The sequence below is a fragment of the Temnothorax longispinosus genome, chromosome 5, assembly GCF_030848805.1.
Source record: "Temnothorax longispinosus isolate EJ_2023e chromosome 5, Tlon_JGU_v1, whole genome shotgun sequence".
Lineage (NCBI taxonomy): Eukaryota > Metazoa > Arthropoda > Insecta > Hymenoptera > Formicidae > Temnothorax > Temnothorax longispinosus.
The window spans coordinates 18,425,142-18,569,320 of record NC_092362.1 but is presented as its reverse complement, the minus strand read 5'-3'; the positions used below and the strand labels follow the sequence as shown (position 1 = coordinate 18,569,320).

The 144,179-nt window shown below is 34.0% G+C and overlaps 3 protein-coding genes and 1 long non-coding RNA gene across 11 annotated transcripts in view; 2 read left to right on the top strand and 2 right to left on the bottom strand.

The window, feature by feature from the left end:
* Positions 1-81,061, top strand: part of Nmdar2 (NMDA receptor 2) — a 163,902-nt gene extending 82,841 nt beyond the window's left edge. Inside the window, exons 1-18 of one of the 6 annotated variants that reach the window (XM_071777747.1) lie at positions 13,335-14,908; positions 26,178-27,215; positions 36,390-36,568; positions 36,884-37,298; positions 39,304-39,487; positions 39,979-40,117; positions 52,689-52,918; positions 64,122-64,269; positions 65,136-65,319; positions 65,629-65,768; positions 66,387-66,499; positions 67,186-67,470; positions 68,001-68,182; positions 68,334-68,569; positions 69,060-69,253; positions 71,387-71,503; positions 72,720-72,821; positions 73,430-81,061. In XM_071777747.1, the coding sequence (XP_071633848.1) occupies positions 26,876-27,215; positions 36,390-36,568; positions 36,884-37,298; positions 39,304-39,487; positions 39,979-40,117; positions 52,689-52,918; positions 64,122-64,269; positions 65,136-65,319; positions 65,629-65,768; positions 66,387-66,499; positions 67,186-67,470; positions 68,001-68,182; positions 68,334-68,569; positions 69,060-69,253; positions 71,387-71,503; positions 72,720-72,821; positions 73,430-73,487 (3,246 nt within the window). In that variant the 5' untranslated portion in view covers positions 13,335-14,908; positions 26,178-26,875 and the 3' untranslated portion in view covers positions 73,488-81,061. Of the gene's footprint in view, positions 1-13,334; positions 14,909-26,177; positions 27,216-36,389; positions 36,569-36,883; positions 37,299-39,303; positions 39,488-39,978; positions 40,118-52,688; positions 52,919-64,121; positions 64,270-65,135; positions 65,320-65,628; positions 65,769-66,386; positions 66,500-67,185; positions 67,471-68,000; positions 68,183-68,333; positions 68,570-69,059; positions 69,254-71,386; positions 72,822-73,429 lie in introns of those variants that run through there. The other 5 variants (XR_011731916.1, XM_071777745.1, XM_071777744.1 and 2 more) reach the window with 5 other exon arrangements.
* A 2,345-nt stretch (positions 81,062-83,406) lies between these two features.
* On the bottom strand, positions 83,407-87,798 carry LOC139813113 (nuclear cap-binding protein subunit 1-like). 3 transcript variants are annotated; one of them, XM_071778439.1, is made up of 11 exons: positions 87,588-87,798; positions 86,474-86,942; positions 85,892-86,386; positions 85,633-85,804; positions 85,315-85,520; positions 85,075-85,178; positions 84,593-84,828; positions 84,329-84,507; positions 83,949-84,204; positions 83,695-83,808; positions 83,407-83,572 (listed from the first exon to the last, which is right to left on the bottom strand). In XM_071778439.1, the coding sequence occupies exons 1-11, from the start codon at positions 87,625-87,627 to the stop codon at positions 83,459-83,461; spliced, it is 2,385 nt and encodes a 794-aa protein (XP_071634540.1). In that variant the 5' UTR covers positions 87,628-87,798; the 3' UTR covers positions 83,407-83,458. The 3 variants fall into 3 exon arrangements, with proteins under 3 accessions (XP_071634540.1, XP_071634542.1, XP_071634541.1); XM_071778441.1 differs by lacking the exon at positions 87,588-87,798 and having other exon boundaries at positions 86,474-86,548; positions 86,781-86,921; XM_071778440.1 differs by lacking the exon at positions 87,588-87,798 and having other exon boundaries at positions 86,474-86,680; positions 86,781-86,913.
* A 1,592-nt stretch (positions 87,799-89,390) lies between these two features.
* LOC139813179 (uncharacterized) lies at positions 89,391-142,850 on the bottom strand. Its single transcript, XM_071778536.1, has 6 exons — positions 142,742-142,850; positions 142,444-142,496; positions 133,736-134,032; positions 97,776-97,888; positions 92,308-92,543; positions 89,391-91,847 (listed from the first exon to the last, which is right to left on the bottom strand). Exons 2-6 carry the CDS (start codon positions 142,445-142,447, stop codon positions 91,730-91,732), a joined length of 768 nt encoding a protein of 255 aa, XP_071634637.1. The 5' UTR covers positions 142,448-142,496; positions 142,742-142,850; the 3' UTR covers positions 89,391-91,729.
* Positions 111,397-113,355, top strand: LOC139813180 (uncharacterized). The gene is made up of 3 exons (XR_011732060.1): positions 111,397-111,705; positions 112,054-112,219; positions 112,804-113,355. It is a non-coding gene; the product is annotated as an uncharacterized lncRNA (long non-coding RNA).
* Positions 142,851-144,179: the final 1,329 nt, after the last annotated feature.

Genomic DNA, 144,179 nt, shown 5'->3' with positions numbered 1-144,179 from the left:
ATTAAGTAAATAATCTCTTGGCCACAATCTAAATAAATAAACTTTTTTTATCTAAAAATTTTTTTTCAGTGTAAAAAAAAACATTTTGAAGACAAAATACATTTATTACTGTAATATCTTGTGTTATCAGTTCTGTTTTTCTATTAAAAAAATACTTCCATATAAATGTTATTTTTCTGAAACACTATATATAATCATAATTTCCGATTGCTCTCTTGAGAATTGCGTGAAAGCAATTTTCCGGGAGCTTTCCGCGACCTTATCGGACACTTCTAACAGCACAACCGTGATAACTGTATTGGGAAGTAGCGACGGCTTGTCGAAAACCGGAAGCGGTTCGGCCGCAGGGCAAATTGAACATCGTGGTTAAACGCAGACACCGCAACGGCTGACATGTGTAGAGTAAATCGCGAGCCACCGCCGGCAGTCGTCCGATCGATATCCGTGCTTTCGATATCGCGAGGGCAATTTCCATATGCACGATAACTTTTCTCTACAGTCGCGTTTGTTAAAAATGGAAATGGTTAACGTTGATCCATAACTGATATGTCAAAAAGAAACTACTATCCGATATATATGTATATAATATGCAGATTCGCAATACGTAGACTGACCCCCATCATAAAAAGAATAAAAGAAGAGTACGTTAAATATACGTACTAAAAAAATGGTTTATTATATTTATTATTAAAAGAACGTACATTAAATTGCAGATGAGTTGAAATAAAAACGAATTAATACAAGATTATAGCAGAATTTAAATCAAGATAAGCACAAGCATGTACAATTTTTCTTGATTATTACATAACTTCGAAAATTCTTTAAAAATTAATCAAATATATCTATAAAAAAAAAGAAAGAGAGAAAGAGAGAAGGAAAGTTATACCAACAAACTTTTAAGATACGGTTTCATATATCTCGACAATGAGAAAAGTTTACACCAGCTTCGCGATTGTTGGTGTAGTTTTTGAATTACTCGCATATCGACGGCTATAAAGCTAGGTTTGTGCCAGCATCGTTGCGTGAAAATCCATCGGTAATTCCAGCTGGCGTCACTAAAGGAGGTCGCGCCATGCCTTGAGAGAGCGCTCTGTTCTCTATCAGGCAAAGTGATCTACTCAATTTTATCGGTGACTCGATAATGCCGACAATGCCTGATTGAGTTGGAGGTTCATCGATTATTTAAAATTTTGTTAATCACCGGGGCATTCGATCCAGGAGGTAGAACGGATAAGCGAGCTTTCGCGGAGCTTGCAAGCTGCCGCCATCTGACGAAAAATGACGGAACGTTTTTACACGTGGATTTCGAGATGTTCGATTTAATTACAATATCTAGAAAACTACAGTTAGCCATAACTTCCATCGATTTAAAATATTGGATAATGCTTTACTATTTTACTTAGTAAAATTATTTGACATTATTTAACATAAAAAATGATTGAAATTAATCTAATTTATAATTAAGCTACTAAAATTCAATATTATTTAGCAGATAACATAATACAGTAAAAGGTGTATAAGGAAAAATCTAAACAGCAGTATTTTTAATTGTAACTTTATAATGAGATATTCCGCGTTTGCCTCTAAAAACTAAGTAAAAAAACAGGAAAGGTAGTAATAAAACAGTAATGCGCTTGTAAAATTTACTACATAAATTTCATCCTTTCTTCTGTGTAAAACAATTTATAGAATTTTGCAATACGATTATAAGGAAGTCATATATAGTTGGATTAATAGCAAAATTTTAGGGCAGCATTGTGCAATCTCGAAATTAATTGGAATTGATTTTACTTAATCCCGGGGTAAATCTGGCGCTTAGCTGTACTACATTGAATCAATTAATTCAATTAGAAATTAGAAGCTTGGAAACGGGAATAATATATTGAAATATTTTCTAAATCTTATAATTCCGCGTTTTACTTTTTTTTTTTTAAATCTATAAAATCTGTGTTTGAAATTCCAGAATAAAATAGATATTTGCAAAAAATTGTTTAAGAATCTAGCTTTAATTTTATTGAAAATTTTACGTAATTGCAATTAAAAAATCTGTTGCAATTATAAATGTAATTAAATATAATAGTGTCCAAAAGATATAAACGTTATTTTAAAACGTACATTTGATTTTATATTTATTTATTTCTTTATTATTATATAACGCAAAATAAATAATCTTACAATTAGGTAATATACCACATATATATAATAAACTAAGGCGATATTAGAAAAGAGGTAATGAGAATGAACAAATATTTTGTTTTACTTCAACAATCTGTGATCAAGAGATAAGCAGCGTCTGTTACCTACGTATTATAGCCTTTAATTTCCTCGCGAAATTAAACTCACGATATTACGTTATAAATCCTGTTACAATCTATATATTATTTTTAGTAAAGCATAAAATGCAAGTAAAGTTCATATTTTATATTATTTTTAGTAACACACAAAAGATAATTAATTAAAAATTGTACTTAATCTAGCAAAGGTATAAGAACTTTTAATATAATAGCAGTATTCAATAATAATTACTCGTGGAATATAATTTTCCGTAATGTGTTAAAATAAATAGAAAATGCAATTTATCGTAGAATAATATTAATGCTAGTGTTTCATGCTGAAACCTATCTGTTTTGAATTCTAACGAGTAATGTTCCGTGTACAAAAAAATAGTTCGTAAAGATTTAGGGAGGCATTCAAAACATTTTGCATGGTCGCAAAACAATCATGAGATACAAAACTTTCGTCAAAGTATCTCGCCGGAATAGAAAATCAAGATACATCCGAAAAGTTCAGAAGCTATGTTCGGAGGATCTGTGGAAAGTACAAGTGAACTAGACATATGATTTTCTCTCACACCACCGTTTTATTCCGCGCCTTGTTCTTGTCCCTCTTTTTTCTCGACTTCATTGTTACACCCGTAAATCCAAGCATGCTGATTTATACATATGTCTTTCCTTAGCTATACTGTGTGGAAGTAGTTTCGATTTGTTGGCCACGTCTTCCCCACGACACATAATTTTGTTTAGAATATTGCGACTGTCAATGGGGAAATATCGAGGGGAGAAAGAATAAACAGATAAATAAAACATTTATTTATTAAAATATAAATAATTTTGTTAGCTGAATACTGTGTGTATATGGTAATATCTTTAATGTGATAAATTTTTTTGTATTAGTTGTTATATTCTTTAGCTCTTTTTAACTTTTTAACTTTTATTTAACTTATTTAGCTTTTATTTTAGCTTCGTTACTGTGTAGAAACGTTTATTTTAAGCTATTTAGTTTAAACGTTTAGTTTAAATTGTTTACTTCTATAAATTTATGTTTTACATTCTAATTTACATTAAACACATTTATGTACAAGTATATAATTCTGTGTATAATCTACACGAAGCGATCAAGATTTCCGAGCAATTAATCTAAGGCCAATTTACCGTTCGTGACATCTCCGTTATCTGATCGCATTTACTTCAATCAACGGCAAAGCCTCTCACACATCAAATTAATTTCCTCGAAATATTTTATGAAATGTGCAGATATTAATTTTGTTTTAGAGAATTTATACAATATATTTATATATTATTTTAAATAATGGTTTTTGCATAAGAAATATTGAAGTATTTTTTATGTTTAACACAGTATCTTATATATAGATACCATTTTTATACATATAAATATGTACATGTTAAATTTTTCTAAGGTAATAGTTCAACTTAGGATTGATTTAAGTTTTAAGTAAGTCCGTGAGGCATATTTTATTGAAATAGTCTTTTTCATATACACGTTCTACGCTTTCCCTGTATTGTATTTTTCTACTTATTCGTAATGTATCATCTAATAGCTGCAACTATTTAGTAAAGTTTCTGAACAATCACTCGACATCTGATCTATTTACCAGAATCAGAATACCATAGTATAGGAAGCGGCGTGTTACAAGTGCTTGGCATACCGTTTGAAACGTCAATCGAAGAGCTTTGAAATTATTTGCCTTAGCGTTCCTTTGTTCACGTCCTTATTAAAGATCCTTTAGTCGGTAACGTTGCATTAAGAAATAGTTGACAAAAGGGGGGAAGGATAAAAAGAGTACCTACTTTAACAATGAACACAATATAAAACATTTTTACAAATTGTAAAACGTTTCTTTTGTGCATAACGACTTCTATCTATTTTCGTTTATATAATAGCAAGAGAAATCTCATAAATTTATTATTCATTAACTAAAGGACAAAAATTATAATTTCTAATGAAAAGTTATATATGCTACATATTTGAATTAAGAACATATTTTTATGAATAACAATTAAATAGACATTTTTATATTAATTATATTTATTGTTATAGTGTTATATTTATAATAAGTATGACTTAAATGTTTTGATACAAATAACTGTCACTAATTTCCTCATATTTTGATACAAATCTCTAACTGCTTTGTTTTATTATAGGTTTGTTTAAATGTAGTTAGTATGTGATTGAAGTCACATATCTCATTGTGACTATTAAATTATATATAGAAACATATATAAATGTTTCGCCAATGTCAATTATTAAACTTTAAAAATTACGCTTATTTTGAGACGCAATTGGAAAAGTCATACTTATCACTATACAGAAAGTGTACATGACAAGTCTCATTTAGTAGGTTGTTAACCTTCTGAAAGAAACTAAAGCTACATTTCTCGCGCACACAAAAGTCAATTTTCAATTCTGCTTATTACACACATTTTTCGTTTTTTGAAAGAGATTTATGCTGTTTTTGAGTCTACATGGGAATATGATCGCGAAAAGAGTCAGTCGCCTTCACCAATCCAAGTTCCATGAGATTTTTGTCACCACGTCTGAATTTTATCGTTCCGGGATAACTTCGCTATCAATCGATGGATTCCACCATCGACTTACCGACGACATTCGTACGAAGACTACACTGACCCTTCTTCGGCAAGTTCGAGCCATTCCAACAAACGACATTCCCTTATCGCGCGCTATTCCGCAGATTGATGCGGTTACATCGTGCACTTTAATACGGGGTTCAGATTGGTGTGCGTCATCGATTAGTAATTTGGGACACAGACTTTTAGTTTCCCTAGCTTAACCTTTTTTCTTGTTCCTCCTTCTCGCAGACGTGTCTTGATGATGGAACGTGTGTCATTAACTGTCCTACTGATGTTACATTGTAACAATATTTATTCTGTACGTTTACGTACAAAATACAATCACAAGCATGGCAGTAACTATTATAATATTTTGTCATACAATTTTTAATCGTAATTTTTACTTATAATTTTTATAATGAAACAATTACAATAAACTTCTTACTTATTAGCATATAATTTTTAAGCATAGTTCTCCTTTTTAATGCTTAAGTTGTAATTTCTTAAATTTCAAAATATCGAAAGGAAGTAAAGAAAACTAACTGTTAACATAAACAAATGCTCGTTGTACTGTTATTAAGTTGTAAGGTAGAAACATTGAACTTCGAATAAGAAGTGATGGAAATGTCAATGTGTGGACCTTAGTTTACTCTCAGTATAAAAACACGACCATACCCATTTATTAGCAACGGATGGTTGACCTAGAATCTCAAAATAGGTTTCCCAATGTGAAAATTCGGAGTGTTTCTTGCAAAAATAACTGCGAAATTTGAGTGAAATTGAAGGAGCTACCGTGGAACTTAACACAAAGCATTTCTTGATCAGAAGAATAAAAGAAAATCTACTACGTGAGTGTAGTTACTAGTGGAAATTTCCTATTCCAGCTGCGTCGACCAATTTATCTCTTTCTTTTTTCAATAGACCTCTTATTCGCGAGTTATTTTACCATCCTTGAATAGTTAAAGGAACTATTGGTAAGAAATTTTAAAGTAAATATTTCAAAGCAGATATTCCAAGAATTTCGTTATTACAGATAATTTTTCTTTCTCCTTTATCTGTATTTATTCGTAAGATATTATATGTATTTATAAGGATTTATCACGTTGTTTTACTATGTATATATAGTACATACTCGTGCAAACACACATACCTTTATGAGTAATATAAAACGGAGTATCATCCGCTTGAGGCAATTTCAACTACCACGGATAAAGTAATACGATCTTTTCCCCTTTTCCGACAAAGTGGATCAATCACGGTAGCGCTTGCCAGTCTCGATCGTCCATCAAGTAGAAGTTTCAATCGTACCTACACTATAATCAGACGGTACTATCGCAATGAACTCCGCATATATCGATACGATTCGCGATTTCCGATCTCATCTCGCAGCCGGGAACATTTAATCAATCTCGTCGTTGCCCAGTAGGTCTGTCGAATACGTCATTTGGACGGACTACTCAGTACACACAGGATTCTTTCCGGATGAAGCCGTTCGTCACTCAATAAAAGAGAGTGAAATCAGATCGAACCACTAATGGAGGTTTTCAACGATTTCGCGGTGCTTCTCTCTGGCCAATTCTTAATAATCAATTTTGGCCTATCAAAAGATATGATAAATCAATCCGCAGAAGAACTTTTCCCTTCTTCATGGATAGGGCTTTGTATTGTTATTTCAATGGCATCCATTCTTTTCTTCCAATAAGTAAATCCCAGGGGTAGCTTCGGGAAGATACTGTGGCATTAATGCTTCACAATTGAATCCAGAGGATAATTGCGGATAACTGCGTCTGGAATTTATCTGCCGAATGGAATATAACAAAGATAAATATTACTTCCACTTTTTATAGACATATTATTTATTTAGTCTTTGTGTATAGGTTATTTTAGAACAACTAGCTTGATGTATACATGACATTATTTGAGTAACTTAGAGAGTCAATTTTCTCTAATAAAAATCTTGTATTAATAATCATTTCCGAGATACTATATGTCTGATTACGGTATTTTTGGAAACATAAATAATAGCGAAAGCTGAAACTTATTTTGCACTTATTTGTAATTTTATGGACTTTAATGTGGGGAATCTTTTAGATTAATTAAATACTTGAGTTATATTTGTTTTTAAATGTAAATAAAATTGTTTACCATAGACATGAGAGAAATTAGCGTAAATACAGTGAAATTCGCGTTGGAAATGAAGAAGTTTGTACAACGTAGGGGCGAACGGTCAAAGGAAATTGGACCAATCTGTCCCATCAACGTATCGAGGATGCAACAGAGTGATGTCAAGGTGCAATCTGTACCCGAGGTCGGATACGTTTGAATTTGTACTTTCTTCTTCTTGTTAATCAAACTTGTGCAAACGTAATGTAAGTTGACTCGCGATATGTCAAACGTACGACGTATCGTGACAAACTCGAAATTGACGGAGCACGCGATGGTATAAAATCGCAATATGCCGACATATAATATTGCAGAACGGAAATCGATACAGCGAATATAAATTGGTTTCTAAAGAGGATCTTTTAATTACGGGATGGTTACAAATAATTTGCGCGCTCCAAAGGTTAATTATCGTGTAACGATTGTAATAACTCCGATTGTGTAACAGTTTTATGCGTAACAGCGTAACGTACATACGGCAATATGATATCCTCGCGTATTGGAAACGGGTGAACGTCAATACCAAGAGTTTGTTTTTAAAAAGTCTGTCTTTTTCTTAGAAGAACAAACAAACGGGAAGACAAATGGAAAGGATGCCGAAGTAGGTCATGCCTAGAACACCCATGTTATTTGATTGGAAGATGAAAGGGACGGTAAAGGCAATATTCTATGGCAATACTCATTTGATACCGATGCGTATTACATGTCTTTCACATAAAGGGAAAGAATACGCTTTGTGACGCGGGGTGACATCTGGGAAAATGCGCAAGAGGAAGAAAGAAAAAAATACCGCCATGTGGCCGGTGTAACAAAGTAAATCGTTCAGGACAAGGCGATCGAATTGAGAATTGTTCGCACAAAGAAAATCGCGGAGAGAATGCACGTGGATTGGGCACGTAGTGAGGCCATTCAATAAAGTGATTCAGAGCAAAATCTCGTAAGCCGAGCGTATGCGTTATGGTTTTCAGCGATTCGATACGAGCCATGCTTGAAACGCGGCCCTTATGAATATTTGATGTCGATACCGTTACGTCGGATTGTCTGCGTATCCCATTACAACGCGACGGACACGCTCAACCATATACTTTCGCAAATGACTGTATGCATAATAAAAAGAGGCATTTGTGTTTTCGATTTCATCGGTGTTGTCCAAGATGTAATATTATTTATTGCGTTGAACAAAGTTCTATATGTACAGATAGTTTTAAAATATTAAATTACGATGAAATTAATTGTCCATTTTAATTTCAACGAGCATGAAAATGATGAAACTTGTACGCATAAAGACATTATTTCCGTAACACACGATATTTTCCATAACTTAAATTATTTTTACATGTGTGTGATTTTTGTTTGAAAAATCTCTATTAAAAGGATATATAGATGACATTATTTTTTCTCTACAATAAACTCCCAGAAGAAATATTTAACTTGCTACTAAAACTACTATTTGTGCCTTTACCGCAGGAATATGCTCCACCGCATTTCCGAAAGAGATTGCATGCATGCATAATGCATGCATAATAAAAGAGCAGTTTGTAACTGTAATCTATTAGCATTAGACATTATCTTCTATGATGCGAATATTTCGCATAATATCTTGTTCACTTTAATTTTTCCATAGAAAATGTTGAACGAGCATACAGCAACGTATCGAAATTATTTTCTCTCTCACTGCACTGGGGCAAACATACAACTAATGTTTTTTATTTATATATTATTTATTATATTATTTATAGAGTTAGCAATTAATTCTCCATTTATAATTGCCAAATAAACAATTACTTAGTGCGAAATTCTCGGCACTTTTAAGCTATTCATATACGCCCTATCTGCAATGTAATATCACGGTCTCTCGCGCGCAAAGACGGCTGCTAACGCCACTCTCGTAGAATTTCAGAGGGCGGAAATGTAGTCAAAGTAATGCAATATACCACCGCTCTTTCGTCCACGGCCTGTCCATACATGATAGAGAACCAATGTCCCTGTTCGTAGTTGACATTCATTTAAACGAGCTCGCGTATGAAATCGTTTTTCGAACGTTTTTGCTTATGATACTCGGAGGATTTCTATAATCTGGTGTTCGGTGATATTGATGATTGAACTGCTTTTTAACACAGAATTTTCGCTGATGGAAGTCAACGCAATGGAATTCAATTGCTATTTTTAATATTGCAATGCTTTCGTTAGGAGAGACGTGAAATGAAAGATTCTTTCGTAATCCAATTTTAAGAAAATGTCGAGATACATTTATCGCTAAAGTTTACGTTGTGGAAGTTGAGCTCGATTACTTTGCAAGAAGTTTTCGTACATTTTCTTGTCAGTGTATATTTTGTTGTCTGTGTTTTCTACTGAATGTGCAATAAATAAACTTCGATAAATATGAAGATATTAAATTCAGTTTAAGTTACGCGCTAATATGATTAAAGATACACAAGTAGCTAAGAGAGAGAGAGAGAGAGAGAGTTTTAAATTACACACAGAACTTTTATGTAAAGTTCGTAGCAAAAGCATATAAATTTAACGATGAATAATTGGGGATTAAAAACACTTCTAAAATTTTGGCAGCAAACTTTACATGAACGTATCTCGAAGACTGTTATTATTTGACTTTGAATGAAGCAGTGTGTATAATACGATATTTTTTGCCTGACCATGAGATAAATGTCACTCTGGAGTGATTTCCTTAATAATTGTTTCGGCAATTCAGTTGTTATTTCTCTCGCGTTAGCTATTTTACACAGAACGTTGTTAATTCTGCAATAACAGTGGAGAATCTCTCGTCCATAACGAGCAGATTATTCCATCAGAATTCAATTTCCACGTGTATCAGTATATGTATGCATGTGTATGTGTGTATTGTATTGTGGGTATTATATTGTGTTTGCAAACGTCTGTGCATTTACACATGTTGTGCTGCATGACGACAAACTCGTATGAACGGCAAAAATTTGAAAAGATGCAGTGCAAAATAGCGAGCAAAGCTATATCGCACCTTTCTCGTTTTTTTCCAAATATATACGGAACAATTATTAATAATGTGCGAATGCACTCCGATATGGAATTTTATCGAAGATCCTGCAACCCTTCTAGGTATGGCAGGATTGTAGACACCCGATCATCCTCGAGATATCTCAGAACTTTTTCCGTGAAGAAATCTGACGATGAACATTTCCGGGGAGGCATTTTATTTATTCTAAAATGTGTACCATAATGATAGAAATTTATTTACGTACAAACGGATAACGCAGCAAGCATCGATACAAAATAGCAAGTTTATGGAGTACATCATTGCTAAATTAATACTCATATGTAAATAGTTGAATAGACTGCTATTATTGTTCTAATTAATAATTTTTTAATTTTTAACTTTAATTTTATCATTAAAGCCATAGAAAGCTATTTTTTATAATCAGGAATACCTTATAATTTAATAATATTCAATTTAATTTTACTAATTTAATTATTTCTGTAATGTTATTTATACAATTTCCGTATTTGCCCTCTATTTATTTTGTCATAATTATCACATGACGTCTTGCGGTGGAACTCATAGTGGACCGTATTGCTGAAGGACACGTTCCTGTTTTACGTGATACTTTAACGAAAACATGTACAGTGTGTTCGGATGACTGAGTCAGACAAAACCCATTCGAATAATTACTTTACTTTCGCGCGTATAGTAAAACGCGCGGAGGTGGTAAAACATACCGCAAGAGAGAGACTTACTTTTAAAGCGAGACTCCTAATTACAGCACCAAGAACAAAGTACGATACTGGACTCTCTCATTCTCTATTCAGTATGAATCCAAACAAAATTACGTATCCTGCACTCTCTTCTTTCGCTCTGTGTTATAGTAACGCGATCACGTACGACATTGGGCTTAATTAGAACCTTGCGCAGCACTAGATACGTCAATTCAATGGAATTCTCAGATCGGAAGTCTCTCGAGTTTTAAGACGATGTACTTCGATTATGGACTTCCTAAATCAATATTTGAAAGTGGACCTGAAATGTTGTACATTAAACAATCAGTTAGAGTTCTTTAAACCTATAAATTGCTGGCGTTTTGTTAATAATTGTATACGATTAAATTTAATTAAAATGATTTTATTTCATGGATATCAAAGTTCTTTAATTTAAAAATGTGACGTCTGTTTGCAAGATTATTAAATTGCATGTATACTTAAAATAGTTAAAATTTCACAGCATCTCAGATCCATTTAACGATATTTATAGAATTCATGAACTTCGTAAGAAGATATACTTTACCGTAAATATAACCAGATATAATTTGGCTCTACATTGATAACATTTCTTGATGATATACATATAGAATTTTTATTTAGAGTCTTAATAGCACTCGAATTTTGAAATACGTATCAGAAACTCCGGTTTTTGAGTTGAGATACAATACGCGCGCGCGTAACATTGAAATATTTTTCATTTTTTATTTTATATAGTGATTTTATTAAAATGTAAACTGGATAGTGGGTATAATTAAAAGTTATCACAAGTCGTAAGTATTATAACCGACTTCAAGTTTAACTTGATTCTCGATCTCTCTTGACAGTATTTTCAGATATAAATCTTATCGAGCCACAATCTCAAATACCTCCATTCGCCACTTTAATTAAATGTTTTCAACTCTATTAGTAGCTCGCCGTCGAGCGTGTCGGACAAATTTCTTTCAACATCTTTTGATGCCTCTGCCTGATGCTTATTACATTAACATAAGAATGGATGTGCGCTTACGGCGAAGGAGTGTCGGTGGAATCGAGTCCGGGTTACCGGCGCCTACTTGACCGAGTTATATTTGCATATTCTGAAGGGAGAAAGTTCTTAAAAGGAGATTGCTGGAGAGAGATGAACGGCAGCGTGAGTGTCTTGTTCTTGTGATATGCCTCATAAAGATCTGTATCGATTGGCGGCATCTTCTATTTAGGAGGTATAGCAATGTGCTCAGTGCACGTGCGTGTGCGAAATTACATGGCTGTGTGAATACAATTACCTGTATTAATCGATTACCGATGCCGTATTCCGTTATCTCGTATCTCATTATCGATGATAGCTAATTCGATTACAAATATCGACAATATATTTCCAAAATTAATGTAATATTTACGTATATGATTTTTTACGCATAAAAATGTTTATATGTGTAATAACGACATTTAGTTAAAATATTTTAAATTCAGACAGGAGGAAATGCTTTTCTAATTAGGCGAAATTATATCCTACGTGAGAATGCAGAATAGTTGTAACGATATACCGCTAATTTCTCGTTCGTATCACAAATTCTATCCAACGTAATAATTGTTCCTTTCCGCATGAAGGACATTATCGTTGTCTCGACCTCAATAACGCTACAGTCGCTTATTGCATTAACACTGAAGTTTTGACGAAGCAGACATTACTTTCGAGAAGAGTATAAAATCATGTTTGGTTAAGCGAAAATGTCATTGTGATCTAATTATTCACTAATTATTAATTATTCACTAATCAGTTTTTTCTCACAAATGATATTTACGTTTAACGATTAAGACAATAATAATTATTGCTTGAAATTTTTTTACTTTAATAGACTTTTGACTTCAATTTTAGATAAAATTTCAAACATTCTTTGGTGGTTTTTTTACTTTTGTGCACATAGAGATATTTATGGTAGTTATTATTTTACGTAAACACGTGTTTTACTAATTTTTTAACAAACCATTGAGATATATCATAATCTATTTCGTTGAAAAATTATTTTTTTTTTAATTTTAAGTACTTATAAAAAAATAATTTTCTATTTTTGATGTAATTGCCGTGATTGATAAATATCTGAGAGTAGTGTTAGATAAATAATTAATTTTAAAGACTTGCTAGATACTTGAAAAAACATCTCATCAGTATAAAAATCACACATTCCTCATTGCAATTATTAATCACTATTTATTATAAGTGAATCTTGGCCAGAATTGAATCGTAAAGTTGAAAATGGATATCATAAACAGTCCCGCTTTTTCGCTGACCTCGCCCACGCTAAACTACCGCAGACCGGATGTCACCCTCGCGGCATTGTTTTCCTACTCCTTCTCACCCCCCTTGCTTCCCACCTCTTTCGTCGCATCAACATTCGAGAGTTGGTCCACACTTCCATTAAGGACAATGGAGTGTCGAACCCTGATGCAACAAGGGTGACACGGAGGAAACTAGAAAAGTCCTTCATTTTTCATGTAGTTCCGAACCTCGATATATACTTGCTACGTGCGAAAATCCTGGCGACCCTTAAAGTACCGTGGACCGCCACCACCGCTGCCGTCAGCGCGTATCTGTCGCGGTATCCATGGCGACTGAGCACATGCGCGATGGGGTTACTCGGTCCATCCGCCGTGGAACACACCACGGGGGTGGTTTTTCGTGTTGGCACACCCGGGCGGTTGGCTGGGCGGTGTCTGTGGCCTTCACTTTCCTCCCGAAAATCGAAGGCTACGGGGGTGGTAGCCGTCCCTTTTTCCTCTATCTCTCCTCTTCATCACCTTATTCTTTTTCTACCCTTTCCTCTCTTTATCTATTCTCTTTTTTCTTTTCTCGTTCTGTACATCTGTGCCTATATATCTCGGTATTGTTTTTATTTCTCCCGCTGTCTCCGCTGTCACCACGTTTTCGCGCCGTGCCTGTCGGTCTTACGTCTTGAGATTTCTTCTCTTCGATGTGCGCGTCGTCGAGCATACACGTGCCAGCGGGACATCGAAGGGTGTCGTACAGCAGCATCCGGTGCACGTGTCAAAACCAAGTGAAAGTGTCGCAGTCCCGGCAATTCGGTTGCGCCGTTCGTTTTGTGCCACGCCAATAGCTCGCGCATATTGGCAGCTTCCTTTCATCGTTTACACTTTTTGAAGACCCTCGAGGATTGAGGGGATCTTGAAGCAATCTCGAGGCTCGACCATTGAGCCCGGTTTCTGAGCGCGCAAAGTGCCCGGGAAGAGAGCTGCGGCGGATCGAAAGATCGTACACCGCATGGATCAAGCAAGCGCTTCCACTGCGCCAGTGAAACTTGCCAGTCACGTGAACAGCGAGGGTGGCGAGGAGGGTGAGAAGGAGTGAGCCGAGCGTGCCGTAGTCAGCGATACGACGACGAGGAGCGAGATACGTTCCGCGTGGGAAGCCGCCGATGGATCCCCCGATTCTCGCCGACCAGCCGAGGGGCGGTTATACACGTCGATCAATCATCCGAACATCTATCCCGAAGATCGCCGCCAGTCTCGATTGTCTCGCGAGTGCCGACGCGTGTACCGCTGCACCGGTCCTCGTAACGAGTCCCGACACTCGGTCATAATTGGCGAACTCTCGTCGATATAGACGATTTTCGCGCGGCCTCGGCGAGCCCGAGACTTATAATGAGCCCGAAGAGACCCGCTACGCCGAGCGCGGCGGCGAAAGTGGCAAAACAGCTGATGGGTGACAATAACTCGGAGCGCGTCGTCTGCAACGTGATCGAACGGCCAATAGCACGGTGACTGAAATAAACACGTATCCTCGGACGAAGTGCGAAGCGGATCGGCCCCGTGTATGTACACACCAGCGTGGCCTTCCACCTCGTGCGACGGAAATCGTGCGACGCGTGGATGCGTCCAATTTTGATCGAGAATGACCTGATTCCATCTTCGGAGTTAAGATCGATCCTGGGAGAGTATCCCTCTCTCCGTCGCCCTGCGTGTCCGTCTCCGTTTTCCTCTCTCGCAGAATTCGTAGGAACGTTGTGGCGTGTCCGCAGAAACGGATCTTCATAGTCGGCGCGGATAATCTAATGTCGCGGCCTGACCCTACTGCCCACATCGATCACTGTCAAGTAGATCGCGCGATCGCACCTTTGTGCGGCTTCACAGAGGTATCATATATGCTTGTCGATCCAGAAAGGGATCATCGATGATATTAAAGATGCCATGTGAGCGCGGATAAGTATGGCTAATTGCAAATCAAAGTCTCGAATGTCGCTTACTTTATTCACAACATTGAAAGCAATTTATTTAAAAATTTTAATCAAACTTATACCTGTTTATATTATCTATATATATATATATATATATATAATATGATGTGCCAGAATGTTGTTGCAGACATATGATTGAAGAATGGAAATACCTAAAGCTTCAAGTGTCGCAATGTATTTTATATCTTCATTTCCTTTGTTCTTCTTTTAATTTCAAATCTATGCCTCTGCATATGATATAATGTTTAATATCTTAAATAACATCTTTTAATATTTTAAATAAATGTACGATATGTAATTACAATTTTAGATCATTTTAATACTAGGAACTAATCATTAAAATATTTATCTTAAATATGTGCGATTTACATATTAATTAACGCATTCTAACTTTTATGCTTTTGCAACTTTCAAGCTGACAACAATCGCGTGAAAAGCCGATCATACTCTTTTTCTCCACAAGAATCTAAATTCGTTATGTTATTGCAATTCTCGCCGCTTGGCTTTGCGAGTGAACCGCTCGCGAAAATATCCCATTTGAATGGCGTACTTATCGCTCGTACTCCAAGCTCCATCGTGAGAGAGATATACCAATATGAATGGACAATTTTCGACGCCGTGCACACCCCGCGGGAACGAGTCCACAGTACCATTTCTCCCGCGTTTGTATCATAACAGCTCCCACGCGCATCGGCGTGTTACGCTCGAGTTAATTCCGTTGGTCAACTCCACTGAAATCATCAACCTAATGCCGCGCTAAATACTTCGAAACGTGGTGCACACGATTTCAATATCACGTCTCTCTTGTACCGCTAAGTATCCCGATCGGTTCGTCGATGACGAGTCATCCGCAGCTCTGAGAACGCGTAGGCCGATAATGGACGCTTGCTTGCGTAATGCCGCCGAAATTCTACATTCCTATGCCCGTGTCTGACTCTTCTGCAAACCTCAAATGCAGCCTTCCGGCGCGCATCACTTAACGAGGAGCTAATTGGAGGCCGCATCGATTAAGCCCTGCGCCTAAGGCTGGATAAACACGTCTATGTTCTTAATGGAACGAGAAACATTCTTTACTTCACTCTCGTCGTCATCCCGTTTTATCTTCAATTTTTCTCCTTCGGTTTCCTAAAATCTTACATCTTCTAGTGGATATACGTTTTGTTTACTGGAATGTGTGACGTCAATGTCATGTTATTTTCACGAGTGCCGTTCGCAACGATCGTTTGCGATCGGTGATGAGAGTAGTGCAAAACGGTTAGCAGCACGCTCCTGCAACGTTTCTTTAGTTATCGCATCCATTATTGCTGCACGTGATATTGATTCGTTGCCCTCCATTTATACGAATTTCCAATATATCTGAATAAAATGCAGCACGTTTATTCCTGTTTTGTTATTAATCCCCGCTAAGCCAGAATTGCTTTTCAACGAAAGCTGATCATGTTATATCTAATGGAATTGGCTAGATAATATATGTATATAAAAATACGAAATTTGTGGTTGGTTAAAGAATCATTTAAATAAAATAAAGATAAATAAATCTAGATGTAAATAAATAAATTAAAACGCTTGCTTTATTTATGAAACGTAGTTATATTTAAAAATATTAGATTATATTTATAAAATAAATAATAGAAAACACAAAATTATTGCGAAATATTATATTCAATTTTATAAAATCACTTAAAATCAAGCTATAAAATCTTTTTGTTAAATTAAAATAGAGATGTATCTCAATTTCAATTTTAAACAGAAAATAAATTCCAAATGAAAAAGTTGTTTTGAAATAAATAAATTAATATAGACTTCCAAACCAAGGAGAAACGTATTTGTAGCATTACGACAAGCAAATCACGATATAACCAATATATTAATATAGCATAATAAAGCTAAGCAGCTTTTCCGCATAAAGCTTGTTTATTGAATATGACTCAGCCCGAATATATCAGCAGCTTTTACTGCATTAATAACCTTATTGCTCCGCAATCGCGCAGAGTCTAGATTAAACCAGCTGGAACACCGAAGGGTGGCGCATGGCCTTAATAGCCGCCTTTACTTTTTGTTTCTTCCCTTGCTCGTTTTCCCTTTTTGCCTTTCACGAATTGGTAACCCTAAACCTTGTTTCACGCTGCAGGCAGTCTTCGGGGCTCGAGAAAGTAACATGATTCTGTTCCATTTTACGTAGATTTTGGTTCACCTTACATATATGTTTAACAAAATAACTGAAAAAGATTTTTTCTTTTATAATATTTTATTAACATTTTATCATGTATAATATGTACAAGGTTTCATAGATCTTACTTTTTCACACACTTTGTAACGATTTACTATTTTATGACATTGGCTGTGCTTTTGATTATTTTTTTTATCTTTTATTGTGATAACATGTAGACCTTACGTTATCTTTTTATATCATACGTTAATTTTCCTATCATTTCTTATATTATTTTCTCCGTTTACTTTAATTCTAACATTGGTCTTCTTTTGTATGCATTCATTTCAAAATAGACAAAATATATAACGTCTAATAAAATTATAAAAATATACAATTGTATATTATAAAGTAATGGATATTATACAGGTAAAAATCAAGTATCTATATATTTGCGGTCAAACATTTTAATTAATATGATATATAAAATATAATTAATCAATATTATTAATTACAGCGATATAGCCGATATATCGAGTTTGCCATTTGAAATAATTCATTAATTTAATTGGCTTTGATTCAGGTAAAAACACATTTCACAAAAACGCAGAGAAAATTCCATAAAAATGTGATATAACTTTCTAGACTATACTTTTTATCTTTCTCGCATCTCTTCCCCTTATAACCTTTAGTTCTGTTTGCATTACCCTCCGGCGTATATACAACCGTAATGTATATATGTATATATGTATGTGTAATATATTTTATATACGTGCTCAGCATATATGTATATACAGCATATATTTTTTTCTTAACAGCGCAGTTATCCTTTGTTTCAAGAGAAAGTGGTCGCGTGATCAAAAAAGCAATTCCAGAGTGTCACCTCCGCATGATATACGACAATCCGGCAATCCGTTCTTTATTACATTTTATCTTTCACCCTTACCCTATGATCCCACATTTTTTTTAATTCCCGTGATGTAATTATGTTGACCATTACTGACATTCGAGTCACGTGTACGAACCACCTGTAGATAGTAAATACGTTCCTACACTATCCATCTTATCTATGTATTATTAATTCGCATAGCAGATATATAATAGTAATTACGACGCACAAATGTGTTTATATCAATTAATATTGTTTTATTACGATTTTTTAAATCCGATTTGTATGAATTAATATACGAAGACAGACGAATTTCTGAAAAAAATACATTTTTACAAATAAAGCTTTTCCCGCATACATCTTTGAGAAGAAGAATATTAAAACTTTTTTTACTTTTATATAAAAGAATGCTAAAAAAACGGTAAGATGTTAAAATAAAAATGATTTTTAAAGCAACAGGTTAAACGTAGCAGCCGCCGTTGTGATTTTAATAGCTGGCTGTGTTATCAAATAAAAAAACATACAAAAATAATATTATAAAAGTTTATTTAATAACCAATTGATAAAAAATTCCGTACAGATTTTTGATTCTATACTCCAACAAGATTGTTTTATTGTTTATGACTTATGACTAACAATAAGTGTGAAAGTATTACCTACTGCAAATTAATAATTTCTCTATGACATATATTCACGTTTTAATAATATATTAAAAACATGATTAAATGGATCAATGTAAAAAATAATATAAAATAAAATATTTTATACACTATTGTAAATTGACAAAACTAACTGTTGTATTTTTCTCTGTGACTTTTTGAATGTGTATATCTTCCTCTCATAGCAAGTTCAAGAATAAAATATACGCCTTAATAAATGATTAATTAATATGCCATTGTATACACAGAGTGATGCACGATATGCATATAGGTACTGCTTGACTTATTTATATTTTATCAAATAATTATGCAAATGTTTAAATACAATGGCTCCGATTTGTGAATATTACGCGTCGAATTTCGCTTATGAAACACGTGGACGAGCAAATAGTCAAACCATGATAACCGCACTGATAATTCCGCCTGAATTTGAAGCTCATGATGACAATTTGAAGCCATATTACGATTATTGATAACTATAGTTGCATGTAATGTTATGCTGCCATCGAAAGAAGAAATGAAAATCATTCTTTTCAACACTTTGTGAAAGAAACTAAAATTTATCTCGCTTATAAAATAATAAGTAGGGTAAACTCGGGTAAGATGGCTATAGAGGAAAGATGGCCAATCCATGTTCTCTCAATCTAACTCGTCATAAAACATCGAATGAACAAGGGTTGGTCATCTTTCCTCTATAGCCACTTATCCAAGTTTATCCTACAAAAATATCAAGTATATAAATATTTTAATGATTGCCTATATATTTTTATCACTTATGAGTATCTGTTTATTTATTGCTAAAAAAGAAACGCAAGCAGAATAGCAAAGAGTGTCATCATCAAATAACAAAATTGCTTTTTCTTTAGAATGAGAAATAAATTCATATATAATGCATAATATAATTTATACTGAAACCTCACAGATCGGGCTTGTGAAATTATTAATCTCATTAACAGTGAAATGTACGCGTAGCGATATATTTCGTCATTCGACACAGTTGAACGTTTGCAACTCGGCCGTTCCTGCCTCATCGACTTCATCGCCCTCCCCAACTTGTATCGAATTTAATTTCACGCGTTTGATTGCGACGAAGGGCTGCCGATCGTGCAGAGGAAAATGAATAGAAAAGAGGGAAAACGGAAATTTTGACGTAAAAAGCCTTGAATCAGCAAAGCAGAAAGTTTGCGAGATCAAGTTTACGCCAGACTTCACCTACGTTAAGAGAATTGATCTTTTTCTTGTTTTCCCATTTGAATCGCATAAATAAGATTACCCTCTCGCTTCAATATTGCGGTTTCTATATCTTATCGAAAAAAAAACACGAAATTTGCGTTAATGTTATTATTACTAAAAAGACACAAATTAAAAATTATTCTTTTAATGTGTCCTATATCCAATTATGTGATATATTTGCAAAATGATATGCAAAAAGTAATTTTATTTGTTGAAAATCTTGTTCAGAGCAGCTCGTGTTAATTATATGACGCAAAAAGTGAGATATATTTAAATCGAGCAGTATTTAAAACTATGATTTTTTTTTCTATGAAAATATATCGTTGACTTGATTGAATCAAAATATATATATCTTGCATTGTTTACTCACATTGTTAGCTAAGTATTATGTAAACTATTATGTAAAGTTTCATCTATAAGAACATTTTACTAAGTATTTATTGATGTGCACATCAAAAGAGCTCTGATATGTAAACTTTTAGATCAATATTCTTGATTAATCGCGTTCTATTATGATGGAGCACGTCGGTAAAATTTTTTACGATTGAATATTGAATTAATTTTTACGATCGCAAAAACGTTCGTGTTTCTAGTAAAACGTATTGATGGAAAAGAACTGAAACATCGATAGTTTTTGAAAACTACATATAAAAAAGGAGCAGCAGCGCACGCGGTCTTGAATCAGAAAATGGAAATTTAATTAGTTCGCTTTGTCAGATCTTTGCATATTCTTCACTCGCGTGCATATTCAATTCTAACTTTTCAAGTTAGACAAAAGAAGAGAAATGAGGTAAACGGGTAAAATTGAGATGAAAGACCGTACTTAAAGAAGTAACATGAATGATGGATTAAAAGTTTTTGACTAGGTATTTGAAAAATCACTAAGAGCGCAAGAAGTTTACGCGAGTGAGAAATTTTATAGATTGCCTTGGAAGATGAAATATCTCAGAAAATGAGGGGAATATAATGTATATAATTAAAAGCATACAAAGATGTGATAACTATTACATTAAAGCAAGCTACACTTTGGTTTGTTTGCTTAAATAATATTGTAGATCTAACAATAAGATGTAGAAACATTAAATATATGAAACGTTCTAGTGTATAATTAAACAGTTAACATTTTTTGCCGAGTGAGACAAATAGAAAATATGAAATCTCCAGTTTTAGTCTAATAATTTTTGCAGATAAATGAAACTTGATAACGTAATGGTAATAAAAATTTAATATAATTTTTTTTTAATTAAAGATTATATTAAGAATTCATATTTGATAGATAACAAACAATAAACACATAATTTGTTTTTATAATTTAAAATACATTGAATATAAGATAACGTTAAAATAATGGATGGAAAAATAATGTCCTTTGTATTTCAAGGAGTAGAAAAGACCATGCTAAAGGTAAAATTGAAATTTACGCCAATATTTGAGAAGCATAACGAGAGTAATTTAATAACTTGAACGATATCGGAAATTTAATGTGAAAACTGAGCAATCATCAAACTTACATGATTGACATTCTAATTATTATAAAATGTAATATATGTCGTCGACTTCTTATATGATCATTTTCGTATAATTTACTTTATAAACTAAAGCGTGTTCTTAAGGAATTGGTCATAGTGATTAATAATTAGAATTAAAATTTAATATTACAAAAATAATGAAATATCTATATACAATTTTTGTTATTGGTTAAATTTAATATGATTATTGTATTATAATAAAGCATTATTGTATATTTTTGTTTGAGAAACACTAAAGCACATTAAAGCTTGATTACAGTATGATTAATTAATGCTTTTTATTTATTGTTGATTGTTTTCTAAACTTTATAACATGTCTGACGCAAACTTCCAATTAAAGAAGGAGGCTTCTTTCACAGTTTATGAACAATGCAAGGCTCGACTGCGGTAAATGAATGGCATCGAAAATTGAGAAAAATGAAGAGACCGCTATATAATAAAATAAAAAATGAGAACGTTAAAATAACGATAGAGATTATTTAAGTTTAAAGAGCCGAGATTGAACATAAAAAATGACTCGTGATATTATAGATCGGAGCTACTAATTGTTAAAGACGTGAATTGATATAAGAAATAAAAATAATAGAAAGAATAATTTATTCTTATATATAAAATATTGTAGCTTATTTCGTTTACGTACTTTATCAGTCTTCAAAATTAACTAATTATTTAAAAAATCCTGAATCTTAATAATATTTAAAAAATGCTTATTAGAATTCTTAGTGTTTAATATATTATTATAAATAACATATTAATGTTATTGCTAATGTTATCACAATATTTTGTCTAATCATACTTTTGTTTCTGAAAATTAATCTTAAATTTATCCGTTTGGTTTATAAGTTTATGTAATGTAAAACAGACATTAAAGAGAACAAATGAAATGTTTTTAGCAAATTATTCAACTTTTCTTTATTAAACGAAATTCTTTCCAAATGTTCACATTGTGATATGAATCATAATAAAAGTATATTACTGTAATTTTTGCCGGGTGTTCTATCTAACTTTAAGATTCCTCAATAATACCCTGTGAACCATATCTGCCGTTTCAATTCCCTGCAATCTCGTGGTTCGATTTCTTTTTTTTCTCCCATTTCGCTCGGTACGAATCGAAAGGGAAGGGAAACGGGACTTACTTTTCTTACCTTCTATTCTTACAAAGCTAAATATTGTTTTAAAAATTGCATTAGCGCGACTACAATGTAATCCTGAAATTAAGAATTCAGTCTTAAATACATGTAATTAGTTACAGGGGATATATGGTTTTTTACACAAAAGTATGAAAGTAGAACATAATTTTCTAAATTCCACGTGATATTATAACGCAGTAACAATTTCTACGTTTATAGTTTTAATTTTTATTATTTCCCCGGAGCTTTAAAAATCGTTATTGTTAACCTTATAGTCATCTCACAATACGTTATAAATAAATAGTATATAGATTTCTAATTATGGCATGATTAAAAATTCCGTTACGATGTGAGAGAGAGGTGCTGTCATGCGTATACATATATCTGTGCGAGAGCTATTAATATAGTGAGTTCGTCTCCGATCTGTATCCTTCTACTTCCGAGCTTAAAGTCCCGTTTCTATCAATAATTCTGACAGTACGTTGAAATGCAAAATGGCTGGAATAGGTTTGACGTTGCTGGGATCTTGTCAGATACCGATACCCGGATATTTCCGTGAATCTTGTTATCACTGATTTCCCGTTCGTATAAATAGCTTTAATCCGATACATCTCGTAACAACTTTGGCATCATCGAGACACCTTGAATCTGTCGGAAATTGTGCATACCTATTCACGAAATAGATATGTGTCATTTAAGACGAAGTATATTAATGTCTTTTCAAGAAACTATTGTTTTAATTGAATGGTTCATAAAGATATTTAACATAAGAAATATATATATACATATACATATATATAGTCAGGAAAAATGTTTATGCTATATTAATTTTTCTTATAATTAACTTCAATATCTTAGATCTTAGATATTAATAGATATTAACTTATAAAAATATATTAAAAGTTATCCTTTTTTATTTAAAGTATCTTTGTGTACAAGATTTTATTTTAATTTGTATACATGTAAATTAGTTTGTATAATTTTGTGTACATAATAAGATTAATTTGATGAATTAACTTTCTTCAAAAATACCATTTGTTAAATGCGCATTAATTATCTTTGGTAACTATACAATTTCTCGAATGCTACGAATGTAGCGAGATAGATCCTTGTTATAGCTCGACACATTTCACGACTAAACTTTTGCAATATTATTCAAGACTCGAACTTTGCTGAAGGCGGTCATCGGTTGCGGGATACTGTACAACACGTGACTGCGATCCTTCCGAAGTACTTTCCGAAATCCAGGGCTCAAGTAGAGCCGACACGGCTATCTTCCTAAACTTCGGCATCGGTTTCTATCGGTGATTCCGCGAGTGACGGCATAACTTCCGAGTTTGCCGAGAAACATGCTCGGAAACCACAGAATCCTGCGGGTGTCTTTTCCCGTTAATGACGATTTCCTGTTGCGGAATGAGCACGGACTTATTTATCGCGCGATCTTGTTGACGTCTTTATAAAATTAGCTTAGCTTCTCGCGGCTCGCTCGTTATAGATCACTTTCAAGCGTCCGTGAGATTAGGATTAGATGTACTTGCGTGTCATCACTTCTCCTTTACTGTTAGATCTTGTAACATTTGATTTATTACGACAAAGAGTCAAAGTTGTATCCAGTCTTAAACAACTTTATGTCGCACATGCATAATGCTTTTTCTTTTAATTTACTTTTCTCTTAATTTAAATATTCTTAATTTTAATATTCTTAATGTCTTCTTATATATTTTTTTTTATTTTTTACTCTGCTTAAACATTGTAGTAGATATCCAAATATAAATCAGCGTATGCTTCTTGAAGTTATTTTATTTAAAAGTTAAAGAAGAATAATTCTCCGTTAAAAAATAGGTAATAAATTTTATAATTTTTAAAATTTGAACAGGCTATAAAAATACGTATATAATAGCGTATATAATACTGTTGAGAATGAAGAAAATTATGCAATAATCAAATCGTGTTCCATTAAACAGATGGTTATTAATTGCAAAAGCAAAATTGCAAAAATAAGGATATTTGTGCGTTTTACATGAAAAAAACGTTTACTGTCGCGAAATAATGGATTTGTTAAACTCGATATTTTGTTCGCGACGTCATCATGAAATGAGAATAGATGTGCTGTAATGCAAATTTCCCGTTTATCGCTTCTGCACTCTGTGGATAACCCCAATTTTCATAAATCAGATCAAACGCGACCTGGTTTTTCCCCTTTCCTTTCATGTCCATTAAATTCACGAAACAGTCAGCAAAAAAGCGGAAGAAAAACGTTATTTCACGTTGTTTGCGTGAATCAGAGACTGCAAAAGCGAGCACATCGAAGTTCCGTCAATCGAATAACATTTCCGTCGATTTCTATACTGTGCACCTACGACAGATAGATATACCGCAGGGAGAGAAAACGAGCTCGTGATATAGTATGAACCCGCATTCTTCACTGCCCGTTGTTGTTTGGATTTACAACTCTTTTTTCTTGCGATCGTTTCCATTCTATCGTATATATCATATTGTCGGCGAACCTGATAAATGAGTATTCGATACGACAGAGAAAATCTAACCCCTTTAAAAACTTGGTGTTAAAACATATTTATTTATTACGGGTCCGTGTCTTCTAATTGTACTTCTGGCATTTTACTGCACTTCAAATAAAACATGTAAACATTTATACTTTTGCACTAACAGGAAACGCAAAGACTTAAAAAATTTTAAAAATGTAGTAAGTGCAATTAACAAGAATAGACTTTATATTAATTATTAAAATAAAGTATTGAATTTTTTATTGCTAGAATGAATTTTTTTTTACATAAAAAGATCGAAAATATGCATCGTGACCAAATGTAAGTGTATGATACGTCGCTATAATTACCAATTAATGTGGTATTACACGCAAAGGTGGCTCTCGGACGGACGGATGAAAATCTCAGTAATTGGTTCAGCCACGGTCCTGACGCTCTAGATCCTCGCGAAATTATCGAGCCGATTAATTGAAAGCGTCGTAATTGCTTCCGGCCAATCTTGCTGTTGCTTGGCAAAGAAATACTAATTACAGTAGAACTGAATAGGAATTCCCGAGTACATTGTCGAATCATTGATAGACACATGATCGAGGCAATTGTAGTTTCAAACTTTGTTCGCGCATCGTATATTGATATCCGAATACGTTTAATGTTCAGTACGCCGCAGAAGGAGGCGTTTTTGTTATCAATATTATATCAATTCAAAATGTTTGTGTATTCATCTGTTGCATCTGTTATTAAGTGTATCGCAGAACGAGTGAAATAAAGCTCGGTTTTTGAGAATGAAAGCGGAGACAGAGAATTAAATAATGGAATTAAACACTAAGAACTTTAATATTTATATGCCTAATAAGGATTAAAGGATTTGTGAATTCAATTACTGAGGCATTTAAGTACTTAAGCACATAAAATTCTCCAAAGTTTGAACACGGAAGAACTTAGGTATTTAAACATTTTAAAAGTAAAGGATCTGTGAGAACATAAGTAACCTACTTATTTAACGTATTCGAGACTTGATTTGCGGTTACGGATTATCCGTCTGGTATCAAAGTAAAATCTTGTTTTATCTTTCAGTATCTTCCTAAGTACTGGCAACTCTCGATGGACATTTCCTCGATGCTTCACAAATTTTTCAAAATCTTCGTGTCTATATCACTGTCTGTTTTATGCTAGTAAATCAAATTTTATCTTCCTTCCACGGAATACAGTATTATCATGTTTATAATATATGAGAGAAATATATTTACAGTTTTTGATGTTAAATAATACGTAAAAACACTAGTAAAAAAAAGCTGTTATTAAAGTGTCTTATCTTGTTGTGATGGAATGTGATATGTGTTTGCCATAATGCCTCGTGCATTAATTAAATATTAAATAAATAAAATATACAGTATATATTACGAAAAATAACTACAACATTATTATATAAATCTACATTCACAAAGAAATTCAGCAAGCAAAAGTGTGCATAAAGTGAGGTGTCTTACAGCTTTTAAGTGTGATGTCTAAAGTGTAAATCTTTAAGTGTAAATCTTCAATGATGACAATGACGAGAGTACGAAAAAAATACGTCATAGTGACCGAAATGTTATTAAAACTAAAGCTTAATACGCGACAGATTACTTGTACTTAATGTGAACTTGTTCTTCCGTATTTGTAACCGTGTACCTGATTTATCCTAAAATGAAGCAGTAAATACTCCAGCAGAAATCTAATTAAAGCTAGAAACTAAAGCTAGAAGAATCGAATTCGCGACTCAAGAGGAAAAAAAAATGCGTGGCTTATACGTTCTCTTGATGGTGGGCGCACTAGTCGCTTCATCGAGGGACGGATTGAAATCATCGATCGGTCAGACTGATCATCCAAAGTTAATGAGAGGCAGTAGCAATACCTCGCTGCCAAAGCTTAGCATCGGCCTGATAGTGCCGCACACGAGTTTCGGCCAGCGCGAATACACAAGAGCCATCAACAGGGCCGTCGGAAATATGCACAGAGAACATAGCAGGTCTAAAGAGACCAAAGGCCAGTCCAGGTTCTCTTTCCTGGACAAATACGAGTTTACCCACTCCCAGGTCAATAGCACTATGATGAAGCTCACACCGAGTCCGACAGGTAAATATTTTTACGGCTGATTGAGTCCCGAGGAGAATGCGTTCATTTTGTTGTCGGACATAGAGATTGACATCTATATTTTATGACATTTGACTCTACAGCTTTTGGAACAAATATCTAATAGAAATATTGTTAATAAAATAATTAACTGACAATCCATTTTTTTTTCACTTGCAAAAGTATAACAAGATTAAAAGCATTACATGATTTTTACAAATTTAAAATAATATTATATAATTATGTGCAATTAATTGAATTATATTTTAATGACACACACAGCAACCTTTCTTAAACTTAATATGACTTTACATAATATTTTTTAACATTACAACTTCTGAATTGATGTGAGGATATGATTAGATTTACGCTGAATCAGATAAATACAGATCTGGCGCAGTCTGATGCTGTTCCAAAGGTAAATAAAATACCACGTGAAATCGAGGAGAAACGGTTTGTTCTGTGAATATATGTACAATGAATGTCAGGTGATATAACCAGCTACCATCGGAAGGGACTAAGGTGCAATGGGCACTGCTATAGCGATGTTAAGCTCAGATTCTTTATACCTACATATTTTCTCATTAACTTTGACAATGTGATACAGTACGATAATAACGTTAAAGATATAACAGGGTGTTTATATTATATACGTATATTTTTTAACTAAGATAGACTTCACCAACGTTGTGTAAATAGTTTTACACAATTTTATTAACAATAAGTAATCCGCAAGAAGTAAAACTACCTCTATAATGCTCTCGTGCGTTGTGATATTTTTCCTTTTTATTCAATGATGTTTGAAGTCTACTCGCGTCGTGTGAACATTGCCGAGCAAACATAACTGCGCGCAGACTCCTTGTAATTTTCCTCGTTTGACGACGTTGGTCAGGAGGATTTTACCATGGAAAATATTTCTCCGCGCGTTGTTCGGTCGTAGGAGTGATATACGACCTGTCGGAATTAACATTGGCGCATTGCGTTTTCTTCGCATCCAAAAGATGTCCTGGCGAGCCAATATTTCAGGCTTAACTCACACGTCCATGACGACAGGCGAGGAGTCGATGTCGGTGTATTTACGCGTTTGCTTTCACTCGGTATATGATTCTCGCGTCTGAAATTCCCTCCTCCGTCTAATATTTGAACAGCTCACTGGCTATTCCAATCTCGATGTTTGCAAAACGACCGCAACCGTGCTACTTTAAGGTACTTGACGATGTTTTGAGCTTTAAAAACCACCTTCTTTTAGGTGATATGTAGGAAGAAAAGCAGTATGACAAAGAAACGATCGTATTATTAATGCTTGAATAGTGCAACTTCCTCAATATTCTTTGAGATCACGAGAATATATTGTTGCAAGAGAGTAATTAGACTTTTTTTTTAATTTCTTAAAATAATTATTACTGGATAAAGTGAAAGTGTCAGTGCAATCAATTTGCTATAATAGCCATGAAAAGATGTGATATATAATCCAATTCCAATTTGTCTTATTTCATTAAAAAGGTCTAATATAATTAAGTCAACAATATGTGAATGACTGAATAATTATAAATCTAATTAATTTTAGCAATATATTAAATATTTATGTGCCAAGTTTAGAGAATTAACAGGCGATCGATTAAGCTCGTTTCATTGTGCTAGGTATGTCAACTGTCATTAGTTTTGTGTTTACCGAAACGCCACTATACTCTGCGCGAGCTTTTAGACTAATTGTGAGATATTTACTCGGGATGTCCAGTGTGCATTCAATTAAACTTACCTCAATTTATGCTTCACGGCAAGGAAGTTTGAAAAACACATCGCACTTTTACTGCCTGGAGTCTTATATTCCGTCATGACATAAACGTCAAATCCTTCTCCGTCGAGTTCCAATTAAATAAAACTTTGAAATTTACGACCGAAGGTAAAACTGCTGCGTACTGAAATTTGCACGAGAAATGTTTGGTCAAACGCGAAGGAATAATTAAACAGTAATGCATGCAAATATACAATCTTCTATCATGCGTTATATTATTAACGTTATATTATATTATATAATATTTTCGTTAACCTAATTACACAGTTAACAAGCTTAACTTAATTATAACATAATTCATACTTACAAAATACTTGCATCTGCACATTTTGTACAATTTTTTTATATCATTATTACGATATAATGAGAATAAAGGGATCCATGTTTATTATGAACTTGCTAAATAATATAAATATTGTTAATTCTTGAAAGAATCGCGCAGAACAAGTAATTTTTGCAAGTAAATAAGTAATTTGTGTTATATAGTAAAATTATGTTTTTTTATTTTGGCTTAAAAAGATTAATTTAAAAAATATTAATTAAATACGTTAGAAAAATGTGATGCTTTTACAATATTTTTGATATATTTTCAAGTATATATACTTTGAGAAAGGTAAAGCAATCTCGTTTAATTAAATTTCACTAGATATACCTTAATATGAGTGTATGATGTCGACAGTGCCAACTGGGAAACTATTTTTACGTTTTCTGTAGTTGTTTCTTGGCATCCTCACGATTACGCCTTCTCTTCCGCGATTACTTCAGACACAAATCTGCTGCAAATTAAAAAGAATTACATTTCCATTGTAATGTATCGCGTACAAGATAAGCTAATTGAGCTAATAAAAGTCGTACAAGATAAGCTAATTGAGCTAATAAAAAGTTGTGCATAAATAAACGTAATATATTGCTCAGTAGAATAAAGCCATATATAGTCAGACATGTGCGTTAGACATGTTAATCACATTTTTATGACTATAGAGAAGAAACCAAATTTTTTTGTCAAACGCGCTTTTATTGATATTTATTGTAGAGGATAGAATAATTTTTATAAACATTAGTTGTGAAACTACAGAAGCCTGTTCCATACGCTCATAATTGGCTGATTAATTAATATGCGGTTAAGCTGACTATCGATATATACGTTGAGCCGCAGCGGCCAAGGCAACATTCCCAAGCCAGTATCTCCGATTACGGTAGCGTAATCATTACTGATATTGTAATTACTGGTGAAATATCTTTGCGGCCAATAATGTGGAATCCTCGATTTGTCAGGATTGTCGTTATTGGCATCGTAATTGTTGGTCGAAACAAACGCGACCGATTTCTGGTTCGCCAATGTAGATGTGTTAATATTAATGGCTCTGCAGGATTGGTGAAATCGTGTTAAGTCGTTCCCAAATATCATGATCGGAATAACGTCACGAATGCAATGCTGTTAGGGCAGGTGCTGACTAATCTTGATGATTTACGCGTACAATTACGTTAACCGGATTTACGTCAGTATCAATACGGATTAATAGATTACGTTAAATCGCGAGGTATATTCCGATGTATGGCATTATATGGAAATAAATATATAATTCGAAAAAAAGCACGTGATTATTACAAAGTTAAATACAACCGGATATTAATTTGGCACTTGCCGGATGGGACGCGAGCAGCGCTCACATTTGCTAATTCCACGCATCCAATTTTAAATGCCATTGGCTGTTACAAACGAGAATCTGACATTCCATTAGGAATTATTAATTTTCGTGGAACACGCAAAGTCGTAAATAACCCATTCATCGATTTAAACCAAATACCAACGAGCCGTGAATAATCTGCTCATTTAATAACACTTGACGAGAGTTTAAAACAAGCGGCTCTAATTCGTCGAGTTCGTCGTTCACTCTGGACATTTATCGTTTTTCAGTATGGCTATAATTCGTAGAACAATTCGGAACAATATTACTAAATGCATAAACAGGATCAATAATAACGATGCAGTTTTATTGTTACTAACAGATAATACGTTAATGATCTTGTCAAGAAATCAATCCTTTCGTTAAATTTATAATAATATTTTCTTTTAATTGTAACACTCGAGAAGCATTGTATGTTTTGATTGGTTTACTGTACTAAAGTTTACTTTAGCGAAACGTGTACGTTCAATCTCAACAAATTACGGACGCATGGTCGATGAGGCACTCGACTATAGTATATCCCGAAGTCAAGGTAGTTCCTGATCAAAGGAATTTACGTTAATCGACTTGTTGTTGCTTGATACAAATTTGGCTACTACATTCGTGGTATTACGTTTTCATTAATTCGGGACAGAGCGTAAATGTATGCGTACAAGGAGAAGTGAAACTTGGACCGTTAATTTAATACGATCATTCCAGAGGACTTCTGTATATGTGTGCACTAGTTCAGCAGTGCAGCAATAAAAAAAACAGACCTAATGAATCAGTAGCGATGCGTGCACTAGCGCGTTGTCGTGTTGAACTTGTTGAAGTAACCTTGAATTGTCTTTCTATACAGTTCAAGTCTTCTTCTTCTAATATTTTCTTGATCTGGTCCTCGAAAAGACATTGAGGAAAATTTGCAGACGGACCCGAAAAGCATGTACCAGGACTGATTTCGGAAATGTTGAGCATAATGTATTAACGGTGTTGAGAATAATGTATAAACCGAAAAAGAACATTTCGAAGGAGATAGGACTGAATAAGTTTTAAGTAAACCTCCAGAAATGATAAAGATAAAATCCGGGAACTTTTTGAACAGGCCTCGTAGGAATAGATAATATTATAATGTATTATGTTTTCTTTCGTCACAAGTAACATAACCATGTTTGTCACATACATTAACCATGTTTCGTATATTATGACTTTTATTTTTATCGTAATTTTATTTAAATAAAGACAGAATAATGCTATATAAATATTGTTTTATTGTGCTAATTATGATTACGGCCTTGTTGGTAACAATATACGTGAATATATACAATTAGTGTTATGATAAAATAACATCAGTAGTGTTAATGTAGTTATATTACTTATTAAATTAATTAACTGCGTATTTTCATAGCATTGATATCAAAGGCATGAGATTACCATTCGTATATTTCAATTGTTTTCAATGAGCGGATTGATTTTCTCTTGGTATTTTAATCAAATTTTTCGTGAATATTTCAAGAGAGATAGATAATAAAAGATGAACGTAGTCGCTCAGCATATTGAATTAAATGTAGATACCAATTGTTTTATGCTGCAATAATTATATAGTTTATTGAATTATCTGCACGTTGTTTCACAATTTTATACTAAATAAATACAGTGATACGTTATACATATACATATAATGAAAGTGGAGATATATAAGCGTAGTGTCTGTTCAAATATGCCCCATTACATAAATTATATTTCATATTTAGTTTGTTTTCAAGACGCTTACAATATTTATTAACTCTTAAATTACTTCTAAATTTATAAATAAAATAGACAGAGAAGAAGATATTGCACAAGCAAATACAGACTTTCAAAAAACAGAATATTCCCAAAAACTAGCAAAAGAAATATGTTTAATAGATATTGTTTTATAGATATAATTATTCATAGATAGAGAAAAAAGTGTCGATTTTTTCGTTGAAATATTTATAACATTAACAGGATAAAGTCTAATCTAACTGTCACACATATATTAAATTCAATAGTATAAAGTATCTAAAAAAGAGCGTCTATCAAATATGCGTATACATATTTTTTAATTATACATATATCTAAAAATTATTTGTGTTCAAATTACTTCTGTACAAAATGTTTTAAAATTAAAGTTGGTTGTTGAAAGAGATCGTATCATTAGATAAGATCATTGGATGAGACTCTTTTACGATGAGATCGATTTTCTCTATTAGTACTAGTAGTTTTAGTAGTACTACTAGACTGGGCAACGGTACACTTGTATTTCATGAAACGTTATATCATAAAAGTGTTTTCCGAACCTCTCTAGTTCGGAGAGAGTATTTTCTATTGCGAGTTAAATGTGATTATCAAGTTACACATGTGACTTACAGCGAATTTCGCGCCGCTGATATCAAACAAGTTTATCTATAATGTATGGATTATTAAGTACAAAATTTCAATCTACTTCTGTTCTACTGATTATGAGATCAATAACACAACTCATCTAGTTCTACAAATAATTAAAGAAAAAAGTGTCCTAGTAAGATAGTTAAGAAAGTCTTATAAATAAGAATTTTTAAAGCCAATTTAAAGCACTCATTTTAATCTAAGCGCACTATACACTTTTAGAATCTCAATTCTGTTTTATGGCTCCTGTGCTTTTTACTTAAATTGGACAAACCAAATGGTAATATTGCACAAAATAAAAATCGGTTAAACTAAAACTTTCCAATTACTCCGTATTTCGAAATAATAGAGCAGAATGAAAATCGAGGTCAAGCCTGTCGCTGCGTGAGATAGGTCGGACTACATTCGTGGTCGCCATTTCCATCGTCGTTTTGCTTCTCGATTTTTAAAAAATGGGCGTGCATGTGATAAAGGCATAGAGATAAATTTAGCAGGAAAGAATAACGCGGCATAACTGGGATGGCCGTCGCAAAAAGTTGAAGCTACGCGTTCCACTTTATTCCCGCGGCTAAATGATAGTGCATTCGATAGATGCGCTTGATCGCTCTGATGAAACGAAGATCCACTTGATTTAACTCGATTATCGTAATTTACGAAGTATAACACCAATCATTCGCCAATGCTTATTCGATTAGACTGCTTAACCAATCGCTCTGTAAAATTTAAGAAGTAAAGTTAAATTGGGAAAGGAACATATTAAACTTATATAAACGATTGTTTTGCTTCCTCATAGAGAAAGCTTTGTTTTCGTTAAAGAAATTTTTTTTTGTTTTTCTGAATGTGTTCAGAATGTTCTAAAACGTCGAAAAATTGCAATTTTAAAAAATGTCTGTATGTATGTATGTGTGTGTGTGTATGTGCCAAAACCGAAATTTCTATAACTCCAGAACTAATCAACCAAATCTTAACGAATTATATATGTAATAGGGGTAGAAAAAACTGAAGAATATAATAGAATCAATAAAAATTGCTAATAATTAAGGGGTTCTTTTAAAAAAAATTTTTAAATTTTTGCTCTGTTGTCCGTTAATGCTCTAACTTCCGTAATTTTTTAGATATCCGAGTGCATTTTTTTTTTAATCGATAGAGTATCATGTAAGGAAGGTTGGGATTGAATTTGGCAATGATCGGTAAAAAAAGCGGTTCTTTTTTAAGAAAATTTTGAATTTTTGTAGAAATGTTTATGCTTTAACTTCCGCAAAGTTGAAGATATCAATCTATTTCTAATTTTATTATATTTTTCAGTCTTTTTTACCCCTATTTCATGTATAAATCTTTAAGATTTGGTTGATTAGACCCAGCTTTATACGCGATCAAAGGTCCCTAATTTTTAGAAAAATGTCTGTAATAGCTCTAACTTCCGCAAATTTTAAGATATTGGTCTATTTTTAATTTTATTATATTTTTCAGTCTTTTCTATTTCTATTTCATATATAATTCTTTAAGGCCGGTATTCATAGTCGGGTCTTATATCCAAGATCGTTTTAAGTATAGTTTTAAGGCGTCATCAGCCAATCAGAGAGCCGTATTAGCATCTTAAGACATCACTTCCTCTATGAGGAAGCCAAGTGCAAATTTCTAATTTGCACAATTTTTTTCTTTCTTTTTCTAACCTTTCTAAGCAGGAGGAACAGGACCTTTCTAAAAGGATAGAAACAGGATCTATTATGTTCATTTAAGTAAAATTTTATTGCTACCTAAAGTAGGTATAAACAAAGTTGATACTTTTGATCAGACTTTAACAACTTTAGAAAAATTGTTCATAGCGGTTTAACCACATGTGTCAATAATATTACCGTAAATTTTAATTTTTCCATAATCATGTACCCTGTGTAAAATAATGCAGTAATCCATTCATAATATTGTCAATTTCTATTGCTCAAATAAATTTTCTTTAAAAAATCTCGTTAACTTTGCCAACTGAATATCAGCTGTTAATATTTTACACCGACAAATCGAGAGATTGGAAGACATTTTTTTTACACACATCAAAATTTTCTAAAATTTGCGTACCTCGGTCAATAAGTTATTGCTATCAATATCGGGCGAAAAGTGTGTTGAATTGCATTAAAACTGTCTCATACTAATTCACAATCGATTGGATTAAGATCTCGATTAATATTTGCTAACAAACAGAAGAGGGGAAATGAAGGGCGGCAGTGTGGTCTAGTGGTAGAGCGCCAGACTCGTAATCTGAGGAACCAGGTTCGAGTCCACTAGAGCCATGTAAACATGGAATGTTTTTCCGAAGCTGCGCCCCTCCCCGTGCAAGATAGGCTCTTGTGCGGAGCAAACTGGGCTCCGTCTTTCGGAAAGAGACGTTAAGCCGTTGGTCCAAAGTTTCTCCCATCATGGGCCCACCCATCTGCCCGTTTGGTCCACCCATAGGCCCCATATTTCCGGCCATTCCCATCGGTGGGCCACCCTGTTGAGGTGGGCTCCACTGACCCTGATGACTATCGTTTATTTTGCTTGATGAATCCCGCGGTTCTGCCCTTTTAATCTCAACCTGAAATGAACAGATGCTACACAAATGTATTATAAATTTCATTTTTTCTAACAAAAATAATAAAGATTTCAGACTTGTATCAATTATCAAATTTTTGAAAAAAATTATAGAAATTTACATTATCGTCATTTACAATTATCTTTACAAATTAATGTATATTTTATGCTAACAAGTGGGCTATTGTTAATTAATTTTATATTTTGCACTAACGCTTGTGCTACCTTATATAGAAATAATATTTCACTTTAATTATAAAATAGAGAGCTATTAACTGAACTTATATTGTAAACTAACACATTTTTTAGTGTAATAATACTTATATAATAAATATTTAAAAATATTTATCACACTTAATACTATTCAAGTTATAAAATTAATTCAGTTCTATCCCTTTCAATTCTACGTATAGTTTGTATATATAGCGATGTTCGTATTAGTAAATAATTTATGTGACTAAAATTCTTATATAATATTAATAGGCTTCAAGGGAGGAACAATATCATCACATATTTATTTTCTATCTTTTGCGTAAAATCACACAGTTACATGATGTTTTCCATCAAATGTATATCGTTTTATAAATTTTGAATGATTGAAAGTTATTGATGTGTATCATCAAGCAGTGTTAGGTATAACCTATGGATATTAATAAAATTAAAGATTTAAAAAATTTTGTTTAAGTAAGTAAAAAATTGGAACATTTATTAGAATGATTAATTTTCACATAATTTGTGTTTTAGCTATTTTGGACTCATTGTGCAAGGAGTTTCTTTCGCTGAACGTATCGGCCATCTTATACCTTATGAACTACGAGCAATACGGACGTAGTACGGCCAGCGCTCAATATTTTCTTCAATTGGCCGGTTACTTAGGAATCCCTGTAATTGCATGGAATGCCGATAATTCTGGTCTGGAGAGAGTAAGTTGATTCAACTAGAATGAAAGAGAGTGAAAGAATTTGCGAGTTAATGTTTTTACCGAGCACGCAAACAATATTTGCTCGCGGGTGAATTTTTCATTAACGTCAAAAAGAATTTCTCAAGTTATATTGAAATATATGAGATGAAACGTGCAGTTTGCAATAAAGCAAGTTTATACCATTTACCTTTTTTTCCTCCGTATAATAGACATAGAAAAAAAAATATTTTTTTTATTACATAAAACTGAAATTAAAGTTGAACGGAAATATTCATCAACATTCACGAAATATAACGGGAATTCCGTTGGTTTGCAGCGGGCCTCGCAGAGCAGTCTGCAGCTGCAACTGGCACCGTCACTGGAACATCAGACCGCGGCGATGCTGAGTATCCTGGAGAGGTACAAGTGGCATCAGTTTAGCGTAGTCACCTCGCAAATAGCTGGTCACGACGACTTCATACAGGCGGTCAGAGAGAGAATCTCCGACATGCAGGACACATTCAAGTTCACCATACTGAGCGCCATTCTGGTTACCGAACCACACGATCTGCTCGAGTTAGTCAACAGCGAATCTCGAGTGATGTTACTGTACTCGACCAGAGAGGAAGCTACTCATATCCTGACCGCTGCTAGGGAGTACAAAATTACCGGGGAGAATTACGTATGGGTAGTCACGCAAAGCGTTATTGAGAATTTACAAACCCCCAGTCAGTTCCCGGTCGGAATGTTAGGTAAGTAACAAAATCATCCGTATTCACGTACTTGCGGTCATATGGATCCACAAATTCACATAAGTTTACAATATGAAAGTCCGTATATAGTATATATACGAATCGCCAATCAAATTATCCGTGAATTATGATTCACACTTTAAAATCTACACATAATAAAATAAGTAATTGCGATATATTTTATTTACGATCTTTTATGTAGTTTTGATTCAAATTTGCTGGGGCATTTTCATATCTAATTGTAAGAAATTAAGCGAGTTTTATATTTTATATACATAAAAGCTTTCTTTCTCACTTTATAATAAATTATAAAAGAAGATTAAAACATATTTACCGGAGATTTAAAAATTACGTTTATTTATTGTATTGAAGGTGATTTTAAAATAACTATAGTTTATAGTTACAAGTAAGATATATGTGCATATAGTAAAATAAAAACAATTCTGTTTAATTAATCTATATAAAATTCGTTGGAAATATATATATAATCATATCTCTTTCGAATACGCTATAGGCATCGCGGTGAATCGGAGTATATTTACGCCCGTTACACATACGTTAACAATCAGAATACGCCTCTTATCCGTAAGAATGCATGGCTTTCGGGCGGGAAAGTTATTCACATCGTGACCAGAATCGCGGAAACAGAAAATTGATTTCTTCCTTGAGAATTTCCCAAGAATATCCTTGAGGGAAAAATAAATTCGTTGAATTCCTCTCAGTGAACCACGTGGAATAACATAACTCGGATTGAATCTCTCGCCGTCTGAATTTCCGCGAGCTAAAACTAGCGCGATAAACTCGCTCTACGTAGAACGCAAACACCTCGCACTCTTAAACACGATTGCTATGAATCGAGCAAAGCAAACGTTGCTTATATTTAATATTCTCTGTCTCTCTTTCGATGCTGCAAGAGTACATATTCAACCGTTCGTATAAATCTACGTTTATTTTAGCTAATACGAAAAAGATGTAAGAATTTTACATATTTCATCAAAAAGATGTTATGTGTTATTTGCAGCTCTGCAACATTTCTGAAGACCGTCCCGTGGAATTGAACATTTTTCTATACAAGTATCTCAGTGAATTTTCAAAAGATATCTCAGCTTAAAACATATTTGTGCAATACAGGAAAATTTTGTTGACGTGTGATTTTTACGGGTCAGCTTCTGGCTGAACAACAAGGCAACTCGACGATTCTTGCATGAATCGCCAACATTTCTCAGGCTTATGATACATCGATTTATCTTCACTTTTCTCTCCTTTTCTCACGTCCTTGCTCACATTTTTGATATTTATGGAAATGTAGTTGTCGCAGTGTGTCGCATAAAAATCTGGCTGAATAAAATCTTGCAAAGTGCAGCTTCTCCGTGAAAATTTTTTGCGAAAAGAGATATATTCTTCATATGGAAAGAGACAGTCAGCAAATATTCTTAAATTTAGGCGAAATAAAATCAACAGCGCAAGTTGTAACTATGAGAAAATTTATTGTAAAACTGGATGAAGTTGTTCTATCATTTTTATCTTTTTATTTCATTAAGTTATATTATGTCTACAAAATTCATTTTTTGAACCACAAATGAATATTTGATATTTAAAGTTCAAGATTATATTTTTGTAAGCAGCTTTTAATATAAACAGAATGATGAATTTATTAAGAAATAAACGAACAAAAAGAAAATCAGAGCAAACTGAAGTTCAGTTACTTTAAAAAATTAATTTCTGTAAATCGCAAGCTTATACAAGATTACGAGTTATCAAAGAATTTAAACAGTAAGTTGGATATTGAGAATTTAAATCCGTGTCTCATAAATTATTTTCAATTTCGCGTTTGGTTATTCGCCCATCCGATTTTATCATTGGCAGAGCAAATCGAAAAAAAAATGAAAAATCTCCTTCTTTATACTGATATAACTGAATTGGTTATCGTGCAAACCAATATAAATCTCGCTGAGATAATAAAATCGCATTAACGAATCCGCTCGATATCTTTTCGCTGTTACAGGTGTGCATTTCGATACGAGCAGTGAGAGCTTGGTAAATGAAATTACGACAGCAATCAAGGTCTATGCTTACGGTGTCGAGGACTTCATCAATGACCCGAAAAATGCAAATCGTAGTCTGAACACTCAACTGAGCTGCGAAGGCGTTGGTGAATCACGATGGAGCACGGGGGATCTATTTTTCAAGTAATTTCACATAATTTGTTAAAATGTGGATAGATTTATTCATGCGCCAGTCACACGGAATTTTCTAAATAGCAAGATTGAAATTTTCTTCGAATAATATTACAACAAATTTTTACAAAACAACTTTGCAAAAAATTAACAGAATTTTGTAAATTGTCTGAAAATCATATTTGAGGAAATAATATAGAATTTTATTTATTTTATGTAATATTGCAAAATGAAAATGTTAATTTTATTAAACGATTTGAATTCATGATGCAATGTAATATTTAGTAATTTAATATTATAATCTTATTACGCATATCATAATTTAATATTTTAATGTTGCTTTATATGTACATATTAATACTTCAATATCATAATGATTATGAAATATATAATGTTTATTGTATATTTATTAAGCTTATAATAGCTTCAATTATAATTTTTACGAAATACCTGCAGTCTTTGCTTTATATATTATAACGTATTGTACTTCTTCCTCTCTGCAGATATTTGAAGAACGTTTCCGTCGAGACTGATCATGGAAAGCCAAACGTAGAGTTCACTCAGGATGGTGTGTTAAAAGCTGCGGAGTTGAAAATTATGAACCTTCGACCGGGAGTTAGCAAGCAGCTTGTTTGGGAAGAGGTAAGCTCAAATCATCTTGCATGCACTTTACCAGCCACGAAACTTTACTTTCCAAAAGCTATCGCTAATCGTGACACGAGATACGGTGCATCAGTTTACAAATAAATACATAAAAACGAACGAATAATTAAACTAAAGCCGAACCAAGATTAAAATCTTCATGCCACCTTCGCCAAAGAAAACTGAATTTTATTACGATGTTGTTAATGCAACGAGATATTTGCATATATTTGCATAAAGTTTGCATAACAGAAAGAATTTCTAGTATATAGAAATTGAGTTTAAAAAAAAACACAAAAATTTTCTATTATACGCTAGCGAATAAAAATTATGCACTAAAATTTGTTCTAGCCAACAAATTATTGTAACCCCAAAAAAAATGGGAACTGTAATATTAAAGATTAATAAGTTTTTGATTTATTGTGCAAGAACTTTTTGATCAGATGTTTGTGAATTAGACAATACGGAGTTTAATTTTAAAAAATGAACTTATGATGTAACGCCTAGTTAAAACTATTGAAAAAAGATGTCGATAAAAATACGCAATAGGCGGAAAGTTTTTTTTTTTGTGCACGAGCTTCAAGCTCGAAGAAGCGTTATCGAGTAAAAATGTAGAATTTATCGCCCTCGCTGCCGAAACGGCTCAAAGGGGTCGCGCTATATATAACTTCGTGATCGTCTCTTTCGTTACATTGGATTTACGGCACCGAGCCGCGGAATTGCGGTAAACTTTAGACTTCCTTTTACGTCCGACGCCGATGATATTCCTTTTGCAATCTGCTCACCGGAGAACCGCAAACGAAGTGTCGCTCTATTACTCGGCGGAACAACTTCATCATAATCCGTATCCTTTATCGTTTTCACAGTGCGGTGCCGGATCAACCACGATAATAAATTAATGCGTCGGTAGAGGTTTCCATTAAGTCCCGTTGGCTGGGTCTCCCATCTAGCGTACGAAGGCATGCTCTGCCGGGCTGATGCTTTCTAGAAATTGTCAGACTTGGATGGTTCATAATCGCGTTATGAAATGCTTTGCAAGATATTTCAGAACGCACCCGTTTCCTTCGCCGGCAGAAACGGCAGCACAATTGTCACGTACGCAGCAGTCATGAGACTACTGCGTAGTGCTTTGTGGCAGATAAAACTAATATACTATCCCTTAATGTGCGCAGTGGAAATTTCCGACGATGAAGATATTGTATTAGGAAGTTTTTCTTCTCCCGGCGGGAAAATTTATGATACAAGCTTTGCACAAAATTAGATATTGGGAAATCAGCATGAGTTTCGAATGACTGTAAATGTAATTGCATGTGGAATTATATAATTATACCATTATACGGAATTTTTAATTGTTATATTTTTATTAATAATATTTTTCAAAATCCAGCTTTATTATTATTCAAATTGTTGCTGTTGATTAATTTATTGGTTTATTGTAGTATCTTGTTCTGATAATAATTATACAAAATAAGTGTGACATAGAACGTTTCAGTTTTCTGCACATTCTCTTTTCTGCATACTTTTACTACCATCGTATCGTAACGTATCATTGAATATTCGTCGGAAATTTTTATTGTGTTTGCAAGTTTTAACAGTATCGAGTTTTGCAAGTTTGATGGGAATTTCGTCAGAAATGCCGGCGAAGTTTAACTCCACCTTTCGACATTCCTCTCGCGACACGAATCCATCTTTGTTCAGCGAACCGTTTCATCCAGGAAATTCTTTCGTCACCTCATTAAAGTTTGAAACGCTTGCGTTGTGAGAATCATGACGTCTCGACACAGGCAAGAATTTATCATCCATCCGCTTCAGTAAATTCGCCATTTGCGGAGGATGAGCCGTCAGCCGTCAGGATAGACTTTTTTGCTGAATGGCTGATAAAGCTTTTATACTTTGCGCAGGCTATTCATAATATATTATGATCCGTACCGGGACGGCACTTTACACCCTCCACTCTGATAAAATATTGTTCTAATATTCCCATGTCCGGTATTAGCTCTATATAGGAAGTCTCGAGTCTTTTTTCATATAATACTACTGTTACAGTCTAGAGGTCTGTAATAACACTGAGTTAATATCAGAAATATATTCATTATTCTTACATAAATATTATTTATTTCTAATATTTGTAAAACTAATTTGACCAGAGAGAAGAATGTCATTTACGGACTGTTTAATAATAATATTGTATGAATTTTATATATTTTTTCCAAGCTCAATAAATTGTGCGCCGATTTTTTGTCGGGCTTTAAAACATAGCTCTTTGTTGGAATAGTGAAACCAAATACGTAAATCGATAATCGATTTAAATTTTGATGGTAATAAACATTCTTATTAAATCACTGGAAAGAATTTATTGCAAAAAATATTGCCCCATCACATTCTGTCACGGAATTTAGGAAGATCCATGTTCGAACGCTGGCTGGGGGTGATATTTTTCGCAATAAATTCTTTCCAGCGATTTAATAAGGATGCTTATTAGCATCAAAATTTAAATCGATTATCGATGTTTCAACTAGGAGCTATGTTTTAAACAAAAAATTGGCGTACGTTTACTGAGTTTGGAAAAAGTATATAAAATTTACACAATATTATATATGCTATATAAATGGACATACATTTAAACACTTTTTGAGTAAAAATGACGCGATTACTATTTCTGTTCAAGTTCTGCATTTATTGTGACGCATTTATCTGCGCTTATCTTAGTGAAGCTATAATTGAAACGCTATTAATCCAGCACCTAGCTCGTCACGTAATGAAAGCTGCGCGAAAATTTCATTTGCCGTCCTGCAACCGGCGTGGCAGGACACGAAACTTTGTTACGCCAACACGCGCGACTGCTTTCGATTCTAACGATTCGCGTGCACTAGTCACGATTTTAATTATTTCTTTTAAAGAGAATCACCTCGACACTTTGCAACGCCGAAGACTTACAATCCATCGCGTGATATCACAATCCTCATCTCGTTTCCAATTATATCCTTCGTTTGTATCACGTCAGCGCGAATCACCCACCGGTGGATTTCGGAATAACAAGATTCCATGTTTCTGTTTAGGTATCTCATTTTTACGGTGACGGCCTTCCATTTTACTATGCTAGAACTAATTAATTGGAGATATCGACACTGGCGAACTTGATATTTCCTGCGCAAAATCGAGCTGACAAGTTGATAAGGGAGAACAGTATTATAACGTACAAATGTAGGAGAAAAAACACATTTTTAAATTAAAATGAAACATTCATATTTTTTCTATTTGTTTAATGAGAAACTGTTGTTAAAAGCAGGCAGATAATACATGTTTTTCACAGAAAATATTGAATCTGGGATGTTAATAATATTCTTATGTTACATAATGCACATTTTCTCTCCTCAGCATGGTGTGAATAATGCTATTGAATGCAAGCTGCTTCATATCATGAGTTTCATTAGAATTTCAAAGCCATTGAAATGTTTCGCACCTTTATAACGGCTGCATAATCAAGTTCACGATCATCTCAAAGAAATTAAAATATCCGAAGAAAATTACGCACTGCTAATATTTTAAAATGTATAATAATTTTTTTATGTAATTATAAATATAACAATACTCAATTTTTACACACACAATACACAAATTATTTCTTGAAATGCATTTTTAAATTTAAATTTTACAGTAGGATTGAAGAAACTATATCGAACTGGCCTGTATGTTACGTTTATAAAAAAAAAAAACAACTTTAGTTTGTGTAGTAATATATGAAAATATACGAATGTAATATCTTTTCTTTGTTCGTGATAGCGATTTAATTTTCTGTACAAAAGAATTGAATCTTAACTTAGTTTGCAGTGTTTTTTCATGGATTTGTTGTCATAATTTGTACAAGGAACGTTTCTCTTTTGGAGGGAATCAATAGATTTATAGATAGAGTTGCTCGTGTTGTAACTTGGAGGAAATCCTTTTTCTGATTTCAATTTTCACATATTAAAGGACACCGGGTGTTCATGACAAATTTTAGCGGCCCGGGTGATGCATCATTTTCCGGCGTGCACATGTTTCCCCGCACATTTCGCTACTAAATTGCCGGCCTTTTGCAAAATAAGCGGATTATCGGATCAAAGTCTGTCCGATGCGAGCGTGAAACGCGTCGATCGGCTAATCACGTTAGATACATCCGCTAAATCCCAATTCCCGGCGCAAGAATCGCACCAAACTCTCCGGAACGCAGTTTACTCCAGACTCTCCTGCATTCGCGCAATTGTGCGAAATTAGGTCGTCACTTAGGTAGCTGGAACTAGAATTAATTAGTATGCATGCATCGGCGGGATAACGTGTGAGGCGACTCCGACAATTAACTGTACATGCATAAACGTACATGCAACGAGCACTCGCCATTTAGTCGATATTTCAAACTGCTATCGCTTTATGTGTGTATGCTTGTGTGTTATTCTCTCTTTTCCCCCTCTTTCCCCTATTCATGCAAAATGAAGTAAATCGTACTAAATAATATGCTTGAAAAAATAATTGCTCCAAACAATCACTTTTTACTATTTTGTCTAATTTGTTGATTATTTCTCGTTATTTTATTAGTTTTACATTTTTATTTTATTTAAGTTATAATTATTGTAATAATTGCTTTGTGGTATATTTGCTTAAAACACATTTTGAAATAGAAATATCGCCAATATTAGTTGTAATCTATCTCATTAATTATTCTTGTATTTTATTCGTGTTTTATTATAAATTATAAAATAGTTTATTTATATTGTCCCGTTTAACTTTATTTCTTATGAAAATTGTTTTGTGATATTTAAACAATTTATTTGAAAATTAATATTGAAACGTAACCAAAATACATAAGGAAAAAAATTATATATTAAAAATAATTATTAAAATAAATTAGAAAGTATTTTAAAATTCAAATAAATGATAAAATTTATTACCATGCTTTTGGTGGCATAAGTGATAGCTCGCGGTAAATTGAAGATAAAATGATATTGATTGTTGGTTAAAGGCGCGAGTAATAAGTAATAATGCCTGATGGCAACTCCCTAAGGATACAGAATTCAAGGCAAATATGAACAACATTTACCTTGAATTCTATGTTTGATTAAACGATTACTGATTGTTATGATTTCTCGCTCTCTTAAATAGCGTATGTTATTTTTGGATATTGACAAAGAATATGAAAGAAAAGTATATGTTCTCGTAATCAAAATATTTTTCTTCATGCACTATTTTTCTTCATGTTTCTATTTTAAAATATCTTTAGATACAAGCAAAATATTTTAGAATACAACTACTATAACTTAAGAATTCACAAATTTACAAATTTTATATTTGTTCTAAAAATGAATAATATATCTGAAATATTTTTATTTCGCATTATTAAAACAAAATTATAATAAAACATAAATATGTTTGTTGAATCATTTACTTGGCAATAAATTATTTAACGTGTATTTTAATTGATAAAATCATTGTCATTACGACGCATGTACATTTTGAGAAACAAATGCAATTCATTAATGTAGACAAATGCAATTAATGTCAGATTATATAAATAAATAGAATATTGTATAACAATATAACTTATTCAACAATTACATATGACGTTAATTGATTAATTTATATATTAAAATCACAAAATATATTGTGTACAGTTAATTAGGATGTGTAATAACCAACAGGGTGAGCGTGTTCAAAGTCGAATAGGTATTAATGACCTCTTAAATGGCTCGCCAAAATCAATAGCAAAATGTTGACGATCAATTCTCGCCATTCACGATGACCATTTGCGACCTTCCGTGATACCATTCGCGACACAGTTACTCCCAAAACATTTTGATTTTTTACAGCATGAAAGCTATTGCGGAGAATTCTGCGATATAACCCATCGATTTTGCGCCAAAGTGGTCTTTTATTTTTGCACTGCAGTTATATCGATTTTTTCCGCTACGCCCTATATTCTTCCAAACAAAAACGAATTCCGGGGATTCTCGGCAATCCGGAGGATTACGTTGCGAAATCCTTAGTGCGAAATCGCCCAAGATAACAAAAGATGGCCAAGAAAGAAAAATCAATTTAAGCGTTAGGGCGGCGTGTCTGAACGGCAATTTACTGAATGCCTTACTAGAGCGCCTGAAATAATTGGATTTTCGGTATATTATCCAAAACATAAAACAATAAAAAAAAATAAAAATAAATGTCGATAGAGATGATAAATTATCGAATATAACAGATGATAATGTGATGGAAATGGAATAACTAATATCTACAAAGTTACAGAGATTTTGATGCATAACAGAAATGATCGTTGTAAATAATATATGTTCTTTATTTATAAAGGTTCTTTATTTATTTCCAGAGTGTAATATGTTTATAAGAATAGCAAAAATCACAGGATTACGCAATATGCAATTATGCAAAAAGCATGAACGTGATGTCAAATGCATCTGTACTTTCCAATAAACTTTTGTAATAACTCTCTTGTCATTAGCACTTTAATGAGAATATTCCATGCAACTTCTGTCTGTAGCCCTTCTTGTCACGATCCTGTTGTGCTGAGAATGAAGGACTCGATGAGCTTGCCTTCTGCAAACAGCATGCACAAAGGGTGGTAATCGGCGCACGTCGTGTCTATGTAAATTGTTAGCTGTAAGCGCGGGACGAGTAATTAGTCAATTATCGGAAACGGCGAAACTGTACGAGCCTGCCTCCGGAATTAACCATCGACGATACGTCGCGGTCACTTGAAGCTTTTCGATACCGGGTATCCCATGTATGATGTACAACGCGTGATGACGCACGCATGCGAGCACGCATGTATCCTAAGACACACGTGCAGCGCGTACATCGAACTAATTAGCGAAATTGTTCGAATAGCGCTATCCGATGCTCCTATTTACTCGTCAGCGGTGTTAATTGCCAATGGAACAGAGAATCGGAAAGCTAGGGAAATTGATAGAATACATCTATGTGTAGGATCATTTTGTGCGACATTCGACGTTGCAGATTTTGAGCGCGTTACTTCGCGCATTGCTGGTATGTCTATAATGGTTTAATAATTTGTAAATAATTGTAAATCTTAATAAATTATTATAATTATACCAGCTTTTGCATAAACGCAAATATGTTTCTAAATAATTCATGTTTTATTAAATTCATATTTTTCTCAAATCCAACAGATATATTGAACTTGCATATTTATTGCACAATTATTTGTTCTTAGCAAAGTATTTTAAATCATTCTTATGTATTAAATATCATTAAAGTGGATTTTAAATGCATTTCTGTTAATAAACACTACAGCAATTTATAAATTTTAGAATTATTTATTTTATTTTGCAATACAATTACCATAATCTCTTCTCTACAATATAGTGGTTACATTGTGACATTTCTAAGTTAATCGATCAGAACAATTGTTATCCGATTTTTTATATATAATAATTTTAATTATAAACAATGTGATTCAATACAGCACTGACTTATACTCGTAAGAAAGAGGACGGAAAACTATAACAAATATATTAGAGTGCTTTATCATTTTATTTGATCAAAAATCCAGACTCGGCAGCAATTTAGAGTGCGATAACTCGTCGATTTTTCGGAAGAAACAGCACTGCGAGCATGCACGTGCCGCATATGCGTTTTCTCCTGTCACATATCTTGAGTTACATTCTGCCCCATTCGCATTCTCGATTGCGGTAGCCCCGAAGGCACCACGACCCCCGAACGAGCTTAAAAATCGTCCGTCCCTCCGAGGAAGACGTTTCCAGGGAGAAATTTAAGCCGGAAGTTTTACAGATTATAGGGAACCGTGGCGGACTTAACAGGAATGGCTGGAATCATGCCAAATACTGCGGGATGTATCGTCGCAAACGATTCCAGTAAAACGCGGACAATGTATAGCCGTAATCCCCGTTTCCCCCTGACCTGACCGAGCTTATCGAAGGGACAGCTATTGTGGGAACTTTATGTCGCGGTCGAAATCCTGACGGGACAATTAACCTTTTCCAAGACCGCCAGTATTCTTAGCGCAACGAATTCTCCGTGAATTTTTTTCGTCACGTACAATTAAATTTTTAAACGTATTCCGGGATATCGTAAAGAAAGGAAGAAAGAATGGTGAAAGTCACTTTGGAAACACGTTCTCCGATAATAGATTGAAAGGCTGACGACAATTGCGTTAAATACAAATTGATGTTTCTTTGGATAACTCAATTCCTGTTTCTTTCATAGAAAAGAATTGCTTTCATAAATTTTTTATGTGTATAAACAGAACTTTTTATTTAATACATTTTTAATTTTAATTTGATAATTATTTAGGTATATTGTAGTTTCTTTGTTTATTTGGCTAAATTGATTAAAATTGTACATGATATTTACCTATATACTATTCGATATACCTATTTTATGTAAGCTACTTCATAATCAAATCAATAAAGAAAATATAAGTACAGAGTTAACATTAAATGACACTTTAAATGACGTTAATATACGAAGAACAATATTTAAGATGTCTGGATGATTGTCACGTACATTCAATACGTCAATCTCTAATTGTCGTTAAAATACGTCTCACAACTGTAATCGCTGTGATTATTGTGGAAAGTTTAGGTTTCGCCGCAGCGCAATAAACTGGTTAACAGAATGTAGGTAACTACTAACGTGTCCTGAACTAAACAGGCGGCGGAACTTATAATTAGGGAATGACGCGTATACAAATTGATACGAGTATACGATAATTAGGAGATGCCGTAAGATTTTACGGTGCATCGCGTTGTTTCCACGTCGAGAAAGCATTTACAATTGCCTTGATGAGAGAAACATCAACGACAGAGAATATCAGCGTCAAAGAACTCGTTACGGCGTATCACGTGGTATAACAGTTAACTCGATATAATCTCGACTCGTGTAATGAACTTATAATCTGTTCATTAATTCACGGCATGTTAATGTAGTCATTAATTCATCAGCCGGCGCTTTGTAGCCGGCGCCATTGCACGTGACGTTTTGCGAGATATTTCTCGGCGAAAGTTTAATTTCCGAGTCTTCCCTGCGGTTTACTGACCCGCGCGTTACATCGCGCGATTTAAATTAAGTAACGAGTAACGAGCAAAAGCACAAGGAAACACGTATTATTTATTCCGTTGTTAATTGTTACCGCGCGCGTTAAAATGAAAATACAATTTCGGTGATTGCAGACTTGGATGTATGAAAAAGAAATGAAGACAGTCTGTGGAAGATCTTGATTTAGATTTGTAATTCATTTATATTTGCAACTCAGAAATAAATTTGACCTATTAAAATCAGCTTTAAAATTATTATCTTAATTATTAATTATTATGTTTATATATTAAATAAAAAAAACAGTCAAAAAATGATACGTAGTACATATATAATTTTCTTTATCAGATTACATATTTCTATTACACGGTTTACGACATCGTATTCCGAAATTTATGATTATCCTTCGTATCCCTTCAAAACGCGATCTTGTTTGTCGAATATCCCGTATGACGTTGCTTTCGTTAATCTCTCTCCCGATCCCCCGTAACCACGTTAACATATAAATACGTACGCGCTTGTCATAATTCCTTCATAAACGAAGGATTTTCCGTAACGGGCAGGCTACGGCAAGCTACGGTCGATGGGTATGCAGGCGAAAAGCTCCGAATTCATGTAACGCTGGATCCCCGAGCTTTTAATTACGAATGCATAAATCTCCTGGAGAATTTTCAGCTTCTCTAGAAAGAACGGATTTTGATTGAAAGTTCGCGCGTTTTGATTTTTTTTCGTTTCTTCGCACGGGAGACGATAAAAAGTGTACGATCACACGGCTGTACGGTCATGTATATGAATTTTCATGGCAACATGTTCGTTGTAACTTACTCCCCCGTGCAGTATCGGTTTCTAATATGTAGATGTCTCGCGCGCATCGCCAGTGAGAGCTTTACATATTCAGAAGTTGAGCAACACTCACACCGGAGCGATCCAATTTCGTTTTATTGGCCCCCTCGCACCTGGAAAGTTGCTATGTATTCTACAAGAAGTCATTTACTTTCTTCACCATGGTGCACGACTGCCAAATAAATTTTGGCGAGCTGACAGAGACAATAGCCGTTGCCAACAACGCGCGCAATGCACGGGGACGAAATGACGGAAATGCACAGAGCCCGGCGTACGTAATGTTGACGATGTAAATAAACTGCTCTAGTTTGGCTCCTTGTTCACATCGCCGTAAAATTACCTCTTTGAATGGAACGTTTTGGAATGTGTGGAATAAATCAATTCGCGTTCGAATGCACTCGATTAAACGCATCGCACGGGAGTCGATGAATAGTCGATGAAGTGTGATATAGAAATAGATACAGCCTGTTTGAAGTTTCAAACTGGATATATGACTATTTTTAAAGAAAATGACGTTAAATTATTATAGATATCGTGGAGAGTTTATAAGAAAAAGAATGGATTTGCAGAATATTTCAGTGGGATCTTTTCGTTTTAATTGAAGAGATTGTGGAGCGTTGTGCGATTTTTTTTGGCCGAGTTATCGAGATTTGAATAAAAAGTGGTCACTTTGACTTTGATCACTTCAGCGATATCCCGCAAGATACAAATAATAGAAAATCTCCACGATTTTTTGCACGCCAGATGTAGCGCAGCAAATTTGCATTAAAACTGTTTATTTTGACGGATCACGCTTTATCATAGTGCCGTTTTTTTTTTTAAAAAAAAAGGTAATTAAAATTGGCAAAAAGCATTTAAAAAAAGTTTCAAGCTTTAAAATGCTTTTTTAATGTTGTGTCTACGATGATTTTTCGCCGAGTTTCAGTGATTTAAAAATAGCCCAAATTTTTAGCATATCAAAAGAGTTCCCTATTTTTTGTTGAGTAATTTAAAATTGTAATTTAAATTTTTAAAGAAATAATATTTTAAAAACTACATGATATTTCACAAAAATTCATATTTTAAAAATTGCTTGTGCGTATTAAAAGAAAACAAAATATCAAAAATTTCTTACTTTTTTAATAACAAAATCGAGAAAATTCAGAATTTCATGTTAATAAAATAGATTATCAAAATTTTCTATGTGTATTTTGTTTCTTTCTATTCGTATTGCAACAGTACAGCGAGAATCTATCAGCAAGATTATCAAAAATTTATAGATTTTACTTTTTGATAAAGCTTTTACGAATGCAATGCGAGAAATGCAGAAAAGCGGGCGTGAGTGCACTTTTCAATGCCGCCCACGTGTCTTTTTGACACGACGGTCACGTATTTTCACATAACCTGTGTCGACCAAGTTTTCAACATACGGAAACGTCTGGCATCTATACAAATGATTTTAATAACCAACGTAAATTACATCCGCGTTAATTTTACATTTTGGTAGTTCATCTATTACCGAATTTTGTAGGGCAAAGCTACAACGTTCTTTATATCACAGAAAAGAATATAGGATTGATAGAATTGATAAATTATGTAAATTATGTGGAATCGGTTTTTGTATTTTTTAAAAAAGATTGTTATTTTTAATAGCTATATATATAATATCTGTAGTAGCTACGTAATATTCGTTGTTTAAGCTTAGTAGCATCTAATACTAATTATATTTCTGCTTTATGTTATCAAAAAAATCTTTTTCATAAAGAACGTAATTAGGTTTCTATTTTTTTTTACCTTGCCCTAGTTCTTCTTTCACAGTAGCAAACAAAGTGGCTAAAGTTCCAATCGGACCAATCATTAACAATGTTAAAATTTCTAAAGCGCGATAATGCCAGCAATGATGGATGTATTATAAAATTTTCGTCGACATTGACTAATGGGGCTCCATTACCGAATACAGTTTCGTCTGAATAGGAAGTAAATTGCGCGCCCGATAGTGAGAAACGATACGCGTCGAAAGGAAGCAAGTTGAAGTACGGGACCAGTTTATATCGTGTACAACTAAACCTTTTCGTATACTAGATTCGTCACGACGCGATTCAGAGAAGTGTAGGAAGAACTTTGTAATTTCACTTCCGTTTCACGTTATACTTTCGTCGCCGACACTTTCTGTTGAAAACAATTTTGCACGCAATCAAGTATAGAACGCCAACGATACGAAATTTAAAACAATAAAGCTGAAGTTTTATCGTAATACGCTTTATACACGTTAAATAAAAGTTTTGTAGGACCTATATTAAAGAACTAAAAAGCTGATTACGAATTACGATTCAGAGAAGATACCTTTAAAATTATTTAAATGGGGGTCAAGTAGCATTAAAGAATGTTGATAATATTTTTAAAAGGAAGCCAAAAAATATTCTCATCAAAAGTTAAATCATGAAGAAGAGAAAGATGACACGAAATAACGAAGGACAAAAGAGCTATGGTAGAATTTTTTTAAAAATTTTAAATTCAGCACACTGGTAGTATGCTACTTTGGCCATTTATTTTTATTTATATTATTTGCTAAAATTAAAAGAAACACTTTAATTTTTGAAAGTAAAATCACGCTAATAAAATATGACATTTATGAATAATTTATTAAAACTGCTATTGTATTTGATCACATTTGCTTTCGTTTGCTTGTCCGTAGATCGGTGTCTGGAAATCCTGGGAAAAAGAGGGTCTAGACATTAAGGACATCGTCTGGCCGGGCAATACCCACACTCCTCCACAAGGCGTGCCGGAGAAGTTTTACCTTAAAATAACCTTTCTGGAGGAACCGCCTTACATCAATCTTGCCCCGCCGGATCCTGTGACCGGAAAATGCTTGGTGGACCGCGGTGTTCATTGTCGAGTGGCCAAGGACTCCGATATGGTTGGGTAAGTATGAAAAATTGGATTCTTTTGTTGGAGAGACATATCCGCCAATACCTTATATCGATATCTAAATGTTTAAGCATTTACAAACCTGCGATTCTGAATGGATAATTACTAATATACTCACATATCAACTTTTAATTTATAGTCTCGGACTACTTATATTATTTGTATATTGTTTTCTTTTTATTTGAATGTAATTGAATTTTTAAAATGTTGTTAATAATACTATTCAAAGGATACTTACAACTATTAAAAGTGTTTTTAGTATTGTAGAAATTTTTTTATGTATTAGCTATTATATCATATATTATTTTGTTAAGCTATTTTATATGTTAAAGTGTATTTTATATTATTCAGATTATTTGAATAAGTAAAAAGGTGTTTAAACGTTGCAATGACCAACGTGTCTGATTAGAAAGAAATTGACTTTTAAGAAAGTCAGACTATTAACGTCTGACTAGAAATTGATTATTACTACTTCAGTAGTAATAGTCAGCTTCGTGTAGTATTCGTGAAATTGAGAAGACTGTATTTTAACTTATTATTTTTGATGAAATAATAACGTAGCAATAAAATATACAAGAATAGTATTACGTAAATTTCAACATATTATTTATATGACTAATTTACTTTATCTCTAGACTTCCTATCAGAACTTTACTAAACGGCAAGTGAACCAATATTAATTAACATTAACAGACAACATATACTAATTTAAATGAACAAATTAGGTGTGTAATTTATTATACTACTGCGATATATACTGACGTGCGCGAATGCTCCAGTTTGTGATATTTCGGAGAAATTAACTCATTACGACGGACTCAGCGCTGCTTTTAAGTGAAGACCGAATATTAAACCCGAACATCATGGTATGCGGCACACTTATTTCATTTAGAAGGGAGTCCTAGTAAAGTAAACGTGTCGCTTCTACACCAAGTCGGAAGAAGCCTTGCACATTCAATCCAAAATTAAAGGGCCTGCCTTTGAAAGCATTGGACAGGCGAGACTAGACTAATACCTACGCGCGCTTCATCAGGACGGAGGAGTTGACACTTTACAGTGGCACGTAATGACATTTATCATGATAAATGAATTCATTGAAAAGCACTTTACTATGTGCCTTTGGTAAATCTCTTTCGAGTTCGCATTTAGCCTCTCGGAGAATGTTACGAGTGTGATAAAGGATAAAGCGTTTACACGACGGGGGTAAATATGAAAAAGAAGCGTAATCGCGATCATTCTGACTTTGTTTGATAGTCGTACGCAAGTGCTATTTTTATCGGGCCGTTTATGTCGACCTTCGCGTTAAACGCAAGCTGCATTGTTAAAATTTATCGAGCGTGTTCTCGAATGTCGTTATCCAATTTAGAGTATCATCGATATCGTTTGGGGTTACAGCCTCTAGCAGACGTTCTCTGCATATAACAGTATTTATTTGCGCGAAACCGGGTCACGTAATATACGTTAAAAACTTTTTCCCGCCTGCATTCTCTATATAGTACAGTGCATGCGACAGCTGTTGCTACGCTCGTTTTCAGTGTAAACTCGAGAGTTCTGCGAAAAAAATCTATTTCTGTTAAAAAACAATACCAGCACTTCGTTGAAAATAGTGCGAGGCAAAGTGGCTCTTTACATCTCGCTATATTTTTTCTTTTTTTTTTAAGCAAGAAATTGTTGAACTAACAATTTGTCATATTTATGCGCTATTAACTTATGAATAGAACTGGGGTAAAAATTAAGCTGAAAGTCTGTAGACTACAAATGATTCCTTTAGTTCTAAACGCAACATGAAATTTTTAAAAAATATTTACCTTAAATGTTTTGCAATAATTTAATCGAAAATTTACTGTTTATATTTTTTAAACATTCGCATCTATTTTTTTTTGTTTTATAGAATTGAATTCCGGAATATTTAGTTTGCATCACTAAATTGTAATATTCTCTTTGTTATTTAACCGTTATACCAGTGCAGCTCCAGATATACAAAATTAAATTACGAGTTATTGTGACGCACGAGAAGGGAAAAAGGAAGACAGCGATTTAACGTGTATTTGTACACGTCAGATCCAAGAGTCCGATTCGAATCGCACTTCGAAAATAATCCGCCGACAAGTTTCCTAAAGGCATTTGTGCAGAGAATAACAGCGTGGAAGTAATTGAAACTCTTCTCCTTCTCTCTCGAGAGAGAAACGCAACTCGTGCGAAGAAACGTTAGGAAATTACGATGGCAGAGGAACGAAGTAGATACAAGTCGATTTTCTGCTTCAATTGTCGATGTCACAGCAGTCACTCTGTCGGAAAAATTTGGAAAGAACGGACATTTACAAATTGAAAATTATGTACAGTGCAGAACTGTAACGATTTGTCACATTTAAAGTAATATTTATGTTTTACTTTAATTTAATGACTATCTTTAATATATCTTTATATTGATTTCAAAAATTTTCTCATGAGTTTGCTCATAATATTTGTAGCTTTTATTGTTTTAATATATTTTTTCAACCAAATTTTATTAATAACCAATAATTCAATATCAAGTAAAGCTCTTTTCTAAAATAAAATTAAGTCCACTTTTTTCGAGACTTAAATATGTTACAAGAATATTTTAAATAAAATAACTAATTAATCTTAAAATAATTAGATAAACAATTATTATATCGACACACAACTAATATTATGTTACGCTATCACTTCGACAAACAGCGAAGGAGAATTAGCGCTTAGTATAGTTCCTCTCAGCAAGAGAATTTCGGGAAAGGTATAATTGAAAATTCCGCAACAAATTCTCATACAATTGCTTAGAAAATGTCGATGTGAAAATGTTATCTTCCGTTTTTGAGGTAAATGTTGAAACTATGAACAAAAATATGATTATGTTTGCGAAGATGAAGATTATGATAACAGTGAGGAATAAAACAATATAATAATTGAAAAATAGCGAATTTGTTACATAATAGGAGATTTTAACAAATATTTGTTGGTGTAATTTTTTGCAACAAGTGACTAAGATTTCAACTAGATTATGTATTAAAATTATTGCTTTCAATATGTTTACTTTATTATAATAATTTGTATATAGATTTTATTCATGATTCGAAAAGTGTAACAAGATGCTGAACGCGAAGCATGTCTGTTTTGTAAAATAATGTTTTTTATTTTAATAAATTAAGTTAATAAATTCTGTGTAGCGAAACATATTCGCTACACAGATGCACGAGGAATGCGTACTTAAATAGAGAGAGAGAGAGAGAGAGAGAGAGAGAGAGAGAGAGAGAGAGAGAGAGAAAAGATTAAACCATTAGTAGGAACTTGCACGTTGTATTATCTTTTTTATGTAGAGTGCGCGGCAACTAACTGCTGCCAATAAAAAATAAAAATTACGTTCCATCAGTCGCTGGAGGGAACAGAGAGCGGATTACCTAATTGCTAATTGTGTGCTGCAGCCTGAGAGAACAGCGCGTTACTCCGGCTTAACGAATTGATATTAGCGCTGTAAGAAACTTACGGAGGTATTGCACGGTGCAGAATAATTGGCAATAAATTATACCAAACGTACCATTTCACCGATGATATACTGTCGGCACGAATACCAATTTGTCCGCGTTACATTTTTAACTTTTCTTCGGCTTGGAGATCACATTCTCATCCAATTAAACGAGTACTACGACAAGATAATGAATGTTATCTCGCCGCGATTATTTTTGACAGAGAAAAATGTGTCTGCCTGAAATTTCAATGAGTATTCATCGAAGTTTTATTATGATAAGATAAAATCTCTTTTATTCTTGTCTGTACGTGCACATCTACACGTTAAAAAAAAATTATTAACATTACTTATTTTTTTATTAGAATAAGTTATTATGAATATTGAAATGCAATGATAAATGATAAAAAATGTAATTAGCTTTTATCGCTGCCACAATTCTTCTCGTGCTCGTTTTAATCGTTATCGTCACTCTCTATCCTGGGTAGCTATCATAGCCACATAATGGATCTTACGCGGCTAAATACTCCACTACGCATTTATAATCTCCGGCAAGACCGCGAGCAGAGAACATATCTCTCTGTATTAATATGCAAATCACTTAGGTGTCCTTTATAAGGGAAGTGGCTGAGACACCTACGAATGGTAAAGGCCGCGAGTCCTTATCTTGAGTACGGGACGGAATATAAACGCGAACGAGTTCTTGCGGAACGCAGGCTCTTCTTGCGACTTGGAATGCAGCCGAGTCGGAAGCGGAAGAAATTTCATTAGCGTGTTTCCGTGCGCAACTAGATTAACCCCGAGATGTCCGATTTGACTTCAAATTGTTACACGAATCATAAATATATACAAATTGTTCTCATAAATGCAGGCATATTATTAATGTAGCGGAAATGATGAAAGATAGAATTGATAATGATGAAAAATAGAACTAAATCGTCTATATAAAAATCTTTTTTTATGTCTGCATGTTAAATCTCTATTTCTGTATTTATGCTCGCATATTGGTAATATTTTTTGTAATAATTTTTAATAGCATAGATTTCTATGAATAAAATTAGTGAGAAAGCTCATTTGAAACTTCAACGTAACAAAATAATTACCCAGGCTGAGCTCGAAAGCATTATAACTAATGACACTGAACTATGATGGACAACGTCCATTTTGCTTGAAGGACAATGTAACTAATGCAGCTTTATTGATAGACTGCACGTACGTATGAACTGTAGCGCGAGACAATAGATACTGTTTTTACGATGTAATATAATCCTATACTTGATATCACGAATATTAAAGGAATATTTTGGTACGTTTAAATATGGTAATTACAAATTTATTTGCGATCTATACATACGTGTATATATTATTCTATCGCATAATATCCACAAGTATTCGTATCCTTTGACGCATCGATATGCGCGGGATATCGAATATCTCGTTAGTCCACAACCGAAGCTTCCTTAATTCAGCCAATAACGTTTCCCGATAATTCAGGAATGCGAGTCGATAATGATAAACGCACATGTGGCGTAAGACGAAGGCATGAATTCGAGGCAGCTCAGATACCCTTGACAATTTCTATCTTACACGCTAATATCTGCGAAATGAGAATGCTACGCGTGAACGTGTTTCGAAAACGGATGCTCTTATGAAGACTCGGATGCCGTAAGAGCGTTGTGTCGATACAAAAAGCAGCCCCTCAACAGAACTCTCGTGTAACACTTATTGAAGGTGAAGACCCCTCTTTGTAGTTCAACCCCCTTTGTAGTTCGACCTTCTACTTTCGTGGACGAGGAAAGAATCTACTTTTCGTAAAGTAGTAACACGCTTGACAGACCGCCGAGTAATTCAATGAGATTTTTAACGCAAGGCTGCTGAGAAAATATGTTCGAAAGAGGACAAAGTTAATTATTCTTTTTACAGAAGAATTAAATTTTTATATAAAATAAGAAAGTATCTAATTTTTTAAATTTATATTAAATGTATAAGATTTATGTCATGAATCTTTACTGTTGCTATTAGGAAACATGTAGATACATACCTAAAAAATATACCTATTATTAATCTTTTATTAAATATATAGTATAAACATATTTTTTATTTTCAAAGTCAAAGAAACTAAACAGAATAAAATTAATTTATTTCTTTTAATTACTTTTATTAAATTAAACTATTAAATATTATTATCAACTCAAAAAATAATCTAAGTATTACAAGCAAACAAGAACAAGGATACGGAGAACGTTATGAAACATGATTCACGGAAGCAAAAATGGATTTTGATCAAAAAGTTAATAGCAGGAACGTACATATCACGGTAATACCGGCCACTTAATCTTCCAGAAACGATTTATTTGTCAAGCGTCAAGCAGTCATAATACATTGCGCAAAGAGCCGCCGTTCATTTTTCATGTTTCTGATATGCGGCGAAACGGGTCTGCGATAACCGACTGTCTGTTGTGACAAATCACTGTCGTTGGATCGATCCACGATACGGATTTAAAGTGCATTTTTGCGGCAATTGCGGTCGTGGCATTCAGTGCACCGAATATATGGGTATATCCAAGGCAATATAAAATCGTTTCCGCGCTATATGAGGAACGGAAGAGAATTTACATGAATTAGCTGATGGCACATTCCCACATGTTCCATGCCTCTGGGAATATCAACCTCAGGATCGCCCGCCTGCTGACTAAAATTACGCAAATGAAGTTCGCGATTAATGTCGTTTTATATAATGCACACGTACCAGTTTTACTCTACATTACCCGCTCGCAGTGGTATAGACGTGCGTTACTGTCAGATAAACGTGTCTGTGACTTTGAGTGCACTCCATTATTGCCGAGTGGCGGAAAGAGTCTTATTGTGCGTCACTCGTCGTGTAAATCGATGGTATGCATTTATTTTTGCAGATAGACAATTCAGTTTTTTTGTTAAATTGACTTGTAGAGTCGACTGTTTCATTGTTGACGATGATAATAATATATAGAAGAAATATTATGAACACGATGTAAAAAGTATAGTATACGCAGATTAAACGACGATATGAAGAACAGATTACAAAATTTGTTGATAATTAATTTCAGAAGCACATACAGACTCGGAGAAAATATTTTTTCTTCACGCGATCTTTATTCGATACAAGTAAATGAATTTTATCGTGAAATACGATAGATTGTTTCCTATAAAATTAATATTTTTTGAGAGATAAGAAAAGGTTTTAAGAAAAATATGAGTTTTTGCTTATAATGTTTATATAATAAAATTCCGAGATACATCAGAAAATTTCTTCTGCATATTATATTTTTAATTTTGATAAAATTGCATATAAGATGCAATTTAAGTATGCAATATAAGCTGCATGTAAGTAGTAGACATTATTCTTATACATTAATTTAAAAATAAATCTCCAATCCAATTTGAAGCAATTGAGGTATATTTGACATAAGAGAGAATCAATGAAGAAGTAAAAATAAAAATATTATACCAAATTTAACATATCTTAATTTTCTAGCTAACTTTCTTAGCTTTTACATAATAATAATAAATTAAATTATTATTAAAAATTTTATGTAAACTTACATTAATTCGTCAAGAATTTTGAGCGTCGCAATGCGCAAATTTACTTGTTGCACCATGTTAAACGCAGAGATGTCCGAGTGTTTAATCTCGGAGATGTTATCTAGGCTAGCAGCGACAGCTCGTATATGTGTATGAAATTTCAAAGTTACCATAATATTACAATTTCCAACAACCTTACTTCAGAGAAGGAAGCTCATTTCCGTTCCCTAGAGGCGTATAGCTTCATCGTTATCCTAATGAAGAGATACAAGCTACATCTATATTAAGTATGCAATAGTATGCGAATTATATAACGTCTTTATAAATTATTAGCCATACATGTCTTTTACAGCAGTTACGTTAACGTCATTGTTTAACATCAAAACAATAGGAAAGTTTGTTACGAACAGCTTTATCGATCCTGGTTTTAGGAACTCGGAAATAGTTCATGACAGCAGAACCGCCATAGTCTCGGCATGCATAATTTTGGATGTTTTTATATGAACAATCTATATATTCGCGTACTATATCTAATTTAAAGTTGTAAATGTAAAAGCAAATCAGCTAAGTGCCTCGTGGTAATTTATTGACAAGTGTAATTATTATTATCTATAAGTATGTATGATATGTTTCACATTAATCAAAGAATGTTAATTTTTGACAGCATTTTTTAATAGAGGAAATATAATATTTCATGGGAGGCAATATGATTTAAGCTTTAAGCTAATTATCTACTTAATAACATCATAAATATAAGAAAAGTAAATCTTCAATCTTCTCAGAGAGTAGCAAGAAGTAATATATTGCATAAAATTAATTTACCGAGGTCCGTTACGTATAATAAACTAGCGCAGAAGGTGTAACGTCCGTCACATCGCGGGCAATGTCGCAAAATCTCGTGAAAATGTCGGCTCCGAAGAGTAACATCAAAGTTCCCGCTTCTTATCCGATGCATTACACGACAGAAACTGAAAAGTTGCGGGCATTACGGGCTTGAACTTCTCACTTTTAATGCGAAACTACATTTTTCTCAGCGGCAACAGTAGTAGCCGGCTGCGCACTGCCTCGAAATTGTGAGCATCTTTTACGCCGCCGCGTGCCACTGCGAAGAGAGTGGCAATAAATGTCAGTGCGGGGCGTTTTATGGTGGTGGCCCTCCACTATGGTACTTTTCTAGGCATCGTCGCCAAGCTGGCCCACGAATACGTATTCGATTTTATCACCGCCAATTCCGGCATATGCTTCCATTGGGACTTCGCGTCCTGTCGCATCGCGAAACATATTTGCCCTCCCTCTATTTTACTGCCCGTGCGGCTTCGTCTTTATGCTCTCTTTCGCTTGACAAATATTTTCAATTGAAACAAAAGGGGTGCAAACTTTGGTAAGATTAATATATGTTTGTATAGTGGCTAAATATAATTGTAGATGTATTTTCAGATGTTATATGAAAATACATAGAGCTAATATGACATAGGTATCTTATTACGTTATATTATGAGAAGACAGAGTTTTGATTGACGTAGTGATTACCTTTTTTATCTAGATAATTTTTTTTTTTTTAGGAAAGTTTAATTACATAAAAATGTTATTAAAGCACACAAACATATAGTGTTGCACGCATTCCTGAAACTCGGGAACATGATACGAAAGAAAGGATGGGATAGCGTACAATACCGAATTTTATTCACGTGTGGGCATTGGAATTCGATATTTTCGTGCGTCACACACATGTCAACGCGTCGACGAAAATGCCGTAATCGACACCGTAAACAATGCAAAAAGTTCGCTGAATATACCGTTATAGAAACTTATATCTACATCCATATCATATTTTCAGATTTTACTCCTCTTTTCCATGTATTTTTTCCTGACAACGCCTTGTTTTTGAAAATACATTGTTATCGATCAATTATTGATCATTATTTTATGACGTATTGAATACGCCAAGAACGAAAATAAAATAATTGGAAAAGAAAAATAATTGCTAACATTTTAATTTATTTGCGAAAAATATTTGTGAGAATTTGTTACGAGCGTAATTTAAATATACGTGTATCCTTTTCTAAATTTTAATGAAATTTCTTAACATATTTGTATTATCTTCTAGTACCTTTATTGATAAATTTATACTGTTTAAATTAATATCTCATATTTTAAAATTTAATCTCCAATATTTCGCTACAACAATAAAAATGAAAAAAAGGAACATTTGTTCTGCACCGGCCGCCACGCTAAATGGAGCACGGCGTCTGTAAAGCGATGTCGGCAAACTTTTAATCGGCAATTTGAAGTAACGCTTCGATGGAATCGGCCACATTCATTCGGCCGCAAATAAACTGCATTGGAACAATTGTTTGAAACAATTATTACTCGCTACCGCCAATTTAAGTAATTTACTATCGGGGGATCGATACGCACGCATGGTTAATGTATACTTGTTTCAAAACGTGTTTAATTCATATTGCAATCAAACCTATATGAATTTTGCGTGTTAAACTAAAATTTATATATGTTTTTCAAACACTCAGAAAGAGAAACAATATCAATCGATGTTTAATATCCTGCAAACAGTGTGTAAAACTTCTACATCAGACAATTCAATTATAATTTGAGAAGGGTTACATACGCACGGCCTGTATAAATCTTTACGATCGATTTTTATAATAGAGAAAAATTTATTATGCAACCCTTTAAATTCTGTTCCGTTATATAGTTCAGTTTATATAATTTTAGTTTATATAATTGACATAGTTTGATACAATTCCGTTTTATCGTTGATATTGTCATATTAATAAATGCAATAAAACTGATATGAAAATTATATTATATTTTAAATTGTAAGGATAATTGATATATTTTATCAAACTGTTTCTTAATACAATAGAATTTTCGTGACTGTAATAATTTTATTTTAAATTCTTTTACTGCTAGTATTTTCTTAATCTATTATTATTATATTTTCTAATAATATATTATTTTCCTCTTCTTTTTTTTTTAATTTAAGAATTGCTAATATTTTTTAAGGAAAATGAACATGTTAAAGAATTATTAAACTAGACCTGCTTCAAATATTTAATCTTTTTTGGCTTAAGAAACCACCGAAATCCATTTACCTTTAATATGATTGTCTTCCGCTTTATATTTTTACACCCTTTATACTTTGTTTATCTCAATAATATTGCGCTCTTAGTGTATCAGCATTAATCACGACTTAGACTATTCTGCACAAAAGAATTTAATGTTACTCTCAGAGTAAATCTTGTTAGTTGTATATGTCAGATGCATGAAAAGGCTTCATTCTGAGAGGCGATTTTCTCAAAAGGCAGCTAACAATGGCTGTCAGTTCTTGCTTCAACGACATCTGACCCGAATGGCACAGCTGCGGTGAATTTAATTGCACCTTGCTTACACTGGGATAAAGAATGACTCAAGATCGTTTAAAGAACGATCCAAAATTCTTGAAGCGAAAAATCAGGACGCTTAAATGGAAAACTTTTCAAAGTGTCTCATTTCTTTAAGAAGGGGACTGAAGTTTTATTGAATACATTATATTCTATTTTTTATATAAAAGTTTACAACTTAAAATGAATTTTGTCTATTATGCGAATAATGTAATCGAAATTCTCTGATGAGCGAAATGTTGTTTTAAAACAGTTTAAAATATCAGACTTTGATGTATATATTCCTTCTAATTTATTTTCTTCTAATACTTATTGCTCGCAAAAATGATATAACTCGATTTATGCGGTTTCTTAATTTTCTCTTTAACTTTTACGTCTTTATTTTATTACAAGCATAGATTCTATGTTGTAAAAATTCTTATTTACAATATATATACAATTTTATAAATGAATATTTTAATTCTGTTTTGTTCAGACATTTTTCATGAATATCTTTTACGAACAAATTATATTTTCTTACTTATCTTTTGTAATTTTTAGAAGAAATTATATATTTTTTTAACGTGTTGCAATAAATTATATGCACTGAAGTTGTGTATGCGATAATGTAAAAAATCTCTCTTAAGACTTAAGGAATCCTTTACTATTTATTATATTCCCTTCCGAGAAGTTGTACGTGCGAATATAAAATACACACAATTTTCCATATCAGATACAGATATTGCCGTTCACGAGCTCTCGTTTTACGTTCCAGAATGGATTTTCAATCGGCGCAGAAGAATGAAAGCCTTTTTCAGTGTTGCAGCGGATTTTGCATCGATCTGCTGCAGAAATTTTCCGAGGAAATTGGTTTCACTTACGAGCTCGTAAGAGTGGAGGACGGCAAGTGGGGTACTTTGGAGGTAAGCTCGAGCAAAATTCATGAAAGGTGCTGCTTACTTACGTCGCAGACGGAAGATAAATGTGTCTTGTAATGCAACGAGAAAATTCCCGCGTAGCATTTACCGCATCCGCAAACGGTGCGCTCGTTTCTTCTTTTGGAACGGTTAAAATTTCTGTCCTTTCATGTCTACGGCAGGCGACTAACACCAAGCAAGAAAAACGTAATGCGGCTTGGGCATGACTGATTGCTTTGTATATCTCTATCTTTACATATCTGATAAATTTGTCGAATATAAAAAAAAATAGAGAAAGGAATTGCGCTTCACATTATTGGAACCCTATAGATTTAGTACTGTGTAATTTGAAAGCCCAATTATCTGACGATAATAATTCTCTGCAAGCACGTGTATTGACCCAGCCATTGATGACTATTATTACGAAATGTACGCATGAATGAGCTTCCGACGCGTTTAATTTCCGCTGCACAAAAGTTGCTTCCATCGATGCAACGATATTTACGCTTCAGCGACAGCTTGAATGGCCTAAAAACAAATAATTTTCCATTTATCGTGCGTCCTAATCAAGTTATCGCATTATCATCATTTCGTGTTTCTCTCTCGCGAGACTGTATTAAATTACGATCATTGGCACTGAAAATAATAAGAAAAAAAATACCCGTTTAAATCTTGCATAGCATGCAAAATTCTCAGTGTTTTATTCCGTTTTATAGAATAATATATTTTTACATTTAAATCTACAAATATTAAATAAAATTAACTTATGTTTATTTATTTATGTTCTGTTTCTTTTTCGATAAAAACAATTTCGGCAATCGACTTTCTCGCAAATTTAACAAACGTCACGATTTATCAACTATTATACGCAGAATGGGAAGTGGAACGGACTTATAGCCGATTTGGTCAACCGGAAGACTGACATGGTGATGACTTCGTTGATGATTAACTCGGAAAGAGAAGCGGTGGTCGATTTCACTGTACCTTATATGGAAACTGGTATCGCTATTATTGTAGCGAAAAGAACAGGCATAATATCGCCCACTGCATTTTTAGGTGAGAATTGTAGGTATAGAAACTGCTCCACAAACGATACTTATAATAACATGTTTGCAAATCGGCAATATATAAAAATACATGCTATTTTTATTATGAATAAACAATGTTACATAAATTGAGTAAAATATTTGCGGAGGCAAATAGTAATATTATTTCGAAACATTAATATTGCTATATAAATTAAGGGAATATTTATACAAAAGCAGTAATTTCGTACGAATCGTTACCGCGGACGAAAATACGCGGCGAATGTCGCGGTAATGCTGAAACTAAATTCAGTTTAGCATCTAACAATGCAATTTTCAGAACCATTCGACACGGCTTCGTGGATGCTAGTGGGCATTGTCGCCATACACGCTGCGACGGTAATGATACTACTCTTTGAATGGGCATCACCCTCTGGTTTCGACATGAAGGTAAACCCTTCAGGCGCTGCGCAAAAACTGGTATTTTTTATTTCGCTTTTTATTAACTATATGTATATATGTTTCTACCTCGTTCGCACTTTTACCTCTCAATGCACAAATGTCACAATTAGAATAGTAACTAATTAATTCCAATGCATCCTTCGGTGTTTGTCAGTAGAAAAATAGAAAGCATATGTTTCTAGAATAATGTTATACCGACTTCTAATTTGCAGTTGTTTCATACAATTTTATATAATTAACAAAAATTTTTTCCAGGAGTCTATTCATTTATGTGTATTTTTTATCATTACATAGACAGTGTGTGATATTTCCTATAGAATTATATAATACGTGATTTTTTTTCCAACGTGTTAATGTATGATTATTTGTTTTGCATGTATGTTGCACAATTTCATAAAAGTCACTATGTTCTTACATAAACTAATGACATTGTCTAAACATGTGTTCTAATATAAAAGATGTTCTAATAATCATAATCGTCAAATTAAATTTTTAATTGGAAAAAGCGAGATAACGATATGCTAATTTTCTTATAACGTGCATATGAACAGTTTGAAGTTTTGTTCGTGTTAATGTTATTATTACACGTTAAATTTTGTAAATGTTAATGCGTTATCGATTTTTCCCCTTCTGCAGAAGAATCCATCGACAAACCATCGATTTTCGTTCTGTCGCACGTACTGGCTGGTTTGGGCCGTATTATTTCAGGCTGCCGTCCATATCGACTCTCCCAGAGGATTTACAGCCAGGTCAGTGAAAAGGATCCCTTTCCCCAGGAACGTCGTTCTCCCGACGAATTTTAATTACCGACGCGAGATAGAACTCGAGCGACAAATTAGTCTTCCGCCTCTTCGCTTAACCATTCGAGATCGGTCGCTGCGCATAAATGTTCCCGGGCAAACATTTGCTTGCGACAACCGTTCTAAAATGTAAATTACTACGACTACTTATGAATCGTCAATCATATTGACTCGAATCCAAAATAATTCGATGTAAATTATGCAGTATGCTGATGCAGCATCGAATTTTGTGAGTCAAATTAATTTAATTAATTAAATTTGATTTGAGTAAAATAATATTTTGAGGCAAATATATCATAGTTATAAGGTTAAAAGGAGATTAAAGATAGAAGTTTGTTAAAATTAAATATATGCTTCGGAAACAAATTGCAAACATTAATTTTGAATATTTATTTCACTGTTGAAACTGATAACATGCATATAATGTAACTGGAGAATTCCTACATAAAGACGCTAATTAAATTAATATTAAAACATTAATTAACAAACAATTATCTTGTCGACTAAGCAATGCGTTTATTAATTCTCATAAACATTGCAAAATATCTAGATTTAAACATTTATAACATGCCTGACTTGAAGAACATAATTTGTAAAAATTTTTAATGCTAAATGTCAATATACTATCTACATAGATTTATGACAAACGTCTGGGCATTATTTGCCGTGGTCTTCCTCGCCATTTACACTGCCAATCTGGCTGCCTTCATGATCACGCGGGAAGAATTTCACGAGTTCAGTGGTGTGGACGATCATAGGCTCGCTAAGCCCTTTTCCCACAAACCCATGTTTAAATTCGGTACGGTACCGTGGAGTCACACAGACAGTACGCTGGCAAAGTACTTCAAGGAGATGCACTCTTACATGAGGGCTTTCAACAAAAGCAGTGTTGCAGATGGGGTCGAAGCTGTCATCAGTGGGTAAGCAATCTTGTGATATAACTTTATTTGTCAACATTTATGTTATACAATTAAAAATTGTATCTGAGAAACAGAAAGAAAAATCGAAGCAAGAAATGAAACAATTATTTAAAAATAACACAGTAGCATAGCAAATTTATATTTTGATAAAAAATGTCTCTTTTATGTAAACGATTCATGTGCAGATATTTATTTAAAAAATACATTATTGGGCTTGCATGTTTTTATTTAGCGCACATATTTTGTATAAAAATTGAAGAAAATTTTAATAACTGAAATAAAACATTTTATTTGATTCATTTATACGTTTGTGTTACATGTAAACGAATTTCAACGTAGTATTTTGGATAAACAAATACATCGGATTGAAATTGATCAAAGGAATAGGAATTTAATCATCTCTAAAGTGGGGGATTCTTTACATCTAAAATTCTATATAATATTATGTATATAAATTTAAAAAAGTCCCTTAATATTCTTACGGAGATATACTGAGGTATAGAATATTCTGTTATAACTTCTGTATATAGAGATCTGGATGCGTTCATTTACGACGGCACGGTCTTGGACTATTCGGTCGCCCAAAACGAGGACTGTCGACTGCTAACAGTCGGGTCATGGTACGCCATGACGGGATATGGTCTGGCGTTCTCCAGGAACTCAAAATACTTACAAATGTTCAACAAACGGCTGTTGGACTATAGGGATAACGGTACTTTTATGCTCCAAATCTTTTTAAGCGTAAAATATTTTTACATCTAAAAGTTCTTCCTCTGTGTGTGTGTGTGTGTGTGTGTAAAATATATGGATATATGTAAATTTTACTCGACGGATCGATTTTTACGTCATTCTATCAATTCTAGGAGATTTAGAGCGATTGAGAAGATACTGGATGACCGGGACGTGTAAGCCCGGGAGAGAAGTACAAAAGAGTAGTGATCCGCTCGCTTTGGAGCAATTCTTAAGCGCATTTCTCTTACTGATGATGGGAATTCTTTTGGCGGCATTCCTTTTACTTCTGGAACATTTATATTTTAAATACATCAGACAGCACCTGGCGAAGAGCGACGACGGTGGCACATGTGCTATTTTTAGCCTAGTAAGCATCGCGGATTTTAATATCGCAAGAATCTCGTTATTTCCTGTGCTATTTCTGGAACTAGGTCATTCTTAGCTTTAAAACTACTTACAGCTAGTGACAACTGTTTAAATGTTAATAATATTTTTTCAAAAATATGTAACCAATAATCTAAACTGACTGTTTTTAATAATGATAGAAATTGTATAGCTTTTGAGCAAAAGAATTTAATTAATAACAATCTACTAGAATTTAATAACAATTAAATACAAAATAAATGTTTGAAACGTATTGGCAATAATTGATAAAAGAATAAAATTCCACATGTAACAACATTTTAAAAGAAATATTCCAGAAATATTCCTAAAATTCTTTACAAATATATCTGCAAATTTATATACATATATATCTTTATCTTATTCGATAATATTGATTTTCATATACTCCGGAAGATTAGTATTGGAATGAAAACTTGAAGAGGACAATAATATGCAAAATGTCTTATTTAAAGAGCGTAGGAAAGTCCCTGACCTTCCGCGGTGCAGTGTACGAGGCGCAGGATATCTTGAGGCATCACAGATGCAAGGATCCAATCTGCGACACCCACTTGTGGAAGGTCAAGCACGAGCTCGACATGGCCAAGATCAGGATACGGCAGCTTGAGAAGGATCTCGAGGCCCACGGAATAAAGCCCACCCAGACCAAGTACGCTCCGCTTTTCTCCTAATACCGTTTAATTCCGTATTAAGCTACGAAAGTACTCGACTGCACCGGGTATTTGCAATGCGATCGAGCGAAGAGCTGAATTGATCAAGTTTGAATCGCACGGTTTGCGAAGACAGAGGCTTGCCCTTCCCAATGATCAGTCATGCTATTCGATTATCTTTGAACTCGGTCGCTTAATATCCGATGAAGCGTCATTCCCTCGTGAGCAATTCGTTCATAACAGTTTTCCGTTCGACTGATTTTATTTCTTTCTCTACTAAAATAGGAAGAGTTCGCAAAGAGTTTTGAGAATAAATTGCTTTGATATTTGCGTCAGAAGTCTGCATGACAAATGAGGAGTATTGTCTGATATGATTAATCTTTTAATGCCGGAATTTTCTCTGAATTGAAACGTCACGGTTATATATGACGAAAAAATGAAAATCTAATATTACGAGTTATATTGATATTGCAATTTCTTGATACTGAACGATAAAAAATATGGTGTTTTTTTAGCATAAAAATAAAAGTGAATCAATATTGCTTAATATCTAGCCGCAATAACTTTCTATCCAATTTCAGCGCAAATATACACAGGAAAAATTAAATTTATTTATATTTTAAACGCGATGGGTTTTTTAGTGTGTTATACATCTCAAATAAGAATATAATGCTCATAAAAACAATTTAAAGGGGTTAAAGAAATAAGAATTATTTGTGAGAGGTATTTTTTTCCTTGACAATTATATCAAAACATTTTACTCAGCAATAATTAATACGACATTGAAAGATTAATTTACACAATTTAATCGAGTGATAAAATATTTCCGCTGCAGAAAACGAGACGTTCAAACCGCCGATTAAAATTACGCATTGATTTTTCTCTAGATTACGATTTATGCTTTTACGAACGATACTTTTCGCAGAGTGCTGTTGCTTGTTTTCTATCCCCGAAATGGGAAACCTTTGTTCTAGAAAGCTTTCTTTTGAATCTCTTCATCTTTCCACACTCTTCGCTTTCCACTCTCTTCCGGAAATTACTTTGCAAAGCGGAAGTGGACCCGTGATAAAAGTCTACGCATGCAGTTGCACAGTTACATATTCTACCTCTGTCTTTGTTCTAATATCTTGAACAAACTTATGCTCGGTTCTCCATGCAAATTTCTGCGTTAAAGTTTAATTACTGCGGAAATCGTTGTTATACAAGTAACAACGTTGAAGCCCGTATATCCCTTAAGACGAATTTTGCGGGCCGAGCTTAAGTATAGTAACCTATTTTCTAACGTCACTTGGAATCTTGTTTGCACAGCATGCATCTATTTATAATAGGGCGAAACGTGCGTTTTCGATGAGACGTCAAATCACTTCGACGTCTTTTAATATCGCGCTTAAAGATTTTATCACGTTTTCTTCTTTTCATCGCGTTCTCTCTTTATTGCTGACAGGATCTTTTTTCGATTGCTGCTTTACATTAAAATTGCATAAATTAAATGCAATATTAAATAGCATTTATTATTAATGGACATGTTAATATAGTTTCTTTTTTCTTTGGCACTTGAAGAAATTTTAATTCAAACATATTTCTTGAAAAATAAATTCTTAAATAGTTATATTATCGGTGAAATATTTTAATAAAGTGTATTTATATGTATTATATAAACATTTTATATTTACTTCAAACATTGCGAAATTAAATTTGCATTTTTTGAAAAAAAAAATATAATAACGGGGAATTTATTTAGATATATTTAATTGAAAACGCTCGCTTTGCCACTTCTATTTAGTTTCGGTAACATGTATATTGTGTAAACATTTATGCTTACATACGTACGTTAATATCCTATCGATTATTAGCACGCGCACTTGATTTCTTCTCTATTGTCCGTCTGCGGTATCACGCGCTCACTGCGTAGATAATTGGAAAACCTATTCTTGTTTCGTTGAGAAGCGAATCTATCGTCATGTTTGACAATAAAAAAAAAAAAAAACTTTCCATGAGAGTGGAGTCATGGGGTGCCCCGGGGGTATCGTTTCGAACGGGAAATGGTTTATTTGGGTCATGTTAAGCGATAATTGGTGGTTCGACGACGTGAGAAGGAAGCCTGGCACATATCCACGTCGGCTTTTTTAAAGGAGGAAATCTGGAAATCTTGGCTGGTGGCGAGGGTGCCTCCAAAGTTCGGACCGCCATACACCACCGGAGCCCATGGCGATGGAAGCTCCGCATCCGCTACCGCCATACTTCGATTCGTAAGTCCGCAATGCCAAACTACACGCAAGAACGTTCAGTGACGCAGGAACTAAAATATTCTTTTCGTTGAAGCTTCAATAAAATTCTCTCTCTGTTGTAATAATTTAATTTGTCATAATTGCTTGGAAAAGAAAGTCTTGTTAGCGATGCTACTCTGATTGATTTCATGTCTTTGCCATCTTATAACACAACGACATTTAACACAACCCATACGAAACATTCAATATACTCTGTTCAATAGTTACCATCAATTGCCTATCTTTTTAAAATTAATTGAAAACTATTCTGCAGCGCGAGACATAATCGTGACCCTAATGAAGTGCTCTATAGAGAGCTATGACAAATTCCTCTCGCAAAGCCCTCTTCTCCCTGAACGTCAAACCATTGAAATCCTTTTTACATAATTACACTCCCACGACACAATTGGCACTCACACATTGGAATTTAGCAAACGTTCCTACGTCACTGCAATCGGTCTCACATGGTGTAGCAAAAGATCGTTCCACCGATCGATAAAAATTTTGCCACGACTCGCGCGATCCCGCGAGGCTCCGTTGTTTCGTTAACTCGCGCGACCTCCGTTCCCCTTGACATCACTTTATCTATAATAATGAAGAAAAGAGAATGTGTGCAGCGAAAGAGGAGACACAAAGAGACGCCGAGCGTCACGCGGATCGACGACGGCGGGCGCCTCGCTTACAATTAGAGAGACCAATCGGTAGAATAACAGGGATGTAGAGATTGGGTATTAGTCCGCTTTTCGCTTCTCTGTAGATTGGTAGATCGTCTTTTGCATAAGTTACGCATCAAGTATCTCTCGCTCATTACACTTTCGTGTAGTTCTTATTATCACGGACTTGTTCTTTTCTTTTTTTTTTACTTTAATGTGCTCGAGAGCATGGCATGCGAGTTTCCAGGAGAAAAATAGTTAGATAACTTGGGCGTGTCGGTGCCAACAGTGTGCGCATTATAGGTAATTACCTGTGGTGGTTTGTGGCGGTTAATCGATTAATTACCTATAATGTCCGACGGCGACGACGAGACAATGACGCGGGATGAAAATTAAATCGGGGTGTGGGAATGTTGAGAAAGTGCCGTGACCGGGGCGAAGACGAGGAAGACGGAGAGCATGATAAAGTTTACTTTATACGTGTAGGAGGCAACTTTCGCAGTGTTACGATGGCGATGACATAATTCCCGATCGTTTATATTCAGGTACATCGATGCCGTCGAGGTTGCCCGTCCGAGGGATATGAGTAGAAACCATGTGGTCAGTACAGAATACGCCGAGACGTTCTTGCCCACGGAGATTTACAGGTAAAGACCAGGATTTATGCGGCGTTGTGGATCGGAAAGACAGATTACTAAAATGCGATATTACTCATCATAAAATGTACTATTAAAAATTTTACGAAATAAATTTTATATGTACAAAAATATTTATAAATAAAATATAGACTATTAAAAATTTTACAAAATAAATTTTACAGAAATATTAAAAGTTTTACAAAATGAAATTTGTTAACTGTACCTTCCAATTGTTATAAATTTATTATATATGCATTGAAAGCGTATGGTTTACCATTAATTTTATTTTAATAAATAATGCATTACATAGTGACACACAAAATCTATCAAACTTCACGTATTTTTGTATTTAAATGTATGTAATTGTAATTGTTGGACATATTCGATTTTTATTTATTTCCTGGTAACAAAGTGACCTGTATTTATATGTAAGTAATATATTATATTAATGTAGCAAATTCTATAAGCACAATGATTTTCGTCCTTTATACAAATTTCGCATCAGAGCTGTTATTTTCTTGAAGTTTTATCTTGCCAATATTGCATTGCTCAATTACTTATTTATGCCATTTGGAAATGCCTCGAATTTTATGAAAATAAGCGGTTGTTTGTCACAGGATTCCGGATGATGATGCGACCAGGACGGAAATCGCCGAAATGGAGACAGTTCTGTGATCGTAAGAGGATCGGCTTCAGTCGCCCAATCGCGCCACGATGGAAGCGTATGGGACCGACTGAGGGGCCCTTTGAAGACTCCAGAAACGATGCGATTTAAACCAAAATCGTGTCCTGTTGCTCCTGCCTCGAACAACGAGCCCCACCCACATCAATTTTTCGTTCGGACGAAGACGCTGATCCGCTGATATCGATCCTCAGAAACTGTCGTCGCGCGCGCGGTGAAACAACGAGAGGAGGAACGTCGTCAGTGCCTATCAATGATCGAGAATCAACTATAGTGACCAAGAAGACATCACTCGGGGATATTTTGTGACTCGAGGAAGTGCATTTGTTGTTGACACTTGCGTTACGCTCCTGAGAAATGCATCCTTTGTGTCCTTTGAAATATCAGAAGGACTTGCGTGGCAGTTGCATTCACACAACAATAGTGATCGTTGCGAGGAAATGCCTCAGAAAATTACTGAATCTTCGGTGATGGTCGGACGAGCACTCGATAATTGAGCCGGATTTCGATCTGCGAGGGATTTATTTTTAACAACACGATCGACAAGACATGTCATCGAAGCTAACTGCTTCGCGCTCACGTAGTTGTGTGCACCATGCAAAGATTCGTTTCAAAATTTCAAACCTGTGCCTAAAATCGTCTGGACACGGCTCGTGATGCACTAGATGATCTATTAGGCATTCTGAAATATGGTTAGTAATTTGATAAGAACAAAATAAAACTTGCAATTTTTTTAGAATACTTTGAGACACGACTATCTCATTGAAACAACTAGTTTCCGTTAAATGTATAATTTTTTAAATTAAATACTCATATTTTTATAATTACAAATTAATCAGTAGTAGAAATTTCTATAAAGATATTTATTAGTGAAATTTTTGCAGAAACAATTAGAACATTACTTTATCCATGATGCATTTTTGTTTATTTTAATCCTAATTTTTTACTAACTTTGCATTCCTCTTTGATATTTATCTCAATACTTTATTTACTTATTTTACTGCAATTTTTTTAGAGTATAATTTGCATTTTATTAAAAAAAACTTGAATCTATATTTTAATATCTATTTTCAATCTAATTTTTATAATATGTTCTATTTATAATTATAATTTTAATTCATATTATATTATTTATAGAAAAGAACAGTTATATATACATTATTTTTATAAAGATTTATTACATTTTTAAGTATATTGTATTATGTATGTATGTATATCGAAATATGTACAACATATATACATATATTTTTATTTTTTAAGCATGTACCATCAGTACATTTTTTATATCTTACTCCTACTTTAACTCGTCTCATTTTTTGCCTTGTCGTCTTTTTATTTTAATATATTTATGTTTTTCATATTAAAATATAATTATTTAGAGGCGTCGCCAGTGCAAGAAAGACAATTGGAAAAATTTCAATTACTACTGACAGCTGGAACCAAGGTCACGGAGGAAAAGGCACATATTTATTCAGGCACCAACAATGCAATAGATAGTTATGAAATTCCTAAATCTTTTAAAAAGGACATATTCAACTTTGTACGAACTCGTGCCAGTTTTCAAATAAGTGTCATATGGTAATACGTCGATGCGAACGATACGAAAAGATTCAAAAACTGAGAAACCTAATCGATATCTTGATGGAAAATGTCAATGTGTACCATACGAAATACTTATATGATATCTAAGCCTGTATGTCGAATAAAATTAGTGTTAATGAGTCCGCATAACTATAAAAAATAATATATATATATATATATATATATATATATATATATATATATTTAATATGGTTACATACACAATGAAATATTCTAAAAAAATGAACCTATTTGAAAACGTAATATGCTCAAAAACAAGAAGTAACATATATAAATATGAAATAAAAATCGAACCATAATGCGCACGTACCTATCGTGGAGTGTCAGGACAGGTTATTTTTAAATAGGAAAAAGAAAATATCAAGCAAATAAACATAATCAATAACAAAAATAAGATAACAATGATAGTTCAGTGAATCAAAAAGATAACGAACGAACAACTAATAAATGTTTACGTCTGTATTAATAAAACGCGCGATGCCTAAAATTGTGATTTAAGTCGAATCTGCAGAAAAACGATTAATCGATAACAATTTACTATTCTTACATGTTTCGCAGATATTTTGCAAAAGTATACGTAAATTTTATACATTTTTGTAGACCGCGTAAGTCTTTAATATTCTTGAAGAAAGACGGAATGTCGTCGCGATCTTTGACACAACGTCCTGACAATCCGCAATAGATGATGATAACTCGAAATAACGAACGAAACCCTTTGAGCGAATTCGAGTTTCACGTGCGCATCTAATTCGAGACTTAAGATTAAAATTTTAAGACTTATGTCGCTGTATATAACTGCATTTATTCGTATGAACTTTAAAGTGCATTGCAGGCTACAGTATTTTTTATCAAAAACTGAAACATAAAATATTCTATCGCAACTATATGTGCAAGATAAAATCATTAATCATGATAAAGTATTGAAAATATTTTAAGAAATCATTTATTATCATCAATTTACAAGAAAAATTGAAATGAGATATTTTTATTAAATTAAAATTAGATATAATTACGAGACAAATAGAGTTTTATAATAAAACAAATATTCTGATAAATTACATTTGTAGTTTATTTTTAAATAAAAAATATCACGACTTGAAAGAAACCTTAAGATAGTCTTTGTTTTATTGGATTGTATTGGATTTTTATTGGAAAATTTTACCATTACTTTTTATTATTTGTAGAAAAATTTACATGTTAATTAAAATATATTGATTTAAAAATAGAAATTTTATACATATAAACATGCATTAATTAAAGCATTTATAAAATTTTCTGATATAAATTTTATTATTACGCATTAATTTTAAAAATATGCACTTAATTTATATTAAGTACAAATCCAAATATATATATTTTTTACAATAAAATTTGTAATGAGTAAGAATATTATTAAGTTTATGTTTATTTTTACTGTTTTTAGGAAATTATGCTTTCCAGACTTGCAATGCACGTTAAGTTATACACGCGGAATGAAATAAAAATTAGGGCATACTTCGTAAGAAGAAATACGAAAGGCCTCGAGATGCTCGCGATCAGTTCCGCGCTTAATCCCATCCATAAAATCATTAACTATCCGTACTAATTATTGTGCGATGTGCGTGCGTGGATGCGAGTTGGGACACAAATCCTCGACATCCGCGGAGTATTTTAAGAAATACATTGCTGTCAAAAGAAAACATGTTGTTATTGTTGTTGTTAAAGATAAAGGGAAATGTTACGTTGTTAAGTCAAATGCGAGATAATTATCCTCAGAGAGTATTGACATGGCGTATTCGAATGTATTATGATAATAATGGAGCCGGCAGGGTCACTCGAGTTTCTATGTGCTCGGACATTCGCGCAATTGATGATCTTACACGTTTCGATATATTTGTATGTCCATTGAACGTGTAAGAAAAATATATGTAATTTAAACTTTTAGGGAAAATTTTTTATTTCTCATAAAATCTCTCTATATGTAAATATTAAATTTGTTTTATCGTGTGTGTGAATTATTCTATTTAAAATAATATTTTTTTAATTATTTTAACTATCTAATTTTGTTATAGATTCTCACTTATTATGTAAATATATTTTATAATAATTATAATAACTTTTTTATACTTTATAATAATAGAAATGACTTTATTAAATTTCTGAGAGAATTTATACATACACTAAACGGGTATTACAGCACATAAGTACGCGTTGGATGTTCGAGACGTTTAATAAAAATTGCAAACGTAAATAAAAGAAAAAACGTGCGATATTTGAATACTCCAAAGCTGATTATGCCAATACTGCCAGCTCCAAGCTATTACATACATATGCCATATGATTCTAATTAAACTTCTAAAGTTAAGATCCTTATGTACATGAAATCTTTTTCACACGCGGGGGTCTCATTCCTATGCTGAAAACTCTCGTGCGGGCGTGTGGAATGGATCTAATCCTCTTACTAGGTCTGAGTGGAGTGCAAGGCTTTATAACAAGGATTTTCGATCCTTGTTGATTTCAGAGTGCATTTGTGCGCGATTGGCTCAGGCGAGGAGAACTTTCCACACGTGCGATTCCTCTTCGCTTTACGTCTCAGCTGTTATAAATCTCCCCGCTGCATGCACACGTGCATTCGTAAGCATGCACCTCCCGATTATGTTAATCCATACGAGCGACCGTTCTTCACAAATGCAAAGTGCCCCTGCATTTCGGTCATTTTTCGTTGGAAGGTGTGCGCACTCGCAGTCTATCGCGGTATCGCGGTATCGCTCGAACTTGCGCGGTGAGGAAGCTCCTCAAATATGTCGACAATAGTCCTCTTAATCAAGTGGATTATCGTGCACTCTATCATGCGGCACGATTGTTTACGTCGACGCAACGATTAGCGATCCATTAACTTAATTAGCTAATAAGACTAATAGGATGGAATAATTGTACGATTTGATTTATCGATCAATCATCATTAAACGCTAATGGAACATGCGGGAATTGATGTGTACGCGAAAATTAATCCTGCGGATGAATTGTAACACATGTTCCCTGTCGCTTCTTTCAATATCGCTCAGAATGCAGCCTAACTTGAGCGTCTATTGAAACTGCAGTGTAAACGCTGCGGACGATGCGACTTAATTAATTAATTTTATATGTGAATATATATATGCCGTGGGCCTTTATATCGAATGTGATGTTAAAGCAGTCACTATTGATCGTGGAGCGACGTTCTCCAGACACTGCCTAACTTTGAGCTGGTTTTTACCTACGGCGAGGTGACTGACGCAGCGATGCAGCGTGTGAATTGCAAAAGAAATTGAAATCGACTACGGGATAATATGAATCAATTTGCATTTGTCAAATGTTTCCTTTGTACTCCATCTCGTAGGTTTTATAAACGAAAATAAGTGTAGCAAATTACACCTCTGTGCGAAAGTTTGTTTCCTGCGAGTTGCAATCTATGCGAATAAAAGAATCAACGAGAGTGCTATAAGCGAAAATTAGATTGCATTAGCGAAAGTAACTTTGCGCTACAACATAGATAAAGATCGCGTGATTATTTAATATCGAAATTAATTTGCCTATGAGCTTTAATTTAGTTAATTATATTCTTATTACTTGTGAACTATACGTTATTTTTGTTTATACGGAATAATTCGAAAAATATTCTTTACTATAGTGCAATGTTATCGCTACTGCAATTTCAGATCACGTTACGATGTTATTACACTTAAACTTGATCTTTGAGAGCCAAACGCGGTTAGTTGTGTGAAGTTTCCGGAAACTCCGATGTCTTTCCCAAAACTGCAGTTTGTCAATCTCACGTTCCTTGAACTTGGATTAGTGAGTGAATTTCACTTCTCTTTGCCAATTAGTCCTAATTTTAATTTCTAATCCGAATATTTTGCAGATTACAAATATTAGCAAAATTTGTCTGGTATTTTCTCTTGAAAATTATACTATCGTACGATTTATAATTTGTATTAAATTATTAATTAAATGTTACATAACGTTAACTCACACGCACAACTAACCACATTTGACTTTTAAAGCCCAGTTTTGCTTGCTATTCATTTATTTCAATATCGAGAACCTTTAGTTAATTAATTATTTATATACAAATTTTCATGTTCGTAAAATTTCTTTGACGATACGCGCTTTTAATATACATAACTAAAGCTAGTCAAGAATTAGTCTTCTAATTCTCTTGCTTATATAAATCAAATTGTTGCGAAACTCAATTGCAATGTAGGTAACAAGGACAATGCTTGTAACAACATGAAATCTGTCACAACGATTCGTCAATCAGAGTGGTTGCGAAGCCCCGAAAAAAAAAATCACTGTGCGCACACACGAAATAGCGGCCTTAATAATTTCCAGTATGGTAGTCGCTGCGAACTCCTCATACTTGTAACTATTAGACGTACACTGAATTTTTTCGAACCGAGAGTAGATGACGAATGACTTTCTTTCATGATCTCTGTCGGACTCAAATCCCTCGCCTTTTAAACTTTCTATTGCTAGCCGAAACTCTTTCGATCACGATCCATTTATTATATAGGTAACTATTTAAACAAAGATATTTTCTCACGTCAAAATTGATTGGCTAAAATTTTATATTTAAATAAAATATTTATAATTTTAGAAGTTTGATGTAGGCGATAAATAAAATCATACCAGTCATTCTGATTAATTGTTCGATCAAAACTTACAATATTAATACGTAGATGTTACAAAAAATTATAAACGAATAAATTTTTTGCTGAAATTTGATACCTACATCTCGTGAAAAATTGAGGTCTTATTAAATTAATCAACTTATTAAAAAATATAGTAATGTTATACAAGAATAATAAATAAATATTAACGTCACTTTCTGATATTTTTCGTAAAAAATTATGAACTTACGTTGCATTGCGCAAGGATCAATACAACGAATAAAAAACGCCACTTTTTAGCGACTTATGGTCCAAAGGTTATTTTATTTCAAAGATAATCAAACCACATAAGTGATTAAATTCTTTTAAAACATAATTTTGTCATCTCTTAATCTATAGTTTTCTTAAATTTTGTTTGTTATATTTTTGTATATATTAAATTATAAGTGAATTGGGCATATTTTTATTTACACATTATTCTCAAAGAGTGTACTCGCGCGAATCAACGAGAAAATCAGTTTATTTATACCGCGAGCTGAACATAATGTTCGATTGTTGCATCGAAATGGTTGCGGCTACGATCTCAGAGCGCATTAACGTAAAAAAATTCTAAGACCCTAGATTAGATATGAAATCACCAAAGGCGTCGCACCCGAGCGTGATGGGTCACGCCGTTTTGTGCCAACCGAAAAAAGATTGCTGTGACATCACAATTAGAGGTATCGCATTGAGTATGTGTGCATACCAATGGTATATGACCTCGTGTGTAGTGTATCGTACTCGTCGGTGTATTTGTACATAATGGGAAGTCTTCTCCGCTCGATAAACCCACTTGTCCTCGCTTTCCGTCTTCGAGGACTAGGATATTAGCAAACAGGAAATCCTTTAGGATTAACCCTTTAGGCAAAGCCCTTTACATAGCAAGCGTGGCTTGGAAATGAAACCTCGCGATCGAGACCCTTGCGGCAATAATAAGGGTCCCTGCTCCCTCTCTTTTTCTGACTCTACTTCCGTCTGCCTCTCTTGGGGTCTAGGATATTGTATTCGTGTTTCTAGCCCAAGAGAGAGCAAAAGCAAAAGAACCCGTACGATATATCGTATCGAAGTGAAACTCCTGTCCGTATGGAACGACGGCGTTCATAAGTTCCGCGGCGAAAGTGAACGGGCGAGGGTGAAACTCGAACGGGACGAACGGGGTTGCTCCGCGAACTTCGAGCAATTGTACTTATTTGTAACGTGCACGTCTCGGCAGAACGCGCGAACGTCAAAAGGGCTTATAAGGAACATACGTGGTATGTGATTGTATGTTGTTTCCAATAAAACATTGTTGTTTTGTATACTAGTGGTCCTGGTTCTTTGTAAAGCGTTATCATTCTCTTAATATTTTTTTTCTCCTCTATTAATATATAGAGTATAAAAGGAGCAATATAAAGTGATAGAACGTTTAGGAATAAATTATTTATTTTATTTATAATATTGATATGTAAAATTTAAGTTTTAATTAAAAGATTCAACTATCAAAAGATTCCAGTATTTGTAATTTTTATTATATGTCATAATAATTAATAATATATTATTTATAAGATTAAGAAAGATATAATTATGCATATCAAATTTAATTGCTGCTAAATATAACGTTTCTTTTAATACAAACAATTTTGTATTTTGTATAATATGTAAACTTTATTTTAATATTTTTTAATTAATATGTATTTATTTGTGACAACTTAGTTACGTATTACCTATATACTAATTTCTAAATATTTTATACTTTATGCATCATCATATTATTGTCTTATATATTTGCTTTCAAATTATTGTTACCAGTAACAGAAAATATAGATATGTGCTTTCTTGGTCGTCGATAAAGAAAAGAACATATAACAAGAGTTAGCGTTTATTGGTTTTGCAAATATTTAGCGAGTAGTAACGATTGTTGATAACTAAAGTAATTAAATGCACTATAGAACATTACATATTTATCGTCCTAATTGGAAGTATATTGATTTTGATATTTCTTAGATTATTATTATCTTCGTAAAATATTTATTGTTATGAATATTGTAGTTTTTATGATAAAATAGATTTCCATTTAAACTATAAACGATAAACCAAAATGGAAATAAATCTAGTAAAATAATTTATATATTTTTTATCCTGTGAATAAACAAAAAAAAATTATGTTGAAAATTGCCGAAAAATTATATGTTAACTTGCGTTAAGCGACTTTATGTATATCTCTTTTTCTTGCAAGTAATATTATTCAAAATTAATAAACTAAATTCATGAAGAAGGCAATAGTTGAATACAACAACATTGTTGAAACATTCAACAATGTAGAAATTGCTTTCAGTGACTGTAATTTACACGACTGTGATTTAAGTGAAATAAAAATCAGAAACATTAATCGCGTAAATCTTGCACCGTAATATACGTCAGATCTAGAAATAATGTTAGCACAATGTTTTCTCGATCGTAAATCCGTTTTACAGCCGTAACAATAGAAGTGAAATTGCGAGAAGATCGCGCAATGGTCATCCGATAAATATCTGAAAACTATGAGCATACTGGTACGGTGGTTACATGTTAAAGATTTCACGCGTATCGCATTACGACAGATCCGCGTCATAAAGAACGAGAGCGGGGACCCACTGTTGCATTGAATGTGCGTTGTTGCATACTGTTTATAGCCCTCCACGGAACCCCGGCGCTTCTCCGGTGAATCTGCATTTATTGCCGTCTAAATAAAGTGCCGCATAAATTGCTTGTTATAGTGGACGGACCCTAGCGGTGCAAATAAAACGAATCTAAATGTATATACACCTAAAGGCACGCCTCGTTCCTTTTTATCTCTTTATGTATCACATATATCTGCGCAAAACGGTCCAACGAGGGTAGAAATAGGAATGATTAACTGGCGAATTCATTCGGCCAATGTAAATAAAACCATTAAAATGCAAAAAATGTTTACCCGATGCGCGAACGACTAGGTGATATGAATTATATTATTGCATGTGTTTGAACCGTGTAAAATAAATAAATAAAAAAAAAGGCTCTCAGAAATAATCCACTTTGGGTCGTGATAATTACAAAGTTAATAATTTATTATCACAAACGCAACGACTCTTTAACCATTTCTATTTTTTCTTCTTTGAATTATTTTCTTTACTGTCAACATCAGCTTGACGCTCCCCCCCCTTGTCCCCGCGCCGACCCTCCAATCCTCCCCCCAGGGTCATTTAAATTCCCTCTCCCTCTGTGTGCACAGTGCGTATATAATGTAGGATTGAGATTCACACGTAGACGAAATTGAAATGTGGTTCTCTCTCGAAAGTCGTTCCTACAGTTTTCGTTTACCCTGCGTTTCCTTCACAAGGTTCCAGTCATTCTTCCCACGAATCCCACGATTGACATGAAAACGGTTTAGAACACGTGACAAAAACTATGATTTTTGAGCACCGACTCGGTATTCATCGCGATAATCTGACTTGAAATGAAAGAAGAATTCGACATATTAATATTCGATATGAAACGACTGCGATTCTCTCGACGCGTCGAAATATCGATATAATTTAAAAGTATTTTAGAATTCCGAAGTTTTCAAGGTCCGCAAAATTTTAACTCTTAAAAATTGGCAGTGTCAGGACGAGGACAGTATCAGATGAGAGATGACACAAATAAAAACTCTAAAAATGTACTTTATTGTAACTTAACTTATATATGTATATCTTATTTTATGCTCGTAGAGAAACAAATTGATGAAACACGTCCAAAATATGAGGATCCAAGTCTGGAGTGAAAAGTAAAGTTTCCAGCGTCGAAGAATACTTTTGTACTTGCTCTTGATGCTGTAAAGTAGAATAAACGTCCTCCAATTACGACAGACAAATATTATATATGCATTCTTTTATTTGTTTTTCCGCATAAGTATTGAATATTATTACATAATAATAATCAATTTATAACTCACAGATAAGAAAACTTGTTGCAATCTTCCTACAGTCCATTTATACCAATGCGTGTTATAGTCAATTCCATCTGTGTCGCAGCGCACTAAATGTTCCGACAGGATCATTATAAAACGCTAAAAAAGAAGAAATTAATATATTGTCATGTATAAAAGTCTAAGTCTTACATAAAACAATTTTAGAAATTCTTTCGTATCAAGAAAAAAAATGACATTCGTGGATTTACTTTTAACACAAGTGATATGCTTTTTTATACCTGGAATATAATGAGGAATAAATTTTTCTGATCTGCTTGCGCAGCTTCCAACTTTTCCTCCATTCGTTCTACCACATACTCCGATGGTCTCTCCCTATTTCTCTCTTTATTAGTATCCTCCTCGTCCGAAGAGGAACCTGACCTACTTTCCGCTCTTCTCAGTTTCTCTCTCGCCTCCGTCAATTCCGTACTCAATTTCGTCACATGCTTGTTCATTTTACGTATTGTCAAGTGCAGTATTTCCCAAATATATAATCTGGAAGTGAAAATTTCTTATGTTACTATTCTCTCCAACATGTACCGGGAATTGTGTCGATATTTTGAAATAAAATGAATAAATTAAATATTTTATCAAGATGTAAAACAGCAGTAAAACGAACTTTGTAAACTCAGATGCCATCTCTTTGGAAAATATCCAGTTGGCGATGGCGCTACATTCAATAATATCAGTTTTTAAAAACTTGTCTGTTAGCACTACCATCATTTGGTAATGATTCTTCCACAATGCGTACATGTTTCTTAATATACATATCTGAGCTTCTTCCGTTTCAGCGAGCACCTGTGTTCAAGAAATATTCATAATGTGAAGAGCACGCATGTATATATGCATCCAAATTGTACAGCAAATTGTAACGTTCATTTACCTTGAAAACATAATGAAACTTTACTATAGCCGCAAAACTATGACTGAAACTTTTCGAACCAAGGTTCAGTAAAGTTTGTACAAAGACGTCGATTTTTAACGGATTGTAATTATTCGTCTCTTCGTTTTCTCTGGGATCAGGTAATGTATTTAATACATTTAATGCTTCTTCCGGCGTGCATTTACGTCTTATAGAAACCACCAATTCATGTGCTGCTGATGTACCAGGAAGTGAACCTGAAATAGTTTGATAATGTATTAATACTGTTACATATTAACAATGTTATGAATATTTTTTGTTCAATAGCTTTGCTATGTCTTATATTAATGATTCAAATAAAAAAAGTATTCATACTTAATCGTGGTTAAAAATAATAGATATTACATCCTCTTATATCAAAATATCAAAACAAAGTTATAGCACATATATCTCGTTAAGTCGCAAAGCAGTAATATTAAAGTTCTATTACACTATATACTTACTGGCACCTTCAGATGAATATTTGTAGACGGGCTCGGGAACTGCTGGAATCAAGTCTACGTACGAGTCTGACATCATATCCCGAATCCTTTGATAATATGACAATCTAAAAATGTGAAAGTTTTGTACGTTATTTCATTTTCTTATTTTAATAATTGGAGATAGATTAATCTATTTAAATATATGTACACACACACACACACACACACACAGTAAAAAACAGACTTATACAAAATACTGACCTCAAAGCTTTAAGCAAGACCTCTCGTATAAATTTTGGTCTTGGATGTTCTACATCACGTTGCAAGCAAGAATCCCAATCTTCCCACGACCAACGGAATTGGAAATTGTTTAAATGGTACGCAAACCACCAGACAAAACGATCGAAGGCAGTAGCCGCCATACTGTCTATACGACGAAACAGAATCTCTGTGGCTTGCGCTAGTACCTACATAGTAATACAATTTAAATGTTATTTCTATCGTACTCCACTATAATTATATTATATAAATAACAATACAGTATTAAATTTTCGAACGTGTAATTTATATTGTTAATACCTGTGGCATGGTTGAAGGCTGCAATTTGCAGAGTTCTATCAAAATTGACCCATAACTGATCTCTAAATGTTTTGGAGTGGGCAGTCTAAACAATTCACCGAATATCACTTCAACAATACAATAGTCTAAAGGGATTTTGGCTTTGAACGGGAAGTTCAGTAGTTGTGCAGCACTGTGAAATAAAAATAATTAATATTATTATTTGGAATATCGATAGCAACAACTATGATTTTTTTCTCTATATATAAGTATATATTACCAATCTTTTCTTTTAAAATAATAATTATTGATGATCTGTCGTAAGTGCTCTTCTATCAGGAATCGCTCAATGGCGTGACTTCCTGGCAATAATGGCCCTTCAGCAGGACAATCCGTATAATCGAACATACGAAAGACGACGGTGGGCAACGGATAGGAATAAGATTCATGGTGTGGAGGCGGTATCAAAAGTGGTAAATGATGTTGCAACGCTCCACACAGATTCGAATCAAATGCCAGATAGGGGCGTGGAATATGCTTCTCGGCCCAATTATCCTGCCTCAGTTTGCAAACTTGCGCCCACAAGCAATCTAAATACTCTTCCTGCGGATGAGGCGTGTCACTCGACCATACTCTCAACGCTGGCTGATGTTTTTTGCTTCGTTTATTCAAAAATATCTCTATCGTAACCAGTAGATGGTCTAATTCTTGTTCCTTTTTCTCATATAACTCTCTGCCAACCCACGGCAGCGTCGATAGAACGGCATAAACATACCTGTAAATTATTACATGTAATTATTAAATTTTAATTTACATAATTCATATACAACAAACTCCATATAGATAAAGGTTTCTCACATACCAATTACGTCTCACTTGCGGTACTCCATCCTCGTTTGCAGCATCCAGCATATTGTCAAACAACTGCATCAACGATCTGCATGATAAAACATGGCAATTTACCAAATCAGCTAGAAACCTAAGAGAATACCTAGCCACATCCCATTTGCACGCTTTTAAAGAATCCTTGAAATTTTTCACCATATGATCAACAAATTCTCCACCAAAACTGTAATTTTTCACGTTCAATAGCCCGACGAGAGTGGTGTAAATTGTGCATTTTTCTGGCATCTTAATAGCGCAGTCCGTTAAAATCCGAAGAATCTTACTATGAAATAAACCCAGGTCGGCTTCCAATACGGAAGCCAAACCTTTCAAGTTGCTTTCCAGAGATGATGTTGACCTCTCTCCAACGCGGAGGATGAGAGATTCAAGACGATCTTCAATCTCTTGATTCTCCGAAGCCCTCCTGCGTTTCTTATATACTCGAGCTAAGAAAAGAATACACATTTATGTAATTTTATAAATGTAATAAGTATAAAGGTTTATTTGTACAAGCACTGCATTGATAAAGATTTTTATAATAAGAAAATATATAATATATAATAAAAATATGATCTATCAACATTATGTACATATGTTAACAATTTGTAATTTAATTAAATGTATGTCAAACGTTAGCCAGGTGCAAATTTATAATATTTAAATTTAAGTTTGTAATATTTAAACATTATTTAAATATTATTTCAACTAAAGTATTACTTTTTTAACACTTTTTTCCAATTTTATATTTTCCATATTTTTTAGATTATACATATAAGAAAGATATATTTAAAAAATATGTGTATCTTACATGATAGACTAAAAATCTAATACTAAAGACTTTTTTTGCTTTCTGTACTTCTGAAAAAGGTGTGTATATATACATATATGTGTGCATGTAAACGCGCACGCTTACACATGTGTCAGAAATAAAAAGTACAGACATCGTCAAGTAATTGAACTTGAATTGGATTTTAAAAAAGACGATATAAAAATAAGAGACGTTCATATCAATGCAGCTTTCTACTTGAACATCACAATAATCGGTGAATCGCGGCGTCAGGAGGACGGCGATAACTTTGAACCTCGCTTACCATAGCCATCATCTTCCTCGTGTACTCTTCTACGGCTCATTTTTCGCGATACAGCCGACGGCTCTCGAAAGTCGTACTCGCGATCGTTACCCTCGCACTTGTCGCGCTTTCTTTAATTCGGAGTAATCGCGAAATTTCACACGCATCAAATTCTAACCCCGTTACGCCGAACCGACAATCGAGCATCGAGACGATAAAGATGAGGAGGGGATGACGTCAACAACAACAACACGAGGTGAAAATGCGAAAAGTGAGAGAATTCACTAGAGTATCTACGATTTCATTGGTCGAAATCTAGTAAATCTGTTCACTTTTCGCATTTTTACCTCGTGAAAAGATACGTAATAGGCCCCCAGGAGCAAAAATTCCAGGGAAAAAAGTAATCGCTGATCAAAGTCTCCAGGAAGCGGACTCTCCTATTGGACGTCGGACGTTGTCTGCTACGAGCAAACTGTGAACTCGTCTTAAGTCTGGTCATAAGCAAAACTTTAATCTCTGTTTAATTTTTTTTATCTTTTTCTAGTTTTAAGAATTAGAAAAGAATAGAAAGTAAGTTAAGCAGAGATTAAAATTAATCTTATATTGATAGAAATGGACATAAATATAAGATCGAACTGTGAACTCCGACCAAGGTTCGCTCGGGCGAATTCGCGCCGCCTGAAGCACGCGCCGGATAGGGATCCTTTATGGCTCCTGCACACAGGACGCGGCAGCGTGGCATTGCGGCAACGCGCGGCACCGCGGTAACCAATCACCATCTGCCTTTCCGTACTACTTTCAAAAGTTGTTATATAAATTTAGCAAATTTGTAAATTCAATAAGTGAAAAAAAAACAGAACAATTTTGAAAATCATTTTTATACTAAAAATGTGTTGACGCGATAGTCTGAGCTTATATTTATCAATATTAAAATGAATAACCACGCTCGTATGAATGTAAAATTAAAGGAAGAAAGGCCAATAATCGAGCATTAATAGGTGTTAAACCATAATATTTTCATATATTTTTTTCATTATAAGGCGTATTTCTAGTCAAGGCAAAATCAATCCTAAACATGCATACTCTCTCTATGACATAATAGACTAAAATTTTCTTATTTAGCATTGATATGTTATACGATATAAGATCATATGTTGCATGTCGTTAAAAAAACTACAATAGACTTTTATTCTCGATAGAGAAGACTAGGAAAATATAATATTTAAAATAAAATATTTTTCATAAAATGTACTCAATAATTAAAAAGTAAAAATTTTTATTATTAATATAATGCAAAAGTTAAACGAATTTTAAAATAATATGTCAGAAAAATTTGTATAACACACAATCAGATCGTGTCCATTAATTATTAAAATAATTAGAATAATTATCCCTTTTAATTTAATTTTCATACATAAAGTATAATATAATAATAACAAATTTTATAATATATTTTCTATTTCTCTCTCGTTCAATATAAATAATTTACAAATACCAATATTTTACTGTCGTAATTCCGGAAATTCAACAGTAATATTTAGCGCTGAATCAGAAAATGTGATAAACGAATTAATTAATTAACGAAACGCACATGATGTAAAATCCAGCACCAGATTTCACAAATTAAATTTAATATAAAAATACAAATAAATGTAAGTATTGTAAATGTGTATAAATGTTATATGTTTTATTTTAATAAGGGCGGAAAAAGTATAGTTAGGGAAGTTGACTTTGATGATTGGATCTATATTAAATAATATTTTAATAGACTAAAATAATGAGATGCTTAAGCAAGTGATAAAACACAGGCGATAGAAAAGTGTATATCAGAGAATAATTTTGATTTTATTATTTAGCGCTAAAAAATGCCATGTACAACGCCGTTTTCTGTCATTTCTGACGGCGAATACATAGAATACATAGAATATAACGATGAACCCTCGTTTCATTTGCCATGAAGGCTAACTATTGTCCAAACGAGATCTATCACGATGCTCATTTATACTGTGACCTAATTAACGCAGATCGTGATCGTTATGATACTGAGCGAGCCACATTCTCACTCATCCACGCACATGCGGCTCGTCTCCAATTATAGAAGTAAAATTGGAGATAGATACGCGTGCGCCATACTAAAAAAAAATTCTGAGAAATAAAACTTGAGATCTTTAAAAATTACAGAATTTGAAATTCAAATTCCTTTTTCAAATTACGTAGAAAAGTTTAAAATGCAGACGTGACAAGAATTCCATGATTTCAAATAGCCAAAAATTCAAAGAGCTTACAATTTAAATCTGAGAAGCATAAAAATTGCTCTCGAATTTATATATCCAAAGAGTTCAAGAATCCTAGTTTTTATAGATTTGAGATTAGATACAAGTTAAAAAATTTTTATTTTATCTGGAATTTTATGTGATTCAAAAAGCTATAAAAATAAATTAATGCACAGATCCGATAATCTCAACATCAGTCTATTATTTTTATAAATGATTAAAATTATTGAATCAATAACGATTACGGTCGCTGCTAATAAAGCGTTTTACTGAGAAATCTAACACAATGTCACAGTAAGTAAGTAAATGACTGCACTGCTTAATACCGAACATTATAGCATCACGAAAGAGTCTTTTGGTTTATACGTACTACTAGCAATGTTACTTGCATCGAGTCATTAGCTGCGTTCCAATACCAGTACTAAAAATCTATAATGTATGTGACGTAAACTATAGATTTTCAGTGAACTGGCAGTGAATATTGGAACACAGCTATTCTAGTGTGTAACGTAAATATATAATACAGTTTACGTATGTATATATATACATATACACATGTATGTTACGTACGGTGTTGGCATAATGTGTTAAGATACAATAAACTAAAGTATTGTGGAGTTTAGCACACACTCGTGAAATTAGTAAATGTCGAAAAAAGATTATTCGACTTAATTATTTTGTATGTAAGATCGACGAATTGATTCAATCGTTCTTTTAATTGCTAAATAATCGTCTAATTTGATATCGTCTTATTTAATAATAAAGATATACCTGCATGCGAGAATATATGCGTATGAAAATAATTTCTTGCACATATATTAGCCAATCTATCGAAAATTATGAATCCTTGATTTTTTCTAATACGTATATTAATCTATGTTTTATTAGAAAATTTTTTAGTCAAGATATGATATCATGCGTCAAAAACTCAAATTTTCTATAATCAAAGAATCGATAGACAATCATATGGCATAGACAAACCATTTAATAATAATTTGACGTTATAGTAATGAATTAACACAAATATAATACATAAGAATAATTTATGACAATTACTGATATATCAGTATGTATTAATGTTCCTAATAATTTTTTACTTGAAATTAATAACAATAGCAAAGTCATAACAAAATTATTAGCCAATCGATCCTTCAATCGCGCTTCGACTTGTAAGATTTCACGCAGTAATCTGTAAGATCTTAATAAGCAGAGGTAAAACTAAATTTAAAAAAGGATATAAACAATAAGAAATATGTAAAATACACCAATAATCACATATCTCAAGATTTACATATATATAGATATATATATTTACTTAAAATATAAACATGTAAAAAATTTTTATAACTTGTGTTTTCTCTTTTCAAAATGTTTTGTAGAAATGTAGAAATGTTAACTACTTAATAACCTTTAAATTTAAAGCGAGACTTTTTAAATATATCAGGATTTAAATACATAATTGCATAATCTAATGTCAAGCACTCTGCTTGGAGCTGCCTCTGCACAAAGAACGAGAGAGAGAACGAATCGTTTTCATCTTCCGACACTGCGAATTTATCCAACGCTCGGTTTGTCACCTGGTGATTCTTTTACGAAAAGAACTGACTGAATCGGTTGTCGTTTTGCGCACACACTCGTGAATTCAGGACGTGCAAAACGTGACAACGGTAGCGACCGGCTAATCACGCATCGTTTTCAGTCCGAGCGCACATGTCACGTCAAGTCTCTCTACCTTGCTAACTAAGTTCACTGAAACGAACGGACGGCCGATGAGAACGTCACACGCAGTTTCCTCGAGGATCACCTTGAGGACACGCCACAAACCGGTGATTTGCGCACAAATATTCCCCGGGCGTTTAGTCCCTCCCTCCGGCCTTTTTCGCAAATTGATCACTGCACCTCACAGACGAAGAAAGTCTCGAAGCTACAGGGACTGTCATTCCATTTGAGCCCTTTGCCGTCCCTGTTCCAGAGCTCCAGGCAATGCTCCTCCTCGCCATTTTCGTATCTGAAATAGAAATAAAGGTATTAGAAACAGAAGGTATTTGAAATCCGCACTATTTTTGTTAAACAATAAAAATTTGTGAGAAAGTATGTTATTTAATAACGTATTCGATCTTGGTTAAATTAATTTACAGTTATACATGTTTTCAGAAAGAAGAAGGACATGTAATATAATTTCGTATTATATAAATGTATTATAATCACGTAAATATTGAAAACATTGCAATACAAAAGATTAATATTTCTCCAAAGTCATCGAAATTGAGTTTCTTTCTTCATTAAAATTAAAGCATGTTCCTCGCTAAAGATCCTATAAGAAGACTCAACAACTTTCACCGAAAACGAATTCTGGTACTTCGATAACCGATTTAATGTAATGGTATCGCAACGGTAGGGGCAAATGGAATTTGCGCGATCGATATCAGAAGGAATGTAAATTGTTTGCGATCGTATAGCAGCCTTACCGGAAATTATTTGGTTCGCCGACGTTCCAGTTCTCGAACGTGATCGGCCTACCGTTAGCCATCCAGAAAAAAGTTCCCTCCTCGGCCTGGTCGGTGCCAGAGGTCCAAAAATGCTCGTGGCCGAGACCGAAGTCCTTGATATGCTTCTCAAGTCTATCATTCTCCTCTTGCGAGGCTATACTCGCCAGATGCATCCCGTGATAACGACAGTATTGCGAGGCTCTGTACCAGTTTGCCTGCGAAGCAAAGAAGAGATGGTTATATTTTATCCTAATGTTTCCTTTTCGGCAAAATGCCATCAATTGTACAAAATGTCCTGCATAAAATATATGCGGAATAAAATATGTTAAAAATTGATGTGCTATCGTAATAATTCATTATCATTACATTTCAATTAAATATCGATCGACATTAAATATATATTTAACAGAATAATGAATTTTCTTTGCCAGTATATAGAATAACAATTAAGTAATTTAAATCGACTGACTGGTAATATATAACGTCTTTTCGATGTGAACATTGAAAAAACTGTGAGCCAACTCGCTTTGTCGGATTCACACAGCACTTTTTCGGATCAATCATCGAGACATTATTAATTTCGACCAACGCTTTTGGTCAGATAATGTAATTTCTAAATTAAATAGTTTTAAATGTTATTGCGAAAAATATTACCCCAGCCAGGGTTCGAACCTGGAACCTCCCGTGCGGGTGTCGTTATATTGCCAGTCAGTCGATTTAAATTACTTAATTGTTAAATATTTATATTTAATATAAAATATTTAGTACTGTACAAATAATATATAAATTGTTTATAATGGTGGACTAAATCATCATAAATAGCGATTGTGTAAAAGAGAATACCATGAGAGAGAAATGCGATGACCTAAAGCGTTATGTTAAACGTTAAACACTACAATAATTATGGCAAAGAGAAACGCTTGACCTATTGGTAAATTATGTTTAATCAAATAATAGTAGAGATAAGTTGTCCTTAATAATCACATATAGTATATGTGGTCGTTGATCATAGCAGATTGGTCGATATAATAATTAACACCACCCCGATTGTAGGGGCACATTAATATTCACGCTAAAGTTACATAATCACCATTCTGGTATCGATTTCGGCAGATCATATTCGAGAACCTGTTTGGAATATTATTAACAAGTTACAAACGAAATCTGTTATTTAATGTGTCAATAATGCGTCAATAATACTATAATCATCACACGAAAAGTAGAAGCAAATGTTCCAATAAAGTAGATTAAATTTTTTCATAAATAATCAAGTAATAAGAGTATTATGTAGAGTAGAGAGTAACTCAATCGTTAAATGCTAAGATTTATTTTTAGACAAACTAAGTTACACTATTGGAATGTAAGAAAAAATGCTAATAACAATGTTTTTAATGTAAATTTTGTTTTAAATTATAATAGAAACATTATTATTAAAAGAAAAAATCTTTCTTCCTTGACAAATTAAGTTTTCTAAACAAAAGGTTCTGGACTTTTTTAGATTGATCTTTTATCATTTTCCAAAACAGTCAAGTACGTATATAAGTGTATCTCATATTTAACCAAGTGAAATTATCTACTCAGTACTGTTTAACTTGCCTCGGGCTGTTTATGATAGCACAGAAATGTTTATTAGTAACCAGCGTATCGCAATATTTTATGCGGTTAAGAGAAATCTGACGAACGTTCAATATGCAGCAAATTTGTATTTCGATATTTCAATATTACACGATCGGTTGTGTGAGTAACTTCGGTCATTCGCGCTGCATTATGTAATTTTTATGACCGCGGTACGTTGCAGAAGCGTATAAACGTCAATGACATCATCGACAGTGGTCCTTTACGATCGTTACGAATTTCCTCGCGGCGTTTCGTCGCATTCACGCTTAGCCGCTGCGAGCAACCATTTAAGTGCAAAGTTGGTTCTCAGCTCTCACATACCGCATACGTGCCGTCTCCAAGTATCTGTTCACAGCATCCTTGATAATGCAACACATTACGCAACATAGTGCAACGCATTCCTCTTCGCGATAACAAATAATCGCAAAATCAGGCTGCAATGGTAGCTAGCTCGCAGAAGTTCGTGTGTGCCGCTATGCAACTCTATTCGTGATCCTCAAAGTCTCTTATCAACATAATTAGCACGCATAATACACGTTCACTAAGAAACTGGATTACCCGCTTGGAATTCTGTGAGAACAACAACGCGGCCGTTACACGTATATGCAACAACTACACTATACTTCTGCGAAGTATACATATATTGTGCAACTTTCGGTAAACTTTGTATATTTTGATAATTTGGCGAGTTGTCGCTGTATTATGTCGGGCAAAATATCGCAATAGCAATGTTAGTCAATTCAAACTTGTCAGATATGACATACAAATATATTTTTTACTATTAAACCATTAAAACATTTGCTTCAATATTTTGTGAATATTATAGTATATAATCAAATGAAAAAAGTTTATTACAAATTACATAAAAATCTTAGCATATGTATATTGCTTTTTCATACACAGACGGCTTAAGAAAAGTGATTATCGCAAATTAAAGCAAGCAGAATTTTGCATATTTTGCTTGTTTTGTGGAACTTAATGAATCTTTTCGGATCTTAAACGCTATGCTAATTAAAGTTTGCCCGAATTAACATCGTGGGTAATTAACACCGTTGGTAGCTAATGCTTATGTAAATTATTTGTCTTATAACTGCAAACTGATCTCCCTGTTAACATAACAGGAACTAAACTCGGAATTAATATACAAGTACATATAAATCAAATTTTAATTAATTTATTTTAATAAGTAAATTAGTTTTTAATTAGTTTTTAATTACTAATTAAAATATTAAAAATTCTAAAACAATTTATGTGAGAAAAGAGTGTGCGTAAATTCGTTTTTAAAAAAGAACCCTGACAATCTTTACAAGATATGTCACAAAAGTTTCATCTCACCGTCATAATTATATAAAATACTTTTGTGCTATAATTTTTTTATTTAACTTTAATATATTTAACCTTGCAATATTACTACCGCGATAATTCTTTTCCAACAATCCATTTTATTTTTATTTTATTTTATTTATTTATTATTATTATTATTATTATCGTATTATATTTATTATTATTATTATTATTATTATTATTAGTTGTTACAATATCTGTGTATGGCATTTATCGTATATTACACATCTTTCATCCACGCATTTAGCCGTTCAGAAAGAATTTATTCAAGAGCATGGTAAATATTGTCTCTCGTTTCGTCAACGTCAACGGTACCGAATTTCGTCGCTGCTCTCTCGTTGCTCTTTCGACGATCCGTCCGGTGTGTACGGTGGGGGGCAAAGTGGAACGCGAAAGACGCGAAAAATCGAGTGTAACCCGCCGGGAATGCAAATAAAGCGCAATAAATAGAGCGCCGCGCCGTCGCGATTGCACCGGAGCGGCCCGACACGACGGCGTTGCATTACCGCGCTGGCATTCCCTTTCCGCTCGAATCTCGCAGTGTGCGCTCTCCTGCACCGCGTCGCCACGAAACGTCGGCACGAACTCGTCGTTACTCGTGCACGATGGCTTCGCTTAAGCTCTGTCTATGTTCCCTAAACGAAACAGCAATCGTACGTGACGATCAATGGCAAGCTATTGGCTTTTCGGTTCCGAATATTCGGCTCCGTCTGTTTCCAGGCACATCCGCACCACGGAAGAAAATGAAGATTAAAGAGAAAGTAATTAATAGATGAAAAAAGTCATGTGTCTTTTCTGATAAGAAAAAAAGCATGTAAAATTTATGACTAATATAAATGCTACTGTAAAAGTAATATAGTTATGTAATTATATTGGAAGCAGAAATAGCAGGAAATTCCACGGTGTTCTCGTTTATTCAATAAGAGTTAATATACTTCAAAAGAAAGTTGAATCACCTTTTAACAAATCTAATCTTCTGTTCTGTGCTAGGTTCTTAATTATATTTTCTTCTTTTAATGGTGAGCAATGAACTTTATTTCAAATTTTAATAAAAATTAAGATAATAAATGTAACATTTTAATATCTTTTAGGATGCAATTCTTAATAATAAATCACATGGAGACATCAGCTTCAAGAACAAATACAAAATCCCTTTAATTGATCTATATAGGTAATGTATAGCAGGATCGATATCTTGGTCCTTCAAAGACACGCATGAGTGCATATCTTGTCACAAATTAAACAGACGGATTAATCGAAGCAGCAAGAGACCAAGTGGTATTTAGAAACTTGATCGGGACTTTCATCCCGAAAATCGCCTCCTTTTCTAACTCAAATAAGTTTCCTAAGGAAAGAGGCAAACACTTCTGTCGTTAGAAAAGAACCACGAAATTCTGTCGAAAAGTCGGTTATTGCCCCGCAAAGAACGAGGTTGTTTTGCAAGGTCTCGATTAATAGGGCGCCGGCACCATTATTTGCTTGCGAAACAAAGAGGGGCACTCGTCTTCAGCGTGATCCGATTAAAGGAGAGGTCAAGAGGGAAGGAGAGAATCTCCACTTTTTCCCTCCTCGCGCTTTCGTTGCGAAAAGCCCACTTAAACGAGTGCCTTTACGTCACTTCCATCCATCTCATAGCGATAGTCACCTCGGCCGGATCCGCAGCAGCGCGATGGAATTACGAAATCCGTGTTAATAGCCGCGTGAGTCAATAAAAGCGCCTAGGCTATCCGGGAAGCCGTAATAAGGGCGACTCTAATCGATACGATTGTGTTCGCGCGCGAACGGACACGCGTTTACACACGTCAGAACCAGGATTGTCGCTCTCGAAAGACCCGCATGAGATCAGCACTACCTGCGAAATCGTCGAGATAGAAGATACGCTTTAAACTTTAAACTGTCACAAGTGTCATAAAAAGATAGTATTTTTCATGGAAAATAATTCTTAAATATTATATATATATATATATAATATTAAATTACATATAAATTATTTTTTGTTCTTTGAGCTTGTGTAAATATAATTTAATACTTGTAATTAAAAAAGAAAAAACCCTTACGTTATAAACGCTGCATGGATAAGATGTTTTAGTAAGAATGTGGCATTGTTTAAACTTATCAATATGTACCTAACTAGAAAATTTCTATCTATACTTTTGATTTATAATAATAAGATTGGCATTTGCAATCTGAAATCACTTTTGCTAGAAATTCTTTCAATTTTCCTTCACATGGCAAATATGTCGTTTCAAAGTGTGTTTTATCTTCTTTCTTTCATCACGCGAGCTTCCTTGCTATAACTAACACAGAGTCGTTGTTATCCGAAAAGATCCTTACTACCCTAGTCCCTGGCATTCGATGCACCGTAAAACCGTCCGTGACAGCAAAGCCGGAAAGTTACGAGCTCGGAAATAATTTGATAAAGTCCGAGACCCGGGTCGGGTCGGCGGTTCGGTCAAATAAATCAGCGTAACTGGCAGGAGCGATACCTTGAAGAAGATCCCCAGGTAGTATCTCTTCTCGCCCAGCTTCAGTAAAGGCATCGTCCATCTTGAAGCCGCCAAGCTGCTGCTGTGTTCGTCCACGCAGTTTGGACAGTCGTCTGCAAAGAAAATAGAAAGGCTATTAATATCGATACGTTTTTAAACACAATGAATGGTAAAAAAAAGTACGATACGCGTTTATTTTTTTCTTGCACCTGACAATATGTTTAGTCTGTAATATAGAAAAAATTTAATCTCTAAGGATACAGCTTCTTGCGCCAAATAAATAATGGTTTCATTTAGCGGCGAATGGCTCGATAAGAAAGACATTCGCAAATTCGCAATTAGTTGCAGAAAATATTAAAATATATCTAATAATAATTTAACTCTAATAATAAATTAATAATATATCTTCACATATATTCTTATATACGCATTTATAAGTTTTAAAAAAATTTTGAAGGTAATATATTAAATTTCTCAACACCAACTATTACAAATCAAATGACGTTTTGTTTTAATATTTACATAAATTTTGGCATTGATCTATAAATCTAAGTCGTCGCAATGCAAGACTTCGATACGGTATTTCAAAACGCGTCAGCTTTCTAGAATTCCTTTCGCATTCATTCATAAATTAATTTATAGTCCTGACTATATTAACATCTTTTAAAATACGCCCACTTCAAAAATTTCTCCAAACACTTCGTCTCTACTCATAGATATTCCTCTACCAATAAAACATATTGACACGATATCCTTTTTTTCCTCAAAAGAGAAATTTTTCGTGTAATGTTGCGTCAACTATATAACTTCTTAAATTATGCAATAAAATTTACCAGATCAATTATAGATACAATTCAAATATATTACTATATTCAATAAATAACTACTAATAATTGAATTATAAAATTAAATAATAAAGTGATATATTATATATTTCATTAAAAAATTCTTAATTTTTAATATATTCTTATAAAAATATATTTCATAAAAACATAAAACGCTTTTGCGATAATATATAAATTTCCGTAAGTTGTCTGTAATCTTCTGCAATTAGAGTATTAAATATTTGCATATCATTGAAACAATATTTATTTCAAAAATGATATTAAGACGCTTCACCATAATGTAAACTGAATTAATTCGCGTCAATCTAACTCGCGTTCAATTTACAAAAGAAATAGAAGACACAAAGTGAAATTTCATGACGGCCTTTTCTCCGTTAGTATCTTATTAATCAGTAGTGCATTCGGTTTCTCCGACTATATTAGGAGAACACAGCAATTGCGACTGAGGACTTCAGCAATTGCAATTACGCAACGCGGAAGAGATCACATGTACATCAATATGTGTGTGCACATGACTGTGCAGTTGTCTCGTTTGTGCCTTTACGCAAAGCAGCGTCGTCAAATGTTAAAACCGCAAAAAAAATATTGTGTACTTGTAGAAGTATAAAAACGAAAGCTAATTAGGACAAAGAATGATTTATCTTCAACCAAATGACAATTATGCTACGATGCGGAAATTATCGCGCTACCTTTTCTGAGAAAGTACAGACTTATGTAGATATAATATGTGTGGATGTCATGGATGATTGCAATAACTGTTGCAATATCGTATTAAAAAAGCCTAATATGCTTTCTATATCAATAGATATTTAATTCTAATAATTTATGAGTAGATTATTATCAATACAATATATATATAGAAGTACTTTAAAACAATAATTAAACTATATAAAGTCTGTGTATAACTTTAAAAAATTTTATAAATATTTTACATAAATGTTATTGTACAGATACTGCTTTTTTCTGTAATATATATAATATATGTAAATTAATATTCTCAAATTTGCTAATGTTGTAACGCATCATATTCGTAAATAAACGAATAATACACAAAAAAAAAAAATGCTGTCTTCAATAAATTTACAAATGAATGAATTATATGGAACAACGAAATCCCACGCTCGTAGTATTATGTAAAGAAGCCGAGTATCGAGCATTCTAGTAACCTTGATGAAACAAACGCGAATTATGGAGATACAACGCATTGCTTTGTGTCTCCCATATGACGACGAACGCTTTCACCGGCTCACGCACTTCTCGTCCCGATGCGATTCCATTCGAAAGTTGTCTTGCAACTCGATTGTCGAGAGACGGGTCAAAGTAAAATGCAAAATATTTTTACAACGACAGCGGGCGATGAACGAGAATGATTAATAACGTCGCAGCAATAGCCGTCGTCGCAGACCAGGCTCATTGTACTGTGTGTCGGAGCTGTGTGTAATACGAATACGGCAATATCGCATTTTACACGGTAGTGAGAATCACGGAAATCTCTGCCGCCGGAGGATACGTGATACCTCGCGTGCGTTTGCGTTTGCGTTTGCTTTACCGCGTTCTATGTAGTAAGGCTGAGTTACAACGGTTACACGAGCAGTTGCGTAAACCGCGAATCTCGCTGCACGTCTCGCCGGCGCGACGTGAAATTTCGGCGACGATTCTGTCTGTTCTGTTTACGGTGCGACGACAGGATTTCTCCGACGAGGCTCGTTCGTTACATAGCTCGCGTGTCATGCGTGCGTGCGTGCGTCGTTCCGTTAATTGTCGCGGTAAATGAAGCGCGCTTTCGCATAAGTAGCCGGGAGTGGCTTTTTTCGCACTTTCGCGCGCGCGATGCACCGCGGCCCGGGTGAGTCACTTTTCCTCATTCACTCTTTTACCGTCATGTTAATCTCCCTGCTGTTAACAATATTCGTTGTTATTCTTCCTTTCGCATTTTTACGCGTTGTACATGAAACGCGAGATTGTAACATTAGCGCTACGTTACGAGGCAAGATAGATTAGCAGCTACATTTTTTATCGTTTATGTTATCGACAGACTGATGATGTGAAAAAAATAGCTTTTTATTTCTGTATGATAGATATGGTGTAAAATATTTTCTGAAAATCAGTGATTGATTTACAAATAAGTAATATTGATTAGTAATATAATAAAATACATAAAAATTACATATGCATTGATTATAATAGTGGAGAAAATCTTAGTTTATTAATCTTTTTTATAATATATATCTAATGCATAGGTAAGTCTTGAGATTCTCTTTTGGTACTTATAAATCTTGGCATCTCATACAATTGTTTAAATTTTCTTAAATATTTGTTTTATTTTTGCTAAAATTTTACAGTTTTTATTCCAAAAGTGTCTCTTGAGTTTTTATCACTAAGTCTCCCGATATTTAAAGATTCCTCATCAAAAATAAATCCATGAAAAATAGTGATAAAATAATAGTGCTCGAGTCAACTCGATTCGTCGCGCAAATTGAGCGAGATAATACGGCGAAATTGCATCGTGCTAAAGTTCGCGACCTTTGTAAAACTGAAGAAGATGGCAAGCAGACTAGACGACTTCTTGGTTTCATCGGTGGGCTAATTAGGCTGGCGTACTGCATATTTTAATAATCGCCTCGTTAATCTCCGCGCCGCGGCGTCAGAAAACATTTCGTCGCGTTAATATTCAGCGGACTTCTTAATAGACACCTCCGACTTTTGCTTCCTGTTCCACTTTTTGGTTCCACAACATCGCTTCTCGTCACGTAGAATACAAGATGGAAAAAAGATAAATTACTTCCATTAGAGGAGCCATTAACGGATCTCAAGCTACCACAACTTTTATTATTCGAGTTTTTATATAATTATGGCTTAAGTTCTCCGATACTGATGAGAGTGCATAAATTTTTTAAAACGTTCTGTAGGATTAATAACAGAAAAAAGTTGTTTTTAATTGTGGTAATTATCGTTTAAAACTAATTGAGTTTTAATTTTTTAACCCACTAAAAGATTCTCAGTAGAAACATTACATTAGTATTAATTTATGAAATTCACATAAATTTAAATAACATTAAAAAGCAGTACGTGTTATCTGTTCCAAAAAGTACAATAATGGGTAATTCACTGTAACAACAATAAGAGTCGTTTTTTGATTAATGTGAGAGGAAACATAATCGTAGTATAATAAAATGTGCCCTCCGGTACTATGAAAAACCCGGCAGAATTCGAGAGATCTAGATGACATTATACACGCCACTGTTTGCTCCACAATGCATACATTCTGCTAAATCCGTTGCTCAAATTTACAAATCCGCCAGCGGCTATTATTGAAGTTAATACATATCGCGATATACAACGTCGAGCTTGTCGTTATGCTTGTTATGTAACTATAGAGAAATAGAGAGTTGTGTTTGAAAATTCTAACATATTCAAACTTTAAGGACTGTTATTGCAAATAAAAAAAGATATATTGTTTAATTTTGTCAAACTTTTGTATTTCGTTAAGTAATTAACGGAAGGATAGGAAACACGAATTTATAATACTTATTATAATAAGCAATCTATAATTAGTACAAGAACTTTCAATATTTTTACATAAAAAGATTTTTTAAGAATTAGTCAGTTATAGATAAATGCCTTGTCAGCATTTTAAATAATTACATTAATCAATATTAATATGGAAATATTACTCAAATAATGAATATATCTTATAAAGAATAATATTGGAGAATATATTGAATGTAATTTTGCACGCCGCATTAGCGCGATACAGCGCGTTGATAGCGTTCAGATCAATCAATCATTTTCGAAACTTGCTGAAAACGTAACACCCGACTACGATTATTTTAAGCTCACAGTCAAGAAGGTAAATGATCCATCTACTCTTAAAATGTCGGATTTTATCGACGGGCGAAGCCCGCACTCGTTTAGAAGAAACGACATCGTAAAGTCGAATTTTACGAGTGCAATCCCGAAAATCGCGTGAATTAAAACGACGCGATCTGCAAGTACGAAGAAATTTAATTACCGTTCACAAACTCACGAAATCGTTCGATAGTCCATTGAATTACAATCAAAAGAGCAAACGCTTGAAACGTACGAATAATAAAATTGCTGACAAAAACGACGAAAAAATTTCACCGATACAAACTGTAGGTACCTTGCATCATTTAAGATAATAAACGTAAATGTTATTTTTGTATATCTATAACATTAATAACTAAGAATAAGAAAATTGCATAAGATTTGATATTCATTTTCAAGAAAATGTAATAATACGATTTGTTGATAATATTAGTTATTATTGATAATTCTGTAGATCAGGAGAAGTGTCGAAATTTCTGCTCGGAAAAATTTCGAGCTCTGCAATAAGTGCAATTACGCTCAATTGATTGCAATGACCGAGTTCATGCATGTGCAATTTTTTAACAGCTAATGATTAATGTGCTACCCTGAAGCAACAATACGCACATACTGATGTGAGACGACCATCAGAGCTCTGTCGAACATCGCTCGGCAGTCTTTTACTATAGCTCAGTCATCCAGAACCGCATTAATATGACTAATGAATAAGTACTTTAATTAAGGAAACGATATCTCAGGTACATTCTAGATGAATATCGTGGCTAAATCAAGTTAAATCAATTTTCCCTCAGGAAACGAAATTAATTACTCATCGGTACATGAGTGGTTTAATCACGTCTTTCGTCTTCTGTCTATTCGACGTCGAATATCATGCTTAGAATACGTTTCAAGCGTCTTCAAATCTTGGAACGTTTAAAGAGATGAGCATCATTCACAGTTCTAAGCATGAATAGAAGCTATTACAAAAATTTCAAGTATATATATAAATATATTATCTTAAACGTTTATAAATGTATAAAGTACAGCTATTCCATGTGCTTGTTCTTATCTCATAACGTAAACTCGAAAAGTTAAAAATAAAAAATAAAAAAGGATTGCAATCGATAAAAATTAAAAGTATAAAAATAAAAATAAAACAAGATGATAAGTAGCATATGGTAAAATAATTTCTCGCTGTAAATTGGGTATTGCTAAATATGTATTTCTGAAAAACAGTTAATGAGACATGATTATGGCGAAAGATGATTGCCCACAATAAAACGATCCCGACGCCACGACGTATACGGTCAACTATTAAGGATAACGGTGTCTCTGATCGAACTGTCACTTTTAATCGGACGTCAAGAAGACGCGCGGCTTAACAGTCAGCCAGTCGGATGACCGACTAAACTTCACGAGAGCGACCGACCTTCGTTCAGCGTATCCTTGACACGCTTTCGAAAAGACAACCAGCGCGCGGCGCCGCAGCCGCCGCCGCCGACGCGAGTCACGTTTGGCGTTTGCATTCGCCGAGGAAGATTTTGCCGAGGATGACGGACATGCCGCATGTGGGCAAAATCACGGGGGCCACGTTACGTAAATGTCCGTTATAGGGCAATGCATACTGATGGGGTGATCAAAGCGAGCGGTCACGGCCCACCGACATGCAATTGCACCCTAGAGCTGTCAATGCACAGCGCTGGCACTACACAGTAATGCGAGCTAAATGGCGACATAGTGTCCAGAAAAATAGTGCGTATGGTGACAATCCTCTCTCTCTACTCTTTCCGCGCAAAATATTAAACACATAACACCCATGCACATGATATCGACAATGAATTATATCTGTTACATTCTTATCATATATCGTTATTAAATTTTAGAGAACATCTTTTGCTATCAATGCTGTAATGCCGAATAGAATAAAAAATATATATATAATATATTTTAGTGAGAAATTCTTTGACACAAGTGGAGTTTACTCCTTCATATAAGAAAAACGGACGCTTTATATCCCATGCATGGCAAGGATAGCGTTACGCAAAGTATCGGCTTCGATAGTAGAAATATCTTTGAGACTATTGAAGTGGGTTGTCCTTTTAGTGCACTCGCATGACTCCCACTTCTATTATGGATCGCATACTGGCATTGCACGCCGTCGAAATGGCCGTATAGGTATAGCCGATACGGTACGATCCCCCTGAATTCGTGGCCACGCTGCACTGGGAGCGACGGAGAAGACAGGTATAGAAAAAGCGACGGTTCGGATATCGTTTTCGGCAAATGGAAGAGGCAGGTTTCCACATTCGGCGATGGAAAACGGCTGCCACCGACTGAAATTGACTCGCGGAATCGCGACGTGGAAAAGCGGATGCGGCCTAGACGTGCGTCATGACCTCGTCGAGCGTGCAATCGGTATGGACGGAAATGTTTCGAATTCGAGGGAATCTGCGTTTCTCTCTTTATGTCTTACTAGTGTAATTCCCTTCGGAAAACCCTCCACCAGACGCGTTTCTGGCAAAACATTGAATAAATTCCGAATTTATTCGTGATTCGTTTTGAAATTTGCATTTCGCTTTGAAATCTCACAGTATTCTCTCGAATCTTTCTACGATTGTTTGTCTATTGCAAACAATTTGCTATTTGATTGTAGTTTGATAAAATATTTGTTAATTAAACACATTTATAACGTTAGTGTTAATATTAATTAGAAGCGTTGCAATAATTAATATCAACTGCGATTTGTACGTACAATTAACAAATAAAGTAATATTAACATTATAAATATACTCAATTATATAACGTAATATTTATAATAATATAAAAGAATCTTTCAATTGTACATTTTTTTATACATTACATTACATTTTTATTAGATTATGTTCAGAAATTTATATAAATTTTCCATGATTTATTTATTATCAATATTTATATGTAATAGTTTAAAAATAAGGAACAATCCTTAAGAATTGATAATTAAACAAATTATTTCCTCTTGTTGACAATTTTTTATCAAATATACGTATATTGCTCAACAATATTGTAATGTCCTATACATAATTCATTTTTAATATTGGGTAATTGAGAGAGCTCTTATTAAATAGCTCAGTTATCACAATTTAACTTCAAGTAGACAGTATTTATTCAGCTCATTTCAATTCTTGTCTGAAGGAAGGCGTTGTACGCCTGAAAAATCACGAAATAAAAAATTTAATCTAATAATCTGACAGAATCTGACCGCAAAGTTTCCGGTGAAGAAATGCAAATATAACGAAAGAACAAAATATTTTCATAAAACGTAATAGCCTCCGCAAATTATATTTGAGAAAGATGTTCTCACTTTAACTTTTATATTATATTATAATACAATTTTTTATTAACACGACTGGAAATCGTACACTTAACATTCAAGAAGTATATTCTAAGTATCCTGTATAACAGATAATTTAAGAAGTCTCCGATCTGTAGACAATCTCTCATCTAAATTATTTTAAAAAATTTCAATATACTTATTTTCAAAAAATCGTATTATGGCTAGACAAATAGCATCAAAAAACATTTTCTAAACTCGAAATTACAATTGTGTTACGATACTCTTTATCGTTTTTTTAACGAATTCAAAAATTTTCATAAGTAATGATAATAAATCAAATCTTGGAACTTAGCGTATCAAATGTCGGTCGTAAAGCCATAAGAAACAGAAAAAGAAGAAGAAGAAGAAGAAGAAGCATCATCAGGGTGTAATGACGACTTAAAAACGTCACCATTGGAAAGATACTCCCCGAGTACTTTACCCCAAATACCGAGCTCCGTTATTACCGTTCCCGCCCATCGCCATATTTCCTTACGAGGCTCCTCTCTCAAGAGGACGGGCATCCCGGCGCGGCGCTCGCGCGCCCGGAAAATGGAGTTTACGTAATTTCATCAACGGTCGAGACGGGAGAGAAGCCGGGTGAACGCGGGGAGGAAGGAAAATGCGGGGAAAAGGGGGATAGGGGGGGAAGAAATGCACATTGTCCCGGGAGGAGGTCGCCGACGGTGCAACCACCTGAGAGAGAGAGAAAGAAGTAACTTTGGTTCCTTTTATTACTTCGCCCGATGGAGAACCACCGCGCCAACAGAGAAATGAAGCCAATCAGCTTCATCGAAACTTTCTCTCCGGCATGTTTGCGTGGAAGTGGCACTTACGTGTTCGTTCGTCCGTCGCGCGCTGACCTTTCGCGGACGCCACGCCGGGCTAATTAAACTCCATCGGAGAAAAAGCACGCGCACGGTGGAAAAGCTCGAACCCAGGTTCGTCGTCGCCGTCGAGCTTTGTCGACGAGTCCTTTTTGTACGGGGGCGCGATAATAAATGACGCGAGAAGAGGAGCCGCACGTCCGGCGTAACCTCGGTGACGTGGGTGGCGCAATGAGAAATTGCATCGCCAACTTGGCATCGTTCGGTTACACCTCCGGTTAACGATCTCAATGTCCCCCGAGCGTCGGGCGAGAATAACACGGTTCTCCGGTGTTGCAAAAAAAAAAGGACAAAGCCATGTCATTTTATTACATATTTTGAAGATGAGAAATGACGAAATATTTAGATTACTTCTTTGGAGGTTCTTCTTGTAATTGTATCTAATTTGCATTAAAAATTTCACAATTGCCTTGTGCTAATAATTTTTACGTTAAAAACACTAGTAGCTATTATATCAAAACTAGCGATAGCATTTTTGTAGAGAAGAAAGTAGCTAGAACTTATCACGGCATTAATAATTAATACCATTGTCTAAAATTGGTCTTCAATATTTATTTTATAAATTTACTTTTATATATTTAAAAGTAAATTTCTACAATCTATTTTTAAGCAATTTATTTCCCTTTCTCGTGCAGGTTACTTCTGTAAGATTTATTTCTTGAAAGTATATTTTTACAAACTGTTTTTTTAACATGTAGCTATAAAAAATGTGAATTAGGGGAATTATTACCTTCCGTACCACATTGCGCGATGAAATATTACATTCCTGTATTTCTCTATATGCTTTTCAACACAAGTACAATTCGTTATATATGTATATGCATTATACACATATAAGACGCGATTATATATATATATATATATATATATATATATATAAATCCAATCCATCAGAAATTCATTCTTGCAAGACGAGTTATTTCCGACTAGCTCTCGATAACGATGCGGCAGCGCAGTTACTTCGCCCTCCATCTTTCTCTCAGTTGCGTCACAAATTCGATATCATTTTACGGTCGTTGCCGACGTCCTACGGGACTTTAATGTTTTATTTCGCTCAGGGCTGCCTTTACGTGTGGCTGTTCAAGCGTTCGCCTTCATAGATTCGAGATAAAAATTATAATTAAATAAATAATTATTTAAAAAATATATAATATATAGGTATATCTACAACTAATATATCACGATAAGCGATGAGTTTGGCAGAAGTTGTAATTGTTCATTTAACTATATACAATAGTATTTAAATACCAATTTGCATGCATAAAGTAAATTTTCTTCGCAACTTTATCAATTTTCCAATTTAATAAATTTTTTTACAAATTATTGTTAGAATAAAATAATTTCCATATTGTTTGAAAACAAATTTATTTCTCGTATTCTTTCTGTTAGATTTTGTTAAAAAACTTTTCTTCTTCTAAACGAAGAGCCGCTGTGACAGCCCTGTCCTCGTTGCGATGCATTTCGCCATGCACTTCTTTCAGAAACGTACATCCATGTGTATTTACGTTGGAATAGCCCGTGACGATCGCAAAGATGTGTTCGAAATGGTAACCGAACGTGACGAGAACACGTGGATAGCCACGTGAAATCGATGCAGGACGGCAAGCAGATCGAAAAGAGGCGCGGCGAAACGTGAGCAGACGTTCTTCACCGCATTCTCTTACCATTTTAACTTCTATCTCGCGCAGTTCCACGCGATAACCTTTCCTTCTTACCGTTTATCTTAAGTAAAAAGGTCACGACAATTTTATTGATATTCGCCGATGCAACATTTAACAATTAAAAAAAATCCAGCTCATTATGCTCGTATATCACGCTTATTAAAACAAAGTAACTTTTTCTTCTTGCCACATTCGTGTGATTATAATAATTATCAGATGAAATTAACGTGCATGGTCACATAGATATGTGTTAAATAATTAAATTATTATTATTAATCAAGTCATAAATATGTTAATTAAATTGCTTGGTATCTGTGTAAAAACTAAATAAAAATCTCTGTCATTTAGATGGGAGAGAGTTTATAATTAAACGATTTATGATTTCATGAATTTTTGAATTATTAAATAATAGCTTCTGCCGTAATAAATTATATAAGCATTTACTAAATACACAACGTCGAATTAAAATATTTTTTTCGACTTTTCTTTTCAAATTAATAATACGAATAATATAATAATAAATAACAATTACAAAATACATGTGTTGGAATAAAAAATTTAAGCTATGTTTTTATTTTTTTAATAAAAATTCTCCAGCGTATTTTTATGTACGCGTAGTAACATAAACAATATTTTAGGCAAGCAACATTTTGGAGCACATAAAATAACACGTGACTAGGATGACGCTCGTAGCAGTGCCATTAAGAGCATATTTCGGTTGTTGTAAGCGGTCGGAAGCAGATTATGTTATCCTATTGTCAGACGTATAATCATATTTCACGGTGGCAAAACGCGCCGACTGTTGATGGCGTAATTAAACTGTAATAAATTCAACGGTACGCCATTAGATAATGAGTGCGCCAGCTGGACGTAACGCGTGCCGTTTAGGTCCGTTCGTTTCGTAATTAATCCCGTAAACGCAATAACGCGTTCCGCGGTGAATTTTCCCACGATGAATTTACCACCGCGAGATTATCTGCCAGAGCAATGTTATTGCAAAACGATTGCTACTCATTGATAGACGCGAAGTACCTGCTTTGATATACGCGCTACGCGCCGCTCGATTACGAAAAACGAGAGTATAGCCAATCGCTAATAAACCTAGAACTAGAATGGTAATTGCATATGCATTATTAATACTGATTAGCATGAAAACAATACCTATACAATACCGGAGAAACTGTGACATCATGTGTTTTACTTTTAATAAAATTCTCTCGAATTGACCTCATTAAAAAGAAAAAATTTCAAACGAGCAAAATTTCGAAAATTTTTGTATTTATAAATGTATTTTTAAAAATTTAATATTTAATATCTTAAAAATAATACAAAATTAAAATTTGAGAGAAATTCTTCAATTTTAATAGATTATAAAACTTAAATGTATTTTACACATTTACTTACTTTATTGTCAATCGTTTACAATTAAAAAATTATTCGCCTGACAATAATGTAAGTAAGAAATAATATATATAATCTAAAAAATTCGTAGAAACTAATTTAAATAACATATCAAGTTTAATTAATGATACCTTGATTTATTGAAACATCAAAAAAGATTATCATATCGAAGTACATAACGTTGCCGAAGTTTCGCCTCATATATGCATCTGTATTTTAATGCACGCTACAATTTGCATTTTCACAAGCGGCAAGGTGCGACAATTTCGCACTGGTCTGTTCAATATGGTCAAACAACGTTATCTAATTTTGGTTTTGTTTTACCGCGGCGGACCGCAGACCGAGCACGCCGATGCGTTCGGCGGCGTTGCAGCAAAGATCGGGTTTTCCTCTTGAAACCGCAATCAGGAGCACGTACATTTGTGCAAGTGCCGCGTAATACTCTCACCATCTGGAATGCCAGTGCGATGAAACAAAAAGCATCGTTTGAATGTCCAACGGCACTGGCTTTGCTAACAGCGTCGCGAGTTAATGCAATTGACGACAGATAAAGCTACGTTGGAATTTATTTTTATAGAAATTATGTAGTCAGCTTTGTTATTATTTTTCTTATTGAGAAAATAGCTGTAACATAGTTTACTTTAATATTATTTTTGTAATTTAACATTTATTTGAATAACGTTCTTTATTTATTCAAATAATTTTATTGTAATTCTCTTTAAAATGAATAATTTTGCATATTGAGAAACAATCCAAGTGCATAAATACCTACAATATCAGCTGTAAAGAATTTTAGTTATTCAAGCATAAGAGAGAAAATGTAAATCGTGTACATATAGAAACAAAATATATGCCATGTACATTGTAAACTGCGAAATAAACGTAATTAGATCGATATCTCAAGATTTCTCGCTATTTCAATAATTTTTTAATGAAAATAGAATGTTGCTTTCAATCGCGACAACTTTGCGCGTTAAAAAATTAAACTCCTTTAAGCGTGACGATGTTGGAGTAAAGTGCGCGAGCCTTTCGTGAGATAATGTGCCAGGATATAAGTCATTGACCTAAGTTTCAGCAAGAAAATATTGCTATAAGAGACAACAACGCCGACAAACAAGAGAGTTATGGGTGAATCTTCTTTTATGAGCCATAACAATAATTAGAAAATGTTTCTTTCGCATTACGATGTAAAGCGCAAAATGAAATATAAATTCTTGATAATAAAAATAAAATTGAATGAAGGAATTTATTTTAAACACAAGCATAACGTCTTTTTCATAACTTACGAATGAAAAAAAATACGCAATGTTCTTTACAATAATTGTCAAAAAAATTTCCGTACATACGTCATACTTTTAAAATGTTATTCAAACTTCTTGCAAACAAAACAACGCTCTTGATAAAAAAAGATTCATCATTAGTATTATATCTGCAGCCGTAGAAAATATCGTATCTGCTATAAAAATATCTATTTGTGCCTTGTAATACGTTTATTTTTTTCGCTTCACTTACAAATATGATTATTTGCATTTAACTAAAAGAAAAAAATTACGTATGTATATATTGTAATCGAGCTTATAAACAACATGAAAAAATATAAGATCTCATTATAGTACTGGCTTCTGGTCAGACTCATTGGGAAATTAGTCTTTTCAAGCGTGACGGGCGTGTGGCAACTCTCGAGCCTTTCGTGTGAGATAAGGCTCCAGGATATGCGTCGTTAGCCCGGGAGCCGGTGGAGGAGGAAACATTCGCGGGAAGAATATTGCGGTATAGAGGTGAGGGAGACAGAAAGAACGGCATACCGCTCCGCGCACAAGTGCAACGCCTCGTATAGAGCGAGCGGAGAGAGTATCTCGTGTCGTGCTGCACTTCCGCTCCGCGAAGTAAATCGTGTGCATTGCAGTGCAACGGACCACCGGCGGCTGAGCGTAACGCGAGGCGAACCACCGGCACGTAAGATTATGAAATTCGATAGAATAACGTCATTGTGCTAACTCCTTAATTGCCGCACCGTAAATTCCGCTGCGTTCCGCAGCGGCAACGTACATACGAGAAACGGGCGCACACTCCTGTAGCACGAATAGCCTCAATGAAACTCGTCGACGATTCACGAAATTCATTAATTTGTACAATACGTTTGTACGGTACAATTAATACCATACAATCAATATTGTACAGTAATATCGATAAGAGAGCAAAGAAGAATATGATCTACATCAAGACATTGCTCTGCAAATAATTGCTAGATAAAAGGTCATAATATATACATGTATGCGTGTTGTTATCGCGTAGCATTTACAGGTGCTGGAAGAAAATGAGGCTGAAGAAAAAGAATATTTCTTGAGGCATATTATATACTTGATCAATGACTACGTTTCCAAGGTTATAGTGAACTTATTGTGATCACCGTCAGCATAAAGATAGAGTTTAGATTTAATCTCTGATAGAATCTAAAATCTCTATGGAGGTAAAGAGGTTTATACTTTCCAAATTCAAGCGGAAATTCAGTAGACATGAGTCATATGTGACTGTGGTATACACGTTTCCAAATTTTATCCTTTCTCCTAGCCAAGATATTTCATCACTTCTGTATTAAATCTTTTGTTCACTTTATTATAATATCGATCTTTTAAATCAAACGAAAATGATGTATAAAATTTTTAAAAATTGCGGCTACAGAAATATATTATAAAAGAAATACGAATATTAATAGATATTAAAAATTATTTTACAACTTTAAAGAATGTTAATATTATTCATGTTATGCACTATCTGAACCCGCACAATGAATATTTAACAGTCTCTATTTGCAGTAAAAGTTATAAAAGTTAATCCAGATCGTTAAAGTTGGATGATTTATCTGTTATTTATGCATGTGTATTATATGTGTTATTTATCTCACGTTTTATTGCTATGCTTAAAGTCATGAATAACTTCACATTTTGCATAAAATATATATAATATATATAAATATAATTAACATGTTCGATTTTAATACAATCGATATTCGAAAAAAAATACGAGTTTAATAATAAAAAAAAATTATTCCAGATTAAGCGAAAGTCCTACGAAAGTGACGGAAGGAACGAGTTCTAGAATCGGTGAAAGTATCGAAGAAAAAAAAATTTTAAAAAAGGTTAATTGAGGAACCGGACATGATTATGGTTTAGTCTGACGAAATGTAGACATAATGACAGTGTAACAGTTTCATCGAACAGGCTGAAAGTTCGGTGGTAATTACACGATAAAGACTATAACGTCATTACAGTAACGACAACATCGTTGCAAGCGATTTACATAATTTAGTAACACCGTTATTATAAACAAGCAAGTGTTTCAAGAAGATCTAAGTATGTGAATTTAATTCTAAGAAAATTATATTACATAGTTTAAGCTAAGAAGATAAAAAAGAATATTGAATATATTATTATCTTATTTAAAATAGGCAAAAATCGTGTGTCTGTTTCTAAACCACTCTAAATATATATTTTTAAAATAATGAAGATTACATGTTATAACATTACTTATGTAAAGTTATGCAAAGCTTTGTAGCATATAATCTTCTTTTTTTTGTATAATATAATAGTAACATAATGAATCTTGACAGCAACAGCTCGTAACGGTGAATGCGTGACGTAAATACATTTTGCCATACCCACATTTAGACATTTGAAAAAGCGCGATGCAAAACATGAATTCTCATCGTTGAGTCGCGGAGAGATCGATTCATTCCCCACAGGATTACAATTATAGCGCGGAACCACTCGCCGAAATCATCGACAAGCCGTCGAAACCAGATCACACCCGCGTCATGTCCACCACACACCACTCCACCGTCCACTCGGCGAAGCCGTAACAACACCGGATGCCAATCGAGAAAAACAAGTCCACATACCGCTGAGTCTGCCAGGAATGGCGTGCAACGATCCCACGAAGAGGACCGACAACAGGAGTAAACGTATCCTCGTGGCCATGTCGTCTTGGATGGTTGTCACCGCGATATTGTTCTAACGGTCGTGTTCGATCCGCCGAATCTTCTCGTCTGAGGACAAGACCTCATGTAATCCCGGTTCGATCGATCGGCGTCCTTGGCGCGCGCGCGAGCGCGCACGAAATCGAGAGATCGACGATGCTGGGCCTCCAGCAGCCAGCTGGAGAATGTCGTCCGACCACGTGTACCCGCGAATTTCTCGAGGATCGCGGGAAAGAGTTACGGCGCACCGGTTATATGGTAGAATGTCACGCAGATCGACTCCCGACCGAGAAGACCAAGTTCTCTTTTACTGTAAATCCTGTCCTGGTGTACAGTGCGATCGCGTGTTGGTATTGTGTGCGTGTGAGCTTGATGAAATCTCGCTAGGGTCGCCATCGTGAATTCGGGTCGAGATCAGATACCGCCGGACGTCCATTGTGTTGGTGAAAGGTAAAGATTTTGGACGTAAAGTTCGTAACAGTAACTCCTTTGCAAGAGAGAAAAAGAGAGAGAGAGATAGAGAGAGAGGAAGAGAGCGATTGAATGCTTTTAATTGGAATTTTAATATAATTAACCTCAATAATTACATTATTCAGGTATTTATTTGCATATTAATAATGAGTTGTTCGACTGGAGCATTATAAATATTCAAAATGCTTTAAGAAGAGAGTCCAGAGATGCAATATCGCTGCAGAATTAAAAATTAACTATTGAAACTATTTTCGAAAAATAACTTAAGGAAGGACGTTCATAAATTATTGCAAATACAAGTATTCTGTCATGAGGATACTCTTCTACTACTTTATAAACCGATAACCCAAGAAAGAAATGAAGAAATTCAAGGTGTTTCTAAAGTTTCCATCAAAATAAAATGTTTAATACATTTTTCCTATTACTTTTCGCGAATATTTAATTAAATTTGTGCAGATTGATGGAAATTTATGCCGATTCAAGGAGCGAAGAACAAAATTTGTTCTGCATTTTTGATCAACAAGCAGATTCTCTCGCAAATTATTAACTTGCTTTGTCGGAATATGACGACGCGCTGTATGACACAGCGTGGGTTCGCTGCAAGGCGCCCAAGTGCATCGTCAATTATGCATTCTGCAAAATGTATCTACTCCTCCACTTTCCACATATCAACACCGATGCGCCGTTAATTCTTCTTCCCGTATGCACGCATATAATACACACGTCGCGCGGGTGTGTCTATGCTTAATAGAGCATGTCGGCTAGAGAGTTGCAAACAATAGCATACATACGCAAATATGTAGATCAATATGCTTTCGTGTAAAGTGCTAAAATAAAAGCTGTGCAAAGCTAAATTTTGTAAAATTTATACGCACCTACGCAAAAATTTTTCTTAACGTTTTATCTTATTAATTTTGAACTTTTAATTACGTTTCACATAATTGTTTTAACCAAATATTGTTTAACCAAGTCATTACAACAGTCAATGTAAAAACAATTAGTAATTGTATTTTTATAAAAATAAATTTTAGTGTGCAAGAAGAGAGAATAAAACTTGCTTGCATTTCCTGTTACGTTCAATATTAATTTTATTAATGATTCTTTTCTCTCTTTTTCTTATCTATTGTTATATTGCATACACATTTGCACGTGTGCAGATTCGTATAAACGCCCTGCTCCAATTTTGCCACCCTCAAAGACAGATCAAGCTACGAGATCAAGAGATTAACTATCATAGAGTAGATCACAATTCAATTATGTTCTACTTTTCGGTTATCTTGATCAGCTTAGAAGGATACCGGAATCTCTCTGGACAATCTTCCGAGGTAAACAACGATGAATTGATTGCATTGCAACATTCGCTTTTCAATTGGATTCCATACTGGCCGACCTTCACCGGTTACTTATACTCCATTCGAACACCCTCGATCAGTATTTTGGTCCGCGTGTTCGAGAAAGGATACATGTCGCCAACGAAGGTCGCCAGAATTTGCCGATTGGGTTCCGAACATACGCGAGGTTTTCCTCGTGATTGATATGCAATAACAATACACAAATTTTGACAATACTAATATTCTGATAATTTCTGGACAATTTTCTGTAAAGATAATTCGATGGTTTTGCCGTATTTGTCATTATGGATTTTCAATTACGTATCACGATAATTCCGGAACATATATTGTGCATTCTTGACAATAAATATATGTATATACTTTAAACAAATATGTATTTATGCTTATATTATATATACTTATATCATAGTTAAAAAGTGATAATTATTTCAATAGTATAATTTCAATCCGAGAGCTATTTATAATATAATTCGAGAGTTATTTACCTAATATATACACAATTAAAAAGTTTTAGCGAAAATCGAAGTTTCGAAGATATGAAAGAATAAGAAAATTTTGCTTTTTAATTAATCTAACGTTATTTTAATTTTATCTTAACAGAAATTTAGTAACAAGTCTAATTGTCACGGTATGTAATGTTAAGCTATATAAATTTGAAAAATATATTTTAATTATAAAAATTTCTAACAAAAGAATATCAGACGAATCTCAGACGAATCTCAGACGTACATTTTGTATGAATTGTTTATGAGTTTATAGAATTTCGCGAAACAGTTCTTCATTTATGAAACTCATTTCAACTTTTTACACCCATTATGTTACATGGGTGATCAATCATAGATAATTAAAAAGATGCAGTCATGCGAACTGGTTAGAATTTGAGGAGCTTTGCGAGTTGATTCTTTCGGGAGATGATTCGTCGATTTAATTTCATTTTCTCGATGCAAACGAGTCCTTTCACTGAATTGTAAATCGAATTTCTCGACCCGCTTGCCCGACACGCCCAAAAAAATATGCGTGACGTAAGTAGGCGTCGCTTTCGATTCAATTTCTTGGTCTCTAAGAAGAGCTTCTTCCTTTCTCTCTCTTTCTCTCTCTTGTTTTCTAGATCTTCGAAAGGTATTTCATGCGGGTAAAACTCTCGAAATATCACGTTTAAAGACCATGGAATCCCGGAAAAGTGAATTTTTCTCGGTCATTTGGGAGAGAGAATTTTACAGGTTTCACGCCATATAACTAATCATGAATTTATTCCAATACGATTAACGGAAAACTAATTTCTTCTGAAACGAAAAACGATCAGAAATATTTTCTTGTTTAAATATGGTTTCAGAAATAATACCCTTTGGTTTTCTTTCAGCGAACGTGACGGCATTAAATGGCATATATCGCAGCACGTATACACGTTGCCATATAATTTATCTCAATCCCCAATATGATACGTGACCTATCTCTTATTCTAAATAAAATTTCAGTACAAAAATCCACAGTGTAAAACTTTGAACTTCAAATTTCTTTGATAAATTGGAATTTATTTTGCATTTTTCTGAAGAAAACATAAGAATTTAAAAGAATAATTTTTTTAAGGACCGAGTAATTTATAAGAAAATATCTTTACTATTTTTTCTGAAGAGAATCTATTTTAGATCATTATAATCTCTACTGTGGATTCTTCTTTCCTGTCACGCATAGTTAAGTCTTAATTAAACGTTAGATGCAAAATTGTTAAAATACAGTGTTATCTTTCAACGCAAAACATCGTAAAACGTGTGCTTTGCACATGAATCATCCGGTGTGCGAGTGTGTCAACGATATTTTTAACCCGATTATTACAAAGACTGCAACGGCGACATTATCACCATCCCTGTCGTCCGCGCTGGACAACGCGACATTGCGAATTTCTTCTGGCTGAAATGACAGAAAGTGGAGGGATTCTGCCGGACTGAATTCTTGTCACAACGGGGCCATAATTTCTTCGTCATAAAAGAGATGGCAGGCAGTTCTTGCGAAGGAAAACTCACGGGAATACAGAAATATTCCTTCGACGCAGATCCTCTCTATCTTTCTCTCACAATTCCTCTCGTTCATTCCGCGATATATGAAGTTTTTTATTCTTACGAATTAAAAAGCAAGATTACGTTTGTTTAACAGCAGTGGACATTGCTGTTCTAAACAAAAAAGATGTCAATTTAATAATTAAACTTTCTAACTTTTAGATATTATTTTGCTCGATAGAAAAATTAAAGAACATTCACACATTTAATCAAAACATCATGATTTCTCCTAATTATATTCTTATTATTTTACTAAGTATTTTTCTCTATGCCAAAGTGATTGTTTTACTTTCTGAAAATTTAATTACCCGGATAACCATCTATCAATTTCAATAATGATCAGACATAAGGTTGCATTAAACCGTACTCATGATACGGTAACGATCTAGATTGGCGAACTCCAAGTTGCAATAAATCTACCGCGCAAAATCAAGTGCTTCGATCTCTAATCCGTGAAGTGCAATTCACCATCCTTCGGGAGCCCATCGTCGCCGCAATCAGGGCATCGCTCCTGATCGAAAAACGGTGTCACCGAGCAACGTGCAACGTTTACATATGCGATCGGCGCCGATCACGTTTCGTATCGAGCGGATATAACATCATCGAAATCTACAAGGATTGACAGGAAATATACGCAGGGATCGATGTCTCAACGAATTATTCATGAGAAGAGATTTGCACCGAGATTATTCCACGACATCTGCGCGACACCCTGCCATTGAGAATCCTATTTCTGTACTTTCGATCGAAAAGGGCACCAGTCGAAGAATAAATCACGCCAGCGGGGATAACTGTAAATCGTTCGTATACGAAGTGCACGCTGTACTAGCAAAAGAAGTCATTGATTGGATATGTCAATCGGAAAGAAGCTACCTAACAATTGCAGATGCCGTGGCGATGAACGGCGTGAATGCGAATGTCGAAGTTGCAAATCGTTGACGCGTTAAGAAGATCATATTAACCATCGAAATACGAAGCTGTATGACGGACCTGCTAATTACTATGTTGCAACTGCAGGGATTGAGTTGGATTAAATTGCAGAGTGAATCTAGCGTCTGTGGTATCAAGTTCACATTCGGACGTATTATTACGTATTAATACGTAATACATCGCTCGTATAATATATTTGCGAATAATATCGTTTATATCAGATGCGTTAATCATGTGCAAGTTTAGAATCTTTATCTTTTGAGATATATACATTTATTTATTTATTTACTACTTATTATTATTATTTTGTAATTTTCCAAAAGTTACTTTATTCATAGCAGTTGGAAAACCAAATTTGACTAATTTATTGTTTAATCTTATATTAATAATTTTTAATTTTAATTTAAAAATGTTTTACAATATTGTTGATGTTGCTGATCGAAAAGATATATTAGCAAGATTTAATACTAATCTTCCATATCCTTTTGTAACATGACTCTCTACATTCTACATCATCCTTTCTATAAGTCGGTTTTAATAGCATCATTATCTTCGAAATAAATTTAAAAAAGTTCCTTAAAGCCTCGAACAAAGTTTGCGAAACGATAGGATACTTTAACGATCTGGCTTCTGAATTTTCATTATTCAGTACTTTAATGCCACGTGATCGATCGTTTGTATTTTGTATCAAGTGCGAGGCAAGAGAGCCCGCGGGATTCTTTCGCAACATGTTTTGCCGAGTGAACACACGTCGTAGGAATGTAGGCCTCGGTCACGTTATCAGGATCAGGTCGACAAGGTCTGTAATAAAATTCGAGAGTGACACATAAAAAGCGCATCAGGAATGCCATTTTTCTTTTAAAATAAACCTAAAATAAACGCGCGACACAATTTTTTTTTCATCTAGATCGTGCATGATAAATTTATATAAATATCCAAGTTATTTTTAAAATGTATTTGATACATTAAGGTTCAGGCATCATTCCCATTGCACCTTTAAATAATTTGCATTTGAGATATATCAGATCGTTAAAGGATCTTATCGTTTCTTTTTCCACATAATTTAATTCAAAAATTTACTTATCACTTGACAAAATTCTTTATTTACCAATAATAGCAAATAAAGCATTATCTACACTACAACAAAATTTCCCGAAATATAAATGTTATAATATTTCAAGCAATTCTCAAGAGACAAAAGCGGTAGTTTAAATTATACTAAAATATGTATGCGTCAACAGCATCCATATAAAAAAATCTGCAAAGAAACTTGTATAACGAGAAACGCTATTTATTTTATTAGGAAACTTACACTTGAAGAATTCAAGATTACTTCTCCGGTGCATTGTTGGCCTTAAATGCACGAGCTTGTCGCGTAAACAGGCTCTCGGTTACACGCCAGCCGCAACGATTGCAACGCGGGCTTTTATGCACTTGCTGGACCACGCGCGCACACACGTGCAGCTGCGTGCACACATGGCGTCACGTGCAGAAGCATGCGCCAGGCACGTCTGTATACGTGAGGCAAAGAGGTACGACCGTAGAAAATGAAAGTTGAGATTCCACGGCGTGTCGTTTCGTAACCAGGGTCACGCTTAGAAAGGCGACGTTCAGTATTTAAGCTCCTAATATTGATCGCGGCTTCGGAAAAGAATCTATATTGGGCGCGAACAATTCCTTGTTATATAGAATCTTATAAATCAAGACAAATATTTTGTAGAAGACACTCATTGTATTTGTGCATGATTAAGTAGTATTAGTGAGAGAAAATTATGATGAGAGAAAATTATATATTATTGAAGCACTTTAGCGGCAGCGATAATATTGAAGTAATTGATTAAAAACGTGACATTTTCAGCGATCTTTAAATGTTGAAGCTGGGAATTTACGTGACTTCAATTAATGTATCCCTGCACTTCATTAATTCTTATCTTAAACTGTCTTAAAGTATTTACTTGAAAGTTTGTGCCATTCTACGAAGAATGCATGCAGAGTCTGTTATTATAGAATTGTCTTTTTTCTAAGTTGGAAACAACAATTGAAAACCATAAGTAAATATTATGATGAAAGAAATAATTAATAATATTAAAAAATTTAGAATAAAGTTTATCTTTTATAAAGTAAAGCAATTAAGAGATATATTGCATCATATCGTTCGAGAATTTTGAAATTAGACATTAGAATAAATGATATCGATTGAAGGTTGGAGAGAAGAGTGAAAGAGATGTTTTCCAATTTAAAATCCACATATTAGATATATATGCTCATCCGTTCAAGGTTGGCCAAGTCGATCGGACAGTTTTATTGGATATCGTTTGAAATTTTATCATTTAAATCAATACTGAAAGTATTTCAAGGTTCAAGGTTGACACATACGAGTATGCTAAATGCGAAGTGACAACGATCGGAAATAGACGGAACGACAACGTCGTGCTATAATGTCATTTAACTTGTGTTATTTGGCATATATAAATAAATTATCTTTTCTCAATTATTTTGTTAAAATTTTTTAAAAGATTTAACGAAACTAATGGCAATTAGACCCTCTTATTTCGTATAAAGCATTTGCATTAAAAATATTTATCGCAGTTAATTTAATGGAGTTATTTTTTCAGAATTTGCACTTAAAAAAATATTTGTTTTAAAAAATATATGATTGATCAAAAATATATAGATATGTATCTAAGTTAAACATAGTATTTTCTTGTTAGAACAAAATATTTTATTCCAATATTTTTCAGTTTTTAATTTAACATTTAATTCTTGCACTTTTATAATTAACTGAAACGTGTGTTAGTCTTATACTTTACTACACTGTTATGAAACGTTACTTCTGTAGCGATAACCTAAATAGAAAAATTTTAATTGCTCTTATTATTTCTCCAGCAGAAATCTGCTTAATTAGCGCATAATAATATTCGGGATTAGTTTGAGGAGGCAGTAATCTGTCAGTCCAAACGCCAACCTGTCATTCGCAAGCTGCCCTCTTGCGCTCAAAGCATCGGCTTTCTAACGACCGTTTCGAATGATATAAAATCAGGGATCAATCCCCCGTGCCGTTTTCAGCATAGGAACGATGGTGTTTTCAGCATTATCGGCATTTTCGAGAGAGAAACCGCACGTTATTGGACCCGCTAATTACCTGTCGTCTATCGCCTTTGAGAGGCTCCACATGTCTTATTTTACTTAATATTAAATAAAAAACTGATACATGTTGCATTATTAAATTATGTAGATCAATATATGTTCTAATTATTTCAGAAACTGCAGCTTGTAATTTATTTCGTAAAAAAATTATTCTTTCTCTTCTTTCATTTTGTTCTGATATCCAGAAATACATTCGATTCCTAAGATAAATGAAAAATATAATAATTCTAAATAAAATTTTGAGAATTGACAGATTTTTACGTATATATCAACAAGGACAAAACTAATTATCAGTATGACATGAATGAAAGATATTTTTATAAATAGCTCATAATTATTTTACAGTATTTCAAATTATTAATTCACAAACAAAGAAATCGAGAAATACTAACAGCAGTTTCTCATTTAACAAGTCGATATTATGCTACTTTCTCCAGAGCGCCGGCCTTGGCAAAGTAAACTGGATTTGTTTCACGATACATTTCTCGCGATTTATTCTGGATTTATCACGGCCGATAGTCAGTCAGTTACAGTTAAGTCTCGCTTTATATAAACTGTCGACATTATATGATCACGCGTATTTGGTATATCTATAAAAAGTTTCATGTTAAAACGCTCTAACAATGTTCGTTAAATTAATTTATTACGTGTAATATCGATGCGCCATTTAAGCGTATATAAAAACGGAAATCAAGTGTATTAATTATTCATGCATATTAATTGTCTGCATGCATATTATTTGAATAATAAAATCTGCTGCCGGAAAAATACTTTTGCGAAGCTTAATTTTCCCCGATAATAAAATATTTTCAATATCTTCAACGAGTGTTACACATATTCAAGAGCAAGACTTAAATAAATCTATGTGCACGAGACTTATTCAATTAATTATAAAGTGCATCAAGATTAAATTAATCTGTTTGATTAAGCAAAAGTTACTTTGTGATAAAAATGTGTAATCAAATTAACGGATTTATCCACGAATAAATTGGTTGAATAGTTGATAGAAACTTTTTACAAATTAAATTGATTACATGGTTTACCGCATAGCGCCGCTCCTACAATTTAATTCTGATCCTTTGCCGCTCTATCGATTGTTTGTTTAGTCAAAATTGATTTACAAACCGCACAAAAAATGTCGCGACAAACATGATACATCTATAAATAAAAAAAGTTGCTGTTCAGGAAATTGTCATACAAATATGATTTGCAATGTTTACTCAATTGTTGCTTATAACAACATGGACTTCTTAATAGCATTTTTATAAATTACATTATTATGTAATTGTTGGAATAATCAAATAAGATTTCCAGTCTTATGTATTATTTCGTAATAAATAATTTTAAGGGCATTTTGCAGAATTTGCAATATTTCCACGTTATGGCGTTTACAACATTGTTTTATAATTCCTCAGTGAAACATTTAATTTTGCACAATACATTGATGTAATTTAAAGCCGTAATCGATTTGCGATTATGCATTTTAAGGCAATCCAATCTATTTTTGAGGCAATTTTAAATTACCAAGCGCGTCGGCGCGCGAAATCACCCCCAATAAATCACGTAACCGATTTACACTCCGAAATTCCTCGCAAATCGGTGGATCGATCGAATTTCAGTGGCAGTATTAAATCGATTACACGCTTCGCCGCAGCACCACGGCTGGTTCATGGGGGCGGACAAGCGCGAAGTATCCCCGGCAGGCGTCTTCCTCGCACAAAGCGAGGATAATTCTGACCTTTCCAATGCGTACACAGGCGGACAGGCTGAATGGGAAAGCGAGCCGACTGGATCTTCGGTCGACGAGTCGGGAAGACTTGATCGCACTTAGGCGGGCCTGCGAGTCGCGCAGCCGGAAACGATCGCGTATAATAATGCCCCGTTTTGTCTCCAAGTGCTTATCAGCCTCGGCCAGATCTCCAACTCGGAACTCGCTTGAAAGCACTCACGGTGCATTGCTTTGACGAGTATGTAATAACGACTCAACTGCCGTTAACTGCGATGTATAAGCGGCTTTCCCAACTTCGTAAGGAGAAAGAGGAAGGAAGAGGAAGCAAACAAGCATATTTTTCGTGGAATAAAGACCAAAGAACCAAAGAAAATCGTAAAAAGGAGCCGACAAAGGACTGACAAAAACATACGTATGTACAAAAAGTCTTGTCAGGTACATCTCTGTAATCAAGATGCAATCTCGATCTCGTGTTATGACGATCACTTTTCATTAATTTTTAATGCACGTTTTTTTCTATAATTTTTATAACGGTATATCAATTGAACAAGTTAATTTTAATTACTTAATGAAATCGCATTGCTATTAGTTATTTCCTTAACGTATGTCTAAGCTCGAAACAATATGCAGGGAGAACTTCTGGCGAGGATGGTCGGCCTGAGATCAGAATGCTAATGCGAGTCCCGCGAGTCCCTACGTATGTCGACATTCACGCTAGATTATCGTCTGCGAGCACTTCTGACGAGACGCCTCCGTCGAGTAGACTGTATAACAGTCGCATTATGTTGTGCAGAAGACGGCCAGCGAGAGTGTATGCGCTAGATACTTGGCGTATTCGCGCAAGAAGCGTAATTAAGACCAGGCCCGAGTTCTCCTGTCTCCATTTTGCCGTCTGTCGACGGCGAAATCGGACTCGTGGCTGAAGGCGCATGCTAGTTAATGCGACAAGTTGTAAGTTACATCGTCTAATACGCTGTTGGATCTACTCGTAAATCCTGTCTGCGCCTGCTTAATTAAATTAGATGTTCCGATTATCTATTACCGATGTCCCGAAGCGGACTACGCAAAGTATGCCTCTATTTGTCTGAGATTCATATCGAAAGATACCTTATTAAAAGATACAAGTCGTTGTTTCTTTTATATCGAACATAAGTAATATTCTTGTTTTCCTTTCGAATAAATATTTTACTTATTATATGTAATGTTTTAAATTTAAGAAGATTAACTGTAAATAACGTTAATCGTCTTGAAAATTTTGAGAAATAATACATGTACTATAAACTTAGAAAAATTTATTTTATAAATATTATTTTTGGATGTGATGTAAGAAACGAGAGTGTTTAAATGTCGAGATTTGCGCGAACATTCGTACCGTTACTCGCGTCTTCAGCTACTCGATTACGCAAATGCATATTCTGTTACAAACTGTACATCATACAAAACCACACAACCGCCTAACTTGATTAATTAGTGTTTATACGGACGAACTTCTATTTCAGGAAATTGTATAAACTGATTAAAAGTTTGAAATAGCTACAGTTAGAAAACAAACGGCTGCCTCGTTGAATTGTCGAATACGCACGAATCATCATCTATTTTTCATCTAATTTCTATATTTTAAAATCAATCGGTACACGTTATTATAATTTGTCAATATTGATCATTTTCATACTAATTTAATTGTCAAGTTTGTATTACAAAAATATTCGAGGATGATTCGATCTTCACGGAAGAGAAATAAGGTGGAAGTGAAAGTCAATTTAACTTGATACCATCTGATTGCAGCTTCGGCTGCTCGTCGAAGTGTAAAGTAGAGTGGTGGAAGATGTTTGCAGAATCGAAATTCTATTTGCGAAGTGAAATGGTCTGATTACAAATCTATCCTACTGCACGCAACGTATAACGCAAAACGCTATCGTGTTTACCGTCACTAAACTTCTGGAAGAAAATGCATGCAATTCAATTTTGCTTCGACTCTTCTTCGTCACTTGACATACATACATCAATAATAATTTACTTGCATAACTCTGACATTAATATGTTATTGTCAATATAAAAATATATGTTACTCTTATTTAATTTTACTTTCTGTGAATTATGAATATAAAATAAAACATTATATAAAATAAATTTCTCTATATACATGTACAGCAAGATATACATTAATTTACGCTTTGTTATATAAAATGGCGCAGAAAATGTGTTAATTTTTAAGTATTCACAAATTACTAAATTCAAAGATTCTCAAAATTTTTGTTCTTAGATATGAAGAAAATATCTAGATCTGTAAATTCACAAATTTAGAAAATTTACAATATTAAACACTAGAAAGTGTTAAATTTATAAAACTTTAAAGTATGTGACAATATATCTATTAATGTTTTTTCTAAAGGCAAACTCTTTACAGCAAAAATTACTCGGTTCAAAAATTTTTAACATATTTTCAAGTCAGAGATTGGAATAATAAAATGTTTGAATATAATACAATATAATTACCCTGTTCAATCAATATATTATGTATATGTATATCAATATACCATTATAGATTTAATACATTTTGGTTTCCTATATAATATTTTGAAGCATTTCTCTCTCTACATACATGTATTGCGTGTTTTCAGCATGGATCTATAATCCACTAAAAATAAACCGCGTATTAGTAAAACAATTTTAGAAGCCATACGCTGTGCTGCGTTTTAAATATTTACTCGTCGAATTTGTACGAAATGTTCGCAATCACAAAATCGAATGCAAATTGCACTGTTGTAAAACGAAATACAGTAATTGCACGAAGTGCTTCGTCGATTCACATTAACTTCTTGACATATGGTTGAGTGATTTCTAATATGATAATAACTGTATGAACACGACATTTTGCAGTGAGAAGTAAGAAATTGATGTGTACATGCCTTCATGGTTCGTCAAGTTAAATAAATCTTGAATAAGGAAAGTAGACAGTTGTCAGAGGCGGAAATGCGCGACGTTTACAGACTTAAAGTTCGTTTAAACATTGGCACAAGCTGCGGATGAGCTTGAAAACTATGTCATAGCTCTGTAAACTATGTTATGGAATTCTGCAGTGAGAGGTGCCAAACTTATCTGTTTTTAGATTTGTCAGATACGCTTTACGTGATCTATCTTTAATATAGAAGTTCTGTACATTACATTTTTTTTCTTAATTTGAAAAAATATTGCTTTTGTAGGAATTAGAATAGAAAGTTTTAAATCTAAATAAAAATCTTTACATGATGCTTTTTAATAAAATATTGTAATTTAACAAAGGAGATGGAACGTCTATAGATGTACTTCCACGTGATACATAGAATTTTTATAAATAGCATCGACAGAATTGTATAAATATAAATTTTACATAAATGTAATTTCTGTACAGATTTGCAACACCATGTCTATCTAAAAAGTGTAAAAAATTTTTAATCATTTTTTAGAAATATTTGATAAATTTTATGTAATAAAAATGAACAACGTGAATTAAGGTAAAAATGCTTTCTATTGCAAAATTTTCTAGATTGTACTAAATGTTAAGTGTTAAGTATCAAAAATGTTGAGAGATGATTGAAGTATATGTTGACCATCAATATTTATTCTCTGATTACCATCAACACACATAACGTTGCAAAGGAGATATTTGGTTTCAACAATCTTGCGAACGTGATGAAAATCAAGATTAAAGGGCCTGCGGCCCTTACACATAATGCAGTTTAATAATATAAGTAGTAGTGAAATACACAGAGAAAATTGCATGTTGAATTCAAGAATATCTACTCCGCTATATTCTCGTTGCAGTATCTAAAGGACCGTCTTTATGCTAACATTAACGTATGGTGCGTTATTTTTCACGCATGACGTAACATAATGCGCCCTTTTTACGATCAAAAGTACTTGTAAGGAGCATGAAAGATTAAAGCGTGGCATAATAATTGCATCGTATAAGAGCTTATACACTGCTGTTAAGATGAAATATAGTTAATCCTTTCTCTGTCTTTTTATTTTTCTCTTTGACAAATAACAAAAAAATAAAGCGTGTATGTGTATATATAAAAGTGTTGAAAGACTTAAGCGACAAAAATTTTAAATATCCTCTCTTTGCAAATTATCTTTGAAATATCGCGAAGCGTTATACATACGTCTCGGTTTCTCTATAACGTATAAAATAAATATTGAATCTGAACGCGTGCGTGTATGTAGGATGAATATTGAAATGACGTACTTTGCACAAACAGTTATTTGCGGTGCGACCGGAAAAAACACCGTCGCGCTTTAACGGTTAAATTAATTTCCCTCTCCTCTCTATTGAAATTTATTGATTTCTTCTACAATTTTAATATTATAGCACGTATAAAAGAAAACTAATGGTATCTCTATTGTAATAAGAGAAAATTATTTTTACTGTTTGATTTATAGAACTGTCAGATATTTGTTTTTAAACTGCTCGGTGATTATATTTCGTAAATATTTACAAAGTAAATTCTCTTTCAAAATAATGGAGAAATAATTTTAATATTTGTTCGCTTTTGCGGTTTAATTTGGCAGATAGTTTTAATAAGCATTTGCACTCAATAATTAATATATCTATGAAATATTTCTATAAAACAAAAATAAAATTAATCGGGCATGTAAAATATGTTAACCGTTGTGAAATTGAATGTGTAATTTTTGAAATCAGATTTTGGTTAAAATATATTTTAATTTATTTTACCCAATTTATATTAGCACATCTAGCAATGTAATTAAATATCGTATTTAATTAAATTATTTCAACGTATGTACGCGTAAAAAGTTATTAAAAAAATTCCTGATTGAAAATATTTCCAATTTGTAATTTCATATTATATGTACTTCTAATAATTTTCTCTTTTTTATTTATCTACTTTTCACTGAGAAGTTAAATCTTTCACTATAAGGGCTAAGAAGAAGTGAAGGACTAATTAATCAAATTGCGCCATTATAATACAATAATTGTTTCAGACGTATTCTGCAAGCTAAAGATTGAAAATCCACCACTCTGTACAATGACATACAGCTTTAATTTAATGCGTAGCAATCGTTCTCGCGGATGCGACAAAAGCGCGCACACGATGGCGATATTGATCGCTATACGTTACGCGAAAGACTCGATAATTTCTGTCAACTGTCGACGTTGCTGGTGAACATTGTGAACAATAACGCAAGGGTAGACAATCGTCGGACAGATATCGGAACGCGCGCGTTCGCAATTTCACCGCGATTTCTCGCGATTGTACGCGTTTGTTCGTGGCGCGCAAATGTAGTACAGCGCTTACGCGCTCGTTTTATATGGGCGACGAATTGACCTGTCTGGACTTCTGGAAAAATCCAGACAACGCGAAAAACGCGCGCGCTGGCTGCAGTGCGGCTGACGAGATTGTTCGTACGCACAACAATAGAGTGATGAATTGCTCACTTCTGCAATTGGAAGATGTTTTCTCTGTAGATTTGAAGACGGATATATAATTTATTTTGAATGCTGCTTGGATGCACTTACGTAATTTTTCAACCGTAAAGAATTCGAGAGAATACATATTACGTTAAGATAAAGAATTATACAATATTTAGAATTTTTTAAAATAATTATGAAAAGAAAATTATTCAGAGAAAGAAAAAATTTTTTCATAAGCATATGACTACAACCATGTGCTTCTTCTGATAAACATTTAGCAATTTTCTTTTTAAAAAAAAAAAAAAAAAAAAGCAAAAACTGCGCAATTAATAAAAGAAAGAGAAAATGATCAAACGGTTCAGTGGAAAGATTTGGGTCATTCTGCCATAGTCAAATGATCGAGTACTTGTGAGTGTTTGTGATATATATAATTAAAGAATGAGAAGTTTGCAGTTGTGACATCTTCCCATTGAAAATGCAATATTTCAATCCGTGTAAAGGCTCTGGTAACAATCAAAGAGAGTGTGGAACGGGCTAAGTAAGAGCCAAAGCGCTGTTGACGGTGCACAAAGATTAATTCCTTTATTTATAATATCAAATTTTAAAAACGTTTTAACCTTTGTGCATGCACCGTCAACAGCGCTTGGCTCTTACTTAGCCCGTTCCACACTCTCTTTGCAATATTTTAAATCAGCCAATATATCCCAAACTCCCATTCTTTATTTAACCGCGAAATGTACCGAGCAAATCGTCAATCTTGATTATCGCGGAAGGCAAGCGGATATCCGTGGCAACAAACATGCATATGTATATATGCACATCGGTAAACTTATGACAGGGACAAATGGCGTTTTCGAAAATGCTTCAGGTGGTGCTTGCAACTACGTATAATCGCTTAAGCGGCATCGGATTAGCGTAGCATATCGGTACTTCAAGGGCAAGCCATGCTTGACATCGCTCGAACTTCGCGCGTAGTATCGCATCCGCTTCATGAAAATTTCATAAAAATTTGCATGAATGGGATGCATCTGCGAGCACCGCGCATTATTTGTCTTTGTCAAGCCGTTCCACGGCGACTTCGGGAGTACTCGCTTGCGCGTGGCCCGCGCGCAAATGCATTTCCCTTTAGGAGACAACCGGTCCATCGCAGTGATATCTTAAGTACCGTCGACAATTCTTTTCATCCCGCCCAGATCTGTCTCTGCTCGCGTTCCCGTTCCCGTTCTCTTTCCGCATAAGCATCCTTGGATAGCGCGAACAACCGTGTGAGAAGAAAATTAATGAAATTTGCGCAAAGCAGATTTCCATGTTTCTGACATTCCGCGTATCGAGAAGCAAACTTGCGATAGTGGCATCAGTTATGTGCATTTATAAGCATATCTTCGAAGTAATAATTGAAAAATGAATAGCATGATGTTAAATTAATAATTAATATACAATAATGCGCTTGGATAATCTTACAATTGACTATGATTTTTCATATTATAACCTTTTTTATAACTGTTATTTGTTTGTACTATTTCTAATTTAACTCTGTATTTAACGTAATTTAAATGAATAAGATAAAATTGGTTCAATACGCGTTTTTTAAATTTCTGCCAATTTCAAAGTTGATAATGAAATAACAATGTTATCATAAATATTATGGTTATCCATCTTTTTAAATTTATTTAATTTGTAGAAGTTTTGCAGATAATTGCGAAACTATTTGTCACGAATAAAATTAGAATATCAAATAAAACCTACATATACGTATAAAATTCAAGACATACACATGCGACGTTAAATTCGAGGTGAGTATACACGACAATGCGAAAAGAAATCACGACGCAAGAATGAAGGAGCAGCGTATAAAACTTATCAAGAGTCTGTCGCCGCATCGGAGTGCAGCCGACAGCATACGAGGATTTGATTGGATAGGTCGCTCGATTGCATATTGCATTCGACGAATATCGAAACCCCTTGTGCTCAATTAAATCCACGACAGCGCGGCCGATGGAATATCGAATTCGTGGAGTTAAATCGCCGGACGGTAAAAAAGGAATTGCGTTCGCGAAATCATTTCGCTACGAAAAAAAGAGTATATGGACGAAGAACAAGTGGGCAAGAAGGAAAAATATTGACACAATGCAGAGGGTGTCGATAATTTCAGTTTTTCTCTACGGTGCCCTCATTATGTCACACATCTCTCGAACTATTCGCAAATGGCAGTTCTTTGTCAGCACCCGTTATAACAAATACTATATTTTGCCTGTCATGCCGTCAGCATTTTCCTATACATGAACAAGAATAACATCAAACATATTGATTAGAATGCAGTATTAAATTCATATCGATCTTATCAATTATATATTACTTTTATCGAAATCATGATAAAGTTATATGTATTCGTATAACATAGGATTTCTCGGGAAAGTTGATTCTATTGAATCAACCTCTCTACCACGTACGTTCCATTGAATTTTAAAGTTTCTGTGACTGTGTAACAAAGTTTCTTTTAAAGAAACTCAATGTACGCTTTTAAACTGAAGAAAATGTTTTAATGGTAAAAAAGATAAATCTATTTTTCAGGTTATTAAATCAAATAAAGCTATTTTTCTCACTGAATAAAGACGGAATTGAATTAAATATTGTTCCTGAATATGATAATTGCATTTATAAATATGATTTACATTTTCATTAGATTTATCGCGTAATGTAGAAATATGTAAAGCTTTGTAAAAACCTATTTTCCTTAAATAACAAACCTATTCCTTACCTTAAATGAGAAGCTTAATATTGCATTATTTAACGTTATATTTTCATATAATACCGTACAATGCTTCAATTTTGTAATACTCGAAATACAATTTGTGGAAATTATCGAAACATGGATTAGTTCGACATTTATGTATCGTTAAAAATATATAAAAACACTGCTTGTCGATATTTCACCGACTTTTATATAATACCGAATGACCGAGTGCGTCACAGGAATTTTGGAAGTACATGAATTATTTGACGTGTGCGATATACCCAGACTTTTACTGAAAACAAAGAGAAATTAAATTATCGCCCAATTCGGTGCAAAACGAATCGCTAGAGCAGGTATTACTCAGATTGAAAAATCCATCCGCGCGTCGTGACTGCGAAAGCCGCGTCAAAGCTTTGAAACAGAAAACCGATAGGAACAACGTAAAACTATCCTATGTCGATCCCGTTCGATTTTACGTACTTGCCCAACTTTCATCACTATTTTCTCTGTACTGTATTGCTTATTTCTCGTCGAATCCCATCCGGATTTTCAGACCTATATTCCCTTACCTAACAATTCCCGACATATATACAGGAAAAATGTTGTTTCGGGCTTTCAAACGTTCCATTATGTTTCACATAATAATGTTATCTTCTTTTACGTTAAAAAATACATTTTCATATTGCACATGAAAGATTCATGAAGATAGATTTTGCATATATTCGATATCGTTATTTTTCATCAAAATAATAATAAAATTAGTTTCAATATTAAAATACAATTATTTTAGTTGCATTGTTTTTTATCCGTTTTTGAACTACCAACCTAATTTTGAATGCGATCTCATTCATTATACCTTTAAAATTAAATCTAAAAATTATTGTGTTATGATTTTATTATCATATTATTCTAGTATAGTTGGTATTAGAGCTTACAGCTAGACTACAGGAATTATGCTAATTCGTTAAAAAGTCAAAATCGATGGGATCAAATTCGTGTCGGTGGTCGTAAAACCGTGTCACGACACCACGTGCGATTTAGAGCGTGCTGTCGATGCAGTTCTATGTATTCCCGATCCTGAACGATTCACTACGGTTCAGTGCGACTCAAAGCTAGGATGAACAGAAGCAGCGCATCGTGACGTCAATGCACGCTTCCCTAAACCTTTGTCATCGCATTACAGTCGATTGACGGTAATTTTGTTGCACTGCTGTAGGGGAAACAAAACTTGCCCAAGTCTGATTTTTGACGTGCTTTTTTACTACCGTCACCGTTTGCATAAAATATCATAGGATGCCTACCCTTGTCTTTTGCAAAGAAAAAAGTTTTATTTTTTAAAATAAATTATTATAAATTAATATTATTAAATTATTAAGTATATATTTTAAATATTTATGTTAATTTTAAACGATAAAAAATATATACAGAAACAAATTACCAAATCAAGACAAAGAAAGAAGTATCTCTAGCAAAATTTCAGATTTCTTTTTCGATGCATGTGCAATAAAATTTACTATAATTGCTGTAATGCATTAATAATAAAGCTATGTGGAATACATATGTAAATGATATAATAATTGACTTTTTTTCAAAACTGTAATTGCTTATGACATCAGAATGAGATGATGCTAATACGTGTTAGCATTAGCACATAGTAATATGATAATTTAGTTTCAAACATCACCCAATCTTCAAGTCATTTTCAAAAATTAGGATCATTTATTTTATCTTAAAACATAGATAGTTTGGACCTGCTTTGAGATATATAGATATATGACATCTATACATATATATGTAATTAGATTGATTCTACGTTCAGAGAAATATAGAGCAAAAATTGATCAGGTACTAAAACTATTATCGTTTATCCCAGAATTATGTAAAAATATTTCGTATTCTCCTATCTTTCTATCTTGCTCGAAATCTTCGAGAAACAACCTATAGCCGATATCACGATCTATGCCCATATCAGCACAAGAGCATTCTCTCTTTCTCTCTTTTTCTTTGGGTCCGCATTCCATTACATATAACAAGATCTTTTTTGCCATTCGAGAAAGAAAACAAGATAATGGACGCAACAGAAGAACGTCGATCTCCAATTAAAGGTATCTCATAAGGAACGATAAGCCTCTCTCCCTATCGGTCGCAGTTACTGTTCAAGGTGAGTCGCGATTTACCCGCCAAGAGATCGAATCTGGTTCTGCTCCTCTCGCTGTCCTCGTAGCCCTCGAGGTCGTCCTCGTAATCGTCGTAATCCTCAGGGACGGGACGGTGGTCTCCATCACTGTCGCTGACATTTCTCGAGACAAGACTGTTGCTGGGTGGACCTCTCTGAGTGGCCTGTCGGACGCGGGCTCGATGATCATTACTGAAGAGGACCGACGGCGGCGGCGGCGTCGACAGCTGAGAGCCTTGAAGGCGACGCTGAAGGTAACGGGCCAAGAGCGCTTGTACCGCGTCTGTCTCCGCCGTGCCTGGAAGACAGAAAGAGAGACTCGCTCTCGTGATCAGTCGACAATATCTTCCCGATTTTACCGATATCCCGCTGAGTCCTTACATCCGCATTCTTACATTTCGTTCTTTTTCCTCATATCTCTCTCGTCTCTCGATTTTTCACCATCTATTTCTCCTCTCTTTTTATTCTTTCTCTTTTATCGTCAGTTTCCTCTCATTTTTCTGTGACGTAACAGTGCTCGCATTTCTCTTTCGCGAGGTTGGAGACAAAAGAGCTCGAGGCTTGATTCGGGGCTGTTTGCCTGTCGAGGGGTCCTTCTTCTTGTGTCATGTACGAGATGCGTCGCGTGTGCATCCTCGTGCAAGCATAAAGATATGCGCGATCCACGCTCTGATGAGACGGGTTCGGCGATGGGTATAATCCCTCCTGCACGATGGTGGATCAATAGAGAAGTGTGGATTCGTTAGTTTCAGAAAAATAATTATGCGGGCAGAAAGAGAGAAAGAGATATTCGCAGTCGTCAGAAATAAAAGACTATCTAAATAACAAGTAAATACACAAGATTTTTTCCAGTAAACTTTAAATTATTTTAAATGTTATTACGAGTAATAGTAATTACGATATCAAGAGTGCTTCTTCAACTGGTGAAGCAAATGTCATCAACAACTGTTAAACTAATTGTAAATAATATACGATTATTATAACGACAAATGATAGTAAATAATATAGAGATTAAAGATGTATGGGAGAAATGCATGATTAAAGACTGCTCGTCTTCAATGCTAACGTATAAACTAATGTAAACACAAACGATCGCGTGTTCATAATGCGAAGACAATATACGATAGAATACTTGAGTCCGCAGGATGCTTCATTAGAGGCCCTGCCTCGTCTGTGTTTGATGTTCGAACAGCTTTCGCGAATCATTGTTTGGTATCAATGTATATGCGATTTGTAGTTACGTCAAGGAGGTGGAACGAGATGAAAGGAATTATAAATCATTTGATATCGCTTTGCGATCGAAGATACGAACACTGATTAGTTAACATCAAAGTACCATCGATTGTTGCGCACAAGGAAATCGCTAACTTTATTAATCGTTATTGCTAACAAGAGAATCTCTAACTTCATTAATCATTATTGCTCACTTTAGTCACGCAAATCATTGTCATAAACTCGCGAAAGTAGCTTTTTAAAGAATATTTATCGAATCTCGAAGAAGAATGTAACAAAATTTGTTCAACTATTTGTTTATCTCATCCTTCTTCTTACAAGTTTTTTAGTTTCAAGCACACACATACTAATACTTTTTTATTATGTTTCTACTAAAAATAAAAATATAAAAAATTCTACTAAAAATAACTTATGGCACACAGTTACTATATTTATACAAACTATATAAAAATTTATTACAATATAAAATTTAAATTTGAAAAATTTAAGACATTTTATATAGTTTAATTATTATCTGACAATTCCAAGTATACTTATATGCAGCTCATTATTAGGTGTATGCGTTCTGATGTTAAATTTTAATTTTTTTCCAATTAAAATTATAAATGGTTAATGTTTCTACTGATGGGATTTTATGCGAACGTGTTACTAACTAAATGTTGCAGAAGCTCAAAGGTAATGCAGAAACGGATAATTATATAAAGATGCGGTGGACTAAACGACGATGTCGTGAGAGCTGTTGGAGGATTTGCGGCGACAAGAAATCCAATTTTCGGGCAAGTCCAGCGAGCACGGAGGACGAGTGCAATTACATCGATTTCTACTAGTAAGCTTGTGCGCCAGCACGCGGCTGTCTCGTAATTGAATTGGATCAATTGTATCGCACGAATCCTATCATTTCTCCTCTCGATCCTCTTCCCACTTTTTACCTCGATCCTTTTTTGCTGAACGAAGACGCTAGTTATTCCGGGCAGCAGATTCACGTAATTAAATCCTACAGGTAAACGTTGATCCCATTATGAAAAAGCATCTGGCAAACTAGCGGAAAACGCGCCGTCGCGCGCGCACTCTGTTTTCTTGTTATGTTTCAAGCTGGAAAATGCACGCTCGGGTTGACCGCAAAGGATCAACCTTCCGGCACGGAGGTGATGCTCTGGCAAGGATTTTCAGAGTCGCCTCCGGAAATTTTTGGCCAGGCGCGAATCTTGTTACCCTTGCTTTCACGCGCAAGGCTAATTTGACGAGCGTACATTAAAAAGTAATTGACAATTTTACTTGTGCCACGCTGTTCGTATTTATTCATTGAGCTATCAATAACATTATTTCTTAACCTGAATATTATACACGTTCAATTTTAACTGATTGACGGCAGATTCGGATTGATCTGAATTTATAAAATATATCGTACGTAGTTTTATTTATAAAAAGCGTATGCTTTTACGCAGAAAAAACCGTAACGTTAATTTAAATGTTATTGATAAATGTGGAGGAAATTGCTAAAAACACTGATTGAGCGCTGAAATGAATATTTGAAAAATATCGGACGTAACCGCAAGCAATAATAACATATATATATCGTCCAAATTTTCCACGTGCTCGCGGTTTGACGTGAAAGGTAAATACAACTAAAACTAATATTTGGCACGTTACGGCAATTAGAAAAATTCTCATACACGTTACCGCAAGACAACACATAAAGCGTTGCATACGATATCGGAAAAATAATAAAACGTCACATCCCGAAACATTCCTATCTATTTTTTGTTGGAAAAAAATCCATGAGTAATCGCACGAATAGTCGGAAAAACGTTCAGCCAAACGAATGTTTATTCTTTATTATACACAAAAAAATTCTGCAGTTTTACTTCATTTGGAGCTTTATCGACTTTTTTATCAAACAATTACGTGTTGAAAATTTATTAAAAATTATTTAAAAGTTTAAAAATCAATAATTTTTTTTAACAATAAGTTTAACCGGTGAAAAGCGAGCAAATTGTGAAATCATTTAAAGAAAGACTTAAACTTTCATCAAGTTATATGAGACAGGCACGAGAGGGAAGGAAATCTCGATTTGGGTTGTGAGAAAGAGCACGAAATAAATCGTGGAAAGTCATAGGTCATGCCATGCAACAGATTGAACGGATTTCTTCACGGATTCAACGTGAGATTCGCCCTAAGAGGAATTTAGCGTTTTCGACCGAAAGATGCAAATCCGCGGAAAACCGCCGCCGCCGACAATGTGAGAATTTCTCTAAACTAAAATTCAATGTATCTTCTTGGACAAGGCAAATTTTATATCGATCGAAACTACGAAGAATTGACATCAAAGAATTTGCAAAAATGCAGTCGAATGCCTTTTCCCTTTGAGAAGGAATTTCTGCCGATCTGTGAATAACAAATGAAACATTTTCAATGGAAAATGGAATTTTTTCGGCAAAAGGAGGTAAAAGTAAGATTAATTTCGAAGAAGAATAGCAATACAAGACACATGTCGCTGGGAAATCCGAAATATTTTCTTCGGAAGCGGAAAATTATTTCGGCCGAATGCTCGATCACAGCATTGCCAGAAATGTTTTGAGAGAAAAATTTACTATTTTTCACGCACGAACAAAAGCGCAAAAGAAAACAAAAAATTTGGAAGTCATCTAGGCGGAAGTATAGTCGCTTGATTTCTTTTAAGAGTTTGTATAAATTAGTTATATAAAACTCTGCATAGTGTTTGCTCATTTATACTAAATCTACATTTTTTACAAACATTTCTTTCCAAAACAGATATCTACAACTTTTTAAGCGCTTCTCCTGGAGTGCCAATAAAATCGTGAAAACTGCGGAAACTGCGCATTCCAAAATGAACGACATGCCGAAATTCAGGATCTACCACACGTTTAGTCGACCGGGGAAAGATCACAAAGTCCGAGTAGAACTTTCCGAGATTGTCGGACGGAGAATTGCTGGCGAGGACTCCTCTGATCAGAATCCCGATTTGGACGAAAAATTCGACAGAAAGCATTCCGCTTTCTGTGTTGAGTATTCCGCTCGAGCGCGAGATCAAACTTATATTATCATCGTCTCCCGACGTCTCGGCTGAAGACATCGTCACAGCCGACCGGAGAAACGTGAGTGTCCCTTGAAGTGATTATTTAAGTTTCGCTCGCGCGTTCTCGAGAGTGCACGAGAGAAGGTACGCATTAAAACGGAATGTCCCGCCCGAACTGATTTGCAAGTTTCGCGTCTCTCGTCCGACCCGCAGCCGGCGCGGAAACCAACCTTCTCCTGTAATCCATTGTCCCCACTTCATAATTCAATGACTTTCGGAACTACGTTTCCTGGACTATTTCCTCGACGGGTCTTCTGAATGTTTTATGTGATTTTAAGATTACCGCGGTAGGGTGGTGGCAGCCGGCGTTAGCGCGCGATACGCTTTTACCGTAATTGGATCTAAATTCTGGAACGGACGAACGAAGTTTAATAATAGCTTCACTTCTCGAACGTGAGTTGTTATCGTATTGGAGTCAATGTTATCCTATTATAGCGAATTATAAAGGTATACTATCGAAGGGAACGCCAGCAGTGATACAAAATAATTTATAACATTATAAGATGCGGTAATATCCACTGAGATGGTATTTTAACAATATAAAAAGATAAAAAAGATCTATTTTTAAAAATGCAATAGAATATATAAAAATACGAAAATCACGGGACCCAGTTAAATAGAAAGAATATTCAACATATCGGTATTGATCTCTCTCTCGAAATGACGCAATTCATTAAGGAGTAGAACATTTAACTGGATCGTGATTAAAAAAGGTAATATGAATAATTCGCAAAGCAAAGGCGACTATTTGACTTGCAAAGAAGGAAATCAAGCCGTTCGATTACCTATTTCAACGAGACATGTTCTTATAAATTTCATTTCAATCACCAGTGTGAAAATCGTCTGCTGAACCTTTGGCGTTAAAAAAGCGTGAAATTTAACACACGTGAAAGACATTCAATAGAAATACTTATAACGTGTATATACATATATATGTATAATTATTTATTATTTTAGTAATTAATGTTTTGTTAAGTTTTATTAAAATTATCATAATTATTTCATCATTACTCGTATTATAATTTTTTACATAATATGAGATAAGAGTCTATATTTTATACACTCAAAGTTATCTAAACGCCAAAATTATCTAAACGCTGATGTGTGTTTGGATGCGTACTTTTGAAACGGTTTCTATCTAAGAAAAGCACAATGTTTCGTGATTTATACGGCGTAAATAGCGAAAGATCCTGTGTAAATGCCAGTGTTTCGTATATACGCGAGTTTCCCGTACGTGACAAGTGCTTTAAGTAATGGTAAACAGAGATGGCGGGTGTATTGTACGCGGGGTTCAGCTTCAAGGCACGTTTTCGCCATCAATAGCGATGCTGCTCATAAATGTCTTTTTAAATCTTTCGCGCGAAAGAACGGGAAGTTAATCCGTTCGTTAACCGTGTTAACCGATGTAATGAGAATTACACGGCAATTACACTGTGTTCGGCAATTTGTGTCACTGAATCATTTTTGATTAATTGATTTTATGTGGATACGTTGTCACTACATAATAATGATAAATATCTAAAAGCTGACAATATTTTTTCTGATATGTTACTTCAATGAAGATTAAAAGTGAGAGAGAGAATGCGTAAAATAATATAAATGTAATGTGCAAAATGTCATAAGCCAAATGAAGAATATGGAGGTTTATTATATCGGCGAAGAGAGAAATAAATATGAATTTGTATACGATCCTGTGTAATGATTGCATTACGTACATATTTATAATAAAATATTCGCAATTGAAATTTTACTTTTTCCAGCATTATTTAACATTGCTAACGCATAAATAACGAGGTAAAATATGTTTTGTTTGTTACTTTTACTTCAGTGCATTGCCTGACAACTTATGCAAGCGCGGTCATGTAAACAATTGTACTAAATACTTTAATCATACAGGATTGCTACAGAAATAATTAGGGCTGACAGATCACATACTGCATTATTTGGCAATGAAAAATGCATGTCCGCGATCTTCCGTCGTAAGACCGATGTAAGCATAACTGCTGAAACGGCAAGTCGCCAATATTTCAGTACGATGGCGTTTTCGAGGGAAAGTGTCTGTCTGCTGGTACGCCCGTTCTTCTGATATACGCCCCCATTTCGCAGTTTGACAGGAAAGAAGCGGCAGAGTGGCTCGAATGCGACTGACAATAATTTGTCAAGTCGGCCACTCACGACTTCTTACATCGCTCCTTCGGACAAAGAGAATTTCGTTGAAAGAGCAGAGATTTCCCGTCTGAGTTTCTTGCCCGTCGCGTTTCTGCACGTCGTGCGAGACTTGAGATTTCATAATTGCGCGAGTGCATTAGAGGAGCGTTTCCGTTTCGCAAAATTGCACGCCATTTGGAGAACATCGCGAAGGATTCGCATAAGATATATCGAGAGGTTTTCATGGCGTTTTTTTTTTTGAACGCAAAATGCATCTGGCAACGAGCCATGATCGTAATAGGCTCTTTAAACATTTATTGATTGCGCATTATTATCGTTAATCTTAAAATAATCCGTGTGTACATAAAAAGTCACATCAGTTTAAATACTGATAATATTTTACTAATAAAAAAAAAGAGAATTGATTGTGTTAACATGTCATGTAAATACGTTAAAATTTCGAACGCTGTTTATCGATTCCGAATTATATCTAATATTTTTACGCACAAAATTTGCCGTATGCCTTTACGTATTATCCTGTTTTCATCAACAAAAGTATTTATATAATGTACAAAATTATATATTCAAACTTGTCATATAATGAATTTATTCGAAATGCAATGTTTAATACGACCGTCGTTCGCGCATATTCTAATTCCATATGAGGCCGTGTTTCTATTCTAAATAATTGGAAGATACAACGTGACAATGTGACATTCGTAATATTTTAATACTGGACTGTGACGCAACTTTGTATTCAACCGGATGATTATTCGAGAAGCAAACGGGATTTAAGTTTAATTAACGCAGAATTTAAACGAGGCTCGCGAGCGGAAGACGTCACCGCGAGGACTTACCTCTCATCCTTTTCTGTATGTATTCATGTTCTCGGAAGGACGGTCAGTGACCCGGATGATCCGCTGAAACCGCATAGGAGATCAAAAACGAGATTCAAGAGAAAATCTCATCTCGATGATTTTCATGGTTAAAAAATAAATTTTTTCGCAAAAAAATATAAGTTTGATCTATTATTGTAATGTTTTAAATATCCACGCTTTCTAGTTAGAAATTCTTCTTAATGAGATACAACGATAACTAATGGGTAATTAAAATCCAGATAAAAAATTTAAAAAACTTCCCGAATTCATAAATTATATTAAAAAGTTTTCTAATTGGATATACTAAATCGTTTTTAGGATAAATTTTTGTTAGCGAGATAGCTACAATATAAACAAGTTATACATTCATATATTCAAATCTATCTAATTGTGAAAGTAAACATGCATAAATTTAGATATCGACATTAATTGTGCTATTGCGTTATCGGAAAATTACGTTATCGGAAAATAATATTGAAACAGGATCTCCCATTGTAAGATCTAACTCTTTTTCTTTGTCATATGCGCTTGAATATGAAGATAAATTTTTAACGTTACTATTTTATATTTTTCCATTAATCGGTAGGTAACGTTTTATACGTCGTTACTCTGACTATAAATACGGAGCACCATTTTGCTCCTATTGTGCTTTTGTCATCGCCCTTTACGTCGCGTCGTACGATACGATGCTTTATTTCAGGTAGTCATTTTATTTCTTCGCGCTTGGAGCCGATTTTCAGCGTAAAACCGAAACGGATGTAGCGGATGTAAAACGCGTTATCGAGATGCAGAGATTTTGCACTGTGCGATAAATAATTTCTCGATAATTGATGCCGTAAATGTCGCGTTTATGGCGCATCAATATTCATTTATCATCAATTGTCAAGGAATATTACGCGTTGCGCAATAAAGTTAACGTTACTGTTGGAAAATTCTATCAATTTTATTTTTTCAATAATATTGCTAAAAAATTAAATAAAAAATGTTTGTTTCGAACGTTATTAAGTTTGAAGAAATTATAGCAAAATACATAAAAGCACGATCTAGCTAAGATTATGTAAGACATTTAGACAGCATAAAAATATATTTCAATAGCATGAATCGCTGCGTTTGTTATTATCCTTCCACAATCCTATTATCATTCTTTATAAATAATTAGGAACCATTATCCTGTGTAATTAATCAATTTATATAAATTCTATTAACAATTTATAAGCGACAAGTATTTATTAACACGGGTATTTTAAGTAATTTGTTGCAATATAGCGAATAAAAATTATTATTTTTTCGTATTTACAATTTACGATAATTATTTCTTTAGCAACAAATAATGTGACGAATAAAGTCACTCACCCATGGTACTCCATACCTTCAGGCCCTTCAGGCTTTCTCCTACTGTTAGATTTCTTCACACACATAACACAGCGAAAATTCAATTAATTTACACGCGATACTAATTAGCAGAATATGCCAATTGTACAATGTCTTGCATGGCTCTCTTATTAACCGTAAGCGACAATTTTATTATATTGTGATAAAATGACACGAAAGAATAATCACACGACGCTATATACAATTCGTCCAGCACTTATTGAACGATCTTGTAAATTGTCATAATGATGAACAAATCTTAACAAATATTCACACGTACCTCACATCTCGCGCGCGAAATAAATCTTTCACCGGTTTAAATATAATTCGTTCGACGTTTTTGTAAAGTGAACGAACGCTTAGTAGTACACGTATCGCCGGAGTGAATTGTTATGACAACGCGCGGAGCTTTATGACGTATCGAGCGTTTATCGATCTTCTTCGTTATTATGGCGCCCGATCGCCCCGATCCCCTCTCGGGCTCGATTTGGTCAAAAGCGTTTATCAATAACTACTTACTTTGAAAGACAAGAAACGAACGCTCGTAAACAACTTGCTTACCGTTACCGACACTGGCCCGCACCCCGCACCGCCTACTAACCTAACCTAACCTGCGACCTGCGACGCGTACCTCGTACGTTATTATTTAGGCGGGAGTCACCGTTCAATCATTCGTGCGACGACTGGCGACGAGGACGAGGCTTCGGAGGGACGGGTGGGTACTGCGGGTATAGACGCTGTTACTAAACTACTCCGCACTTGCTCCGCCACATGAAGGGCTCGTATTCGGAACGCACTTTTATCGATAAAAGTGCGTTCTCAATGTACGGACCGTGATCTTTACGTTTGGTACTATTGGCTCACTTATGCCAACATTGCTTAATGTATTCAAAACCATTTTCGTTTCTGATTTTGGCCATATCGAACTCTGCTGGGGATCGGGTGCCATTAAAATTGTAAGAAGAAGAAAAAATATGTCATATTACTTTTCGAAATACGATCGCGCAGTAGGAGATGTAGAGGCAAGATGTCCAACAGACACATTCGTTTCCAATTTTATGATTGTCACGAGTTGATTAATAATTACCGCGATAAGCGATTTGTGTAAGTATACCCAGACAGTCTAAAAGACATCTTTTAGACATCTTACGGAATGATGCATTCGATAAAGCAAGCATTTATTCGAAGTCTATTATTTCGAGTAGTTTATTGATAAACTGTAATAGAAACCAAAACGACAGATGACATTATAAATTATTATGATATTAATTTTGTATTTTAATAGTCGTTAAGCGCATGGAGTTAAATCAGTATTTTTATGACTTGTTAAAACTTCCTGTTGTTAAAAATTTTATCCATTTACGTTAATTTGCGAGATATATAAGCGTCGAAGCGAAACACAGCTTCGCGCGAACGTCATTTTTGTTACCTTATTTTATCGCTTACGATTTATGCCGGGAGTACCTATCGTAAAAAGTCGCGCGATCGTTATATCGTGATAATTAATATCGCACGTAATTATAATTAATCGTGTTCTTGCCAGGGTTGTATGTGTACGTGTGTGCAACAAAGAAATCTGAGAGGAGGAGGAGACCTGGGAGACATCAAGGTACAACGGAGCAATCGTGAGTAATTAATTTATTACATTATTTATTGCTTGCAAAATTAATTGTTTCCTATAATTATTTTACGTGCGCGCAACAACTATTTTTTAAATA

Excerpts from the sequence above, each read along its gene's own strand:
- LOC139813113 (XM_071778439.1), bottom strand. The coding sequence starts at position 87,627 with ATGAGCCGTAGAAGAGTACACGAGGAAGATGATGGCTATG. Across the intron at positions 84,829-85,074 it reads ATATTCATCTGAAGGTGCCA|GTTCACTTCCTGGTACATCA; the intron begins GTAAGTATATAG and ends AAACTATTTCAG. Across the intron at positions 84,205-84,328 it reads ATGGCATCTGAGTTTACAAA|ATTATATATTTGGGAAATAC; the intron begins GTTCGTTTTACT and ends TTTCACTTCCAG.
- LOC139813179 (XM_071778536.1), bottom strand. Across the intron at positions 92,544-97,775 it reads ACCTGGGGATCTTCTTCAAG|GCAAACTGGTACAGAGCCTC; the intron begins GTATCGCTCCTG and ends TTTGCTTCGCAG. Across the intron at positions 91,848-92,307 it reads GGCGAACCAAATAATTTCCG|ATACGAAAATGGCGAGGAGG; the intron begins GTAAGGCTGCTA and ends TTTCTATTTCAG.